The sequence below is a fragment of the Eumetopias jubatus genome, unplaced genomic scaffold, assembly GCF_037043125.1.
Source record: "Eumetopias jubatus isolate StellerSeaLion01/CBP00866 unplaced genomic scaffold, mEumJub1_p1.0 scaffold_14, whole genome shotgun sequence".
In the NCBI taxonomy this organism is placed as follows: domain Eukaryota; kingdom Metazoa; phylum Chordata; class Mammalia; order Carnivora; family Otariidae; genus Eumetopias; species Eumetopias jubatus.
In genome coordinates, this window is record NW_028274820.1 from 101607637 (window position 1) to 101748545 (window position 140909).

General features: G+C 48.5%; 4 protein-coding genes, 4 non-coding genes and 1 pseudogene across 8 annotated transcripts; 6 read left to right on the forward strand and 3 right to left on the reverse strand.

Annotated features, from left to right (window-relative positions):
* Positions 1–4779: 4779 nt before the first annotated feature.
* ZNF398 (zinc finger protein 398) lies at positions 4780–29253 on the forward strand. The gene is made up of 6 exons (XM_028106326.2): positions 4780–5064; positions 8069–8464; positions 16144–16270; positions 16821–16934; positions 23712–23825; positions 25130–29253. Exons 1-6 carry the CDS (start codon positions 5041–5043, stop codon positions 26281–26283), a joined length of 1929 nt encoding a protein of 642 aa, XP_027962127.1. The 5' UTR covers positions 4780–5040; the 3' UTR covers positions 26284–29253.
* Positions 29254–36853: 7600 nt separating this feature from the next.
* ZNF282 (zinc finger protein 282) lies at positions 36854–59625 on the forward strand. The gene is made up of 8 exons (XM_088018263.1): positions 36854–37115; positions 39391–39810; positions 46367–46493; positions 47019–47138; positions 48682–48801; positions 51005–51118; positions 52709–52822; positions 58847–59625. The coding sequence occupies exons 1-8, from the start codon at positions 36951–36953 to the stop codon at positions 59617–59619; spliced, it is 1953 nt and encodes a 650-aa protein (XP_087874389.1). The 5' UTR covers positions 36854–36950; the 3' UTR covers positions 59620–59625.
* Positions 59626–67920: 8295 nt separating this feature from the next.
* Positions 67921–83119, forward strand: ZNF212 (zinc finger protein 212). The gene is made up of 5 exons (XM_028106337.2): positions 67921–68023; positions 77000–77389; positions 77944–78070; positions 80031–80120; positions 81084–83119. The coding sequence occupies exons 1-5, from the start codon at positions 68000–68002 to the stop codon at positions 81941–81943; spliced, it is 1491 nt and encodes a 496-aa protein (XP_027962138.1). The 5' UTR covers positions 67921–67999; the 3' UTR covers positions 81944–83119.
* Positions 83120–87676: 4557 nt separating this feature from the next.
* On the forward strand, positions 87677–100185 carry ZNF783 (zinc finger protein 783). The gene is made up of 7 exons (XM_028106336.2): positions 87677–87797; positions 90205–90606; positions 90690–90816; positions 90981–91109; positions 96043–96171; positions 97268–97360; positions 99254–100185. Exons 1-7 carry the CDS (start codon positions 87774–87776, stop codon positions 100090–100092), a joined length of 1743 nt encoding a protein of 580 aa, XP_027962137.1. The 5' UTR covers positions 87677–87773; the 3' UTR covers positions 100093–100185.
* A 15571-nt stretch (positions 100186–115756) lies between these two features.
* Positions 115757–115828, forward strand: TRNAC-GCA (transfer RNA cysteine (anticodon GCA)). Its single transcript has one exon. It is a non-coding gene; the product is annotated as a tRNA-Cys (tRNA).
* Positions 115829–120944: 5116 nt separating this feature from the next.
* LOC114211796 (U1 spliceosomal RNA) lies at positions 120945–121118 on the forward strand (annotated as a pseudogene).
* Positions 121119–124004: 2886 nt separating this feature from the next.
* TRNAC-GCA (transfer RNA cysteine (anticodon GCA)) lies at positions 124005–124076 on the reverse strand. Its single transcript has one exon. It is a non-coding gene; the product is annotated as a tRNA-Cys (tRNA).
* Positions 124077–125639: 1563 nt separating this feature from the next.
* On the reverse strand, positions 125640–125711 carry TRNAC-GCA (transfer RNA cysteine (anticodon GCA)). Its single transcript has one exon. It is a non-coding gene; the product is annotated as a tRNA-Cys (tRNA).
* An 11493-nt stretch (positions 125712–137204) lies between these two features.
* Positions 137205–137276, reverse strand: TRNAC-GCA (transfer RNA cysteine (anticodon GCA)). Its single transcript has one exon. It is a non-coding gene; the product is annotated as a tRNA-Cys (tRNA).
* Between the last annotated feature and the right edge of the window lie 3633 nt (positions 137277–140909).

Consider the following 140909-nt stretch of genomic DNA (forward strand, 5'->3'; position numbering starts at 1 on the left):
TGATATAGGGATTCAATTAGATGATTGTGTAAAGTGCTCAGTAAATGCTAATCACCAGTTCAATGTTAGTTTACTACCTGACTGGTATTTGTTGTTTTTAATTCTTTCAAAACCACTTTTGTCAACCTTCTACGAATTCATTTAGCTTGCCAACCTCTCTAATCCCGTGCACTGGTGCTCTCCTCCCCACGTTTCCACATTTTAAGATCTAGCAGCACGGCTCCGCTTAGAGTTCTCTGAATATCCCGTGCTGACCACACCTCTAGGAGTTTGCATTGCTGTTGACTATGATTGGAATGACCGTGCTCCATTCTCAGGATGTCTGATAACTTCTATTTTTCCTTCAAGGTTCAGCTACCATGTCACGTGCTCCAGGAAGCCTTCCCTGAAACTCCCAAGACACAGAAATGTTTTCTTTCCTATGTCTTCTTACGACAGCTACTTTCATTTCATGTTTGTATCTGTTGTGGGTGGAATTATGGAAATTTTCATCTACAACCACAGTAATCTGATCACTGCACAGTTGCCAGATCTTTCACGTGTGCCTAGATGAAAGCTACATGCACGTGTACTGGGGGTGCTCTGACCTTTGGCTTCAGACTCAGTTTGTCCAAATTCTACCATCCAGCCCTGACCATTGCAAAGTAGAATAGCTGAATGCTTACTCAGTGTCGTTGCTGGTGTTCTTAAACCTATTCAAGAGTAATAGCTGTGCGATTGGGTAGATTTCTGTCCTGTCCCATCGGTGCATCAATCTTCAATAACATAAACATGGCATCTCATTCATATTTATTGTTAATATCTGAATATCTACTTTCAAATGTAGGTATTCTAAATTCTAGATAACTTGGTAACTTGAAATGCTAAATTTGATGATGTGCTTTATATGTTGAACTGCTAACAATCAGTTGAAGTATATATGATTGTATTTTTAATATTGCAAAAGTAAAATGCTGCAATAATTATTGAGGATTATGGAAGATGTTGGTTCTATGTAATAAAAAAACTTTCAAGTAGTTAAATAAATATGTTAACAGTTAATGTGAATATTGAAAGAATGCTATCCAGATAACTTTAGGAAGAATATTATATCCTTTTTGAGCCTACAGGTATTTATAAACATATAAATACTACCATAGGGCAAAAGAGTAAAGTTTAGATTATATCCTAATTCTAATTACTGTAGAAATCTTTGATGCAATTGCATTCATAACACTAGATAAAATCTGTAGAGGGGCACCTGGCTGGCTTGGTAGGCAGAGCATGTGACTCTTGATCTCAGAGTCATGAGTTCAAGCCTTACGTTGGGCATACAGCTTACTTAAAAAAAAATAAAATAAAATACTTTATAAAAAATATAGAGAGAAACTAGTGTTTAATTACTTAATTCCATTTAGTCTGTGAATCTTAAAAAGCCCTATTTTGTAATTTTTCACATAGGAGGATAAATTAAAAGCAGAATGTCAACACAGCTACCTCAAAATTTCACAAAGACAAAAAAAACTCATGTATAACACATATGATAAATCATCTTTGAGTCATGTACTCTATACTTAAAAGTATAGAGACAGCATTAAAAAAAAGAACATTTAGATAAAATGAGATGCCCAAAATACATTTGTCTCTCTAAACAATGAACTTTTCAAGAATGCTTTTAATAAGGCAATACCTCATGGTTTAGTATCTGTGAAGACAAATGCTTTTTAAAGCTTGTAGAAATAATTGCAATAGATTAATTATACCATTTCAGCAGTGGAAGAGAAAGAATTTTTGAGATTTGCCAAAGCTATGGATTCTAAATATTGCTTTATTTTAGAAAACATTCCTTTTTTTTCTTTTTTTAAGATTTTACTTATTTATTTGACAGGGAGATAGAGCCAGAGAGCACAAGAAGGAACAGGTGAAGCAGGTTCCCTGTTGAGCAAGGAGCCCGACGCAGGGCTCCATCCCAGGCCCCTAGGATCATGACCTGAGCTGAAGGCAACAGCTTAACTGACTGAGCCATCCAGGCGCCCCTAGAAAACATTCCTAAAAACTTTCTTCTGGTTTATATTTCCTTATACACAAAAAGTTTAATGAGAATGTTAAATGTGCTCCCAAAGTATATGGTGTGACGTTTGGACACAAGGTTGGAAGAATCAACCTTAAGTTTTTAGGTTTGACAACATAAAGGGTTACTTTCCTTACTTGATGAAAGTTTCTTGGGGCACCTGGTTGGCTCAGTCAGTTAAGTATCTGCTTCCAGCTCAGGTCATGATCCCAGGATCCTGGGATGGAGCCCCACATCAGGCTCTCTGCTCAGCAGGGAGTCTGCTTCTCCCTCTCCCTCTGCCTGCCTCTCCCCCTGCTTGTGCTCTCTCTCTCCCTCTCTGTCAAATAAATAAATAAAATTAAAAAAAAGAAAGATTCTTGTGTCTCACACAGTGAATCTGACTTTGAGAAATATTTATGGAATATAAAATCAGTAAAGACAAATGCACAAAATTATCATTGACTATACAACAAATATGGTAAAGGCCGTGAGCACAAACATACTGTAATTTGTTTGCACTGTTCAGTTTTATATTCAGAAAATGGTTATAGCTTTAAAAGATGTAATAAGGGTGCATGGGTGGCTCAGTTGGTTAAGCGACAGCCTTCGGCTCAGGTCATGATCCTGGAGTCCCGGGATCGAGTCCCACGTCGGGCTCCCTGCTCAGCAGGGAGTCTGCTTCTCCCTCTGACCTTCCTCCCTCTCATGCTCTCTCTCTACCATTCTCTCTCTCTCTCAATGAATAAATAAAAATCTTTAAAAAAAATAAAATAAAAGATGTAATAAAAGGGCAACCCCTTCGGGTCCCCTCCCTCCTTGGGAGCTTTGTACTATCACTTTGCTATCGCTCAATAAACCTTGCTTTGCTGCCCACCAAAAAAAAAAAGAAAGAAAGAAAAGGAAAAAAAGATGTAATAAGAAATGACTGGCTGCAAGCAGAACGATTGTAGACCCCTTCCATAATTTTTCTTCAGCCAATAACAAATTATACAATACACAAGAGATTGTGAAATTGTCTTGTCACATATATATACAAGATATTTAAACAAGCTATTATGTCTTTCAAAGGCTGATCAATAAGGCCTTAATTTTGTATTTCCCAGAGAACATTACCAAAGTAGCAAAACTTACTAATAACCAATGGTTGGATTTTATAGAAAGCAGTTTGTTTATTGGAACATGCTGAATAAATTGATGTGCCTTAAGAGTGTATTTCCTGCTGAAAAGATCTTCCTTTGATTCTTCTCTGGGGAAGAAGCTGAAATTGGTGTGCATACAAGGAAAGCTACTACAGATGGAAACTTTATTTTCTTAACTTGAAAAGTAATTAAATTGCTTCATTGTCATAGTTCTAAATCCAAACTTTAAGGACAAATTTTTCTCTAGTGATTGTGTATAGTGGCAAGAACAGACAAGAATATTAGAAATTAAAAATATGAATACAACCATCTTAAATCTGCTTCTGAAAATATGCATCTTTTTGAAAGTACAGAAAACTTCAGTCGGTGAAATTGTTTCACTGGAATCCTGTCATCGCCCAAGAAATTATCAGGGTCAAGAATCAAAAAGGAACAAAGTCTTTACCATAATAATTGCCTATTAGAGGAAGAAACACAATAAATTGGTGGCAGTATTACCATATTATGCTGACAGAAGTAGCCTTGCTACTCCATGAAGCTCAGTTGAAAGTATTAAGTAATGTAAATGTACCTATTTATTGGCCATAAGAGCATCCAGCAGTCGCCAGAGCTGAGAAATTACTGTTCTTGCCTTATAAGGTCAAACATTAACATTTTAACTACTACGTTTTTAATGATAAAATCATAAAAATGAATTTCCTTTCCAAGAAAGTTCGTGTTTTTTCTTCTCTTTCTACAAGTTCACTCTGTTATGGTGACATTCTCATTTAGAGAATAGCAATTTTTCACTATCAAACATTCACCATTTGACCAAAATATATTTCCCGGCGACTTCAAACTACAGGTATAGCTGGTCTAAAAACAGCTTGTGCGCTCCAGAGCGGGTGCCCCAACAGTATGGTTCTCACACTTTTGTGATTTGTTACTTTGACGGTTATGGACATTGATTTGATTCATTTGTAGAAATACAGGTTTGGGAGGATTTTCATTCATGCTGAGCATGTTTGAAAGGAGGACTGAGCTAGAAACTCGGGGTCATGAGGTTATCGTAACTGTAACACACACTCTTGTCAACCCGAAACACACAAGCTCCATAGATATCGCTTGGCTCTCCCCTGTCCATTAGTATAGACCCAGTAAACTACAACCTCGATAATCCGAGAGGTAAAGACGACTATAGATTTCAGTTTTGGTGCTAACACGGGCCACGTGAGACGCGAGCCGCTTCATCTTGTTCGCCACATTTGCTATTTCTGCAAATGACGAAGGTCTCTCCATCACAGATTTGTGCCCCTCGTTGTAACGCACCAGCCCGCTCGCACCCCGCCCATTGCCGCCTTTCCAAGTTGGGCTGCCCTCCCGCCGGAGCGCCTCCCTTCGGGCGGTGCCTGCTCACCGGGCCTTCAGGAAGAAAGCGCTCCCCAGGAAGAGCCCTGGTTCGGGGCTGGGCCCTGAGCTCTTCTCTGTTAAAGCCTCTGGGGGTAAGGAGAAAACAACCCTCGGGCGCCGCACCACCACCGCCGGGGCGGAAGTGGCCGCCGGGGCCGGCAGGGGGCGCGCTGCGCGTGCGGCGCGGGCGTGCGGCGCGTCTAGGCCGGAGCCGTTCCCAGGGTGCGCTCGGTGCCCACAAAGCGCCAGCTGAGGGGTCGCTGCGGGCCGAGCGCCGCTGAGCCTGCCCGCCACCCAGCTTCACCCGCCGGCCGCCGTGCCTCCGCTGAGTCCCCGCGCCCCAAGCGCGCCCGGGCAGGGAAGGCAGGGCCGGGCGGGCGCCGCCTGCGGAGAGGCCAGGGGCCGGCCTGCGTGGGACCGCGCGGCGGCGGCGGCAGCGACTCCGGCGACTCCGGGCCGGGCCGGACACAGCGCAGGGCCATGGCCGAGGCGGCCCCGGCTCCGGTAAGGGCGGCCCGCGCGCCGAGCGCTGCGAGCCCGGGACGGTGTGGGCACCTAGGGCTCTGCGCCGCGGACCCGAGGGAGGGGAGCAGGACGGGACGCCCGGCCTGTCAGGCGTCGGGCGCTCCCGGGGTCCCGCTGGCGGGGAGGGGCCTGAGGCGCCGGGCAGGACGCCGACGCCGAGCTCGGGGCTGGGAGGGCGCGTCCCCTCCCCCATCGCGAAGTCCCCGCGCCTCGGGTGCGAGGCCCAGGGCTCCCCCTTCCCATTTGGACGTTTGTGGCGGAGAGCGCCTCTTCCGCTAATGAGAGAGGAGTGAGTGAAGAGGGGGGCTCCTCCCGCTTGGTGTCAGCCCCCTACAGCCCGCCAGACTTAGGGCAGCCCGCTCGGTTTGGGTTTTGCATCAGCGGTTCTCAGCTCCGGGAGCCGTCCGCGCAAAATCCCCTTCGGTGCAGTCCACCTGAGCCTCGCCCAGCCGCAGAGGCGGCGGTGACGGTAACGGCGAGGCGGGAGGAGGGACTGCGTGAGCCCAGGGTTCCCCGGTGCCCGGTATCTGACAGCGCCCGCCACGCCGGAGGCCCTCGGTCAGGACTGCCGCACGACGGACTGGGGCGGGTTCCGAGGACGGGATAAGCTTCCATGTGTTTCTTCCTTCCGCGGGTGCTCACCGCAGGCCCGCCGCGCGCCAAGCCCTCTCCCAGTTGCTATAGCTGCAGGGATGACCAAGAGAGCCCCTGCGCACGAGAGCCACGTAGGCCAGTGACATAGGACTGAAACATGCTTTGGGTTTGTCAGCGAAGAAGCCTTTGGTCACGCCAAGGAGAGCCGTTTTATGGGTCGGGGGCCAGAATGGGCAATTGAGGAGGGCCTGGAAAGTGAGAAGGGAAGGAAGAGGGGGAACGGTAGCAGTGGGGTGGGGAGTAGGGCAGAGGGGAATGCAGTCTCTGTCCTGGGACCTATTTTCCTTTTTCCGAGTCTTTTTTTTTTTTTTTTTTTTTAATGCGGTAGAGATGATCCTGTCTTTAATGCCAATGCTGTCTAAGAAATATGATGGAAACTACACATTTAACTTTAAATTTTCTAGTAGTCACATTCAAAAAGTAACAAATCGATGGAATTAATTTTAATATATTTTATTTAACTCAATGCGTACGAAATATTTTAGTGCATAACCAATATTAAGAACTTAATGAAATTGTACATTTTTTTCCCCATACTGAGTGTGCACAATCTGGTGTGTATTTTATACTTATGGCACATCCCAATCAAAATAACCACATTTCAAGTGCTCAGTAGCCATATGTGGCTACCATATTGAATAGTGCAGGTCTTTCTTACAGAGAAGAATCAGGAGAGATTGAAATACTGACCATCAAAAAGAGAAAAGAACAATGTGCCTAAAAATGTGGAAGGAGTTGACATTCAGAGCCTAAGTGGAGAGATTAGTTTTAAATAGGATCAAACTTTTTCCTGTGGGAAGGGAGAAAGCATGGGTTAAGCTACTGACGAGTTTGAAGTGGGAAGGGGTGTGGAAAAAAAGAAAGTTGAGAGAGTTTCAGTCTCATTACTCTAATTTTTTCCCTCAAAGTAGGAGGCCACGTTGTCCCCTGAGATTGAGGGGGCCTGCAGTGGACAAGAATCTTAGTGCCCCACGCAGCTCCCTGCGCCAGCACCAGCAACATCAGCATCAAAATGGAGAATCACAGTTTTCCTCCCAGACCTACTGAATCAAAGTCTGCATTTTAACAAGATCTCCAGATGATTCTTATGCACATTAGTTTGAGAAGCGCTGTACTAAAAGTTTAAGGAGTGTGCTGAGGATTTGTAGTGGCCACTTTATGGAATGGGAAGAGAAGCACTGTTGGGGGGGGGGGGCACCAGGCAGCACTGAGTTCCTGCTTTGCTTAGAAACCATTGGTGTGTGGTGACACCAGTTTTCCCTGTTGTGTGACTTCCTTTAGTAGGGTTTACCAGCTTGCTTATAGGAAGAGAGAAAGAACAATTAGACAGATTCAAAGCTGGAGCCGGTGAGGCAGAGAGACAGAAAGGGGTTGAAGGTGGTTGAAATGATCAACTGAGGAAGAAAACAAAGCCTGGAACAGGCTAATGAGCCAAGAGCAAAAGGCATGGTCGGCATGGTCAGGGGTTTAGTAGGATTGAAGAGCAAGTATAGCGGGTGAGCTGGAGAGTTGAGAGGTTGTGGCCAGGGAGGGCATTATCAGATTCATGGAGTTGGAAGGCTTTGTAGAGGTCATTCTGGTCCAACCTCCTATTTGTTGTCAGAATTTTTTTTAATACACTTTTTGTTTCGCAGCATTTTCAGTGACGAGGCAACCTGCTATTTTCTTGGAGAGATCTAGTTTCAAAAATTATTTATATAGGCCAGGGTTTGCCTGCCTGAAAATTCCATGTTGGTTCTAGTTCTGCCCTCTGGAGTAAACGCAGTATAATATGGAACAAGTCTGTTCTGCCTTCTGTTTTATAGCCATCAAATATTTGACAATAGCCATCATGTTTTCTCCATACTCAATATTCTCAGCTTTAATTAACTATTACTGAGTGGTGTGGTTGCGGTTTGTAAGCAGGGTGGTGGACAGGGCCAGAGCATATGTCATTAAAGGGTTTATCAGAGGGCAGCGAGTTCAGTGAAACCTGGAAAGATGTGATGCACTTTAGGCCTTTTCCAGAAATAGAGGGTACAGCAGCAACCTGAGCCCCTGGACAGTTGGCTCTAGGACCTAGCATCCCAGGGAATATGCCAGGTTGGTTCTCTATCCAGTTTCACTCATTCACTGTCTTACTTAATTCATCTCTGAACCACCAAAGCAATTCTCTTGGCTTTTGAGGCGGATGAGCTCCACAAAGATGAAGCTTATGCAGGCAGTATGAAAACTATATTTAGAGTCATCTCAGCTGGTTAACCAGTTAACCAGTCCTGCTTTGATTTTAGTTTGGATTAGGGCTCCTTCCAACACTCAATGTCTTGTCTCATCTCTCCACTGCATATAGACTTCTGAATGGGACTCTGAATGCCTTACATCCCTGCAGCCCCTTCCTCTTCCCACGCCGCCAGCAGCAAATGAGGCGCACCTGCAGACTGCAGCCATCTCCTTGTGGACCGTGGTGGCAGCCGTGCAGGCGATAGAGAGGAAGGTGGAGGTCCACAGCCGGCGACTCCTACACCTAGAAGGACGGACGGGGACAGCAGAGAAGAAGCTAGCCAGCTGTGAAAAGACAGTGGCTGATCTTGGGAACCAGCTGGAGGGCAAGTGGGCCGTGCTGGGGACCCTGCTGCAGGAGTACGGGCTGCTGCAGAGGCGACTGGAGAACTTGGAGAACCTGCTGAGGAACAGGAACTTCTGGATCCTGCGGCTGCCCCCGGGCATTAAAGGAGATCTCCCAAAGGTAATGCCCTCCCTTCTGGCTGGAAAGTGGTGCCACTAGTCCTTAGACGAGGAGGAAGGGATGGTGTTGGCCAATCAGGCTAAAGGAAAGATGAAAGTATTTTTTTGTTTCTCCATTTGGGAAGCATTTCATGTTCAATTTAGTGATGATTTGAAGTGTCAAACTTAAGTGCTCGCTTCGGCAGCACATATACTGAAGTGTCAAACTTAAGATTGGAAAACTCCAGTTCAAAGTTGACTACCTGGCAGATAGATTTTTTTCTCTTACGCTTTTTCCTACCCTTTGCCTCCAAGTCACTTTTTTCTTTGTTAACCTGCTTGCTTCAATCTTCGTGTGGAAACTAAATTAAATATCATTTAAATCAGCCTATTTGAATCTTTTGGTAGTTCTGGTGAAAAAGAGGAGGACAAGGGAAGAGCCATAGAGTAAAGGGTTAATAGAAGGGTTTGGGGCTCTGTAGATCCAGGATTGACATGTTCCTGTCCCTCAGCATCCTTTATAGAAGTGTGCTGTGGTGCCAGGGACCGGCTCTGCTGGAGGGAGTAGCCCATGAACTAAAAGAAGATAAACATCCTTCTTAAGCGCCGGAGTACAGCCTTGAGGCAGCTAGTTTCCTTGGGCACATACTGTTTGCTCCATATCTATATCCTGAAGGCACAGCATTGAACAATTCATACAGGCTTCCCTGGAGCTTAAATTTTAGTGGAGAAAGAAAGATAATAAATATAAACATACAAAGTAAATTCATGTAAGTGCGTAGATAAAAATAAAAGTGCTATTTGGTGATTTATTTTAGATGGGATTTCAGAGAAGCTATCAGAAAGGCGCTAATATTTAGGCTGAGATTGAATGACAGGAAGGACCCAGCTGTGAGAAGATCTGAGGAAGAGTTTTCTAGGCGGAGAGAATGCCCAGTGCAAAGTCCTGAAGACACAAACAAACATGCAGCGCTCAGGGCAAGGGGAAAGGCCCATTAGTGGTGTGCGGTGAATAGATAGGCATATGCCTGGAGAAGTGGGTAGGAGACGGGTCATTCAGGGCAGTGTTTTTCAGCCCTGACTTTTTACATTTTGGTGGACATCAGAGCTAGAGATTCTGACTTAGTGGGTCCTGGACGGGGCCAAAACATTAATAATTCTTTTTTTTTTAAGATTTTATTTATTTCAGAGAAAGCATGCAAGCATGAGGCGGGGGTGGCAGGGGTGAGGGAGAAGCAGACTCCCCGCTGAGCAGGGAGCCCAATTCAGGGCTCGATCCCGGAACTCTGGGATCATGAACTGAGCTGAAGGCAGACACTTAACTGACAGCCACCCAGGCGCCCCAACATTAATAATTCTTACAGCTCCATAGTGGAGTCTGATATGCAATTGGGGCTGTGAGTCATTGATATAGGGGTCTGGAGACCAAGGTGAGGCATTGGTTTTATCTTGGGTGTGATGGAAAGAAATGGAAGGTTTTAAGCAGAGTTCTATCTGGTTTATATTTTGAACGAGTCACTTTGGCTGCTTTGTGGAGGACGGGTCCAGGTGGTAAGAACAGAAGCAGAGAGAACCAGTAGGCAGCTGTAACAGCGGGAGGGGTGAGAGTGGCTTGGGTGAGGGTAGCAGTGGAGGAGACGGACAGTGGACAGATTCAGGACGTTGGGTGGAATTGATGGGTAGGAGTCACTGATGGGAATTAGGGAATGAGGAACGAAGACAATGATCATTGTAAATTTACTGTGTGATAACTCACTTAGAACTTGTTGTTCTAAGTGCTTTGGTTATTTTCATAAGAACCCTGAGGGCGCCAGGGTGGCTTAGTCAGTTAAGCGGCTGCCTTCCGCTCAGGTCATGATCCCAGGGGACTGGGATCGAGCCCCACATTGGGCTGCTTCTCCCTGTCCTCTGCCTGCCACTCCCCCTGCTTGTGTTCTCTCTCTCTCTCTCTGCCAAATAAATAAATAAATAAATAAATAAATAAATAAATAAATAAAATAAACTTAAAAAAAAAAAGAACCCTAACTCGCTCAAGATCATATAGTTTGGAAATACAAATAATAGAGTGGTATCATAACCCAGTTGGCTCCAGAGCATATGCTCTTACCCACCTTAGGTTTACTGACTGTTAGGCTTTTGGCTTGAAGAACCAGATGGATGGTGGTGGCATTTACTGAGATAGGGAATGTCTTGAGGAGTGGGAAGGAATGAGGACTTCTCTTTTGGCAGTATTAGGTTTGAGATGCCCGTGACACATTTAGGAGAGATGTTAAGTGGTCTCCGCAGCTCAAAGATGAGAAGTATCTGGCAGTCACTGGTGCACAGATCATATTGTTAAGTCATGAGACTGGAAGTCATTGCCTCAGGAGAGAAAGTGGAGAAACAGGAGGAAGAGCCCAAGGATCATGCTCCAGGAGCAGGCAGGGCCAGCAAAGGAGGCTGAAAAGGAGTGGCCATTGAGGTGGGAACAAGATGGGAAGGCATGTGGGGTCAGAGGTCAAGGAGAAAAGGCAATGAAGGAGAGAGTTGTCGTTTGGGTTGCGTGTTACTGAGAGATCTAGAAAGATGAGGACAGAGTATGATTTGGCAACACAGACCTAGCCGGTGACCTTGCCAAGAGTACTCTTGGCCCCATGCATGTGTGTCGGGGGGTGGGGGTGGGGGATAGAAATCTGAAAGGGGGCAGGTTGAAGAGTGAGTGGGAAGAGAGAACAATGACCGACATCTCTGTCCAGGATCACAGGGAGGGACATTAGTCCACATCTGACAGAGAACCTTCCCCAGTATGTCTCACTTGTGTGTCTGCAGCCTCTCCTGGAGTTCTGTGGGATAATTTAGACTTAGTATTTGCCATAAGATTAGCAGAAAAGGTAAATTAAAGTGTGTATCCATTGTCTTACCTGGATAAATGGATAACATTTAAACTCTTGGGGTGCATTTAAACTCCTGGGGCGCCTGGGTGGCACACGACTTGGTTTTGGCCCAGGTCATGCGCCACCCAGGCGCCCCAGGAGTTTAAATGTCCCTCTGCCCCTCCCTCCCCAAATAAATAAATTCTTAAAAAAAAAAAAAGTAAATTCTCCTTCTTAAACTCCAAAATCATATATAAAATAATGTGATTTTTCTTAAAGATTTCTTCTTGAAGTTAGAATATACTGAAGATATACTAGCTTTAAATATGGGAAGTAGATTTGTGATTTTGTTGAAAATGCTCTTATTCTGTCCTTACTTTTGAGGGCCAAGTTGAGAATAATTTCCCCACAGTTTTCTTACTAGTTTCAGTTTTTAAAATTGTGGTAAAATTGGGGCACCGGGGTGGCTCAGTTGGTTAAGCGTCTGCCTTCGGCTCAGGTCATGATCCTGGGGTCTAGGATCGAGTCCCACATCAGGCTCCCTGCTTAGTGGGGTGTCTCCTTCTCCCTCTTCCTCTGTCCGTAACCCCACTCATGCATGCTCTGTCTCTCTCTCTCAAATAAATAAAATCTTTTTAAAAAACCCTTTTAAATAGATGCACAGGGTGGCAGAGAAAACAGGCCAGCTTCCTGAAATTAACTTATTAATCAGTCAAATCCTTCACTTATGAATATATAACCTAGCATTACTCAGTATTAAAAAAAATTACAACACCAGGATGAACAAACACTATAAACTAGAAGAAACTACTACAAACTACAATCCTAGAAGAAAAAAAAACACAGTGAACTAACAGACAAACCTCTAATACATATTCCCAGAGAAATTCAGATATTGCATCCATTTGAAAAAATTCAGGCTGCTTCAAAAGAGCTAGAAATAAATATTCTTGAAAATTAAATTATTAAAATAAAAATGAGAAAGGCTGGAAAGAAAGGTCAGGGAACTCTAAAAAGGTGAATAACAAGAAGGGAAAGTTAGAGACAAAGATGATGATCCATCTTTCCAGCAAGAAAAGGAGAAATGGGGATGAAATATTGTAAAAGTAGAATTATGGAAGAAAAGGTCCCAGAGCTGGAAAGACACCCATTTTCTGACTGAAAGCTCATACCAAGCATCTGACACAAATATCAAAAGACCTACCTCAGAAACAACCTCAACACCTTTTAGAAAAACAAGTACAAATGGAAGATGAAAACTTCTAGAGAGAAGAAAATAGACTTCTTACAAATGGATTTGGTATTTCTTTGGAATACCAAAATATTAATTTGGAATTGAGTTGGCCCTAAGGTTTTCATCAATGGCATTTGATGTTACGAGACAAAGGACGAATGCCCTTAAAGTTCTGAGAGAAACAGAATATTATTCAGCCTTAAAAAGGAAATGCTGACACACTCTAACATGGGTGAACCTGGAAGGGTGTTATGCTAAGTGAAATAAGCCAGTCACGAAAGGACAAAGATTTCACTTATATGAGGTCCCCAGAATAGTCAAATTTACAGAGACAGAAAGCAGAATGGTGGGTGCCAGGGGCTGGGACAAGAGGGCTGGGGTGAATGTTTCATGGGGACAGAGTTTCAGTTTGGGATGTTCTGGAGATGGACAGTGGTGATGGTCACACAGTAATGTGAATGGACTTCATGCTGCTAAACTATTATTAAACATGGCTAAAATGGTAAATTTTATGTTGTATTTATTTTACCACGATTTTTTAAAGAGATTTTATTTATTTGAGAGAGAGAGCAGGAGCGGGGGTTGGGGGGCAGAGGGAGAGGGAGAAGCAGGCTCCCTGCTAAGCAAGGAGCCCAACATGGGGCTTGATCCCAGGACCCTGAGATCATGACCTGAGTCGAAGACAGATGCTTAACTGACTGAGCCATCCAGGCGCCCCCCATGTGAGTCTGTTTAGCCAAAAGATCTTTCCTTTATAGGAGAGAGCTGTCTCCACTGATGCTAGATCTAGGTGGGCTTCACTTTGAGGTGCTGTGGCAAGGCGCAAATAGGGAGTGCAGGGGCCACCCAGAGGCCAGGAGTAAGGCAGTGCTGTGTTGTCAACACCCACCCTGGGACTGCATGCCGTCTCCAGGGAGGCTGTTCCATTTCCTTAGAGGTGACGTCTGCAGTGTTGGCCTTGGGGTCAATGCTGCTGCTTAGTCGCTTGGCCAGGCCTGCTGAGAAGAGTGTGGAGGGATCCCTGCTGTTCCGAAGACAGACCTTCAAACTGCAGTCTATAATCACTTTTATTCCTACTCCATGTCTCTGCCAGCTTTGAGCTTGGAATTCTCTGGATTCCTCAACTGTAGTCCCTCCTGTGCGTGGTCGCAGAGCTGCAGCTTCCTCATGTACCCTGGGCCCTCTGTGTCTCACTGAGAAGCTCATCAAAAACTCTGGTCCAGTGATGGCTGCTCCCCATTCTTGGCGCTGCTTTAGGTTTAGTCCCTGCTGATTTTATTTACTGGCATTTCAGTAGCACTCTGGGAGGGAAAGGAAATACATATATACTTAGTTCATAGTCTTGACCCAGAAGCCCATCCTCCTTTATTTTTATCATTATTTTATCACATGTGTTTCTCTTGTAACATATCACAAATCTCTTGTGTAATGATGTTAGATGAAAATATGCTATTGAGGGGCGCCTGGGTGGCTCAGTTGGTTAAGTGACTGCCTTTGGCTCAGGTCATGATTCCAGGGTCCTGGGATCAAACCCCGCATCGGGCTCCCTGCTCGGCAGGGGGCCTGCTTCTCCCTCTCCCTCTGCCGCTTCCACTGCTTGTGCTCTCCTGCTCTCTCATTCTGTCAAATAAATAAAATCTTTGAAAAAGAAAAGAAAAGAAAATATGCTATTGGGTATCTACACTTGTTCCCACCCTGGCTTTAGATGCTGAGCAAAGTGTAAAGTGAATAATTATAGTTCTAGTCCCTAAGAAAATTTCTAGTTGGGGGCAAAAGAAATTCCACAAATGAAACAATTAGAAAATAAAGCCAGTTACCTCATAGTCTTGTATAGACCTTTGTTTCCTAATGGGTATGTTAAGTTTATGAAGATGAGTATGTATTTTTTTTTTTAAGATTTTATTTATTTAAGAGAGTGAGAGAGAACAAGCAGGGGGAGCAGCATAGGGAGAGGGAGAAGCAGGCTCCCTATGAGCAGGGAGCCCGATGTGGGACTCGATGGGATCATGACCTGAGCCAAGGGCAGACACTTAACCGACTGAGCCACCCAGGTGCCCCGAGTATGTATTCTTTTTATTGAATTTTTTAATTTTGGGAGAAAGAGTGTGTGTGTGTGTATAGTAGTTACCAAGAGTCTTTCTTGTTCTCTGATTTTTCTTTTTTCATAGCATCCAGTTTTATTTTATGGGTGGTGTTATATCTCTTAAATCTTTGTGGGGATACTAATTAGGAGGTGGTGGTGGTATGGTTTTGTTTTTTATGTTGCCTGGGTATTTTTGTTCTTTTTTTTTTTTAAAGATTTTATTTATTTATCTGAGAGAGAGAATGAGATAGAGAAAGAGAGCATAAGAGGGGGGAGGGTCCGAGGGAGAAGCAGACTCCCTGCTGAGCAGGGAGCCTGATGCGGGACTCGATCCCGGGACTCCAGGATCATGACCTGAGCCGAAGGCAGTCGCTTAACCAACTGAGCCACCCAGGTGTCCCAGTATTTTTGTTCTTTACACATTTTCCTCCCTCATTTTATTTTATTTATTTTTAAAAATATTTTATTTATTTGTCAGAGAGAGAGAGCACAAGCAGGGGGAGCAGTAGGCAGAGGGAGAAGCAGACTTCCTGCTGAGCAAGGAGCCCGATGCAGGACTTGATCCCAGGACCCTGGGATCATGACCTGAGCCGAAGGCAGACGTTTAACCAACTGAGCCACCCACGCATCCCTCCTCCCTCATTTCAGTCTTTATTGTTCATATGGCAGTCTTTTTTAACTGGTCATTGAGACTTAGTGCTTAGCTCTTATTTAAGAGTTTAACTATAGAAAGCTGTCCAGTGATAGGAGGGTGAGCTAGCCTTATGATGATGAGCAGCTAAACACCAGAATGAGGAGAGCGTTATACTAGGTGATAGTGTCCATACTAGGTACCTGGGGAGGCAACTCTTGTATTTCTTTACAGAAGAACCTTCTAGTTTTTGCCCAGGGAAAAGTACCTAGCTTTAGACAAAGCTATGCTGGAGGGTCGGGGTCTTCTGTTCTGCATATGACCATTCTCTACACGAAGCCTGAATTCCCACTAGGCAGGCTTCAGAATTCTCCTCTGAAAGTACTCTCCAGTCTTCTGTGCTTACATGTTTTCCTGTTCCCATCAAGCCTGTCTGTCTTTTAGGACTAGCCAGAGACCCACCTCTTCTAGACTCATCCCAGCCCCATTATAGCTTGGTATCCAAAATTTCTGGTCCACGTCTTTAATTTGAATATAATTATGTGCTTATTTTGGGCACAAACCATTTTTTTATAATCTTGATAATTGCATAAGCCTTGTACTTAGTGGATAGTCAGAATATGTTGTATTATGTGAATTAAATACCGCTTTGCATTTGTGCCTATCTATGAGGGACTGTTTACAAGTAATATCCTCCAATCTCCCAAAACTCGGAGCCCTAAAGTTTATTACCATTCTCCCTGAAAACATCTTCTACTCCTGGAGGTTGGATCTGTGCCTTAAGTTTTTCCTATGTCCTTCTAGCAACTCACACAGTTTTTTGTGACAAGTAGGTACTCAGATAAACTGAATGGCTGAATTGCAGCAGGAGGGACTAACCCCAGTGTGATTATAATTTCAGGTGCCTGTGACATTTGATGATATCTCCATCTACTTTTCCACTCCGGAGTGGGAAAAATTAGAAGAATGGCAAAAGGAACTTTACAAGAATATCATGAAGGGCAACTACGAGTCTCTCATCTCCATGGGTGAGGCCACGCTGTCACCTTTTGAATGAGGTGACCACAGCACTAAGGGGACTTTGCACAGGCCCTTGTCCTCCAGCTGTCCTCATTTTCACTCTGTCCTCACACACTTCACATTCTGATCCCAAACCAAAGATTTCCAGTTTACCCTTGCTAAATGGAAGAATCATAATCTCTCCTTCTACCAATATGCAGGACAGAGAATGCAGCTCAGAGTTCTGGCTGGGCCAGCAGGGTGGTTTCCATGGGTGTCCTTCACCTTGAAAGGGCCTTGTTCTCCACCTTGAGGCACACTGTCCCTGTCCCTCGGTGAAAATAGCAGGCGAGCAGTGCTAACGAGGCATGTGTGCCTTCCCACACGTTACCTCTCAGGTGCTTTCCGAAGAGGTAGCATCCATCCAGGAGGTGAATGGATGGACCCAAGTGATAGAGATTCTGAAAAGAACCCCTTGGGACTGTGGACCTCAAAGCCTATAGCTAAGCCTTAATGGCAATTCATTGTCATCCTCATTGATCTCTTGGTCATCCCCTCTTTCCCTTCTTCCTCTCCTAGATTATGCCATGAATCAACCTGATGTCTTATCTCAGATTCAGCCGGAAGGAGAACATAATACAGAGGAGCAGGCAGGACCAGAGGAAAGTGAGATTCCCACAGACCCCAGTGAAGGTAAGTAGCAGAAGAGATTATCCACTCCTTGTCTCCCTTTCCTGGTCAGAGACAGTGGCTCAGACCTGAGTAAGCAGGGCTTGGGGCTTCCAGAGCCTCTCCATGCTAAAGCAGCTAGGAGAGAGTACTTAGAGATTGCTGGTCCTTTGCCTTCTTCCGTCAGTACCACGAATTTGAGGGCTGTTAATGGTATTTCGTGACAAAGTTATGAGACTTAATTATTTAATAAAATGAACATGTCCTTAGATGGCAGGGGAAGCAATTATGCTCATATGAGGGGAAGTGGCTTCAGTGAGTGTACACCTGGTTGTTCAGAAATGCTGGGGGTGGGCTGGGAGTCCGCACGGTCCCTCAGAGATGCACTGAACCAGCAGAGCCCGAGGATGTCCACCTGGGCCAAGTGGATTTTGCCTGGTTTGGGAGCCAGCCAGCATTAATGAACTCTCCCTCATTTATTTGGTTGGTAGCTGCTTCATATAGTGTGGGAAGGACTGCTCACCCAAGTCCAGTTGTATTTTCTCTGCTGTCCCACCTCTACTCTCAGAAAAAGCTCATCATTTTGTTCTTTGCTGGACAGAAAGCTCACAGAAAGTTCATCCTTCAGACATCTCTATTAGATGAACCTTTCTTACAACCTACCTCCTCTCCTGTACACTGTTATTTTTTTTCTAACATTTTATTATGAAAATTTCCAAACAGAAAAGTTGAAATAATTTTACAGTGAACACCTAGATACCTGCTACCTGGATTCTACCACTAATATTACTCCGTTAGCACATACTTATCCATCTCTGCATCCCTGTCAATCCATCCTCTTTTCATTGTATTTCCAAAGCAATAAAGATATTAATACATTTCCCCATTAATAGTTCAGCATGAATATCATTAACCTAGAGTTCACTGTTTTTTTTTTTTTTTTGAGGTAAATTTTACATACAGTGAACCTTTCAGATCTTAACATTCTCTGACTTTGGAGGAATGCATGTATCTGCCACACATTTTTTTTTTAAGATTTTTAAAATTTATTTATTTTTAAAGATTTTATTTATTTGAGAGAGAGAATGAGAGATAGAGAGCACGAGAGGGAAGAGGGTCAGAGGGAGAAGCAGACTCCCTGCTGAGCAGGGAGCCCGATGTGGAACTGGATCCCGGGACTCCAGGATCATGATCTGAGCCGAAGGCAGTCACTTAACCAACTGAGCCACCCAGGCACCCTAAAATTTATTTATTTGACAGCACAAGCAGGGGGAGCGGGAGAGGGAGAAGCACCCCGACACGTATTATTTTTTAAGAATGTGTCGGGGAGGGGCACCTGGGTGGCTCAGTCGGTTAAGTGTCTACCTTTGGCTCAGGTCATGATCCCAGGGTCCTGGAATTGAGCCCCACGTTGGGCTCCCTGCTCAGCGCGGTGTCTGCTTTTCCCTCTCCCTCTGCCTGCCGCTCCCCCAGCTTGTGCTCTCCTGCTTGTGTTCCCTCTCTCACTGTCTCTCTCTCTCTGTCAAATAGATAAATAGAATCTTAAAAATAATAATGGGAAAGAAAAAAGGTAAGACAAAATTTTTTTAAAAAGTAGTTTCTATACGCAAAGAATCAATTTTTTTTTTTTTTGCTTTTCAGCAAGCATCTTCTCTAAAACATCATAGTTTTAAAAAATCAATTTTCACATACTGTGTAATTTGTTGTTAGACTGGTGTGTTTATGTTGGAATATTGATATAATTTTAGAAACCTTAATTTTCTTAAAATACATTTGGATTTTATCCATATTTCTTATAAAGTCCATAATCTATTCTCATATTTCATTCTGGAGCTTTAGAAGAGCTGTGCATTATAATTAAATATATAGGTAGAATGGGTAGAATGGATTTGAGCATAGTAATGGTACCATGTGACACCCCTTTCCTTTTATGTCCAAATATCTTGGAATTAATTTTACATTCTGTCTCTATCCCCATCATCTGAATCAGATGAAGGGAAAGAAAAATTATTATATCTCCCTAGGGAATAGTCATTGATGCCTACTGTCTTAGATAAAATTGCATACAATTAGTGGAGAATAGTAGTGAATGGGAGAACACAAAAAAATATAATCTTGAGATTTTCTGGAATTCTTTTTTTTAAAGATTTTATTTATTTATTTGACAGAGAGAGACACAGCAAGAGAGGGAACACAAGCAGGGGAGTGGGAGAGGGAGAAGCAGGCCTCCTGCGGAGCAGGGAGCCCCATGTAGGGCTCGATCCCAGGACCCTGGGATCATGACCTGAGCCAAAGGCAGACACCCAACGACTGAGCCACCCAGGCACCCCTGGAATTCTTCTTTAACTGTATCACCAGGGCCTCATGCAGACCAGCTGTGTGTGGGGCCACTGTTTGATCGCTTATAGTTTGAATATTGAACTACCAAGTTTTTAGAATTCTTTGGAGAAAAACTTGACCCAGGAAGTTCTAATGGAATAATTACTGAAATCCCATTATCTTTGTCTTTCTTCTGGTTCAGAAGCCATAAACTCACGCCAAGATTGTAGAATGACCCGGCAGGAAAGCAAATTCATTTCTAAATCTTGCAGTCGTGGGGAGACTTTGGGATCATTGTTTCATGTGCATTTCCATGATCCCTTATTTGCGTCTGTTCACTCTGGTCCAGCAAGGCCATCTTTTCCTAAACAAAGCCAGTAATTAAGGCATATCCCAATATGATAATCCTTTTATTTTAGCTTATCCTATTTGAAAACAAGAATCATCCTGGGAATGACAAAACTTTGAGGTTTTAACTCACTACACAAATACTTAACAGATTCACCTGGCAATGTTTTAGTCCCACACCTGTTTCACAGAAAATTTCAAAAGAAAGTTTTTATATTTTTACCAATGGTTGTTCCATGTGTCAAGTATTGTTTGTTGTCTGCTTAAAAAGTCCAATCTCAGCACCATTTTAACTCAGTTTATACCTTTGTACATATCCCAGAACCTCAAGGTTCCAGCTTCTTTTCAGACAGCATGGGTCCTTACCTGTTTAAAATATACACAGACACACACACACAAAATCAGATTTCCTCATAGTTAAAATGACATTCAACCAGTGTAGACATTAAATTTTTATATTTTCTTGTGATCAGCTTTTCTATTTTTTTTTTAAGATTTTTATTTATTTTAGAGAGAAAGCTCGAGCAGGGGAAGGGGCAGAGGGAGAAAATCTCAAGCAGACTTCCTGCTGAGTGCAGAGCCCTACGCAAGGCTTGATCTCATGACCCTGAGGTCATGACCTGAGCCAAAACCGAGTCAGAAGCTCAACCAACTGAGCCACCCAGGCACCCCTCAGCTTTTCTATTTTTAACTTCCTCTCAAATCTAGAACCTCAGCATTTTTCCATTTCCTCCTCTCTGATTAGTATTCAGTTTTTTTCTATTCTCTGGCTTTTTCCAAAGCCTGCTGCTGGTAGGAACCCATGATTTTACTTTCATTCTATGTTTCTGTAAGTATCCACTGTTGGGGTTCTTTAGGCCTGTGAGGGATGTGCTTTGAAAGCTGTTGTGTCCTGACCAGCAGTTGCCATTTTCTGTCACCATGCAGGTGTCTGTATCAGGCCATCACAGTATTCAAGTTCTCCTGCTCCTTTCATTTCACTTCCAAAAGGTCCTCAGGCTATCTTCCCACCACTCCCACCAAATTATAGCAGACACTGCAGTATGCTGTGCATTCTATGACGTAGTGCCAAGCCCCAATTATTTAATCAAATCAATATTTCCTTAGCTGTACTGATGTAGTGAAATGACCAGAGGAACTTTTAGCATCATTATTCAACAGGAAGGGTTAGCTTCCTGGGATTTCCCAAGTTCAGTGAAGTCATACTTAGCCAGTGGGTTCTAATAACAACAGCCGTTTACATTTCTGGAGAACTGGGTTGTTTTTTTACTGTTCCATAGCTTTTATGGTTGGCTGCTGACTAATGTAACAAAGATTGGAAAGAATCCAAATACCCATCAATAGGGCACTCTTGAATAAATAATGGTACCACTACATAGTGCGGCTATAAAAAGGAATGAGAAAGATCGCTATGCTGCTAGACGCATGCCTGGAATATATTGTCAAGTAAGAAACTGGGATACAGAATCGTTTGAGTAGTATGCCGTATAAAGAGGAAAAACATGAAGATGTATATACATATTTGCTTCTATTTTTACAAAGATCAATGGAAAATTAAAACAAAAACCAGTAAGAGTGGCTACCTATACAAGGAGAGAGAGATTTGAGATGGAAACTAGTCCTCTCTGAATGTATCTTATTTTATAGTTTTGATTTCGGAACCTTATAAATATTTTACAAAATTTAAAAAACAAAAATTTTTAGGGGCGCCTGGGTGGCTTAGTTGGTTAAGCGACTGCCTTCGGCTCAGGTCATGATCCTGGAGTCCTGGGATCGAGTCCCACATCGGGCTCCCTGCTCAGTGGGGGGTCTGCTTCTCCCTCTGACCCTCTTCCCTCTCATGCTCTCTGTCTCTCATTCTCTCTCTCTCAAATAAAATCTTTAAAAAAAATAACCAAAATTTTTAAAAATCAGGCACAGGCTGAAATAATTACTGTATGATATATGTGTAACATAAATACGTAGAATAGATTTCTTCCAACTGACTAAAACAATATTTTAACTATATATCCCTAGAGGGATAGATCCTGAAGACTGAAACACAAAATAATCTTAAATTGAGTTCATATTTTTGTTTATAATATTGGTATTATTTTGACACAAGTATTCAGATAAAGCAAAGATTATGTTAATGTCATCAGGAACCAAAATTTTCAGGGTTAGGGAGAAAAGATACAAGTATAAAATCAAAGGACTTAATTAAAACCCTGTAATCTTAAATATGAATCATAAATATTAATATAAACTCATGACACTTTTTCTAAAAGATATGTATTTTAATAGCTCTGTTCATGGAAAGGAGCTAGAAGCAACAACAACCTATGAGCAGTTAGCATCCTTATCATCCGGATTGCGTTCCCTAAATTCCATTTCTCAGATCAGTGATTGTGTGCATGGAGCAGGAAATGTACAGGATGCGCCTGGGATAGTCTGTCACACCAGAAATGAAGGAAACTACATATTTGATGATGTGAAAAGACAGAGCTGCTCTGAAGAGGCTCCTGCTGGCCAAAGAAGGGACAGTTTGAGCAGTGGACTGAAACTCATCAGATAGATAACATTCTATGAGTTCATAATGCTAAACCAAAAGAAAAAAAAGTCATTTGAATGACATTTGGAGGTTTCTAGAGCACTAACTCATTCAGAAAATTAATGAGAATCAATTATGCATTTTAAAAGTCTCATAGTTTTAATGACTAGAAAGTTCCTCCTCTGGATATCTGCGAGAAGATCCTTTTCCTCAAACCCAGTCTGTCCCCTCCTCATATTTTCTCTTTATATATGTGTGAGTATAAAATCTGGGAGAAAAGAAAGAAAAGGTTGGACTGTGTTTAATACATTTCATCCTGGAGTTTAAAGTCAGGAGTCGGTAAGGCAACCTGCCGCGCGTGCCAAAACCTGTGTCTCCCCAGTCTCCCTGTACAACCTGCCAGTCTTTCGGGCCTCAGTCTTGTCAAACCTCATATTTCTGCTTTGGGCACACCTTTAGATTTCAGTGGTCTCTCCCTGATTTAAAAGGCATTGGGCAAAAACAGTGAGTTCTGCCTATCTGCTACCCATAAAACCAGAACCTGCCTACAATTTGAATTTACTCTCCGCACCTTGTCAGCTTACCAGCTTGTCCTTTTAGGTCAAAAAAAGGCTACCTAGGCCTTGGCTGGGATAGCTCGCACAGCTGTTTCTGCACTGACCAAATGAGCCATGTTATGTGCAAAGCCTTGAAAGGCTGTTCTTTTTTCTTTCCAAAAGAACTCCGCCTTACCCCCGCCGCCGCTAGGCCTGAGGGACTCACAAAGACTGTTCTCCCCTCTCCTGGGGGTTCAGGAAACAATGAGCTGTATCATTTAATAAGCAGAACTAATATGATCTTTTAGAGCCCAGAATTGGGAACCTGAAAAGTATGTTTCTAAGGAGTCAGATCTGTGTTTAAACGGACATGACTTTGTAATTCTGGGGATGTCTTTGTTTTTTAATTAACATCTAAGAAAAATTTTTTTGGTCAATCTTAGTTTTTTCTTTTTTCCTGCTATATTTTAAAGCAGACCTTTGATAATAATGGAGTTTCATCATAAATACTTCCTTACTGACAATGTATTTAACCTCTGAAATGGAGAAAATAGTCCCTCTCTACTGAAATGGAGAAAAGAGTCCCAGCTTCATTATTTCAGGAACGACTTTTTTTTTTTAAGATTTTATTTATTTATTTGAGAGAGAGAGAATGAGAGAGAGCACGAGAGGGAAGAGGGTCAGAGGGAGAAGCAGACTCCCTGCTGAGCAGGGAGCCCGATGTGGGACTCCATCCCGGGACTCCAGGATCATGGCCTGAGCCAAAGGAAAATGAAAGGCACCGCTAATTCTAGATGCATGTCAGGGCATCCTCTCCAAAATAAAAACTGTGATTTGTTTTAAAATGAAAACAGTCACTGAAGTTGAGTATATCAAGTAAAAATACATTAAATCTGGCTTCATTTTGAACTGCTTCTCAGATGTATGCCTTTTTTTTAAAGGCTGGTTCAGTTTTGGTTTTGTAATCAGAGGTAAATATTTGGGCAAGACAGTGTTCAACAAGCCAATATGATCATTTTCTCTTTCTGAGTCAAGCCCTGAAAGCCATTCTCTTTTTCCTCCAAATAGAGCCTGGAATTTCAACATCAGATATTCTGTCTTGGATCAAACAAGAGGAAGAGCCCCAGGTTGGGGCCCCACAGGAGACCAAGGAGAGCGACATGCACAAGGGTGCCTATGCTGGTGAGTGAGGAATCAGAGATGCCCACACCCAGCCTCCGCTTAGGCCAGGACCGACCGAGGAAGCCGCGGACAGGAGGGGGTTATGGAGGCAAGGAAGTGGAAGAAGGATGGGGAAAGGGGGGGAAAAGACAGGCTCACATAAGTTAGAGATGAAAATGAAATCAAACTAAGATATATTTTAAGTGAGAAAACACTTTTAAGTATAAAGACAAAGTAGATTTGTTAGAGGAAGAAAAACAAGTGCACACAGAGGGACCAAAGGTATGAGGATGGGGAAAGACAGAAGAATATTTGAGGATCATTTAGAAAAGGATAGAACAAAAATGGAAGGAGTCTAGCTGTAGCAACAAGAGTGTCCTTGGAGAGGCACAAATGTCGACCAAGAACTCTCCCTCAGGACAAACAGTGGTGGCGGAAGAAGCAAATAGCTTCTTTCCAAGATCCTTAGCACCATCTATATTTTGCCATCTGAATTGTAGAAGAGAACCTCAAGGCCAGAAGGAACCCAGTCATTTATATGACTTTTAATGCAACCTATTTTTAAATATCTTCTATTCTCTATGTTCTTTTAGACTCTAGGAAACAGAAATAAAAAATAGCCATTTCTGCTCCTCAGGATATTTATATCGGGCACACACACATCAGTACTGGGCGTGCCTACTGTTAAGTCTCCAGGGTGAGTGGGACGGATGACTTCTATAAAAGAAATGAGGCGTTTGGAGAACATATGTCAGTTTTAGTTTGGGTGTCTAGATAAGGCCCACAGCAGGCTGTGAAGCCAGAATTGGGCCCTGCAAGATTGGTGTGACAAGGTTGGGCCTACTTTGGGAAGATGGGAAGAAAGGGATGCAGGCTACAAAAGGGAGGGCAGACTGAGCAGAGAGCAGAGGCAGAAACACGGACTCGATTTTCAGGGAGAGTAGGGAGAGCTGACAGTCAGGAAGGATTTATCTGGCAGACTGAAGGGGAGTAGGAGTGGGTGAATGGGTAATTTTAGGCCTTGTCACAAAAGGCAACAGAATCAAAGTCCTGGAGCAGAGGAGAAACCGAATGAAAGGCGTGCTGGCAAAGGTGGATGCCGGGGTTTCTCCTTTTCCAAGCAGGGAGCATTGAAGAGGCGCGGCGAGCCCTCTGATGATTTGCCGCGGGGACTATACATGCCTTGATGATTATCTCAGACCTCCACTGAGCTTCCTATCTGAGCCAATTAAGAGCTCCGGGCAGTCTGCTGGAGGTGGGTAGGATTACCGGCAGTTGCCACGAGACAGCTGTTGACAGGTGTGACTCTGAGTCCTTTCTTTCAGATGAAGAGCTTGTCATCAAAGCCGAAAGCCTTGCCAGAGCCTCTTTGTGCCCAGAGGTTCCAGTCACCTTCTCTTCTCCACCACCTGTGGCAAAGGATACTTTTTCAGATGTGGCTTTCAAAAGCCAGCCGTCGGCATCCATGGCGCCTTTTGGACGTTCAGCCACTGACCTGGCCGAAGCCTCTGAGGGCCAAGTGACTTTTACTCAGTTGGGTAGCTACCCCCTGCCACCTCCAGCCGGGGAGCAGATGTTCTCATGCCACCACTGTGGCAAGAGCCTCAGCCAGGACATGTTGCTGACCCACCAGTGTAGCCACACAGGTGAGCCCCCCTTATCCTGTGCCCAGTGCCCGAAGCACTTTCCCCAGCAGGCCGACCTCAGCAGCAGCTCCCAGCCCCATGCTAGCGAGACACCCCCCACCTGCCCACACTGCGCCAGAACTTTCACGCACCCGTCAAGACTCACCTACCACCTCCGGGTCCACAACAGCACCGAGCGCCCCTTCCCCTGCCCCGACTGCCCCAAGCGCTTCGCCGACCAGGCCCGACTCACCAGCCACCGGCGGGCTCACGCGAGCGAGAGGCCCTTCCGCTGCGCGCAGTGCGGCCGCAGCTTCAGCCTGAAAATCAGCCTTCTGCTCCACCAGCGGGGGCACGCGCAGGAGCGGCCTTTCTCCTGCCCCCAGTGCGGCATTGACTTCAATGGCCACTCGGCCCTGATTCGCCACCAGATGATCCACACGGGCGAGCGCCCGTACCCGTGCACTGACTGCAGTAAGAGCTTCATGCGCAAGGAGCACCTGCTCAACCACCGGCGGCTGCACACGGGCGAGCGGCCGTTCAGCTGCGCTCACTGCGGCAAGAGCTTCATCCGCAAGCACCACCTCATGAAGCACCAGCGCATCCACACGGGCGAGCGGCCCTACCCCTGCGCCTACTGCGGCCGAAGCTTCCGCTACAAGCAGACGCTCAAGGACCACCTGCGGTCGGGCCACAGTGGAGGCTGCGGGGGCGACGGTGACCCATCCGGACAGCCGCCTGACCCCCCGGGGCCCCTCCTCCCTGGGCTCGAGACCTCTGGCCTAGCCGTTAACACCGAAGGGCTAGAGGCCAGTCAGTGGTATGGGGAAGGGAGCGGAGGGGGGGTTTTGTAAACCTCGCTCCTTTCATGGTTATCTACATTCTCTGGTTACCTATGCCCGCGAGCCCCTCCACCCCCCTGCGGTAATCGCTATGTGGCCCGGCGATGAATTTGGGATCTTAGACACTTGACTAGAGACATTGCTGGAATTTTGGAACTTCATAACATCACAAGAACACGACATTTTGAAACCCAGAGAGACCTGGAAGGAAGCCCAGCATCCCGATCTTTACAAAAGTTTTACCTGAGCAGAAGTTATATAAGAAGGTTGCAGAGAGGTTGGAAAGCAAGATTTGGCCCCTATTAATCCATCCCAGGGTGATAAGTTGATAATGATTGTGGCTCTAGGTAGAGACAGGTGCATGGGGAGAGCCTCCAGAACTCGAAGCCCATCACGAGGCATGAGGATATTTAATTGAACCTCATTAATTCCCTGATGGTAAGATGGTTGTTAAAAGAGAGTCCTGGAGCCTCCGGTCATGGTACTGCTTCTCCCTGGCATGAGCTAAGGTCTGCCCCTGTGCTCATGTACTGCCTCTCCCGAAATGGTAACTCAAGACTACCTTCCTAGGTTTCCTAGATTAATTCTTCTAATCCATTTTGTTTAATATTGGGGGAGCAAGAAGTTTGACTTTAAAAGCTTCTTAAGGAGAACAGTTCCTTGAGTAGTTTGATTTGCAGAATTCAGGCTCTTACTGGCATTTAAACTGCTAGGAATGTTTGCCGAGGTCCTGGTTAAAAAAGTGGGAGCAGTGTTCTCAGCACTAGCTTTAAAATCTAGAAAGCCCAGAGAAATTTCAGAACAGCCTAAAATTTGTGCCTGAACCATGTTTCTTAGAAGGAGTCATTTACGTCAAATTTTTCTGTATTTCCAAGCTAATAAGCTGATTTTTCCGTTCCTGGTGTCTCGTATTCTTGACAGTCCTCAGCAGAAAAGATCACAGCGCTTTCCGGAAGCGTTATGGAGCTTCAGAAAGTGCCAGTGGATCTCAAGTTTCATTTCCTCAGTTGTGAGATGATGGTGCTGTAATGCAGCTTTTTTGAGCCATCAGAGTGTATGTTCACCCCTTCTGACTCTCCCCATTGACAATGGGCAGATTGAGGAACTCTGTAGATCCCTGAGCACCACATACAGACAAGGACAGCCTCTTGCTGCTTGTTCTGCTTTTAGGGACCTTGGCTACCATGTGTTCTTTTGTGGGGGACATTCGGTCAGAGGAGAGTGTCTGAGCGTGGTCCTACTCCTCAGTGGCTTCACAGGTGGGCGTAACTCCCTTTCCCTTTAGAAATTGCAAATTTTCATCTGCAAAATGAGGCTGGTGAAAGGAAAAAAGTGAGCCTCTAGAAATTAAAAAATCATAAAACTTGTGACACATTGACACATTTCTTCTGCCAGAATTCTCTATCTCTGGCTTCTATCCAGGCAAAGCCACATAAGACCCCTAAATCAGAGCAGAGACATTTCCTGTTGAAACTTGACGGAACTCGATTTGTGTTACTCTTGCTGGGAGCCGGAGGTGGGAAACAAAGACAGCCCTAAGTCTTGGGCAGTAAAGCTGTTTATTCCTATACTCTGTTTCCCCTGAATCTTTCCAAGATGCCTAGAAACAAGGTCTGCAAGTACTTAAGAACACTTTCTTGATGAAATGATAAGGGAGAGACCCATTTTTTTCTTATCACCTAGCCCAACCTTCACCCAGCCTAGCTCTGGCTAAACACACTAGGAAAGTGTTACCCCAGCTAGCTTTGCTCCTGGGAAGGCTCTGTCTGAACATGCTCTTCAGAATGATTGCATTTATGAAACATCTGCTCTGTGACATTCACAATACCAGGGGTCATGGGAGACCTAAGAAATGGGTGTGAGACCTAGTCTGCTGCCGTAATTTATAGTCTGAAGGCGATGAAAAAAAACGCAGTATAGAACAAACCAAGACAACTGACGAACAGAACCCTGGCATGTTGGGATTAAGAGCTTTCTAGCTAGAATCTGAACCCGTACCACGCGTAAATGTGGGGGTTCTGGGGCTCTCAAAGCCAGGGTTCCAGCTTCACTGCTGACCCACTAGGAACTTGGTATGAGACCCAGCTCTGGTTTGCACCTTGTCTCCTAATTAAAAGGGAGAAGTATCAAAGTACTATCTTTAGGTGGTGAGCTCCCTTTCCTGGAGGCATTTAAACATTTGCCAGGGTGTGCTTGAAAGGGATTCCTACATGAGGTGTGATGTTGGTCTAGATAACATCAGACATTCTTTTTTTTTTTAAGTCAAAGATTTAATGAGGACACAGAGCTTATTAATGAAAGAGACCTGTGGGTTAAAATGCTGCAGATAGATCCCACAGTCCTTTCTGCAAGGAACTGTAGCCAGCAGGGACCCAAACTTTGGCAGGCTGTGAACACAGTTCAAATACCAATGAGGCCAGAGCCACGAAGCTCAGTGAAAGGGAATGGGCAGGGCCATGCCAGAAAGATGGAAGTAGGTGTTCTCCTAATCCTCAGCCCCATACACACTAGGGGGTTTCAGCTGTGCATTCTGGTCTCCTTTCCCGGCACCCATCCTCTACCAGGTAGAACTCCAGGCCAGCTCTAGAGTTTGTTTGCTTAAGATTCAAGGGTGGTTACATAAAACGCGCTCAGTGGAAAAGTTAAGTCGAACCGGAAGGTTTCAGTGTGTGGAGAAACTTGGTCCATCGAGGGCTCCTGAGAGAAACCATGCATTTAACTGCAGTTGAGGTACCTGAGGATTGGTTGTCAGGACAAGGCAGGAAAGAGGAGAACCCAGGAATGTGCCCTTCATCAGTCTGCCCCCTGGGCTAAGAAGTCTGTCACACACAAATAGGCCTGTCTCATCGGAGTAGACCCAGATGTGGACTGTAACCAGATCACTCTTTGCTTACTAAGTTTTTCATTGTCACCGTTAGATGAGCCTCTGTTTCAGCCACAGATGTGAAAATAAATGAAGTTGATTGCTTGTTTAGAAAGTGAGAGGTCTCTGATCCTTTTTGCTGGATATTCGATATTGGAAACACCAATAGCTGGGCTCTGGCTAGAGCGGTGCTTTATGTAACTTTCTCATCATTAGGACTGCAAAGTTCCGGTGGGGGGAGATTCTGCGGGGCTTCTTTTTGGAGCATTTTGGAGAGACTTGGGTGACCATGCCTATCTCAACCAGGATCAGACCCTACGGCTTATTGGGGAATAACAGATGTTCACTGTCTCAGTTCCTTTATCCATTCCAAGTGGGATGGAACACCCAGTTTCTGCTCACGGTTTTCTCTGAGGAGAGTCAGGATACCCCAGTCCTTCTCCCCACCTGTCACCCCATATCGCAGTTTCCTAGACAACAAAGAGCTGTCTGAGGGCTGCTCAGCAATGAGTAAAAGCCACTCTTTCCCCAGATGGCTTACAGATGAGGAACTCTTTGTCATCAGATTTGTTTTCTCTGTGTGTTCAGTGGACGCCTCGACCCTGTTCTGTTCACCCTACAAAGGAAGCACTCACTTCTCACAGGGCCTATATACAAGACAGTCTTAGACTGGGTGTCAGGCTCTTAGCAGCAAAAGGACCTCAAGTGAGGTCAAACTGCTAGGCAGTGGAGGCGGAGGATTGGGGAGTGCAAAGAGCCTGAACTTAAGGACACACGTGGGTGAATACAGCGTCATGGGCCTAGACTCTGAGTCAGACCTGTATTCAGGTCCTGGCATCATCAGATGTAACATATGTTCCTTAACCATCAGGAGCCTAGTTTCCTTATCTGTAAAGCAGTGAGAACGAGATCTGTGTCTCAGCGGGAAAGGAAGCTGGTGTGACGTCCTTAGCGCAGAGCCGGACACAGAAGGCATCACTACGACAGCTCTCACCACAGGTGTCCGGGCCTGACCAGAGAGACGGTCACATCTGGGCTACTCTGTGGAAGTGCATGATTGCTGGATGTCTCAGCTTTTTGCCTGCCATCTTTTGCTTCCATTTAACCTGTTCTTGTGCCCTGTCTTTTCTGTACTTGCTGGTTCCCACCAGTTTCTGTGTACCATGACACCATATGGCTCTTGTGGCTCTGACTCTTTTGTTCTTCAGATTCTGAAGCAGGGGGTCTGGCCCAGCTCCTCTTCCTGTACCAGGTCACACAAGTTTCCAGCCAACCCTTGGATTGGCTACCCTCGGGTTACAGGCTCATCTTGGGTCAGCTGTAGTCGGGAGGAAAGGGCCTGTGTTCCTGACACAGGGTCTGTGGGCCCAGGAGATTCACTTGGGAATGGCAAATGGTAGCCCAGGTTGCACTTCTGGTACAGTAGGTTAGGCGAAAATCTCAGTTTCCCCACCTGTGACAGGGTTCCTTCAAAGACTTCTACTTCATTAGGACTATCATAGACCAGAGATTATTGTTCTTAGCATAAAGGACCTGGAAGGTACTATTTATGTATCTTGCAAAAGGAGCAATCTCTCACTTTCTAGCAAGATCTAGCTCCTCCCTTTATGACCCTTCTCTAGTTTCTTTTTAAACGTGTAACTCTGGCCATAATCACATCCACATCCACAATGACTTTTGTCAACTTGGTCAAGTTGCCTCTTCAAAACAAGAAAGTATTTCACCCCTAGGACCAATCAACCACTGAAGAAGGCAGATCGATACAGCCCAGTCAGAGAAGCCTCAAAAGCAGTGTGCTGCCACGCTCTCAAACATTGCCAGGTACATTTAAAATATTTGATAAAAATCTCATTGAGCTGTGTGGCTTTGTGTTTAACAGCAAAGCCAGTATTTACTGTAAAATCTTGAAACCAGTCCAAAAAAGTAAGCTACCCAAGAACAGAGGCCATGTCTTGTTTTGTATCCCTCATGGGCCCGGTGCTGGAGGGACGTGGGTGCTCAGTGCATGATCGCACAGTGGGAAGACCACTGGAGTAGGGGCGAAGAGCTGGATTCCGGTCCTAGCCGCGCACTGTCTACCTACTTGATATGGAGCAAGCCACTGAATTTGTGTAGATCTCATTTTCCTAATTCCGATAGAACACGATGGTAATATCAAATCCCTTCCTGCTCTAAAATTCTGGAATTTAAGAATTTATGTCTGGGTCCTGTTTTCCTTGCCTGGTTTCTCCCCACATTCTGCCCTATTGAGAGATTGCTTTGACACAGCAGAATAAACACCTTGGAGAGGTATGCATTTTTAGAATCTCATCCTAACCATATTATCATTACTCCAAAGCCACACAAACTGACAGAGTTTTAGCAAAACTATAAAATGTTTTAAATATGCACTATGCATTTCATTGCATTTTTTTAAAGCATAGGAAAATAAAAAGACCTACCAAAATAATAATGATGGTTCTAGGGTACTGGGGTCATTCAGTGGTTATTTTTCCCTTGTGTTTATAATATAAAATATTTTATATACAGCATTTATAATACTTTATAAGAATAAGGATTATTGGAATGGAAAAGTTCTTGGAAAGGACTCAGGAGGCCAGAGTTTTTTAATCTTGCTTCAATTTTCTCGTTCCTAGCATGAGGATAATACCCACTTGACCAACTTTACATAGGCATTAGGACGCTCAAATGAGGAGAGGTCTTCAGAAGTGCTTTGAAACGTATCGCAGGCCTGTGAAAGTGTTGACATAGTCAACGCAGAATTGTTGACCGGTTCAACAATTTCCTGGATGTTGTTGGTGCTTCTCTTCATTCAAGACTGGGCAGTGGTCCTTCCTTTGCTTCTAGTTTGCTTGCCTGGGCTGGGGAGAAGCTAGCCCTAGATTACCATTTGGGGAGGGATAGGACAACAGCAGTATGTGTGAGCGGAGATCGAAAACAAAGTGCTGCCGGAAGTGTCAGGTCGACCTATTTAACGCGTTGTCTTCTACCAACAACTTATTATGCAAGATAACCAGTTTTATGTACCTGCGGAATTATAACAAGTTAAGAAGGCAGGCATGTTACTGGAGAGATTGGGTTAAGCAAGTAGAAAGTACAGAAAGCAGTGTGTGTGTGTATATATATATATATATATATGTCAGTTCTTGGCTTTGAATTATAGTTTTAAAAAATTGTGTAAGAGAAACAATATCTACAAGCCAACCTCACTGAGTAAACAGCAAGATAAAAACAATGCACAATTATTAAATCAATCCTATATTTAACAGCCACTAAGTAATTATTCAGGATGTTCATTTCTGCATGGCGATCCCGTGAGGCTGGGACAAGCACATGGGGAGGGTTCTTGGCTGAACATTAGAATCACTTGGGGAACTTAAAGAAAAGTATTTATGCCAGGGCCCACCCTGGCATGATCTAGTTTGCCTGGGGCGGAGCCTGGGCATTTTGTTTTTTTTAAGTTCCCCCATGTGATTCTAATGGGCCTGCAAGTTTAGAAGATCAGAGAATGAGAAAGTGAGTTATTGGCCTGGAAGTGACCAGTTAGCCTGCTTTACTGGAGCAAGGGGCTGTGGACTGGAGATTAATAAAAGGCAGATGAATCCACAATGGGACGTCATAATTTAGTAGGAAATAAAGCTATGAGAATTGCTGTTGAAAAAGTTCTGACTGATCTCCGTAGTTAAGTTAGGACCTCTAGAGGCTGTGGGAAAAGCAGCATTCAGTTCAGCTGTGCCCACTGCAGGCACTGTCCAGAGACCTGGTCTATGAAACACGGGCAGGATCCTGGATGCGCACAGACGGGAGCCGTACAGATGCCTGCGCTGTACCCTGACTTCTATTGTAGTGACGCTAGCAGTTTGCTGAAGAATGAAGAGGGACCGTGGTGATGTCATTACCAGCTTGGATTTAACAATAACATGGGGTTTCACACCCTATTTGTTGCATTTAGAAAAACCAGTATTATTCTGTATGCGCTCTGGACTTCATTTTGAATGAATTTTGGCCATTTTTAGTAATCAAATCCACACTTAAAAATCGAAGGGATACCCATTGAGAAGATTTGAGGGATCATAGTGCAATTGTTAATTCCCAACACAAAACCTGTCTGCACATACAGGGTTTCTAAGCCCCAGGTACCCATTGCGGTAGAACTCTTGAGTAGCTAACTCGCTTAGTCACTCAAGCAATTACATGTTTATTAAGATTGAGCAAAGTACCACACAGTCATTAAGAACTGAAGAAAAGCCAACTAACTTCACTTGTCTGCTGTGTCAAGACTTGTAAAAAAGGTGATGAAATGCCTATTAAAGTAGGCTGAGAATAAACTCAGGAGGGAAAAAGTAGTATTTTCTCTAAACTTTCTGAAAAGCAGGAATTTTCAGAAGTTAGTGGGAAAGAAGGAAAATGTACGTGTGCGGGTGCGTATGTACATGCACACGCACACTTAAGTTTGAATAAAAATGTTGGCAAAAAGTGGATCTGAAAAGGCAAGCATGTTGAAAACTCATTAGCAAGAGCAAACTGACCTAAAAACTGTGTGATACAAAATACTGTACTGTGATCCCCACATCAACACTTTCTCCCTCCTCCATAAGCCCTGCCTCTGATTTGTAGTCACACTTAGGTTTCCAGTGACTTGGCCACCTACAGGTTACCCTTCCTTTAGAGGTTGACATAACTTAGATCCTCAAGTGAAGACAGGAAGTTGGAACCACAGACATGCCAGTGGGTGAGGGGAGCTGAAGCTGCTCTCCTTTGTCCTTCCTATGGATTACATTGTTGTCCTTATTAAGCCTGCTTGTTAAATTAGGCATAGGAGACACCAAGATAGCAGTGCTAACCTGGTTACCCTGTTCACTCAGCTGAGTGAATCTGGAGGTTTCCTTTCTCAAATAAAGCTTACAGTTGGTGGGGCATGGAGTGCATGGGAGCACCAGGAAGACTTAAGAAACGATGGACACATGTATTGGGGTTCTCCAGAGAAACAACTAAAAGGATATACAGAGATATATGAAAGGAGATTTATTCTAGGAATTAGCTCATGTAATTATGGAGGTCAAGAAGTTCCATGGTCTGCCATTTGCAAGCTGGGGAAGCAGGAAAGCCAGTGGTGTAATTGATTCGGAGTCCAAAGGCCCAAGAACCAGGACCGTCGGCATCCGAAGGCAGGAGGAGATAGATGTCTCAGCTCCAGGGAGGAGCCAGTCCGCCCCTCCTTGGCCTTTTTGTTCTATTCAGGCCCTCAAGGGACTGGATGATGCTCACTCACATTTGTGAGGGCACCTTCTCCAGCCTACCGATTCAAATGCTAATTTCTTCAGGAAACACCCTCACAGACACACCCAGAAAAGTGTTCTACCAGCCAACTGGTCATCCCTTGGCCCAGTCAAATTGATGCATAAAATTAACCACGACACATTAAATGTTCTGGCATTTCTGCATCCCCCTCTCCTTTGGCCTCTCTCACATCCTCTGGTTCAGCATCTATCACTTCAAATACCCTGTCCAGAGCCGTAGCTATAGAATCCCTGGTGAGGAGATGAAAAGCAGCTCCCGCCTGAGGCATGGAGGGGAAGTCCTGGGTCCTTCCCTTTCAGGAGATGTTTATTAACAATGATCCTTGACATCTTATAATCCACATTCCCCAGCTGCTGACTCTGCTCCTCAGTAATTCAGATAACTGCCTCACAATTACCCAGTGATTCAGAGAAACGAGCCTGGTGACCCAGCAGCTCTCCCAGGATGGGCTCTCTCCCTCCCTGGCACAGCTCCCAGCCCCACCAGTCCATCGGTCACTGGAGTACCCATCAGAGGGTCCACGGCCAGTGCACCTACAACAACCCCCTCCCCACACCCTTCTTGTTTTCCTTCTGGGAGCTGTCCCCTAATCCCCCCATTCACATCCCCCCTGCTGCGGCCCCTAACCCGCTTTTGTGGCCTATGGTTGCTAGGCATGGCAGTTATAAAACCATGCTAGTACAATGCAACTGTGCATTTAAATGCTGTTTGAGTTGAGTTGCTTTGCCCATGTCATGGCAGTGAACAGAGCCTCTGGCCCTGGGCAGCCACTCTGGCTGCAGGGGTTTCAAGTGTGACTGGCTTTGTGAAAATCCGCCCTCTGTGAAGGGAGAAACATGCAGCGGATATACTATGATGGTGACTTATTGTGTAAGCCAGTTATTATAACTAGTATTATAACTAGTTTAATGCTTAAGGGGAGTAGTTTTAACTGCTTTTTACTGAAGAGATGGCTTAAACCTTTGGGGCTAACCCAGCCTCTCCCACCGTTAGGAAAGCGGGATGATTGATGATTGGTAGGTCAGAATATGTGCTCTGATGTGTCTCGCTCATGGAAATGAATTTACCTGGAACTTTACAGACTTCCTATCTGGTTCCCCTAACAACAGTGGACATGATATTTACAAATAAGGGACAGCCTGTGGCCAGGGAATGGAGGGAAGGAGATCACTAGCTTCTGGGAACATAACCTTCACCAGCCTGTAAGCTCCTTGAGGATAAGACGGTTCACAAGATACTCATTCTGTATCCAGGAAGGATGCCTAACAGAGAAAGCACTTGATAATTGTTCTGAATATGTTGCTCTAAGCACATGTCTCACTTGGGGGGATAATGCCTTTTATTTTACTAAGTGCAGTGGGAAAAAGGGTACCCATCTGGGGTGATTGTGTGGCAGGTCTTCCTCTACACAGGGCAGTAAGTAGCTCTGGAGACCTCTGTCTTAAGATAGGAACCAGTCATTTAGGAAAACAAAGTAGATACAATTTTAAGGATAATTGTAAAACTTATCTTTGGGAAGTAACTACCTTTGTTGGATGCCTGCTATGTGCTAAGCACTGATCTCATCTCATTTGATTGTACAACTGTGGAGTAGACATTACTTGCTTCATTTCTATTTGGAGAGACTGAGGAAAGCTCAGAAGTTAAATTGCTCACAGTCACAGCTAGAGTGCTGTGATTTTGGAACTTAAATTCAGGTATATGCAAATGCAAAGCCCACCATCTAAGTGGTACCTAGCACATAGTAGCTGCTCAGTAAATATTTGTGGAATGAATGAGTGAATTTCCCCGCCCTCACCCCATCTTCTGCATCAGCCTACCCGGGCCTTCCCCTGGTTCCTCCTCTGATTTGGCTTGATGTTTCAAAGTGATGTTGACCTACATTTATAGGTTTTGGAAGAGGCTGCTCTTGAAATGTGGTATGCCTTACCTGGGAGGAAGAGTTCGGCCCTCTTCTGACACATTAGCCCAGATCCCTTCTGTAGCGTCCAGACCAATGTGAAGGCCTGGAATTGGTCCCGGTAAATTTGGACTGGGTAGGGAGAGTGGGAGGTCAAGCCTGCAAAGGCGTGAGGGAAGGGCAAAGGCCAGAAATAGAGTCCGCAGACACAGTCTAGAAAATTTTTCAAAAGGGACAGGCACCATTTTCCTTTGGGATAGCCCAATACATATTTGCAGAATTAACAGAAATCGGGACCTGGCATTGTTTGGGACTTTGGGGCAGGTCATCTCACACGGAGGGCTCTGACGAGCATATCCTCACAGGGCCACTTTGGGGGCGGCGGTGGGAGTGGCCTGGGCCCCGAAGTGGCCCCCGCCAGTCCCCGCAAGCGGGCAGGAGCTCGGAGACCATTGGCTGGCAAGCTGGCTGCGCAGGGGCGGGGAGCGCCGCCGAAGGGGACTGTTTGCTCCTACGGGCTGTAGATGGAGCTGTCCGGCCCCGGCGAGGGGGAAGGCGCCTGGAAAACGTTCTTCTTCTCCCTGGCCGGCCCGAGCGGGGAACAGCACTCCCAGGATGCAGTTTGTGTCAACACGGCCGCAGCCTCAGCAGCTGGGCATCCAGGGCCTGGGGCTGGACAGCGGGAGCTGGAGCTGGGCCCAGGCTCTGCCCCCGGAGGAGGTCTGCCACCAGGAGCCGGCGCTGCGCGGGGAAATGGCCGAGGGAATGCCGCCCATGCAGGTGGGTGCACCCCCGCCCAGCGCCATGGCCGCGCCGCCTGGCCGTGGGGGCGGGGCGCGGGGCTGCGGGGCTGGGGGTGCGGGCGCGGGGCTGCGGGCGCGGGCGCGGGGCTGCGGGCGCCTGGGGGCGGGGGGGGGGGGCGTCGGCTCCGGAGGGCTCTCGGTGTGCGGGCGCCGAATCGGAGGCCCGGGGTGGGCCGGGGCGCGGGCGGACTCGCGCGGCAGGCGGGGCGCAGCGGCCCCCAGCAGGCCCGGCCCCGAGTCCCGCGCCCGGCCCCGGTGCCGGAGCAGGCCCGGCCCGCGCGCGCCGCCGAGCAGCAGGCCCCGAGGCCGCGTGCTGCCCGGGCCCGGTGCCCGCGCCCGGAGGAGGCCCCGCGGGGAAGGCGGCGGGGACGTAGCGGAGCCGTGACCGCGGCCCGCACCCCGGCCCGGGCTCCTCTTCGCGCACTTGTGCCCGGGCCCCGGCTGTGTGCGCACCGGAGTGCCCCATCGGGTTCACACCCTAGCCACCTGGACAAAAAGATTTGTATTAATGTTGTATTGCCATCTCTCACCAAGTATAACGTGTCATTCACTTTTCTTTTGCATCGGGTGTGACGGAGGAAGGGGGCCATTGAGAGGTGACTTTGCCGTTGGCAAACTTGGCTACACACTGGAGTCACCTGAGCAGCTTTTAAGACTCCTGACGCCCAGACTTCGTCCCCAGCCAGTGAAATCAGCGTCTCTGGGTGGAGAGTAGACACCCGTCAGTTCTTGAAGCTTCATAAGGATCGCAGTGTGCGCCCGAGTTTTGAGAGTCAGTGCTTTGGAGTTGTGTACTGTGTACAACGTGAGGCGGTGGTGTTGATCGAGAGTTGAGTCGTGTTCCCCGGGCGAGTGTGGGAACTGACCCTGGGCTGACCCTGCAGAAGCCCCTCTGCTTCTAGCCCGCGTCTCCACCGGCTCTGACCAGTTAGCCAGGAGTTGCTGTGTGGGATCTTTTTTCGGCCTTACCTCTCCAAACCCTCCAAAAGTCGTTTGGGCCTGGTGACGCTCTGAACTTCCACCGTCAGCCCTTGTCTCCTCTGGGCTGTCAGGAGCGAGGCCTGCCTGAGCTCAGATGGATGGCTTTGATGGAAGCCCGGCCTCCTTACTTGGCGGGGCCTGACACCCAGGGCCCTGCTCCTCATTAGCCCACATCTCGGAGCAAGTCCCTGGAAGCAGTGGGGTGTTCCTCTGCGGCTGTCACAGCTGTTCTGAGTTAGGGCAGTTGGCATGCGTGTCCCTGGCCTGCCCACGTCGCCTCTCAGCAGCAGGCCTCCGCTTTGCCCAGCCTGAGGGCCTCATCAGCAGCGACAGGGAGGAAAGAAAATGACACCTGCCATCCCACATGGCAAGGAGAGTGGGCTATCAGCCCTGCTGTTGGCCAGGAAGCCCTGGGTACTGGTATACGGTGTGGGGCCAGTTCCCCGGTCACCAGGGAACTGGGACCACCCTCTCTTGGTCATAGGGCTCAGCTCCCAACGCAGACCCATGGGGCCTCACCTTCCAGGGGCAGGAAGCAGACTGGAAAGTCTTTCAGGCATGTCCCCTCTTTAGCGAATGACGTTTTTTGGCAAACCTATTTTCATTTTAGAAAATATGAATCAGGAGTTGGATATGGAAAAAAGGCTGCTCGTCTGCTCACTCACTTGGGCTCTCTGGGGTCTCCCTTGGTCACAGCTGCCAGGTATGGGGGCAGCACTTACCTGAACCGTGCTTTTGTTATCCGCAGCACCTAGCTCTGCTCCCGTGGGCAGTGACACCAGGAGCCGTGGAATGACCGGCCACATCTCTGTGCCTCAATTCCATCATTTTTAAAGCAGAGATCCTCATTCTTGCCCTAACCTGCTTGGAGATTGCAGGGGAGATTAGGGTCAGGTGACTTAGGCAAGAATTCTTACTTTGAATCAGAAGGCACTAGGTGACTCGAGAGAGAGTTCATCATCAGGTCTAGCCCCCGAGGAGACACCTGCGCTGTGAAAGCAGCAGGTGACATTGCAGGCGGGGGTCTGCAGCCTTGACTTACGAAGGGTCAGGTGGGTAAACGAGTGACCAATCTTGATGGGAAGGTTGGCCGGGTGGCTCCTCGAGCTAGTGCTGGGGCCAGGAATGAACACCATAGCCTGGGGGGTGGGGGCACGGTGGAGGGGCGAGAGTCTGCGGCGTCTGATTAGTTGTTCTCTGTTCCCCGGCCCCCCTCCCCGCCTCACATAGGCTCTCAGCCTCCCACTGTCACTTTCTCCCCCTGCACACAGGCTCAAGAGTGGGACATGGATGCCCGGCGACCGATGCCTTTCCAGTTCCCGCCCTTCCCAGACAGGGCACCTGTCTTCCCTGACCGCATGATGAGAGAGCCCCAGCTGCCCACGGCAGAGATCTCACTCTGGACCGTGGTGGCCGCCATCCAGGCTGTGGAAAGGAAGGTGGAGGCCCAGGCCAGCCAGCTGCTAAATCTGGAGGGGCGGACAGGGACGGCCGAGAAGAAGCTGGCCGACTGCGAGAAGACGGCCGTGGAGTTCGGCAACCACATGGAGAGCAAGTGGGCCGTGCTGGGGACCCTGCTGCAGGAGTACGGGCTGCTGCAGAGGCGGCTGGAGAACATGGAGAACCTGCTGAGGAACAGGAACTTCTGGGTCCTGAGGCTGCCCCCGGGCAGCAAGGGGGAGGTCCCCAAGGTACGTGGTGGTCCCCAGGGACAGGGATGGAAGTGAGGACCAGCACACGTCAACGAAACTCTCAATTTCATTCGGCCGGTCCTTCCCACAAAATTTTCTGGCTCCCTCTTGTATGACTTCAGTGTCTTTCTCTCTCTCTCTTTTTGTTTTTTGAGAGAGAGAGAGAGTCCCCGGGTGGGGGGGCAGGGAGGGAGGGGCAGAGGAAGAGGGAGAGAATCTAAAGCAGACTCTCCTGAGCGTGGAGCTGGACGTGGGGCTCGATCTTATGACCCCAAGATCATGACCTGAGCCAAAATCAAGAGTTGGACGCTCAACTGACTGAGCCCCCCAGGTGCCCCTGATTTCAGTGTCTCTTAAAGCCTGCCTCCACTTAAATAACTGAGTCATGAATGTTCTACCCCCATGAGGCTGCCCTCCACCCATTCCCCACAGAATCTGCCTGCTTCTGTCTGTCAGGCTTTCCTGTCACCTTTCCCAGTACCCCCGAGGTATCTGGGTGTCTGCAGACTCCTGCCACTCGTCATGCTTGGGTTTTCCACTTGGCACCCACAGAGGACCATTTGTCATTGGTTATCTTTGTACATGCTCATTTGAATGCGGCTGAGACAAACCACGCAAACTGGAATTGCTAGGAAGTTGTGACCATCCCCTCTGTGGCCTTTCTTGCAGCTCAGAATTCATGTTCCATTCCCCCCCTCCCATTCCCTCGCCTCCTGCACCCACCCCAACCCTCCTACGCACTGGATCATCAACATTGTACTGTCAATCGATGACCCAGCCTTCTGGTCTACCGAGAACATGGAGTCACTACAAGAGGCACACATTCAGCCATGACCCTCATCCACCCGATGCTGCCTCGAGCCTGTTGCCTTCCCTGTTCCCGCAGCCTCGCCGGCCCACCCTTCCCCCCTGTGCTGACTCCCCCACCCACCTGCCTTCCCCCCATTCTCCTCTGTGTCATCAGCTCTTCCTCCTACTGGTCGTTCTAGACGTCCTAGAACATCACCCATCTCTGTGATGAAAATCTCCCTAGGCTCTACCTCTCCCTGCAGTTAGTGCCTCATTTCTCCGCTCCTCTTTAAGCAGACTTCCTTAAACATGTATTTGCTGTGTCCAGTTCCTTCTCTCCCTGTCCTTTTTAACCTTTTTATTATAGAAAACTCAGACGTCCACACAAGTACATAGAATAGTGTGAGGAACCATCATGGACCCATCATCCAGCTTCCACAGCTGGTGGCTCTTGGCCAGTCTTGTTTCCTCTAAAGCCCCCACCCATATCCCCTCCTGTTTTATTTTGAAGCCAATCTCAGGTGTCAGTCTTTTTTCTTTTTTTTTTTTTTTTTCTGGTAATATTTCAGTGTGTAGCTCTGGAAGGTAGAGACTCTTTTTCTGAAATACGACCTCAGTGTTGCTACCACTGCCATAAAAGCCTCCGCCTACTCAAGTATCCAATCAGTGTTCAAATGTTCTTGTCTTCCAAACATGGTTTAATTTGTTTTCTATTAGTTTGTCTGAATCAGAACTTAAGAAGGGGCTATGTCTTTGAAGTCTTGTTAAATCTGTCAGTTCCTCCTTCATCTCTCTCATTTTTCCTTGAAATCCATCTGTAGAAGAAACTAGGCCTCACATCCTCTTGAGTTTCTGACTGTCCGGATTCTGCTGCTGCATCCTCCACGGTCTCATTGAACGTGTTCCTCTATTCTCAGTATTCCGGTAAGGTGGTGATTGGATCATTCTGGAGTCTCTGCCAATCAGGCTTCTGCTCCCACCTCTCCATCCTGTTGGTCTTGCCAACGACCTCATGATGTCCACACTCAGTTCTCCCTTCATCTTCTCTGCCCTGAAGGTGGCATTGCATGCAGGTGGCCACCCCCTCCTTGAGACACCTTTTCACGGGGCTTCCAGGTGACCTCCCCTGATTCTGTTCCTATCTCCTAGTGACTCCTGCTCAGTCTCCTTCACGGGCTTCACCTTCTTTTCCCGACCTTTTATGTTTGGAGTGGTCCAGGGCTGGGTAATGACCTTTGGCTTATTATCTACACTCCCTCCCTCATGATTGCACTCAAGTCTCGGGGTTTTAAATGCAGCCTGTGTCCTGTCAGCTTCCAAATGCAGTCTCCCCCGCCCACTCTCTCCCTGTCTCTTGCCCAGACTTCTTCAATGCTAGATTCACATGCTTACCTGCTAATGCAGCGGGACTCGGTAAATATCTTAGATTTAACATGACCAAACCGAACTCCCATCTTCCGCCTGAAACCTGTTCTACCCCATCCTCGTCTCCGTGAAGACAGCGCTACCCTTCCAGTGGCTCAAGCCAAAAACTTTGGGGTCATGTTTGCTTCTTCTCTTTCTCAGCCCTCCTTCTGATATATTAGTAAATGCCGTCTGACTTTTCTTCAAAATACTGTCCCCAGGCTGACCACTCCTTTCCACCTCCACTGCTCCCACCATCGTCTGGTGAGAGACTCCGTCACCTCGCCTCTGATAGTTGCCGTGGCCTCCTGCGTGGTGTTCTTGTCTCCGTCCTTGTCCCTCACCCTATACGATCTGTTCTCAGCACAGTAGCCAGAGTGATCCTTTAAAAATATAAATCGGTTACCTCTGCTTAAAACCCCCAACTGGCTTACTACCTCATGCAGCATAAAAACCCCCGTTCTGTCAGGGGCCCCCTCTCGGGCCCCACCTTTCTGACCTCATCTGCCCTCCGCCCATCTTGTCCACTCCTTCCCAGCCACACAGTCTCACCTCAGGGACCTCCCTCCGCAGGAAAGCTCCCTCCTTGGGACCCTGCCTAGCTCCCTCCCCATCGCTTCCATGGAAGGTCTGCCCTTCCATGGCCCCCCAACACCAAAGAACCACACCCCCCCAGTCCCAGCACTCTCTTTTCCCCGTCCCTGCTCCCATGTTCTCCAAAGCACTGTACCATCGGGCACCTTAAATATTTACTTCTTTTTTTGTCTTCTTGGATGGTCTTCCCTGGCCAGAATGCAATTTCTGCTTGGTTCACCGCTGTGTCTCCTTGCCTATAACTGCACCGGCTTCAGTCAGTATCCAGAAAGTGTTTGCTGAGTGACTGTCCAGCTGGAGAGCTCCCACTTTCATGTGAGGGACTGGGTCTTCTAGGTCTCACTATCTTTTGGAAAGAAGTAAAGTATAAGTAAATAATTTTGTAAGTAAATGCCCAGCTGGTCACCCTGAATTTCAGTGTTCTCATCTATAAGATGAAGATGATAACACATTTATGACACGGGTTGTGAGGATTCACTGATTTTGTGGATGGACAACACTATGTACCCTGTCGTCTTAGTTTTCTTTCTTTCTTTTTTTTTTTTTTTAAGATTTTATTTATTTGACAGAGACACAGCGAGAGAGGGAACACAAGCAGGGTGGAGGGGCAGAGGGAGAGGGAGAAGCAGGCTTCCCAAGGAGCAAGGGAGCCCGATGTGGGGCTCGATCCCAGGACCCTGGGATCATGACCTGAGCCGAAGGCAGACGCTTAACGACTGAGCCACCCAGGTGCACCTGTCATCTTAGTTTTCTATTGCCGTGTAGCAAATTACTCCCAAAACTTAGCAGCCTAAAAAAAGTAATTATTTGCCATCTTGCAGTTTCTGTGTGTTAGGAATTCAGGAGCAGCTTGGCTGAGTGATTCTGGCTCAGAGTCTCATGAAGTTATAATCAAGCTATTGACTGAGTTGGTGGTGATCTGAAGACCTGGCTGAGGCCTGAGGATCTGCCTCCAGGACGGCCCACTCACTTGGCTGTTGGCAGAGCCTCAGTTCTTCACTGTGCGGACCTCCCAACATGGCTGCTTGAATGTCCTCACAACATGGCAGCTGGCTCCCCCCAGAGTGGGTGAGCCAAGAGAGAGACCCGGATGGAGCTGTCCTGTCTTTTATGACCTAGTCTCAGAAATTGTACACATCACTCCTTAATGTGTTTGTTAGAAGCAAGTCACTAAATCCTGCCCACGCTCAATGGGAGGAATATTAGGCTCTACTTTTTGAAGGGACTGCCAAAGAATTTGTGGGCATATTTTAAAACCCACCCCCATAAAGCACCATGAGAGAGTTAATTAATGTTGCTATTAATAGTTATAATTCATTGTGTACTGTTGGCCATGCTAAGTGCATTCTCTTTGTCAGATTCAAGGAAGGCTCTTGTCTATCAGATCCTTTGTGCCTCCTGGATTCTAGTGTGTCTGTTAATTGGCTGACAGATAATTCACAGGCAGTCTTTTCTGTCCAGCTAGACTGTAGGCTCCCTGCCGTCTCTGGCCAGTCTCGGACTTCTGCTGTATCCTGGCACAGGGAAGTTTTTATGTAGTGATGTCTCTTTCCAACTGTGAGAATATGATTCCAGAATTGTGACTCTTCATAAAAATGGTGAGGTGAGGCAGAGGAGTTGGCATGTTGGAAAAGATGATGAACTTGGTGTTGGATACATTTAGTTTGAGGTACTTAAGAAGTGATTAAACGGAGCCCCTCAGAGGGCTGTTGAAATCTGAACTCTAAAGGGAACACGGAAAACTGAAGAGTATCGTCCGCAAAGAGGTAACCACTGAAGTTGTGCAAAGAATGACCTTGCTGAGGGAAAAATGAAGGGACAGGGAAAGCTAAGGGCAGAACCTTGGGGTTGGGGGAGGAAGAGAAGGCAGTAAGCTGAGTGGGCAGGAGGAAGCAGAGTCGTGGAAAACAAGCAGGAGAAGATTCCAGAAAGGCGAACTGCCCTTGCGAAGAGGTCTGAAAGGGTAAGGGTTAACAGGAGGCTGCTGACGGCCTTCCAGGGTGTGGTTTCAGAGCATGGGGGGTTCATCGACAGATTTTAAGGCGTTAAAGGATGCATGGATCGTGAAGAAGGAAACACAAAGCATGCCTCTTGGGGTGTTTCAAGTGAAGAAGGAGGGTAGAGTCGCTTGAGATGACAGAGTTGAGTGGCGGTTCATCTTAGGTTGGATGACCCACAAGGGAAAGCCACTGGAGAGGGAGAGCCTGAGATGTCAAAGAGAAAAGTTTGTTTGAGTTGAGTTTCACAGGCAGGGGCTGGAGGAGAAATGAGGGGCACATTAGCGGGGGGTTGGCTTGGTGAGAAGGGCAAGGGAGTCAGGATCCAGGACAAATGGGGAAGACTGGGGAGGGGCTGGGGAGAGGGGAGAGTTTGGAAGAAGCCTCCCAGAGAGCACAGGAGAGGGCCACAAGATCCACCAGAGGCTTCCAAAGCAGCCTTGGGTGGGACAAGTGGTATGAATGTAGGGAGGGTGTCGCCTGCAGAACTGTGTGACTTTTGTCCAGGGGCAGGACATGAAAATGAAGAAGGTGGTCTGTATTGGTTTTCGTGGCTTGGGGATATGCCCCAGTCTGGTGGAAGGTCCAGGAAATTAAAAGTTCTGTTCTGTCTCTAAAGATGAGTGGTGGGTGAGCTCTCAGTCAGTGGGTGACATACAGCTGCGCACACCACACCTGCACAGGATACCCGCAGGGTTATGAGCGGCTGATGTGAGAGCAGGTATTTCTAATTTGTGTAAAGGCACTGCGCACTCACCGAGCTGGACACCAGTGAGCCTGGAGTGCAGAGGGCTGGTCCTTTCCTAATGGGTATGGAGGTGCCACATAGGCTGGCTTTGGCCCTGTGTGCAGTGGACTCAGATTAGGGCCGGGGAGAAGGAAAGGGTTGGATTTCTGAGTGCGAGTGGAAGGCTGGTCCCGTGGGTGTGAGAGTGGGGGGGTGGGTGGGGGCAGGGCTGGGTGTCCGAGAAGGGAAGTTCAGATGTTAAAGTCATGAAGTGAAACAGTTCTGAACGATGTGGGCCAAGGCCAGGCCATGCTGCTGAGCATCCGAGATGAGTCCAGACGAGGACCGTTGTCAAACCGAAGTAATAGTTTTATAGAACAGACGAGACCACCTAGAATAACAGGGGCCCGGCATCTGGGATGGATGACTCAGGCTGCGGTGGAACTTTCTAGTATTGGCAACAGCCAGCCACTCATCGTATTCAACAAATATTTACTGGCTCCAGACTCTGTGCTTCTAGATGCTTGGGATATAGCACTGAACGAAACAGATCAAGACCCTGGAGCTCTAGCGCATGCCCTTAGATTTACATGTTTTAATGACAGAAATGTAACTGTGTACCTTACGGAGGTAACCTGACTGGAAAGACAGGTTTTGTAACAGGGTTTTACTGTGCTCGGCTCACTGATCCCCTCTTGGAGAACCTTCCACACCTCTGTCACCCTGAGTGCCGAAAGCAGCACATTGACATTGGCTTTACCTTCAGGGACCCAGGTTCCCTAAACATGGAATTACAGAGGATATGCTTAAATGCGTTTAAAAAAAAAAAAAAAAAGTTAGTGTTGACCATCCTTGTTTGGGGAGCCCGAGAAGATCAGGAATAGAGTGGGCTGACTCCACTCCTGTGGACTGGGCTGGGATTTGGGGGATGGGGAGCCATGGCAAGCAGAAGCAGGCTCTAGGGTAGAAGGGGCCCTGTGGCCGACGGAGGGGAGGCTGTGGGGAGAAGCAAGCAGGTGTCAGACTAAAACTCTTCTTGGCCAAGGTTCCCGTGACGTTTGTCGACATCGCTGTTTACTTCTCTGAGGATGAGTGGAAGAACTTGGACGAATGGCAGAAGGAGCTTTACAACAACCTTGTTAAGGAGAACTATAAAACCCTGATGTCCCTGGGTAAGAGCCCCTTCCCTCCTCCAGGGCAAGCAGTCTGCGCAGAGGGCAGTAAAACGCTTATCAGCCCCGGCAAAGTGTTTGTGTTCATCCCTAATGGAAACGCAAGTAACTATCTGCTCATAACACTATAAAGATAGAATGAGTATAACAAGATGACAGTTAGAAAGCCAGGAACGGACAGGGCCTGTCACTATAGCATTGAGCTCCGCACTGCTTTTGTTCCGGAATACGGCCAGACTGCATCATTGGCATGTGGCTATATGCTACCTCCCCATGGATGAGCCACAGTCTGTCTGCTGTTGGCTTTCGGAGTCCTGCTATTTCTACACTGGAAATTGGGGATCTGTTGGCTTGTTTTCAGGGTTCCTTCTAAGAGATGAGCTGACATAGGTATCAGCGACCACCGAGAGGGGCTCTCTGCTGGGGAGGGGGTCTTGGGTTGGGGAGACTTCTGCGGCTGCCCTTGATCCGGATCCGTTGGTCAACTTCATTGTGTGTCCTTCCTTCCCCTTCAACTCATTCCAGACACGGAGGGTGCAGTGCCCAAGCCAGATGCTCCATCCCAGGTGGAGCCCAGGGAAGAGCCTTGCATGTGGGAGCAGCGTGACCCAGAAGAGAGAGAAATCCTAATGGATCCAGACACAGGTGATGGTAGCTGAAAAGAGCCCCAGGTCCAGGGCAGGGCAGGAGAGGAGCCGAGGAGATGTAGTTCCTGACAGCGCTGCCCCTGGTCAGCTCTCACTGGGATGGAAGGTTCCAGGGCTATAGTCCTGGCTGTGCCCCGGAGGCCTTTCGTCAGGCCCTCAGCTCTCCTGAGTGGTGCTGCCCTTGGTGCAGCCGAGCCTGAACTGTGTTCTCTCCCTTATCATACAAACTCTGCCCTTCTTCAGGAAGTTCCTTTTTTTTTTTTTTTTTAAGATTTTTTATTTTTTATTTATTTGACAGAGACACAGCGAGAGAGGGAACACAAGCAGGGGGAGGGTGAGAGGGAGATGCGGGGCTCGATCCCAGGACCCTGGGACCATGACCTGAGCCGAAGGCAGACGCTTAACGACTGAGCCACCCAGGCACCCTACTTCTGGAAGTTCCTTTAAAAGGTCACTCAGAGGCAGCCCCTTCCTTTCCAGTTTGTTCTCTTTATTGGAATATAATTCATATGCCATAAATAAAGTCACCCTTTTAAAGTGTATAATTCGGGGGTTCACAAAGTTGTGCAGCCATCACCATGATCTAATTCCAGAACATCTTCATCGCGGGAAATCCCGGACCCGTGAGCAGTCACTCCCACACCCCCCAGCCCCCGGCCCCCAGCCAGCACTGATCAACTCTGTCTCTGTGCATTTGCCCTTTGTGGACAGTTCATCTGGCGGCCTGCTCCCCCTCTTCAAGCCCTGCAGGGTCTGAGGTCAGCAGCTGGGGCAGCCCTTCACGCTTACGGCCCTGGACCTCAGCAGTGTCACCTAGTTGTCATCCATCCCTGTGCGTGCACTGGCACAGTGACCACTGTGCCCGTGTTGTGGGTGGAGCGAGCAGGCCGAGAGCCAGAGAGGTCGGCTGCCTCACCTGCTGGGCTGGGGGCACAGTGGAAACCAGGAGCCAAGTCTTCCGGTTCCTCCTCTGATCCCCCCCGGCCACCTGAGCCGCCTGCTCTCAGGGCTAGTACGTCACACCACAGAACATCAGAAGGATACACCCTGTTTGTCACATCTTGGGGTCTACAGAGAGGATATATCATTGTCCTGTATGTGTGAGGACGCTGCATTATCCATCCAGGATAGGGCCAGGCGGAAGGCTGGTAATGGTGTGTGTGTGTGTGTGTGTGTGTGTGTGTGTGTGTGTGTGTGTGTGTGTGGCCACCTCTCTGACTGGGGTGAGAAATGAAAATGAACATCTTGTACACAGAGGTCAAACTTCTGGCCTTGTCCTGATTAGCACCAAACCCAGGCTGGGCCGTTTTTTTGGAACTCTCTCCGGGCCTCATTACACCTCATCTCGCGGTTTGGCCTACCCCTTTGTCCTGAATACTGATTATTTTTCTGCTCCCAGAACCTTCTGCTTCCCACAGTTGCCCACAGGAGCCCGAGGCTCCCGTGCTGATAGGTGCAGTCAGCTGCATTTCTGACCCCAAGAACATCTGGGTGATGATTGTTCAGAAAAAACACCAAATGACATCCTTCTCTCTCCCCAGGAGCAGAGCCCCTGGTGTCTGCACAGGATTCATCCTCGCAGGTCAAAAGGGAGGAAGCCCTATGTGTCCGGGGTCAGCGGGGCCTGGAGGAAAGAGCCATCCCCACGGAGTCCATCACTGGTGAGTGAGCCCAGTAGCTGCCCTAAGCCAAGGAGGGAGCGGAAAGGGCCAGCATGGTCTGCAGGCCCCCAGCATCATCCGTCGTGTGTGGCAGACCAGAGGCCAGAGCTGGAAATGTAAGAGTTGGGTCTGGAATGGGCAGAGAGACAGGATTTCCCGTAGGGCACAAACATAGCACATCTGGGCTTAGCTTGTCTGTTACCTCTCTTTTTATATCAGTTTTTAACTATTCCTTCCTCCCCTTGAAGAGGAGCATCAGGCAGAAGTGCTAAGTGTAAGAAACTTCATGATGAGGTGCTGCGGTTGGGGAATATATCAGTCCATAGGACCTGCTCCTGACTGGGAAGAGTTTTCGTTGTTTTCAACAAGTATTTATGGGTTATTACCTCTGTGCCATGGGGTAGTCGGGGGCGGGGCAGGGGTCCTCTTAGGTTACGTTACAGCTGGACTCTGTGTGAGAAGCCTCTGAGAGCATATGTGTATTAGGGTGTTCCAGAGGATCCACAGGGTGTGTGTGGGTATGTATCTGTGTGTGGAGAGAGAGACAGACAGACAGACTGATTTTTAAGGAACTGCCTTCAGTGATTGTGGAGGCTGGCATGTCCAGAATCTGCAGGCTGGAGACCCAGCACAGTCTTCTGGCCGGATTCCCTCTTCCTTGGGGATGGTCTGTTTTTTTCTATGGAAGCCTTCACCTGTTGGAATGAGGCCCACCCACATTATGGAAGGCAGGGGTTGCTGATTGAAATGCAAATCTTCTCAAAAAATAAAATCCGTTTACAGAAACATCTAGAATAATGTGTGGGGGCGCCTGGGTGGCTCAGTCGGTTAAGCATCTGCCTTCAGCTCAGGTCATGATCCCAGGGTCCTGGGATCGAACCGCACGTCCCTGCTCAGCAGGAAGCCTGCTTCTCCTTCTCCCTCTGCCTGCTGCTTTCCCCACTTGTGATCTCTCGCTTTCTGACAAATAAATAAATAAAATCTTAAAAAAAAAATAGAATAATGTCTGGCCAACTATGTGTGTACTGTGGCCTGGCTGTCACAGAATTACCCATCACAAGATCTAGTAACATACTTAGCCACAGGTTAGAGCTCCACAAACCTTAGCCACCCCTTAGTCAGAGCCTCACACTCCCAGGTAAGTGATAGCAGCATCTGAGTGGGGGAAAGGCTGGTCCCTTTCCATCAAGCATGCTCCTGGACGGCGGCACAGTATTAATATCTTCAATTAGCAATAATCACGCCTCGGATAAACTGCCACTGTGCAAAGCTAGTATTAATATCTTCAAAGAAATCTGTAAGAGATAAGAAGGCAATAAAGTTGGGGCACCTGGGTGGCTCAGTCATAAAGCGTCTGCCTCCGGCTCAGGTCATGATCCCGGGGTCCTGGGATCGAGCTCTGCATCGGGCTCCTTGCTCGGCGGGAAGCCTGCTTCTCCCTCTCCCACCCCCCCTGCTTGTGTTCCTGCTCTCGCTGTGTCTCTCTGTCAAATACATGAATAAAATATTAAAAAAAAAAAAAGAAGGCAATAAAGTTAAATGAGTTTTAACAGACCGCAGAGGAAAAACGTAGCATACACCTTAGAAAAAGCCCAATAAGGGGCGCCTGGGTGGTGCAGTCAGTTAAGCGTCCAACTCTTGGTTTTGGCTCAGGTCATGATCTGAGGGTCGTGAGATTGAGCCCCGCATGGGGCTCTCTGCTCAGCACAGAGTCTGCTTGAGATTCCCTCCCTCTCCCTCTCCCCCTCCTCCTGCTCATGTGCTCATTGTCTGTCTGTCTCTGTCTATCTCCCTAAAATAAATACATAAATCTAAAAAGAAAAAGAAAAATCCCAATAAAGTGGTAGATCTAAACGGCTTCATGGAAGGCAGCCTGTTCTGGAAAATCCCCTTAAGAATACCTCTGTCCATGGTGGTGCTCTGTACTCAAGCTGAGTCTCAGTCTAAGGACTGAAGTTCCCAAAGCACAGAAAGACTCTCTCGAAGTCACAGTGAGTGACGCTTCTGTATAGTATACCCTTATTTGCAGAAAAGCTCCATTAATTGAGGCCACGCCTGCTTAAACCTTTAATTAATTAGCATACTTTAATTATGCCTGAATTTTAGGGAAAAGAAATAATTGCAGGAAATGAGAGATTTACTCAGCACACAAACTTGCAGGCATTTCATGTCCCCTGACGCCTCCGTTGCTCTTTTCCCACAGACTCCCCGGCCTCTGCCCAGGACCTCTTATCCCGGATTAAACAGGAGGAGCACCCATGCGTATGGGATCAGCAGGATCTGGCAGAGAGAGATATTCCAACGGACCCCAATTCAGGTGAGCAAGATACCAGGATGAATATCAAAGACAAGGAGACTCTTACTCAACTTTGTATGCAGGGAAATCAATCTGATCACTTTTGGTTAAAGGCCAATGAAAGGCTCAGAGAATAAAATACAGCATGTTCGGGGCGCCTGGGTGGCGCAGTCGTTAAGCGTCTGCCTTCGGCTCAGGTCATGGTCCCAGGGTCCTGGGATCGAGCCCCGCATCGGGCTCCCTGCTCGGCGGGAAGCCTGCTTCTCCCTCTCCCGCTCCCCCTGCTTGTGTTGCCTCTCTCGCTGTGTCTCTGTCAAATAAATAAATAAAATCTTAAAAAAAAAACAAAACAGCATGTTCTTCAGTTAGATTTTTTTATATCAGTTTTTAACTATTCCTTCCTCCCCTTCGTACGGATTTTAGAATATAACCATTCGTAAAGTACAGAGGACTTTTCTTTTTTTTTTTTTTTAATTTTATTTATTTGACAGAGAGAGAAATAGTGAGAGCAGGAACACAAGCAGGGGGAGTGGGAGAGGGAGAAGCAGGCTTCCTGCCTGAGCAGGGAGAGCCCAATGCGGGGCTCGATCCCAGGACCCTGGGACCGTGACCTGAGCCGAAGGCAGACGCTTAACGACTGAGCCACCCAGGCGCCCCAACAGAGGACTTTTTTAAATGAATCATTAAATTGTTAATTTATTGTGTCAACGTAACTGATACTAAAATTATTTCTGCAACGACAGTTTTTGAACAGTAAGTATAACCAGAAAGGCTTTTAAAAGTTGGGTATATTTCTGTGACAGAAAGAAAGAAATTTACATTTTCTGCAAGTTTTCGTGGGTGAACACTAGTTAAATGTCTTCCAAGAAACTTCTGGGTAGGGTCCAGGCATATAGAACATTAAAGAAGCTCCACCCGTCTGGGGCCTGCACACACATGTGTGTGCGCGTGTGTGCACATGTGTGTGGGGGGGTGTGTACGCACGCACGCGTGTGCTCGCACAGCTGGGGAAGTGCAGTGTCCTCTTGTTTGGTTATGACCCATAGTCACATCCTCCCCCACATACCAGGAAGAGAAGATCAGACATCAAATCTAGCATTCCTTGTTGTTTAAACCCTGCAACTTCACAGTGGAGAAACTGAAGGGGTCCAGGCCAGGAGGGGCAGCCAACCCTTCCTGGTAGAGTCAGCAGTCTACACCTCTCTCGATTCCTTTGTTCACTGCTTCTCTGGAGGCTGGTTCTGAAGTCCTACCACTCAGCCCTTGGTCCTGCGGGCCGTCAGACAGCAGGCTGCCCTCTGGCCTGTTCTGGCCCCAGAGTTTGCTCTGGGGCTCCGTGGACAGAGCTGGGAGACGCAGGTTCCGATCTCAGTTGTGTGTCTGCACAGACACTGGGTCAGGCCGCCTCCTCCCTGGCCGGCTCCCGATGTAGCACAAGCAAGATACCACGTCTGAGGGCAGGGAGGGTGAGAACGGCCAGTGAGAAACTTGAGACCTCTACCGCCACGTGCCCTGCCAGCAGGGACCTCTGCACGTGATGGTTCTCTAACCTCTGATGGGAGGCTCAGTGGACGTGAACAGCATCTCAGACTGCCTTCTTCCCATCAACAGAGTCTCTGATCTCAGCGCACGACATTCTGTCATGGATCAAGCAGGAGGAACAGCCGTACCCATGGGGCTCTCGCGACTCAATGGAAGGAGAGCTCGGATTAGATTCTGGCCCCAGTGAGTAACGCGCCCCCCTGGGGCCCCTGGTCTTTCGTCCATGGGGATGGTTGCTTGCTTCCGCCTCCCGCCGCCCCCCATAGGTGATGTTCTGTCATGCCAGCCTTTCGCCCGTCTGTATCAGAGTGCTGTCCCCTTTCCTTTTGGAGGATGGCCGGTGTATTTCTGTCCTAGGGCTGACTTAACAAAGTACCACAAACTGGGTGGCTTAAAACAACAGAAATGTGTTGTCTCTTCCGGTTCTGGAGACCCAGAAGTCCAAAGTCAAGGGGTCAGCTGGGGCATGCCCTCTCTGAAAGCCATAGGGGAACCCTTTCTTGCCTATCCCTAGCTTCTGGTCTTTGTAGCAAGGGTTAGCATTCCCTTGGCTTGTAGGTGCGTCGCTCCGTCTCTACCTTTGTCCCCCGTGGTATTCTGCCTGCGTGTCTTTGTCTTCACCTGGCTGTCTTCAGGGCCTACCCTCCTCCAATCTGACCCCATCTTAACTAATTACCTCTGTGAAGAGCCCATTTCCAAATAAGGTCACTTTCTGCGGTCCTGGGGGTTTAGATTTCAACATGTCTTTCCACGGGACGTCGTTCAGCCCCTTAGAGGAGGGAAAGGAGGGTGGGCTGGGAGGCGGCTGACCCACTGGTACCTGAGCAGGAGGTAATGGTGGTAGTGGCTCACGTACCAGAAAACACTGGCCGGAGTCCCAAGCCAGCCCTGAGCGGGGCACCCCACAGTAACTGGTGAAGCTACTGAAGCTCAGCTAGGGAGAGGGGTTTTGTTTTGTTTTGTTTACCCACAACAGGTATGGGACCAAATGTCTCACCTGACTTGGGTCTCCTGGGTCTTCTTTTGAAGTTCCACTTATTGGCCAGGGACCTTAAGCATATGTTTGTGGATTATTTAACACTTAGCGTCTGGCTGGCATTCCTTGCCAGACCCACTACCATCTCCTTGTTCTCAAGACGGCTGACTTAGCGTCTGCTGGTCAGAGTGTTGAAGGAACAGCTAAACAATATATTCCTTGTGCACACTCCTGACACCCGCCGGGAGCTTAAAGTCCAGGGCAGAGCTGAGGACATAGATTATTTCTGATCTGGAAAGCCATTTAAAAGTCAGGTAAGTGGATCCCAGTGTCTGAGACAAATTTAGTCCGGTCTGGAAGGGCAGGCTGGGGCTGGCGGAGTGGGCAAGGAGCAGTATGCCCTTGTTTCAAATAGAACTTAAAGTGGTTCCTCTTCTGACCTGCTGCTGGGGTGGGGATGGGACAGGGGAAGCCAGGCCACTGTCTGTGAGGACGGGAAGAAGTGCCAGCAATTTCCACTTCTTTCTTGACGGTGCTCAGGCCACTATTTCTGGCCTTGAAGGCATACGTACTAGTTCATCCAACCTCATGCCAGGAATTCTGCCCAAACCTTTGTCCCTCGATGCTACCATCTGATTTTTCCAAGTCGGCTAGGAGTACGTGGCCCTGGACAAGCCTTTTCCTGGAGACCTGTGCGGTTGTGGGGACGGATCTAGGGAAGTCCGTGCAGAGGTTGCAAGGCTTTGCAAGTGACCAGATCATTTTACCTCCTCAATTTGGATACACCGAGTCATAGAATGATTTGCTTCATGTTTTATCTCTGGGAGGCCTTCGAACCTTAGCATTGGGGAGGCAGTGCCCAGAGTTTGGGTGACAGAAGCATCTGGAAATGCTCCTCCTACAGGCCCAGTCACCAGAGCCTCTTGACTTTCTCCCGAAGTGGGCCTGCCTTCCACTTGTTAATGTTGAAATTAGGATCTCACCTGTGATTTCTTTGAAGTTTAAAGACATGGAATCATGTCTTCTGGAGAGGAGCTGGAAGGAGAGAGGGTAGTGGGTGTAGAGAGTAAAACAGAACTATAGGGTATCTGTCCCTGCCAGACTCCTTTCCCCAGCCCCAGGGGTATGCAAGAAAGACCTGGTGTCCTATTTGACTTCAGCCTAATTGGAAGTTACATTTTAGTAAAAGGGATTCCTCAATTGTATATTAAAGAATGTGTATTTTTTTTTAAGATTTTATTTATTTATTAGAGAGAGAGAGAGAGAGAGCAGGGGGGATGGGCAGAGGGAGAGGGAGAGGCAATCTCCCCACTGAGCAGGGAGCCTGACTGGGACTCAATCCCAGGACCCCGAGATCATGACTTGATCCAAAATCAAGAGTCAGACGCTGAACCACCTGAGCCACCCAGGTGCCCCCTAGTTTACATTTTAAGAAGATAAGTTCAGGAACGGACTGCAGTGCAGGGGGAACCATGAGCCAGAAGCAGGGAAGCCTTTTAGGAAGCTAAAGTGGTTGGTACAGAGCAGGTGAAGAGATGACCATTGGTCAGAGTTGGGATGGGGTCAGTGCGCAGGGAGAGAAGTGGACTGGATTCAGGACAGACTCTGGACGTGTTGCTGAGGGATTGTGTGTGGTGGGCGAGCAGTCAAGAGTGACACCCAGGGTTGGGCCCTGAAGAACCAGGAGAGCAACGGTGCCCTTTACTGAAATGGTGAGTCCTGGGAAAGAGCCAGTTTACTGTGTAAACCCAGTGCTCTACATTGGGCCTGTTCGATCTGAGATGGTATCAGGTAGGCAGATGAACGTAGCAGGGTCTGAAGTTCAAGGAAGGGCTCGGGGATACGTGAATTTGGGGGTTGTAGCTTGCAACGACTTCTCATTGCAACTACCTGGAATTAGACCAAACTTTATAGGTGAAGGGCCCTCCTCCACAAGACTGCTCTTATTTACACCCAGCTGCAAGTTCGAGGGTCCCCAGCCCACTCACTCCTAACTGGCTGGCCACAAATCCAGGGGTTCTCATTAACCCCTGAGGTTCAGCAGTTGACTAGAACGGCTCACAGGGCTCAGGAAAGCTACTATACTTAGAATTAGTTTTATTAGAGCAAAAGGATTCAAATCAGAGCTAGCCAAAGGGAGAGATCCATAGGACCAATTCTAGAAGGGTCCTAAACACAGAGCTTCTGTTGTCTGTTCCCTGTGGGATCAGGAGTGTCACTGTCCCAGCACAGTGATGTGTGACAATACACAGAGTATTGCCCATTAGAGAAGCGCACCCAAGCTTCTGTGTCCAGAGTTTGTACTGGAGTTTCTTTATATACTTATGATTGATTGAACTACTTACTGGCCATGAGGTGAACTCATTCTCTAGCCTGTCCCCTCTCCAGAGGTTGGGCTCAAAGGCCCAACCCTCTAATCCTGTCTGTGGATGGTCTTTCTGGCATACCCAGCCCCCATCCTGAGTCCTCCCCGTTAGCTTAAACTGTTTAGTTAGCTTAAACTGTTGAGGCACTTACCGTGAATTACCCCCGTCAGCATAAAACATCAGAGCCTACCACGAATAACAAAGACACTCCTATCACCCTGGAAATTCCAAGGATTTAGAGGCTACCTCCTAGGAACCAAGGACAAAGGCCTGCTAAATAATTACACAGAGGCTCTTTTAAGGCTGGGGCTTCTCTGAGATCTAGGGAGAATGTAGACAAAGAATGAAAGAGGCCCAGGTGTGAGGCTGGAGGAAATCCAGAGGAGCAAGGGCATCACCCAGGCTAAGAGAAGAGACTCTCTGGAGAGAGAGGGAGGGGTCAACTAGCTCAAACACAAGGAGGGGTTGAATATGCTGGATTGGGAAGAGGCAGGTGGATTGATTTGGCAGGTTGGAGGTTGTTGGCAAAAGTTGTTTCGGTGGTGTGCTAGGACACATGCCTGACTGTCAGAGTTTGAAAGCAAACGGTAAAAGCAAGGGTAGCGTACTCATCAGGAATATTGGTATGAAAAGGAACAGAGATGAGGTCAGAGATGAGGTGAGACTCTAGCTGGAGCCTGGGAGCACATGGAGTCCAGCGAGAGTGTTCTTTTTAAGTTGGGGGATAACTGGACCTCTGTCTAGTAGGCTGCTCTCCCATTAGCTTTAGAACCCTGATTCACACTGCCTTGAGGAACAAAGACCTGTCTTCTCCTATAGAACTAAGAGGCAGTTCAGTTTCAGCCTCAGTTGATGCAAGGATGGGGCTACATCATCCGGGACCCAGGTTCTCTCCAGCTCTCGGCTCCGCTTCCTTGGTGTGGCTGGAGCAAGATGGCGGCAGCTGTTCTAAGCAATCACCTCCAGACCAGAGGGAAAGGAAGGGCCATCCTTCCTGCACTCTAAGGAGTGAGGAAGCTCCCAGAAGCCTCCTCCTCAATGTCATCAGCCAGAACGAGGTCCTGTGCTTCTGTCTGAATCAGTTCCCGGCCAGTTAGGTCCAGAGTAAAAGTGCTCACTTTAGAGGCTGAAGGAGAAGGTGTGACGACATTCTTGCAAAGGATGGAAAAGTAGGGCACACTGAGAAGTGTAGTAGGGTACCTCACTGGCGGGGAGGGGGTGCTTTTGAGATTTGTGCAATTTTTTCTAGCTGTCTTCAGCTGCTTGAGCATGGTTGGGGGTCCCCAGGCAAGCAGGGCAGAGGAGAGGAACAGAGGCATAAAGGGCGTTTCATGGCAAGTGACCCCAGTGCTGACCACGGGAGCCACACTGGGTCAGGAGGGGAGATAAAGGGTGAGAAAAGCGGATTGACGCGCACACGGAGTCTGAAGAGTTATCAGGGTAGGATTAGGACTGTTTCAGGCTGGGTTTCCCGGGAAACAGCCCCTGAGATGGGGGCTCCTATGTTTGTGGTTTCCTTGGGGTCCTCTTGAGAATAACACCTATGAAGGAGTGAGAGTAGCAGATTGTGTGGAGGGACAGACAAGGCCCACAGTCAGTCCCCCAGGACTGAAGGCCTGGCACTCGGGATCGAGGCCAGCAGAGTTACTTCAGTCTCCGCTTCTGACCCCTGTCCTGTGGAGGGGGCTCTCTGCCTGCTCAGTTTTGATGGGGATGGAGAGGGCAGGCTGGGCCCCCTGTGCTTAGGGGTGTCGCGTAAGGAGGAGGGGCCTCAGTCAGACACTGATGCGCATGGGGGAGGAGGGGGTCGGAGCATGGTAGATGTGGCCTGAGAAATGGCCTCCAGGGAGCAGAAGGGACCTGGGCCGAGGATGCCAACAGGGGTAGGAACAAAGATTCTTCCACCAGCTGCCCCTCAGTGGAGGAGGGTCTCCTCCAGGGAGAGAGGACTGTGAATGGGCACCTGAGGTGGGGGGGTGGGTGAAGGAGTAAGAAGACCCCTAAATACAGTGGGCACACAAAGGAGTTCTTCAAGCAGAAGTCTGGAGGGCTGGGCCTGGCACGCTGCTCTGCTGCTCAGAGCCTGGACTGGGTGCCCCGCCGACCACCAAGGTAGCGGACGACCTGAGGGTCCGAGGAAAAGGCCGCAGTGTGTGCGCCACAACAGCGCTTTCTAGGGAGGCTGCCGGGGCAGCTGCCTCCACACCGGGGTGGAGAGAGCCCCAGTCCCGTGTGGTCAGGGTGCAGATGGGGTCAGACTCCAGGGTGGGCCCGGGACCATGCTGCTGTTCAGGTCTGAAGGCCACTTGCTTAGAGGAAACCTGACTGAAAATGGCAGCATGGTGTTGGTCTGTGGGCCTCCTGTCTGGCTTTCACCTTGGATACGTTCTGGTACATTCTTTCCCCCCCAGTGGAGAGATTCTCCTTGGATAAATTAGCATTGAACATCAGAATGCAATTAAGTCTTATTATTTCCTGCCAGTTCCCTTCCAACGGGACTTCCGAATAGCTCCATCCCCACACGCATCCCCGCCTCCCTGCCCCTGCTTTCTGGAGCTGTTCCCTCTCCGAACTGCGTGCTGCCTGCTCCACGCACTCCCGGTGCTTCTCCCCCCCCCCCCCACGCCGGGTGGCTTGGGGCAGCCCAGAGCGTCCAGGAGCCCCAGAGCCCCAGGGAACATGGCCGCTGGTCTTGCTCAGTCCCCTCACTTTTCAGAGAAACTGAGGTCCAGGTTGCCTGCGACTCGCACGGAGCCGCAGGGGAAATCGGTTAAGGACCTGGGCCCCTCTCAGGGACGGCGGGGGTGCGGGGCCCGGACCGAGCGCTGTCAGCGTGTCACTTCTCCGCCGTGTCCTCCTCCCCAGGTGACGGCCTGCTGCTGGTGAAGAACCCGCCCCCCGGCCCGCAGCCGCCGCCGCCGCCGCCGGCTCCGCCCAGCCTGCCGGTGCTCCCGGCGGCCGAGAACGCGAACGCGGCGGGCGCCGGGCCCCCCGACGAAGGCTTCCCCGCGCTGGCCCGCGAGCGGGGCGCGGGCGGGGCGCAGGCGGGGGGCGCGGGCGGCGGGGGCGCGGGCGGGGGCCCCGGGGGCGGCGGCGGGGGCGGCGGCTGCGGCAGCTGCTGCCCGGGCGGCCTGCGGCGGAGCCTGCTCCTGCACGGCGCGCGCAGCAAGCCCTACTCGTGCCCCGAGTGCGGCAAGAGTTTCGGCGTGCGCAAGAGCCTCATCATCCACCACCGCAGCCATACCAAGGAGCGGCCGTACGAGTGCGCCGAGTGCGAGAAGAGCTTCAACTGCCACTCGGGCCTCATCCGCCACCAGATGACGCACCGCGGCGAGCGGCCCTACAAGTGCTCCGAGTGCGAGAAGACCTACAGCCGCAAGGAGCACCTGCAGAACCACCAGCGGCTGCACACGGGCGAGCGGCCCTTCCAGTGCGCGCTCTGCGGCAAGAGCTTCATCCGCAAGCAGAACCTGCTCAAGCACCAGCGCATCCACACGGGCGAGCGGCCCTACACGTGCGGCGAGTGCGGCAAGAGCTTCCGCTACAAGGAGTCGCTCAAGGACCACCTGCGTGTGCACAGCGGCGGCCCCGGGCTCAGCGCCCCTCGGCCGCTCCAGGCGCCGCCTGAGCACGACTAGGGCTGGGCTGGGGGAGGGGAGGGCCCGGAGGCGGGAGCAGGGGTGCGGGGGGTGGGTGGGCGGGCCTGGGGGGCGGCCGGAGCACCCCTGATCCTGCCCCTGGTTCTCGGCGCACCTTCCCTCCCTCTATCTGCCAGCTGCTGGAAATTGGGAAGAGGAATTGCACTCCAGACAGGATCCCCCAGGGGTCGGACAGGGGTCCCGTAGACCTGTCTGGCCTAAATGGATGGCCAGCTCATCTCGTAGGGTGGACCAAAGGGCCGGCTGAGCGTCTTTCCTCAGGGAAGGTGCCAGAACGGACAGTGAGGGGGCGAGAGGCTTCGGGCATCCCCCTCAGACACCTAGTGTGCCCGTTTGGCCACTGGAGTCCCGGTTTGTGATCGGGGGAAGCAACTAGGGAGTCTCAGAAGCCCTCTGAGATAAATGAGGTCCTAAGGTTAAGGGATGCGGAGTAAGGAAGCAGAACTGTGACGAGGAGATGAGGAATGAGCTAAGGGGTAACATCTCTGATGACAGCACTGCCTCGCGTTCTAATAGCGCTTTAGACTTTTTTAAACGTGTTTTCTATCCGTTATCCGTTTTCACCCCTAGCCTTTCCCTCAGAGGTACGTGGGGTAGGATTGTCCCTACTGAGAAGAGACCCAGGTGGATGGTTTGCCAAGACGACACAAGAAGAGAGCCGCAGGGCTGGGGCCAGGGCTCCTGACCCCAGTGCAGTGTCCCCCACCACACACACTGCCTACCTCCCATGTCTGAGAGACTTCTGTGGCCTGGCCTCTCTTGGTCTCTCTCTCTCCTGTCTCCTCCCCCTGAGCCACCAAAACTCAGAAGCAGCAGGGGGCCAACTCCTGGGGTTTCTGGGGGTTGGGGAACCCATCAGCAGCTACACAATGCCCTGGGTTGTGCATCTGAAAGGCTCTTCTTGTGTAGGCATTCCTGGGCAGGAGGTCCCCTCCCCCAGCCTGTCCTTCCCACCTCCAGTCCTTCAATCTGGTGCAGCATCTTTTCACTGCCCAGTAGTGACCCGGCCCCCTGGGGCAGCTGGTGCCCTGGGTCAGACCTCACTTTGTTGATTTATTCCAGTTTCCCCAGGGCCAAGGGGTGAAGGAGAGGCTCCTGCTGCCGGAGCAGCCGTCAAGGAAGCGAGTCTCTTCCCAGGAGGGCCGGGCAAGTGGGTGCTAGAGTCTGAGAGCCTCAGTCTCCTGCCCTGAGCCTCCCAACTGGTGCTATCTGTTTAACTGACCATGCTCAAGGACATGGACACAGACCCTACTCTGCCCCAGACCCTGCAGGCGCCTCAGGAGGCGCCCAAAGGACTCCCTTGAGTTGGTGCATCTGCTCCGTGGTCCTGAGGGGCCATGATCTCCATTTCTGCATCTTGCATGACCAGGCACTGGGATGGGGTGGCGCGCCCCAAGACCCTTGTTTGTGTCAAGAATGACTTTTCCTGCTCCTCCCATTGATCCTGCTTCTCTCCCAGTTCAGGGAGCACAGTGGGCAGCCGGCACCCGGCACCACGTTTGTGAGCATTCTGCTTCCACCCTTCCCCTCATCTGCGCCGCTCTGCTTTCCTCAGACCCCTTTTTGCCATGCAAAGGGAATTCTCGAAATTAAATAAACGGTGTCCAGATTGCAGACTGCATTTTCACAAGGCCAGGGGGTTCTGCAGCGTGGCTCCGTAATGAGCTGGAATCCAACTAACTGGGATTTTTTTTTCCCCCTTCCTTCTGCTTTCTAAGAAGAGGAGCTGAGAAGCTAAACAGACAAATTCAGTGGAGTTTTTTTGTTTGTTTGGTTGGGTTTTTTTTTTTTTTTAGAGCAGAAGGGAACACTCTAGTCCAGTGTTTTGGTTGGGAGGAGGCAGTATTCTGCTTTAAAAAGTATATGCAGGAAATCAATATTTTCATAATCTAAGTCACGGAGAATAAGACCGACAGTTTTTTCTTAATTTTTTAAATTAATTTATTTTTGTGGCTGTTGAGAGTGTGAAGGGGGAGAAATTCCATTTGAGACGTGGGTTTGGAACACCTGAACACATAGCTGGAGTCCCTCCCTTTATTTTAACCTCAAGGAGCTGATTCCCAAAGAGGGTTAGTGACTGAGCCAGAGAGAGGGCCAGGGCCGTCTGGTTCCCACATCCCGGTCTGGCGGATGCTGCCACACCAAGTGTCCCTCAGCTATACTGGGAGACACCCCAGTCTCCGGCACTGGCCTTGGGTATGTCCTAGAGTGAGCTCCACCCCTGGAGCTGATCAGAGGTGGTGACACTCGGTGTGGACCTCTACCAGGCAGCAGGGGTCCTTACTGAAGCAGGACAAAGGTCAAGGGTCCTGCTTTGAAGGTGGATTTTTATTTTCCTTCTGATAATGTGTTAATTAAAGTTAACTATTTTAATTTAAAAAATGCATGCAGTAAAAATTTAAATGGTAAAAAAACAAAAAAAGACACAAGAGTAAAACTCTTTCCTACCAGACTCCCTGTTGAGATATACCCACTGCTAAGAGCTTCTTATATGTCCTTCCAGAACTGGAGAAGTCAAGGCTCGGAGGATGAGTTGGATGGGGCAGAGGGAGAGGAGACAGGAGACAATGTGGGGTGAAGATGAGACATGGCAGGGAGGCAGTAATTGGGATTGTAAGACAGGAGACTGGCCTGGTCATACTCAGGATGTGAAGAAGTTGTAGGTGATGCAGTTTCAGGGTAAGTCAAGGCCAGGCCATGGAAAGCCTTGAATGCCAAGACTCTCCCATAGACAAGCTATCAATTAGCCTGGGATCTCCTGTGCCACAGATCCCTCATGGACCCCTTGGAACTCTTTAGAAGCCCAGGGGTGCCCGGCTGGCTCTGTCAGTAGAGCATGTGACCCTTGATTGCAGGGTCAAGCCCCACGTTGGGTGTAGAAATGACTTAAAAAAAAACCTTTTTTTTTTTTTAAAGATTTTATTTATTTGAGAGAGAGAGAGAGAGAGAGAGCATGAGCAGCGGGGAGAGGGAGAAGCAGGCTCCCCACTGAGCTGGGAGCCCAACGTGGGGCTCCATCCCAGGACCCTGGGACCGTGATCTGAGCCGAAGGCAGAAGCCCCTAAAAAATCTTTAGATGCCGAGTGTATAGCTCTGAGAGGCCACAGGAGTGAAAATATTAGTCTCTAACGCTCTCCAGGAGGTTATTATGTGACAGCAAGTTTAAGCTAGACACCGCTGACAAGGAACAATGATAAGGGAACAGTTCTCTTACAGTCAAGGTTTTGGCCACCGTAACTGGCTCTCTCAGATCTGGTCCCAGAATATTGGGTGTTGGAGAGTGAAGGGAAGGAGGGAACTTCACACTGGGCTCAAGATGAACTAGCCTATGAATATATTTAACGGTATTAGTTTATCTGATTGTTAGAAAAACATGCCACAGAGCATCTATCGGCCTGGGGCCCTGAACAGGACCATTTGGGGGATGCCATGGCTGGCATGCCATCTGCCACTGACTTGGAACCATTGTGGAGGGATGTTTCTAAAAGAGTAACTTTTTTTAAGGTTTTATTTATTTATTTGAGAGAGAGCATAAGCAGGGAGGAGAGGAAGAAGCAGGCCCCCTGCTGAGCAGGGAGCCCGACACAGGCCTGGATCCAAGGACCCTGGGATCATGACCTGCAATGAAGGCAGACACTTAACCAACAGCCACCCAGGCTCCCCTAAAAGAGTAATTCTTGAGAAGAGGGATCTTGGGTGTGAGAATCTCGCTCCCCTCTCCCGGCCCACACCATCCTGTGAGGTTCCCATAGGTCCCCTTCCATAAGAGTCTTAATTCTAGTGTGATGTTGGCACTGTGTCCTAAAGGTTGAGCACCTCTATTCAAATCAAGTCTTGAGATGTATTTTAAACCAACATCATCCCCCAGCATAGGAATTTCTGTAGGTTTCCTTTCTCCTGTTATAAGAGAAAACTGCCTTTGATTTGTATCCCATTTAAGATTCAAGGGAGATCCCATATCCAGTCTTAGAAGTGAAAGGCAGTGTAGGTTACCTGGGTGTCCCCACAACTTCCATCCCTATAGGGCCAATATCCTTCAAGCATAAAATGACTTGAGTCCCCAATCAGCAGCCCCTGCCCCATATCTCAAGGATGTGGGGGTGAGGAGGGGAGTGGGAAAGGGAGAAGCAGGCTTCCCGCTGAGCAGGGAGCCTGATGTGGAGCTCGATCCCAGGACCCTGGGATCATGACCTGAGCCAAAGGCAGATGCTTAACGACTCAGTGCCCCTAGATTTTACATTAATACATTCAAAATTCAAAATGGATAAAGGATGTGCAGAAGAAAACAAACGCCTTGTCACCCAGTCACCCAGTTCCTCTACCTGAAGCTGACTAGTCAACTATGGAGAAAGTGGAAGTTTCTGGAAGGAAGCTGGAATCCTTCACAGATTCAAAGGAACAGTTGAACAACCAATTCTAGACAGAAAAATGTGTCTCTCATCTCTGCTCCTTTTCTGTATGTTGGGACCATTCTTTAAAACCAACTTACACTCCAAGAAATGGGGACAAGACTGTTCCTGACTCACACATTTATAGCTTCACTACAGAGGAAATTAACCTGTCCCATCAGCTCTGGTTAGATCCCAGGGAAGAGCTCTGATTGGTTCAGCTTAAGTCATATGCGCACCCCTGGCTCAATTACCGTGGCCAGGAGGCTAGGATGCTATGATTGGACTGGCTTGAGTCAGATGCCCACCCTTCATGGAACAAGACAGCAGCACCCATTCTAAGTACCTGGCTAGAGCCCAGGGAGGAACTGTCCCCAAAGAGAAAGAGGTGCATCTATGCCCAGGAGAAGGGAAAATTGCTATGTTGACAAAGCTAACAGATGCCCACTGCCTGTGGACACACTGTGTGTGTCAACTGTCTGCTGTGTCCATGCACACATATATGGGGGGCGGGGGTGGTGTGCAGCTGGAACCAAGATGTATTCATTCTAGGAGTCTCACGGACCTGGAGGCCTGCAGGGGGGCACGCTCCCCAGGAGGTTATTTATGTGACAGAAGGATCACAAAAGACCTGGTCCCTGCCATCTAGAGACTTGCGGGATAATAAGGGGAACAGAATAGAAAGGGTTTCAACTAAGTGGAAAAAAGCCATGGTCCATAAACTTTCTCGAGTAAAAAAAAGTTTGGGCATACATATATGTACGTATATATGTTAATATGTATGCTATACAGGCGCCTGGGTGGCTCAGATGGTTAAGCATCTGCCTTCGGCTCAGGTCATGATCCCAGGGTCCTGGGATCGAGCCCTGCATCGGGCTCCTGGCTCAGCAAGGAGCCTGCTTCTCCCTCTCCCTCTGCCTCTCTCCCTGCTCATGCTTTCTCTTCTCTCTCTCTCTGTATCTCTGTGTCTCAAATGAATAAATAAAATCCTTTAAAAAAATAAAAAATAGAAAAAATATGTATGCTATAAATCATATGCACAATAGAACATTTAAAGGACAAGAGAAATATTTTTAAAGCATTATTTTAAGCTTAATTTGTATTATATGTGATTCAAAGGATACTTTCTCCTGTCACTAGAAACGAGGATGTGGGTGAGATAATGTCTAAGGTCAGTTTCAGCTCTGAATGTTACGTTCATATTTTATAGACACAGATGACAGGTTACAAGTACTAAGTACATTTTCTTGAGCCCTTTAATACCACTGCCACCAATGGGAATAATTATGAGCCTTATTTAAAAGTTTATCTAAAGGCCCATGTCAAGATCTGAGTGTCATTGGGAAAGGACAAATGGGAAGCTTCTAAGAGACACAACAAGGTAACATTTATGTTGGTGAATTCACTACAGCTCAAGCCTTGGACCTTGCCACAACAAAAACACCAAAATGAGAAATTGCTGGTCACTGAGTGCTTGCTATACGCCAGGCCTTCAGTGATGCGAGCACTTGACTTACACTTGTGATTTCTTTTAATCCCATCAACAACCCAAGGATGTGATGTTTGTATTCTCAGTGGGAACACACTGAAGCCAAGGGAGCATACACCACACCACTTCGTGAGGGAAGGAGCCAGAACACAAAGATTAATAGTGATCAGGAGCACTTTTTGAACCCTTCACCTGACAGGCACTGTTCTAAGCACTTGAACTAACTCATTTAATCTGCACAACAACTCTGTGAGGTATGTGCTATTATTATTGCTCACTAATAATGAGGAAATGGAGATGCCATGAAGTTAATGACTTGTCCACATCTAGTAAGTGGGACAGACCAATGGTCTCGCTTTTCCCTTCCTTCTTTCTTTCTCTCTCACACTCTCTCTCTCTCTCGATATCAATATAGACACTATTATTTTGCCCCAAGTTTTAAAACATCTGCAATTTGAAAAAATGCTTTCTTTTCTTTTTCGTGATTCAGCAATTCCCTATATTACTCAGGGCTTACCAAGATAAGTGTGTTCTTAATCCTCTTCACCTGTTTCACCAATCCTTGGCTCCACTTTCTAAAGCATCATGCACACCATCTCTGCAAGCCCATGAAATTCAGACCAGTGCCTGGTGCTGCCTCCTTTGCACACTGGAAATTTGATCTAAATATGTTCCCACTGTTCCAGGCTCAGAGTCAGGGGTGCTGATTCATGGTGACTCTCAATAGACTGATGGATAAGCCAGAGCATCAGTTTAATCATTTCCAGGGGTGGACTGGACATTTGTATCAGCCTGATCTGCGTCTTGTCTCCCAGTAGCTACACGGGAACCTGCATCATCAGACTACCTGGTGAACACAGAAACAGAATAGAGGGTTCTAGAACTGAACTGCTAATGACCCCAGTACCCAGTATCCTATGTCCTGATATGTCTGTCTCCACAGATATGATACATTTTCTTCTGTGTCTGACAGTAAGTTTTTGTTGGTCTGAGAAAGTAGGTCAGACCCTAGACATATCTCAGTGGCTGACTGGTTTCCTCAGCTTGACCCATCTTTTCTTTAGATGTATTAATAATCTGGTCAGTCTCCTGTTGTTCTGGTTGCTGTGGACATTATGCCTTCTCCTGGAGGTGACTTTACCTACCCTTATTCTCTGGTTCACCATTCAATCATCCAAAGATATTTTTGAGCACTTCTGTGTGCAAGAAATGGTGTATACTGTGGAGGGACATTTTAGTGAAAGGGACACATCACTATCACCCCTGTAAACTGATGAAAAAAATAAGTTATTTTGGTTAGTGATAATGCTGTGAAAACTTTTGATCGGAGAATCAGGATTGAATTTTGGGATGGAGAACGGTGTTGGGCTGTAGGCAGAGTGGACAAGGAATGTCTCTCTGAGGAGATAAAGTCTGAACTGAGCCCTGCATGCTAAGAAGGAGCCAGTCTGTTGATCTTAAGAGTTTAGTTCTCAGGGGAAGTGCTTTGGGACTATAATTCAAAGTGGAAGTTCATTGCCTGTCTCTATAGAAACCATGTGGTACAAATTAGGCAGGTATGGTTGCAGTAGTGTTTTGTATTGGGTGATCAAATGGAGATGCAGCCATGCTTTCCAAATCAAAATTCCGAACTCATCATTTAACGGTAACATGTGGACTGGATTAAACATTTGAAATCAGGGCTATCTTGGATTTTCCAAGGCATGTGATTACCATAATTAATAGGATACAATGGGTTGGCCTGGGCACCTTGACCCCACACTGTTGATGTAGAGAGTGTATTTCCAGTTTCTTTCTTTATTTTAAGAGAGAGTGAGAGAGTATGAGCAGGGGGAAGGGCAGAGGCGGGGAGTGGGGGGAGGGAGAAGCCGGCCCCCCACAGAGCAGGAAGCCCAATGTGGGGTTCCACCCCAGGACCCTGAGATCATGACCTGAGCCAAAGGCAGAAGCTTAACCAACTGAGCCACCCAGGAACCCCATGTATTTCTAGTTTCTAGAAAGCCAAATAACAGATGAACAAATGGAATAAAACCACGTGTCATTTGGCACCGTATCTTTTTTCCCCAACTAAATTACATATTCTTCCCTCAGAGCAAAGTCTGACTTTTATACATTTTGAATCCCTCAAAGCACCTCGCCGAGTGCTGGGCACGTAGAAGACACACAAGGCCCGCGTTTGCCTTACATTTTCAATCTGTGCTTGACTTGGAGGGAGCAAGCCCTTCTGCGGTCGCACACTCTGGCCCGAGCGCCGAGGTGCTGTTCATCCTCCTGCCGCACGGCGGCGCCCTGGAAATCCCGCGCGGTGAGGTCGAGCCGCTGGAGCCGCTCTTGGCGCGGGAGGGCCGAACTCCCACAATGCATCTTGTATCAACACGGCCCTGGTGGCGGCTTTGAGGAGGGGCAGGGGGCGCCCACCGGACCGGCACGCAGCACGAGGGGTATCAGGCGGGGCCCGGGTGTTGAGGGGCGACTGGCGGCCATGGCGGAGTCGGCGCCTGCTCGGGTAAGGGTGCTCCCGGCACGGATCGCGGGCGCATTCGGGATGGCGGAGCTCCTGGCCGGGGCGGGGCTTCGAGGTTCGGACTCCGGTGGGGCTGGGGGTCCCGGGGCTCCCCGGGCTGCTCCTAGCGAACACCGGCCTCCTCCCACGACCCCAGGGCTCTGCCTTCTCCCTCTCCGGCTCCTTCCCGGTCGGGCCGGAGCCCCAGCGCCACACACCGTTGCCGAGAAACTTCTCCGAGGCTTGTTTCGTGTTTTTTTGTTTTTTTTTTTTAGTATTTTTGTTTTTTTGAGAGAGCGCGCGCGAGAGCGCGCGCACGAGCTGGGGGAGGGGCAGAGGGAGAGATTTTTCTTCAGAGAGAGGAGAGAGCGAGCGCGGGGCGGGGGAGGGGCAGAGAGGATTTTTTTTTTTTTTTAAGAGAGCGGGGGGCGGAGGGGCAGAGGGAGAGAATTTTTTTTTTTGAGAGAGAGCTGGAGCGGTGGGGGAGAGAATATTTTTTAAGAGCTCGCGGGGGGGGGCGGGCAGAGGGAGAGAGGATCTTTTCTTTTTTAGAGAGAGCGGGGGGTGGGTGGGGTGGGGGGAGGGGCAGAGGGAGAGAGAAAATCTTAAGCAGGCTCCATGCCCATTTGGGAGCCGGAAGCCGGGCTCCAGCTCATGACCCTGAGATCATGACCAGAGCCGAAATCAAGAGTCAGTGGCTTAACTGAGCCACCTAGCAGCTGGAAAATGTAAAGGATATACCAGGTAAAAGGAAAATTATCCCAAATGTAAAGTCTGAAAATGTAAGAAGGTATGATGATCCATGGAAATGGGTAAATCTGAACAAATACTGACTGAATGAAACAGTAATGATCTTTTGTGAGGTTAAAAACAAAGGCAAATTAAAATACATGGCAGCATTGATGTAAAGGTTAGGAAGAGATCAGAATTCATTTGTTTAAAGGTCTTTATAAATATACTTTCCGTAATATCTAGGATACTTGCTAAAAGACTAGAAATGGGCTGTAAAACTTACAAGTTAGAAGAGGAAATAGTAGAATAAGAAAAAAATCACCTAAAGGAAGGCAGGAAAGACGAGCACCGAAAAAGGCAAAAAATCAATAAAAATAGATCAACAGTTATAATAAATGTAAAAGGACTAAATGTTCTAGTTAAAAAGCAGAAATTTGTCAGATGGTTTGTGAGAGATACAAAAGACAAAACTACAGAAATGGTTGAACATAAAAGAATATGAGAACATATCAGACTAATCAGAAGAAAATGGGTTCAACTGTATTAATACTGCTAGAGATCGAGGCTACTACTACTTTTGTAATGGTAAGACTCAGTTTATCAGCTTGATATTCTAATATTTTGCATGTAATTATGTAGTCTCAAAATATATAAAACAAACTGACAACTACAAGGAAAACTGGCATGGTAGAAGACTGTAACAAAACCTTAGTTTTTATCAAGCAGGAAAAAAAAATTAGGGTGTAGTGCGTCCGGTAGAACTTTCTGAGATTATGGAAATATTCTGCTTTGCACTGTTCAATGTAGTCACTAGAAATACATGGCAGTTAAGTATTTGAAATGTAGGTAGTATGGCTGAGGAACTGAATTTTTAATTCAGTTTTAATTAATTTAGATTTAAATAGCCATGTGTTTCTAGTGGCTTTTGGACAGCACAGATACAGATTTCATTAATCCATATATCTTGTCCAAACATAATATCAATGTATAGGCATGCCTCAGTTTATTGAGCTTTGCTTTATTGCACTTTGCAGATGCTGTGGTTTCTTTTTTTCCCCCCCACAAATTGAAGGTTTGTGGCAACCCTGTGTCAAGTCTCTCAGCTGCCATTTTTCTAACAGCATTTGCTCACTTTGTGTCTCTGTCACAATTTGGTAATTCTCACACTATTTTAAACTTTTTCATTATTATTATATTTGTTATGGTGTTCTGTGATCAGTAATTATGCTTGCTTAAAAACTCAGATGATGGTTAGCCTTTTTTTGCAATAAAGTATTTTTAAATTATAGTATGTACTTTTTTTTAGTTATGCTGTTGCTCACTTAATAAACTAGTAAATTTATATGCCCTGGGAAACCAAAAAATTCATTTTACATGCTTTATTATGATACTTGCTTTATGATACTTGCTTTATGTGGTCTGGAACCAAATTTGCAGTGTTTCTGAGGTATGCCTGTATAGAGAGATTACTGAAGAAAAAATGAGAACAAAAGAGCCTTTTATTTTTTTCATTTTTTTCATTGATTTTTTAAAAGATTTTATTTATTTATTTGACAGAGAAAGACAGCGAGAGAGAGAGAGAGAGAGGGAACACAAGCAGTGGGAGAGGGAGAAGCAGGCTTCCCGCTGAGCAGGGAGCCCGATGTGGGGCTTGGTCCTAGGACCCCGGCATCATGACCCAAGCCTAATAAGGCAGTCGCTTAACGACTGAGCCACCCAGGCGCCCCCAAAAGAGCCCTTTTAGAAATGAAAGTGTGTTCTGGCAGTTGACTGTAGGCTGGGACCGTAGGTAGGGCTGTTAAACTCAGTATCTCTGCGTGCTTTCTCCATGTGGCTTGGGATTTTTCAGGTGTGTTCCAGAGCCTGCCTGCCTGTGATTTGTTCCACTCGACATAGAATGGAGCAGAGACAAACTGTTCCTGACAAACCCTTCTTGAATTGCAGATTAATGAGCAAAGTAGATGTTGTTGTCTTAAGCCACTAAATATTGGAATTATTTGTTGGGTAGCGATCAGTGGTTGGAACAAGTACCTAGGGAATATGTTAAAATGTTGAAAGAGGGGCACCTGGGTGGCTCAGCCGTTAAGCGACTGCCTTCGGCTCGGGTCATGATCCCAAGGTCCTGGGATCGAGCCCCACATCGGGCTCCCTGCTCAGCGGGAGGCCTGCTTCTCCCTCTCCCTCCCCCTCCTTGTGTTCCTGCTCTCGCTATCTCTCTCTGTCAAATAAATAAATAAATCTTTAAAAAAAATAAATAAAATATTGAAAGATATTAAAAATACCTTGAAAAGGGAGTGGCAAACTGTGTATGGATACATTTATCTATGGATTTGATACAGACAAAATCTCTAAAGACATTTTTGTGAGACTTCTAAAGATGTTTTATTTATTTGAGAGAGACTGCACACATGCATACTTGGGGGGTGGGGGAGGAGCAGAGGGGGAGGGAGAAGCAGGCTTCCCTGCTGAGCAGGGAGCTTGAGTGGGCCTTGATCCCAGGACCCTGGGATCATGACTTGAGCCAAAGACAGAGCCACCCAGGTGCTCCTGGGAGACCTTTCAAGTGTGTAAAGAATATCAACATCCAGTATAGTCAAGATGATCCTATAAAACAAGGAAGTGGGACTTGTCTTACCAAATATCAGTAATTATTTTTTAAAAAGCTATAGTTGTAGTATTGGTAAGTCAATATGAAAAATACCCTACAGAACAAGACTGGAGATGCCAGAGACAGATTGCTATGTATGAAAATTTGATTCATGACAGAGATAGTATTACAAATCTTTGGGTATATTGATGGATTTTTCATCATATAATATTAGATCTGTTGATTTCCTGTATGAAAATTGAGCCCTGCACCACACACAAATATCAATTCTAGTTGAGTTACTCAGATGTGAAAACAAAACTATGAGTGTTTAGAGGACAGTATTGTGGGATATCAATATTTTTTTTTCACCTGACACAGAAGTTCAAACCATAAAAGAATTCTGATGAAACTCAACTACATTAATTTTTTTATTAAAAAATAATAAAGTGAATTTCAAAAATGCACAAATAAGGAGAAAATGTTTGCAACACGTATAGCATGGATAAAGATTAGTATCCAGAATTTTCAGAGAAATTCTGAGATAGAAAGAAAGTCCGAGAACCCAAAAGATAAACGGGTAAAAGACTTGAGCAGGTAGTTCACTGAAGGTATTTGAATGGCCAGTAAATATTTAAAAGATGCTTACCCTTACCAGTAATCAAGGAAAGTGTAGATGGAAACCATGATGACATATTTCAGACCTCCTGGAGGGACCAAATTTTAGTCTTAACAGTAGCAAGTGTTGACATAGTTGGGAAACATCCAGAATACTTACATACTTCTGATAGGAGTGAAATTCGTACAACCACTGAGAAAACATTTGGCATTATTTACTGAAGTTCAAGTTGTGTATATACGGTTAGCCAACAATTCCTTCCTAGGACTGTACCCTCAGGAAGCTTGCCCATGTGTACTAGGAGCTGTGCCCAGTCCTGTTCGTTGTAGCAGTACTTGTAATGACAAAGATGGGGACACCAATAATGGAATGGAAAAGGAAATTGTGGTATTGTCACAGCAGAATATTATGCAGAAGCGAAAATTAATTGTAGCCATCTGCAACAGCAGGATATTCTCAGGAGTTGTGTAATAAGGATTGTATTTGTATAAAGTCCTAAGATAGGCAAAACTGAAGAACACGTATTGTTTTGGGAAAAAAGCATTTGGTGAAAATGTGAAAAAGACAGTTACTAGTGAAAAATCAAATTCAGGATAGTAGTTACTTTAGGGAGTTGTACAGAGGACTTCAGAGGCAATATTTGTATAACTGAGTGGTAGTTAAGGGAGATTTGTTGCCATTACCTTACACATCTTATGTATTGTTTAAGTTTGTTTTTTTTTAACTATTCAATATTAGAAAGTCATGGTATCTCAGAGTTGGAAGTGACCTTAAATATTATCTAGTCCACCTTAGATACCACTTTATAATGTTATTTATTTTGTATTTTACTTCAGCAGATTGAAGGTTTCTTAGCAACAGGGACCGTGCCTTATACTTAACGGTGACAGGTTTCAGACTATAGTGACAGGCCCATTGTATGATACTTGATCTGACAGTATGATAGAATATCCAAGCGGGACTGCCCCAGAAAATCCAGACGTATGGGGAATGTAAGTGTACTTTTTGTATTTCTCACTGCCATCAGGGATACTCTTAAATATGGGATTTATGTAAAAAAATTACAAAAAAATACATGTTTATTGAAGAAGTCAAACAAGCAATAGTTTACAAGGAAAGATTAAAATCTCTCCCTCTCATCTTCCTGAGGCAAGTCATGTTAACAATTTAGTTTGGTGAATATCTTTCCAGACCTTTCTGTGGGCTGAAACAAACATATACTGATATGTTTTCTCTTCTTCAGGAAAGTGGGATCATAATAAATATATTTCCCTAAAAGTTGGATTTTTAACCAACATGGTATGATGAAACTCTTCCAAACCATACATACAGGTCATTATTTTTAAAGGTAGTATAGTGTCATTCTTGGTTGTGCCATAATTTATTCCTTTATGAGTAGACCTCGAGATTATTTCCAAGCTTTGACTTTTCCAAAAAATATTACCAGTAATCATGTTTGTATGAATGTCAGTAAATAATGTCATTTTTAAAAAATATTTTATTTATTTATTTGACATAGACAGAGTGAGCACAAGCAGGGGGAGTGGCAGGCAGAGGCAGAGGGAGAAGCAGGCTCCCCACAGAGAAGGGGGAGCCTGATGCGGGACTCGATCCCGGAACTCCGGGATCATGACCTGAGCCGAAGGCAGTGGCTTAACCAACTGAGCCACCCAGGCGCCCCTAATGTCATTTTTTTTAAAGATTTTATTTATTTATTCATGAGAGACAGAGAGGCAGAGGGAGAAGCAGGGTCCCAAGGAGCAGGGAGCCCGATGCGGTACTTGATCCCAGGACCCAGGGATCATGACCTGAGCCAAAGGCAGACGCTTAACCATCTGAGCCACCCAGGCGCCCAATGCCATTTTTTTTTTTAAAGATTTTATTTATTTATTTGACAGAGAGAGATCGCGAGAGAGGGAACACAAGCAGGGGGAGTAGGAGAGGGAGAAGCAGGCTCCCCACTGAGCAGGGGGGAGCCCAGTGCGGGGCTCGATCCTAGGACCTCAGTACCATGACCCAAGCCGAAGGCAGATAGATGCCCAAAGACTGAGCCACCCAGGCACCCCCAATGCCATTTGTTTTTATAAGATAGATTCCCGGAAGTGGGATTGCTAGGTGAAAGGATTTTTAGTGACTTTTATGAGATTTCCTTCCATAAAGTTTGTAATATTTTTCATTCCTTCCGGGAATGTTAATGAAAGTGCCAGTTCTATATCCTCCTCACCTCTGAATGTAGTTCCTAATCCCTCTTGTTCAAGTGTGTCAGCCTCGTGGGTGAGAAGTGGTTTTCCTGGGTTGTATTTGCACTCCTAACTGCTTCTTGACCGCTTGCATTTCTGCTCTCATAATTACTTACAGTTTGCAGTTCTTTTTAGGGTTATTTTTTTCTTTCCATTTCATACTTTGTTTATAAATATCCACTCCCCGTTTGTTTTTATACATTTAGTTTATGGCATTTTTCATGGCAGCTAACATTTTCTTCTATCTTGATACTCCCAAGTCGTGCTTACTGAGATAATTTACATACAGTAAAATTCACTCTTCAGGCATACAGTTGAGTGAGTTTTGATAAATGTGCAGCCATCATCAGAATGCCAAAATAAAGAATATTTCCATCATCCCAGTAAGTGTTCCTTTGCATTCACTCTCCTTCCCCCAGCCCCAGCCCCTGGTAACCACTGATCTGTTTGTTTTTTTTTTTTTTTTAAAGATTTTATTTATTCATTTGAGGGAGAGAGAGCACAAACGGGGAGAGGCAGAAACAGACTCCCAGCCGAGCTGGGAGCCCGACATGGGGCTTGATCCCAGGACCCTGGGATCATGACCTGAGCCCAAGGCAGACGCTTAACCATCTGAGCCGCCCGGGCGCCCCCCTGACCTGTTTGCTGTCCCTATAGTTTTGCCTTTCCTGAATGTCATGTAAATGGAATAGAGTAGGTGACATTTTGTGTCTGGCTTCTTTCATGTAGCATAGTCATTTTGAGATCTATATTGTTAGGTGTATCAGTAATTTGTTCCCTTTTTATTGCTAATGTGTGCTTAACACGTTAATTATTAATACGTCAATAATATAACAGTATATTATCGTATCGTGTGTTAGTACTCTAAGGCTGCTGTAACGAAATACTGCAAATTGAGGGGCTTACACACCAGAAGTGTACTGTCTTACAGTTCTAGAGGCTGGAAGTCTGAAATCAAGGTGTCCACAGACTTGATGCCTTCTTAGGGCCACGACGGAGAATCTGTTCCAGGCTTCTCTTAAAGCTTCTGATGGCCCCACACATTTTCTTGGCTTGTGGCAACAAAACCCCGACCTCTGCCCCTGTTGTCATGTAGTTGTCTTCTCCCTGTGTGTGTCTTCACATCATCTTCCCTAAGTGCACGTCTGTCTGTGTCCAGATCTCTCCCCTATTTTATAAGGACATCAAATCATATTTGATTAGAGCCCATCTGATGACCTCATTTAACTTGATCACCTCTGTAAAGATTCTTCTCTCAAGATAAGATCACATTCCGAGGTACTGGGACTTGGGACTTCAACATATCTTTTTGGGGAAATAAAATTCAACCCATAACAGATGGTTGGACCATGGTTTGTTTATTGATTTACCAGTCGATGGACATTTGAATTGTTTCCATCTCACTAGGTAGTTCAAAACAGAAGAAGCAGCTTTATTTAACACCTCTTTTCTGCTTTTTGCTTAGTGCTCAGATCCTGACCCACCTTCCTTTGCTAAGCAGGCAACAAAATGCTGGGCCACAGAAAGGCAGGAGGAGGCTCCAGAAAGCTAGAGATGAGCAACTGAAAGTGAAAAGCAGAACATGGGATGAAAGGAGCCTGTCCAACAGTCTGACGTTCTGTTTTGTTTCATTTGTATTTATTTTTAATGTAAAAGCTAAGTTTACATTAAACTTTTATTTAAATCTTTCTTAGGGGGGACAGGTAAGCTTTAAACTTACCACATGTTCGATAATGAACTGAGTTGAGTCACTGGAGTAGGTCATGGCCAAGCTTACGTGTTCATTTCTGTGCCAGTTGGGTTCGTTTTGTCCCCTGTTTCTCCAGACACTAAGTCCTGGCCCTAGCGGTTCTTTCAAAGCTGTTTCCTCTCAGTGTCTGTTCATGTGGGTAGAGAAGCAGCCTTGAAGAAAGTGTATGCCATAGAAAAGAACATGAAGCTTTGGGGCTTGAGGACTGAAATGAACATACAGTGGTACATTGGGGCCAGAGGGAGTGGTGGGGAGACTCCCCACATGTTGGCTTTAGTAATGTGCTTCAGCTGTAGTGATTTTCCTCCTTAGGCACAGATCATAAAAATGAACTGTGTAAGGACAATGTCAGCAGGCTTCGTCAAATCACGTCAATAAACATTTATGAAGGATTTAGTTGGGGACGCCTGAGTGGCTCAGTCGCTTAGGTGTCTGCCTTCAGCTCAGGTCATGATCCCAGGGCTCTGGGATCGAGTCCTGTGTAGGCTCCCTGCTTGGTGGGGAGCCTGCTTCTCTCTCTGCCTGCCCCTCCCCCTGCTTGTGCTCTCTCTTTCTCTGACAAATACAAAATCTTTAAAAAAAAAAAAAAAAGGATTTAGTTGGTGTTAATCACTGTACTAGCTGCTTGGGTGCAAAGATAAATGAGTTGAACCCTATAGGTCCTGCTGAGGAATTGTGTCTTTGTTCGTCTTAGAGAATATGTCAAGTGTGAAGTGCAGGTAATAAGACATTATGTACAATATGATTTCAACTTTGTGGAAACCAGATAAAAGACAAAAAAAAAAAGCTTAAGATAAATACATCAAAATTCTGACAGCTTATTTCTGAATGGTGGTATTTTACATAACTTTTTCTTCCTACTTTTCAGTACATTCTTACTACAACGTATGTATAATTTGCAGTATCAGAATATAAAAGAGCATGCTTTAAAAAAAAAAAAAGGTAGAAACTAGGTAGTTCTAAGCACACTTGGACCCCCTGGACCCATTGTTTTCTTTACTTGATGTTTGGAAATGACACCGACTGACCCTGTGTCTGATTCTTCATTCAGCACAGGAGGAAACGCCGCTCCACACCTTTGACTTCCTCCACACCACCCCCACAAGCAACAGAGAAAAGCTCTTACTTGCAGACCACAGAGCTCTCACTCTGGACCGTGGTGGCTGCCATTCAGGCAGTGGAGAAAAAGATGGAGTCCCAGGCCGCCCGGCTACAGAGCTTGGAGGGGCGGACGGGGACGGCCGAGAAGAAGCTGGCCGACTATGAGAAGACAGCCGTGGAGTTCGGGAACCAGCTGGAGGGCAAGTGGGCTGTGCTGGGGACCCTGCTGCAGGAGTACGGGCTGCTGCAGAGGCGACTGGAGAACATGGAGAACCTGCTGAGAAACAGCAACTTCTGGGTCCTGAGGCTGCCCCCAGGCAGCAATGGAGAGGTTCCCAAGGTAGTCCCCTTGGGGATTAAGAGTTAGCCTACTGCGCCTGGGTGGCTCAGTTGATTTAAGCATTTGCCTTCAGCTCAGGTTATGATCCCGGAATCCCGGGATTGAGTCCCACGTTGGGCTCCCTGCTCAGCAGGGAGTCTGCTTCTCTCTCTGCCCTTCACCCTGCTTGTGCTGTCTCTCGCTTGCTCACTCTCTCTCAAAAAAATAAGTCTTTAAGGGCGCCTGGGTGGCTCATTCGGTTAAGCGGCTGCCTTCGGCTCAGGTCATGATCCCAGGGTCCTGGGATCGAGCCCCACGTCCGGCTCCCTGCTCGGCGGAGAGCCTGCTTCTCCCTCTCCCTCTGCCTGCCACCCTGCCTGCTTGTGCTGTCTCTCTATCTGTCCAATAAATAAATAAAATCTTAAAAAAAAAAAAAAAGTCACCTGTGAGCAACCTCTTTAGGAAAAAAAAAAGCCTAAATGGGGAGCCCTTCCCTTTATTATTTAAAATTGTAAGTTGCTTTTCTTTTGTGGCTATAACGGGAGGCACTCATTGTATGATATTTGTGATTTCAGGTATCCAGGTCACTTGAAAATGATGGAGTCTGTTTCTCTGAGCAGGAGTGGGAAAATCTGGAGGACTGGCAGAAGGAGCTCTACAGAAATGTGATGAAGAGCAACTATGAGACTCTGGTCTCTCTGAGTAAGTAGCACTTTTCCCCCGAGAATTCTCTTTCAGACATTTTTACATCCCTGGCCAAGTAGCATGTGACTCAGACTACACTTGGCTTTGGCTCCTCTGTTGGTCTGGGCTGGGTTGAGAAATGGGAGTCTCCAAAAAAAAGAGAGAGAGAGGGAAACAAAACGTAAGAGACTCTTAATGATAGAGAACACACTGAGGGTTGATGGGGGGAGGTGGGTGGGGAGTATGGGCTGGATGTATGATGGGCATTAAGGAGGGCCCTTGTTGGGATGAGCAGTGGGTGTTACATGTAAGTGATGAATCACTAAATTCTACTCCTGAAAACAATATTACCGTATATGTGAACTAACTAGAATTTAAATAAAAATTTGAAAAATAAGAGAAATGGGAGTCTTTAGGTCCTCAATTCATGAAGACTTTTGGAAAGGTCTTGGTGTTGTATGTTTTGTATTTTTTCTCTGTGGTCACATAGTTCTTGATAATATTTACTAATAGAAAAGATGTTATCATTATAGTGTAATGTATATTGTAGTGTAATGTATATTGTAGTGTAATGTGACCAGGGTTCCTTATGCTGTTTTTAATACTTAAAACTGTTTGACAAGAGGGGCGCCTGGGTGGCTCAGTTGTTAAGCAACTGCCTTCAGCTCAGGTCATGATCTCAGGGCCCTGGGATCGAGCCCCACAGCGGGTTCCCTGCTCGGCGGGAAGCCTGCTTCTCCCTCCCCCACTGCCCCTGCTTGTGTTCCCTCTCTCGCTGTCTCTCACTCTGTCAAATAAATAAATAAAATCTTTAAAAAACAAAAAAAAAAAACTGACAAGAAATTCTTGGTTACCTGAGATGGGGCAGGTAGCACAGGTTAACCAAAAAATTTTTCTTGGCCTTGGCTGGAGTTACATTCAGTCCCTTTGAGCTCAGTGTCTATTTTGTGTTAATTAGAAGTGCTGCTTAATAGATACACATTTTTATATATAAAGTATTAGCTATTAGTAAGTAGATTTTGGTAGACAAAATTTTTTTTAAGATTTTATTCATTTATTTATTGGAGAGAGTGATCGTGGGGAGGAACAGGAGGAGAGGGACAAGCAGACTGCGCAGAGCCTGACGTGGGGCCTGACCCCACGACCCTGAGACCATGACCTGAGCCAAAATCAAGAGTCAGACATTCAACCGACTGAGCCACCCAGGTGCCTCCGGCAAAGTCTTTTATTTATTTTATTTTATTTTTTTAAAGATTTCATTTATTTGACAGAGAGAGACACAGCGAGAGAAGGAACACAAGCAGGGGGAGCGGGAGAGGGAGAAGCAGACTCCCCACTGAGCAGGGAGCCCGATGCGGGGCTCGATCCCAGGACCCTGGGACCATGACCTGAGCCGAAGGCAGACACTTAACGACTGAGCCACCCAGGTGCCCCCTGACAAAGTCTTTTAAAACTGAGGTCCATGGAGAAGTATCCAAAAGGCCAGTGTGACTAGGGCAGAGAGGGAAATAGCAGAAGGGTCGGGGGGTTGTGTGACCTGAGCCGAGTTCTGTGCTCTGCCTAGTGGCTGTTTCCTTCTCTGTCCCAGCTGGGGATAATGGTGCCCTCCTCACCTTGCAGCATGTCAGTGTGGATTAAATTCGATACGCTGAAAGGAAGCAGCACTTGAGACCATGTACAAGTGAGGGCAGGGTGGTGGGGGAAGGGGAGTGGGCTGAGGAGCCTGACTGCTGGAGCCACAGTGACTAATGAAGGAGCGTTGAAGGCAGCAGCTGACTGAGTAGATTTTTCAAATTGGCTCTAATTGTCTAGTCCCAAGCTGCCACTGGCGGGAAAGTGGGAAGAACAGTAGCCTTTTAATCTTTGGAACTTTTAATATCAACCCTCTGACATTGGTCACGTTGTTCATTGGCAACTGACCAGTGCGCAGTGAGCTTTTACTATCTCCTGGGCTCACACTGTGCGTATTCCAACCCAGAGGTCCTTGGCCAGACAGAAGGAGAAGCGGAATTGGGTGCAGGGATGCTGGGTGACTTGGAGGAGGAAGGCCCTGGTGATGTCCACCCAGGTGAGTGGATCCAGAATATTCCATCCCTCTCTCCACTCCTTGCAGCCTATAATGAGTTTTCCCACTGCTAAACTGCCAAACATTGATTATCAGCAACCTCATCTGGTATTATTTATTTTAGATTTCTTTGTGATTTTCATTAGTTCACCTAACATATATGTGTCTTCATTTATTACCACTGTGGAGTCCTTAAGTATTGTGACATATCCTACTTCATGTCTACGCTACTGTACAGAGGAGAATAGCTCAAGTGAAAACCTGCTGGAGATTGAGGATAGGCTTGGTCACATCTTAGGAATGAAGTTGTCTGGGTGAGAGGCAGGCAGAGCATTTATAAGCCAGGTATTTGGGGGGAATGTGCAGGAAGACTGGGGCTGGATACGTGAATATTTAAGCTTTAGCCTTAAGGGTGGTTGGGTTTTTCTTATTTTAATTGTTCACATTTATTATTTTAAACTCTTTAGTTATAGTATAATTTGCCATTTTTTTAAAGATTTTTTTATTTATTCATCCGAGACAAAGAGATACAGAGAGAGAGCATGAGCAGGGGGAGAAGCAGAGGGAGGGGGAGAAGCAGGCTCCCCGCTGAGCAGGGAGGCCGATGCGGGGCTCGATCCCAGGACCCTGGGATCATGACCTGAGCCGAAGGCAGACACCCAACCATCTGAGCCACCCGGGTGCTCCAATTTGCCACTTTATACAGGAATTGAATACAAATTTATGGACAAGCTTAGAGAACTATCATTTATAACATTGTTCTAGAAAAATAATAGATTTCTCTGCCTGAATATGCGTTTAGTTTTTCAGGTCTTAGAACCCAGACTCCTTCTCCAAAGTGTCCTAATGCCCTTATCCTGGGGTGCTTTGATTTGAGTTCTTCTGAAATTCACAGATGTTTGTTTAGCTCTGAAGAAACCAAAAGTGCTAGAATGTGATCTTTTTTGGTCTTCTCTTTCTTGGCAGCAGAAGGGGTTATGATCAAGCAGGAGATCCAGTACGCTCAGGAAGGCTCTGCAGATCTTCCTGGAGAGTTCTCAGGCATTGCCGAAGAGCAGGCTTTCCTGAGCCCAGAGCATACTGAACTCTGGGATGGTCAGGGTGGTGCTGTCCTCTTGGATTCAGGCCCTGGGGACACTAATCTGGAGGATCCCATTGAGGGCAGTAGAGACCCTAGCAGCGGCAGAACTCTGAGCTGCCCCCCAAAGCAGAAACCTAGTAGGCAGGTGCAGCTGGGTCAGGAATGCGGGCAGGGCCTAAAGCTGAAAAGGGACTCTTCTGGCCCCTATGGATGTTCCGAGTGCGAGATCAGCTTCCACTATAAGCAGCAGCTAGCTACACATCTGCAGACCCACTCAGGGTGGGGGACTTACACAGCCTCGGAGCCAGAGGAGAGCCTTAGACCCAGGCCACAACTTAAGCCCCAGTCCAAGAGGGCAAAGATGCATCAGTGTGATGTGTGCATGAGGAGCTTCAGCTGCAGGGTGAGCCTGGTAACCCACCAGCGCTGCCACTTGCAGGAGGGGCCCAGTGCTGGCCACTGTGTCCAGGAGAGGTTCTCGCCCAACAGCCTGGTTGCCCTGCCTGGCCACATCCCTTGGAGGAAAAGCCGGAGTTCCCTCATCTGTGGTTACTGTGGCAAGAGCTTCAGCCATCCATCTGATCTGGTGCGGCACCAGCGCATCCACACGGGCGAACGGCCCTACAGCTGCTCAGAGTGTGAGAAGAGCTTTGTCCAGAAGCAGCACCTTCTGCAGCACCAGAAGATCCATCAGCGGGAGCGGGGCCTGGCCCTGGAGCCTGGAAGGCCCAATGGCCTGCTTTAAGGGTGCCAGCCCCTTGTCCGTCTGGGGGGGGCAGTAGGGGCTGGCATTGGTCCCCCCGAACAGACACTGTGCAGAGTCAGGGACTGACTTCTTCCTGAGGAGAGTCGCTTTGATTTGCCTTCCCTTGGCCAAGCACCGGGCCAAGCCCAGAGGCCGTGAAAACCATGGAAGAGGAGGAGTCCGGGGCCACTCCTCTCCCTGCTGTGGAGCTTGTTGTTTCTGGCACCTTCAAGTCTCTGGTTTTCCCCTCAGGGCTGATATTCATGGGCTGGGGTTGGCTCTCTGAGCCTGCAGGGACTGGTGGCTGGTTCCAGGTCCTGTCCCAGCATTTTAGGTCTTCCCATGAGGTTGGGCCGGCCAGGGGAGTGAGCAGGTCTGTGGAGGAGTTCTGGGACTCATAACCCGCTCTTTCCTCTTTTGTAGTCTCTGTTAAAAACAAGTCGAAGAAATAATTTAAATGATTGCTTACCCTGTTCTGAGGAAACTTTTTTGGAATTAGATTTTAGTTGACTTAAAAAAATACAGTCTGACACTTGTGTTTTTTTTAATTTCCAGCATTGTAGAACTTGTTCCTAACATGGGGACTGGGCCTACCCTCTACGAGGGATTTGTTTATGGGGCTCTTTTAGCCCATCCACAGTTAGGTCAGAGATGGGGGGGCAGAGTGCTGATGAGCTGCTCGTGGGGGTTCTTGCTCACACGGGGCTAACTGAGTCCAGAGGAGCAAGAGGAGGAGAGTGGGAAGACCTCAGAACCCCTGCTGAGAACGAAGACTGCTGTGTGGGAGTCGAGAGCGTGTTGCTGCTGCTCGGGAACCCAGGTTTCTCACCACCATCCTCTCCCTCTTACAACGTGGTCCTCGCTGGGTGTCGCCGCTGCCCAGGGTAGAAGACTGCTTCGTTACTTCTGGTTGTCTGACTTGTTCAGTGGGTGTTGGAGTTTGTTCTTACTACACCGGTTTCTTGAGATTGTGTAGATAACACATTTTTCAAATGAGTTCTGGGATTGACTGTTCCAGAGGGGATGGAGAAAAAGCACAAAAATGCTTTGGTTCTCAGGAGTGTTGAATGCCTGCCCCACTGTTGTTTGGGGAGATGGGAGTGGGCTTCCGGGTCCTATGTCAATGGTCCCCTTTGATGATTTACAGTTGCTTAGAATAAAACTTGCTACTAGCAAAAAAAACTCATGTTGGATATTTTTCTCCCTTTGTCAAGAATAACAGCATGTTATTCAGCAGTAATGCCTGCCAAGCATACATGGTAGAAAGTACTTTAGTATGTCATGTAGCTTGCCCTTTGCCTTTTTTTTTTAAGATTTTATTTGTCAGAGAGAGAGAGAGAGAGCACAAGCAGGGAGAGCAGCAGGCAGAACGAGAAGCAGACTCGCTGATGAGCAAGGAGCTTGATGTGGGACTCAATCCTAGGACCCTAGGATCATAACCTGAGCTGAAGGCAGACCCTTAACCGACTGACCCACCTAGGCGCCCCTTATTTCATTATTCTTATAAAATATTGTAAGTTAACTGTAGAAAAAGTTGTCACATACTAATCTGCATTTCAAATGTAGAACTGGGTATTAACTTTTGGGTGTCTTGTTTGTGTGGGAGGAATCCTTATGACAAAACCCACCAAAACAGGAGTAGTTATAGCTACTGGCAAAATCTAGAGGGGAAATCTGGAACCTCCAGATGGGGTTCATGTGAGGGGATTATTTATTATAGTTTCTTGTTTCCAGGTTGTAATGCTAGAATTTGATTTCTTTTTGTATGTTTACCTTCGTTTGGAGCTAAGGAATAGATAGATGGTTTGTGCAAGAAGTTAATGTGGGAATTGTAGGTTTATCTTTTTTTTTTTAAGATTTTATTTATTTGAGAGAGAATGAGAGAGAGAGCATGAGAGCGGGGAGGATCAGAGGGAGAAGCAGACTCCCCGCTGAGCAGGGAGCCCGATACGGGACTCGATCCTGGGACTCCAGGATCATGACCTGAGCCGAAGGCAGTCGCTTAACCAACTGAGCCACCCAGGCGCCCCTGTTTTAAATACTTGGGATACATAAGTGTACAAACAGATCTTTGCCCTAGTTGAATTTATATTCTACCAAAATCTGTCTCTTCCCTGTGCTGCAGGTTTGCATAACCCTTTCCCAGACTAGCGCAAGATTCCATTCTTTTTGAGTGTGTGTGCACTCACAAGTATCTTGAGTAGCCCCCACGTGCAAGGTCAGCGGACAAGTACATGGTTAAATCCGAGATCTTGCTCTTGGGTTTATAGGCTGTTAAGGGAATCTAATACAATTAGAAAATTACATGTCCCAAGTGAGACTAAACAGGTCGAAATTCAGAGAACAATTAAATTTAATTGTGAGGTGTTGGGGAAGACTATGAGAGGTGACTGAACTGGACCTTTAAGGATGGGAAGGATGGGAAGAAGGACATTGTAGTTGGAGCAACAAGAGCAAGAGAGGAGACATTATGGGGCAAAAATAAATAAGTGATCTGGCTGGAGGATAGGATGCGAGAAGGGGAGTAGTGGGGGATGTGGTTGGAAAGATAGATTGGGATCAGGCCAAGGAGTTTGGGTTTTATTGAGTTAGTAATGGGGAGCTGAGAGTTTGAGCAAAAGGGTGACCTGATTCTAGCTGTGATTTGGGAATAGTAACCGAATGAGTGTTCGATCATGTGGGTTTTTTGGTTTGTTTTTGGTTGGGATGGGGGATGTTAGGAGGTTTCTGAGTGAGACCAACAAGAGCCAATGAGTACTGGATTGTGTGCAGCTGCAGTGGGAAGAGAGCCACGGACAAGGATGGATGGACGAGACCGCCAAGGCGCAATCAACAGGGACCGGACTCCACAGCTCTGCGCACTGGGGCTTTGCACATAGATGCTCACCTTATTTGTTGAATGAACACGTATAATGGGTATTCACAGAATAGGGAGCTCAGGATTGTCTGAACTAGGAAAAGCTCCATGGAGGAAGAGGGACTTGGTTATACTTCTGGTCTTCCTCTGCTAAGACTTTCCTTCCTAATGCTTTATAATTCTCGGTGGGTCCACTTTCTAATCTAAATTACATGCCTGGAAATTGGTTGGAGGTTTGTCCTAGGCATTCTTTCTCTGAGCTGCCCCTATCTCTTGGCTGAGAATGTGCTGGTGGGGACACTAGTGCTTTAGTATTTGGATCCCACTTGAGTGACCCTAGGTGGTGTTTTGGCCCTGAACTTCTCATGATACCACCTTCTGCAGGAGAGGCTTGATGATGGGCTGTTTCAGTGACCTGCACCTTGGTGGGGTCACTCCTGTTCCTCCAGGGTCTGCGCCTCCACTTTGGAAATCCAGTGTCAGCTCACCGGGAGGTATTCAGGCTCAGGAGGTCTTATCTGAAAAAGAGCAAACACAGGAAACATTAATACATAAGGATGCGGGTAATGGTAGTTTATATTCGAGCAGTATATTTATATACCAGGCTGGTCTGCTCAGCAAACCACATTGTGGTGTAAAGGTTTTGTGCTTTTTGTTTAAAATAGAAAATCAGAGCATGGGAATGGGAGGCAGCTGTAGGAAGCTGATGAACACAGTGTTTCTCAGTGTGATAACCATGCCGGTAGAATCAGCATCACCTGGGAACTAGTTAGAAATGCAAATTCTGGCCACTGCCACCCCCTCCAGTCTCAGACCTGGACACTCTGATACAGGTGCTCTGCAGTCTTGTAACCAGCACACCAGGGGAGCATGAAGTCTGAGTACCACACTGAAGTCTGAGTACCAATGACTTAAAAACTGTCTAAAAAATCTAAGACAGCTGTCAAAAATTAGAGCACTCTCCCCTGAATAGAGCTTGTTAAATACTAATGTTTTCTTCCTCTCCAATCCATTTTCCAGACTCTTTGCATTGGGCATTAAATCTTATAAGCTCACAACTTAACCAGTATTTTATCATCCTTAATATTTTGGCCTGATCGACCCCCCCCCCCCCGAGATCCTAAGGATGCTCTTAATGCTTTCAGCACACATTTGCAAGTTATTAGGTTGGGTTATTTTCAACAAAGATCTCCACAATGAATGATGCTATATATTGATTGTATTTCTTAAAGTAAACTTCCTAAGCTTGCCCTAAAGACTAGGGTGCACCTTACTTGGAGAAGGTATCAGTTTCTTTATTATATGTCAGTTGACCACGCTTTTGCTTGCATCAAATATATGGGCTAATAATTTTCTTCCCTTCCTCCAAAAAGAGAAAATACTAAAAAAGAGAAACCGCAGAATAATTTCTCCTGGGAAGAGTTTGTAGGCTCTAGGCTCTTTAAGACTAGGATGAACGGAAATGCAGAAAAGATAGAAGATAAAACTCAGCACGTTTTACTTTATATTCAGTGGTTAACTCTGGTTTTCCTAAGTAAGGCTCTTGGGTTACAGATGAGGAAGATGGGTCCCAGCTTGAGTGGTTTATTCGAGATGTGTGAGGGTCTGAATTTTTAAGTGTTGGATTTACTCTTGAGGCACTCCCAGCCTGGAGCCAAAGCTACAGAAGGTCCCTGCCTGGTGGCTGGTGGGCGAGTGGAGACTGGGTGTGGCATAGAAGGCTCCAGAGGACTCTGCGAAGCATCCCTGAGCAGAGTGTCTGCTGGGGAAGTAGATCCCCCGGGGAAGGAGGAGGGAGACCCAGGATTCCCAAAGAGGATTTGGGGAAGGGAGAGAGAGGGTTTTTTTTGTTTTGTTTTGTTTTGTTTTTAGTGAAATAAATTTTTCCTGAGGTGTATTTGTTCTGGAAAACTAAACAAGTAGTTTTATTTACTTTTTGAAGATTTTTTATTTAGGGCGCCTGGGTGGCTCAGTTGGTTAAGCGACTGCCTTCGGCTCAGATCATGATCCTGGAGTCCTGGGATCGAGTCCCGCATCGGGCTCCCTGCTCGGCAGGGAGTCTGCTTCTCCCTCTGACCCTATCCCCTCTCATGTGCGCTCTCTCTCTCAAGTAAATAAATAAAATCTTTAAAAAAAAAAGGTTTTATTTATTTGAGAGAGAGCGAGCGAGAGAGCACAAGCAGGGAGGAGAGGGAGAAGCAGACAGGGAGTCCCATGTGGGGCTCGGTACCAGGACCCTAAGATCATGACCTGAGCCGAAGGCAGCCGCTTAACCGACTGAGCCACCCAGGCGCCCCAACAAGTAGTTTTAAAACTTTTATCTGTCCCATCCTACCCCACCGCCAGGCATAACGTGTATGCCCAAACTGTCACTTTGGGTCCTTTAGAGGCGTTAAACCGGTAAATCTACATATACTTTAGATTCCCCGGCAAGGACTGCCCTTGCTTCTCTCATACGGAGGGGGACTCCCACATTTTCTTAGTGTCCTGCGCGACTGCTTCATTAGCTCCCGGACTCGATTCTCCCAAGTGGGACGCTGGGGCTCCAACGTCCCGGGGTCGGGGGGCGGGGGTAGGGGCCAGGGCTGGGCCCAGCAACCTGCTACTGCACGGGGCCCGCGGGGAGCCCGCCGCTGGCGTCCACTCCCGCGGCCCAGGCCAGAGGGGGCGGCCGGCCTCCCCACGGGTGACCCCGAGGCCGCCAGGGAGGGCGGGCGCGCGCGTAAGGCCGCGGGCCGCGGGCGTGCGGTCCTTCGGGCTGCAGGGGGCGCTGTGCGCACCCTCGGGCCCGGCCGCGAGCGCAGCTCTTGTTTAAAGGGCCGACGGGGCACGTGGCTCGGACGCAGCTCGCGGCCGCCCGGCAGGAGCTCCGAGGCTGGGCGGCTCCGCTCCGCCTCCGCCGCCGCCTGCGCGCCGCGCCAGGCCCGACAGGCCAGGCCGAGGAGAGCCGCCGAGAGAGGGACGCGAGCAGCCATGGCCGAAGCGGCGCCCGCCCGGGTAAGCGCCCCGGCCCGCGGACGCCCAGACGGGCCGGGGCCGCCGCCGCCGCCGCCGCCGCCGCCAGGGCCCGCGAGGGTCTCCTCCCCGCCGGCGTGGAGCGGCCTCCCGGCCCGCCGCCTCCGCCCAGGCTGGCGCCTGCCGCGTCGTGCCAGCTCGGTCCGCCCCGCCACCCCGGCTCGTGTCTGGGCCGGGCTTTCGGGCCGGCAGACCGGGCGGCCCAAACGGCAGGCTGGGCGGCGGGGGCGGCGGGGCGGCCCCGACGGCGGGGGACAGGCCGGGCTTCCTAGCAACACTTCAGATGACAGGCCTTGCCTTGAAACGGAGTGGCTGTTTCCACCCCGTCCATTGTCTGGTTGGAGGCACGCAGGGAGGACAGGGTCGCCAGGCCCGTGCGGTTCTGACAACCCGAGTCTGAGGCTCAGGGAAGGGACCGGCCCAAGGTCACTCACCTAGTCGAGGCCTTAGTCCGACGTCTAGGCCAAAATTTTGTAATTACACCCCCATGAAGGTATCCAGGGTTCTACTTTGACCTAAGAGAAAGGTATGGAATGCTGTTTACCAGAGGAATTGTAGGTAGATTTTTTTTTTTTTTAAAGATTAGTTTAGCATGTTGGATTCGATTATTTGGATTATTTTGGAATGTTGGCCGGTAATGTGCAGTATGCCCAGTTGGCAGAAAAGAATCCTTTGGCTATTTTTGACACACCAGAAAATCTCTTGCAAACAGAACGCAGTAAGTGGCTTCTCCTATTATTCATACCTCTTAATGAAGTTTTCTGAAACCTTGATTTTTGTGGATCCTTTTAAAGTAGGAGCTTCCCCTCCCTCTCCTTTCATTAATGAGTTTGGTGCTTCCCTCAGGAGTCCCTGAGTGCAAGAGAGAGAAAAGAGGTGGGAATACTGTGGTTTGTGGCCCTGTCCCCTGGGGAATACCCTCCAAGGCATCTCTGTAACTGCAGTGGTGAAATCACCAGCTCCCACGGAACCCGGGGCCACTCCCTTAGAACATTTCCTGACCATTTCCATCCCCTCACTCCTTTCCCTCTGCCATCTTACAGTACCGGAGAGTCAAACAGGACAGATTTGCCCCCAACTCTTTCTATACAGAATTTTTCTCCTGGAGAAGGAAGAACCACATAATTTTTTTTGCATTCCCCCATTGCACCTTTACAATGGCAGGTGGTCAGTAGTTGTTACTGAATGAATGTTGTTTAATTGTGTGGTCATTCATTCATTCAGTAGGTATTCATTGAGCATCTGCAGTGAGAGAGGCACTGGTTTAGAAGCTGGGAATACAACAGCGAATCACACACACCCTCGGGGAACTTACGTTCTGGGGGAAACAAACCAAAACCCAGGCAGATGCATGGAATCATCCTGGATTCTTTTCTTCTTTTTTTTTTTTTTTTATTTTAAGATTTTATTTATTTATTTGAGAGAGAGAGAGAGAAATAGCAAGAAAGAGCACAAGCAGGGAGGAGAGGGAGAAGCAGACTCCCCAGCTGAGTAGGGAGCCTGACACGGGGCTTATCCCGGGACTCTGGGATCATGACCTGAGCCAAAGGAGACGCTTAACCAACTGAGGCACCCAGGCGCCCTCCAGCAAGGCTTTTAGCATGAGGTACTGGGTGCACATGCTCCGGCTCATGCATCAGGCACCAGGGTGAGTTGAGGCACTCTAGAAGCTCTTTCCAAGGTGCCAAAGGACAATGGAATGAAAAAGGTGGAGAAAAACCCATGGGAAAAGATGGAGAAAAACCCATGGGAACCCAAGGGAAGAAAAACTTCTTGCTGCGTCCCTGAGCCTGAACCATCAGCAGCAGCATCGTCAACTTCCTTATTATCATCTTAGCTGAATCAACGTGGGGCTTGTGTGCATTGAGTATTTACCACATGCTAGACATTGTGCTCAGTGCTTTCAACAAAGATTGTGTCATTCATTCTCACAATCTTCTCATGTGAGTACCATTTTCTAGATGTGGAAGTGAAGTTGAAAGCTGTGTGAAAAACCTTGCCCAAAGTCAGCCAGCTTGGGAGTGGCGGGGTTGCTGCTTGGACCCGGGCTCTCTGGCAGCAGATCTCATGTTCTCTGTGCTTTCAAGCCTGTCCCTTCATTTTCAGAGGAGGAGGAGACTAAGATCCAAGATGGAAGCCACCTGAGAAGCACAGATGCTTTCTGTCTTTGGCCATGTGTTTCCTCCCGTTTTCCACTTGCTAATTCCTTGGTCCAGCCAGTGTTTCCTGTCCCTCACTGATGTCCCTGCCTCCCTCCCACACCTGCCTGACTGGCCCGTAGGATCCTGGCTGGGGCTTGCCCTGGGCAGGTGTCACCGTGAGGCTTTGTGAAGTACGCATTTTGATGGTGTCATTCTGGTACCATCTCCCCTTTTCTTCTTGTGGACAGGCTCCAGAGAGGGACAAGCAGACAGAGGACGAAAGCCCTTCGACACCTTCTTTGTCACCCCCACCAGCTGCTGAGAAGAACTCCTACCTGTACTCCACGGAGATTACACTGTGGACGGTGGTGGCCGCCATCCAGGCCTTGGAGAAGAAGGTGGACTCCTGCCTGGCCCGCCTGCTTTCGCTAGAAGGGCGGACGGGGATGGCCGAGAAGAAGCTGGCGGACTGCGAGAAGACGGCCGTGGAGTTCGGGAACCAGCTGGAGGGCAAGTGGGCCGTGCTGGGGACCCTGCTGCAGGAGTACGGGCTGCTGCAGAGGCGGCTGGAGAACATGGAGAACCTGCTGAGGAACCGAAATTTCTGGATCCTGCGCCTGCCCCCGGGCAGCAAGGGGGAGGTCCCCAAGGTATCCCTCGGGCACCTGGGGTGGGACAGCCCGAGGGACTGTGCCTGTGAGTGTGTGGGTGAGCGCGCGCGACACTGTTCCAGGTGCCTGTGACCTTTGATGACGTGGCCGTGTATTTCTCTGAGCCGGAGTGGGGCAAGCTGGACGAGTGGCAGAAGGAGCTCTACAAGCACGTGATGCGGGGCAACTACGAGACGCTGGTGTCCCTGGGTAAGGCTGCCTAGGTGGGGATCTGGGTCTGTGTCGCAGATTGGCCTTCAGCAGTCTTTGTCTTTGCTTTGACTTCTGTTCTTCTCGGTGTCTCTCCAGCTCTGTGGGCAGCTGGGTGGCGGGTGTCCAGTATTGACCCAGCTCTCCTTCCATTCTGTGTGCAGATTATGCCATCTCCAAACCAGACATCCTGACCCGGATGGAGAGGGGAGAGGAGCCTTGTCCTGAAGGCCCGTGGGGCCAGGAGGAGGGAAGTAAGAGGGAGGCAGCACGCCCAAGGAGGCCAAGTCCTGGTGAGTGGGAGCGAGACGGGGAATGAGTGGGGCACACTCCTCTCCTGGGCTTTCCAGACGTGCTGTGAGGCCAGGAAGGGGCACATGCCCTGAACCCGAAGTGGGGCCCACTGTGTCCTAGGCCAGCCTAGTCAGGGATGGGTGCAGAGCTTTTGTCTTAGAGCTGCTCAGTTTCTGCTTCTGAATGAGGGGGCCAGCGGTACTGGCGTCGTGTGGTTGGGTGTTGTGTGGACTCCCGGACACAGCAGACGTCAAGCGTGGACTTGCTGAGTGTTGTGTAAGCGGGTGACCCTGCTCACAGCAGCATATTGCTGCCTCTCTCGCTTGCCCCTCCCACCTCTGCTCCCTGACATGAACCCGCGGCTATAGGGCCTGTCGTGAACTGGCTTCCCTTTGTGGAAACGGCCGTCTGGGAGGAGCGGCCCCGATTTCATCCCCGGAGATGGTGTGGTAAGGGACAGTGGTTCCAGAGTTGACAGCACATCAGAGTCGTCTGGGAGGCTTTTTTAAAAAATAAAATTTAAGAAAATAAGCGGAAGTAGGGAGAAGAGTCCAGCAAACCTCCAAGTGACCGTCACACACATGGAACAGTGATCAGGAGTTGCCACGTTGGCTTCCTCTGTCTGTTCCTTTTCTCTGAACGTAACCGAAATACCAGTGTCACACCCAGCAGATTAACATCTCATCCCGAGTCCATGTTCTCTCCCCCCCTCCCCGATTATCTCAAAACTGTTTTCTATAGGTGTTGGGTCCCCTAATGCTGGGACACTGACGTCCACCTGTTGCATTCGATTTATAAAAAGTCTGTTAAAAATCCTGTGAAAGCCTCCCCCCGCCTCACATTTAACAGCCTTACTGTGATAGAGTTAACTACCAGCCAGTTCCTGGATTAGAGTATACAGCTCGGTGTTTTCACTTTCTTCACGGTTTTGTGACCATCACCACAATCTGAACTTCCCTTGCCCACCAAAGAGAAACCTGTACTTGTGGACGTTAATTTCCTGTTTCCCTCCCCCTGCTCCCCAGCCCTAGGCAACTTCTCGTCTCCTCTCTGTGTCTTAGATTTGCTGCTTCTGGACATTTCACGTAAATAGAGTGCCGTGTGGGACCTTTAGTGACTGCCTTCTTTCGCTGAGTGTGCGCTCCAGCCTTACCCACCTCGTGGCCTCTGTCGGTACCTCTGTGGATACCCATGTTACCACATTCTGTTGCTCCGCTCCTCAGTTGATGGACCATCCTCACCTGCCCCTCTTTAGTATCATTTCTTTGTTGACATTCTAACATCATTTATCTTTTTTTTTTTTAAGATTTTATTTATATCAGAGAGAGAGCGCGAGCGAGCACAAACAGGGAGAGGGGCAGGCGGAGGGAGAAGCAGACTCCCCACTGAGCAAGGAGCCCGACATCGGGCTCAATCCCAGGACCCCAGGATCATGACTGAGCCGAAGGCAGACGCTTAATGACTTAGCCACCCAGGCGCCCCTATTTTTAGATGTTTAGAAATGGTTCTTTTTACCTTTTCATTTAACGTTTTGAATACGTAAGGCATGTTACGTTTGCAAAGTCAAAATGGTTTAACAGGATACATTCAGGGAAATCTTATTTCCTTTCTTGTCCCCTCCTTGTCCCTACAGATAACCATTTTTATTAGTGTCTTGTTTATACTTCCAGTGTTTCCTTTCAGAAAGATCAGTAACAGATGTATTTGCTTTCCCCCATCCCTGTCTTACGCAATTTGTCCTGGATATCACTTCATATGTATATATACAGACCTTCCTCCTTTACTTTTGTGGATGCAGAATGGTCCAAGGTATGAGATTGCCTAGTTTGTTTAACCAATCCCTGCTGGTGGACACTTAAGGTATTTCCAGTATGTTGCTGATATAAATAATGCTGTAGAGGCTACTTTGTGCATAAGGCAGCTTATATTTTTGCCAGTGTGTCTTTGGCACAGATTCCTAGAAGCTGCACTGCTGGGTCAGAGGTAAATGAATACATAAGTTTTCAAGAATTTATTCACCAAATACCCCTCCATGGAGTTTTTATCATTTGCGTCTCCCTCAGTGTTGTGAAAGAGGCCCCTTCCCAGCTCCCCCAGCCTTAAGCAATGACAAGTTTCCCTGGCTATCCATATACATTTGTCTAGCCTGGACATCTCGTATGAATGGAATCCTACAATACATGGTCTTTCGACTCTGGCTTCTTAGCATAGTGTTTTCAGGGTTCATCCATGTTGAACTGTGTATCAGTATTTCATTTCTGTTTTTTTTTTTTTTTATCCTGGTCAAATACACATAACATAAAATTTACCATCTTAGCCATTTTTAGGTGCACTGTTTGGTGGTATTAAATACATTATAATGTGACACAATCCCATCAGGACTCTTTCCACCCTGTAAAGCTGAAACTCCATACTCATTGAACAGTAATCCCTCATTGTGCCCCCTGCCCCAGCCCCTGGCAACCACAGTACTACTTTCAGTCTCTATGACTTTGTCTGCTCCAAGGACCTCATAGAAGTGGAATCACACAGCATTTGTCGTTTCATGACTGGTTTTATTTCACGTAGCATGACGTCCTTAAGGTTCATCTGTATTGTAGCAGGTATCAGAATTTCTTTCCTATTTTTGGTCTAAATAACGTGTTGTCTGTGCCTACCACATTTTGCTTATCCATTCATCTGTTGACAGACACTTGGGTTTCCACGTTTTAGCTATTGTGAATAATGCTGTTATGGTCATGGATATACAAATACCTCTTGGAGACTCTGTCTTCAGTTCTTTTCAGTATATACTTAGAAGTGGAATTTCTGGGTCATATGGTAATTCTATTTTTAATTTTTTTAAAAGATTTTATTTATTTATTTGAGATAGAGAGCAAGAGCAGGGGGCAGAGGGGGGAAGCAGGAGAGCCAATGCAGGACTCCAGCCCAGGACCCTGGGATCATGACCTGAGCTGAAGACAGACGCTTCACTGACTGAGCCACCCAGGCACCCTCTATTTTTAATTTTTTGAGGACTGTTAACTGTTTTCTACAGTGACTGTACCATTTTATATTTTTACCAACAGTGTGCAGGGGTTCCAGTTTCTCCACATTCTTGTCAACACTATTTTCTGGTGTTTCTTTTTAATATTAGCCATCATAATGAGTGTGAAGTGGTATCTTAGAGTTTCTATGTCTAGTCTGTTGGATGGTTTTATTGTGAAAGGGTGTTGAATTTTCTCAGATGCTTTTTCTGTATCAATTGAGATGATCATGGGGGTGTTCTCCCTTCATTCTGTTAGTATGGTGTATTCCATTGATCTAGTTTCGTATGTTGAACCAACCTTGCATTCCAGGAATACACTCCACTTGGTCATGGTGTTTAATCCTTTTTTTTTTTTCTTCAGGATTTTATTTATTAGAGAGAGAGAGCGTGAGGGGGTGGGGTGGCAGAGGGATAGGGAGGAGCAGACTCCCCACTGAGCAAGGAGCCCCAAGTGGGGCTCAATCCCTGGAATCATGACCTGAGCTGAAGGCAGAGGCTTAAATGACTGAGCCACTCAGTTACCCTGGGAACAGGGGTTTTTTTCTTTTCTTTTTTTTCCTTCTTTTTTTTTTTATTTGAGAGAGAGTGGGGAGGAGAGGGAGGAGGGTCAGAGGGAGAAGCACACTCCCTGCTGAGCAGGGAGCCTGATGTGGGACTTGATCCTGGGACTCCGGGATCATGACCTGAGCCAAAGGCAGACTCCCAACCGACTGAGCCACCCACGTGCCCCAAGAGTATATTTTTAATGGTACCTCTCTTATATGAGTGTGGTTGAGTATCTTTTTATTTGTTTATGGGCCATTTAAATTTCTTACTCTGTGAACTCTTTGTTCATCTCTTTTGCCCTAGGGAGCTTTTTTAAAATGCATACTAATGGATGCCCAGGTGCCTCAGTCGGTTAAGTGTCTGACTTTGGCTCAGGTCGTGATCTCAGGGTCCTGGGATTGAGTCCTGTGTCAGGCTCCGTGCTCAGCAGGGAGTCTGCTTCTCTCTCCCTCTCTTCCTCTGCCCCTCTAACCCCTGACTTGTGCCTGCACTTGCACACTCTCTCTCTCAAATAAATTAAATCTTAAAAAAAAAAAAAAAACCCTGCAGGGCGCCTGGGTGGCTCAGTTGGTTGGGCGGCTGCCTTCGGCTTGGGTCATGATCCCGGAGTCCCGGGATCGAGTCCCGCATCAGGCTCCCTGCTCAGCGGGGAGTCTGCTTCTCCCTCTGGCCCTCTCCCCTCTCGTGCTCTCTCTCTCTCTCTCATTCTCTCAAATAAATAAATAAATAAATAAATAAAATCTTTAAAAAAAAAACCAAAAACTGCAGGGGCGCCTGGGTGGCTCAGTCGGTTAAGCATCTGCCTTCAGCTCAGGTCATGGTCCCGGGGCCCTGGGATCGAGCCCTGTGTCAGGCTCCCTGCTCTGCGGGGAGTGTGTTTCTCCTTCTTTGCCTTTCCTCTTGCTTCTGTGTGCACGTGTGCGTGCATGCTCTCTCTCTCAAATAAAATCTCTAAAGATAAATAAATACAATAAAATCTTTTTCAAAAAATGCATACTTCCTAGGCCTACCCAGAACTACTAATGAGAATCTTGGGGTGCTTCCAAGGGGATCCTTATACATCAGCCTGGTACAGGACTTGGGACTGGATGGCACTGTTGTTGTTCTGAGCTGGGAGGCCCTAACAAGCCACACCCTTGGCTCTGCTGTGTCATGACTTATCTGGTACGATCAGATGTTCCTGTGCTGTACCTTTTCCTTCTCTTTTAGCCTCTAAGGATCAGTGAAGTCCACTAGCCTGTGTTTGGCCTGATGCCCTCCATCAGTCCCAGTGACTACAGTCAGCCCTTCCTCAGAGGCTCCTGCCCCCGGGGGGGATCTCTGTGTTATCCTTGGTGTCACTGAGTTGCATTTTCCAGGCCTCCCTCCACACCCAGAGCACATCCTCAGCCCCGTCAGCCCTGCTCGGGAGGAGCCAAAAGAAGGGCAGGTCCCCAAGCACCAGCAAGACTCAGAGGCAAGAGCAACTGTACCTGGAGTGAGCACGGGTGAGTGAGGGCCGCCGGGCAGCCATGTGAACAGCATCTCAGCAACAGGACCAGACAGGTGCTACTGAGAACGAGTGCTAAAGCGTGAGGGTGGGACAGATGGTGGGCACCAGGCTTGGCTGAGCTGGACAGGCTTCCTGGGAAGGGGACCCCTGAGACAGGTCTTAGAGGAAGGGTAGATTTGGGCTGGGAACGAAGGGCATTCTCCGCAGGAGAAAATGGTCTGAGCCAAAGTGTGGGTCCCTGAGGTCTGCTGGGGGCCAGGCCCTCTGGCCTGGCTGGAGTGAGGGGAGGGACACACAAAGGTGGGTCCTGGGCCTCCTCAGCCTTCCTGCCATGGTCACGTTAACTGGACAGTCTATGTTATATGCCTAGCATGGTGCTGGCATGTGCCTTCTTCAGTAAATGTCCTCTGTCTGTGAGGGGCTCTGTGGCTTCAGTCCCCCCTTCCAGGGATCTCTGCCTGTGTGTAAAGGAAGTTCCTGTCCATCGTTTTACAAAAATGAAGTATAACTCAGAGGGCATTTGGCATAACGCGTGGCATATAATCCAGAGCCTTGTTGTCTGTCTCCAGACTGCACCTTGCTAGCTTGGCTTCTCCTGTTCCCATGCCCCCTCCTACCTCCTCCTTCCGGCAGGCTTGACTTTTCAGTCTGGGTTGCTTTCTCTCCAGTTATTTCTGTGACTCTCCCCCAATGACTATGAGCTCCCTGGGGGTGGAGGTGATCCTCCCTCCTCCCTGGTATCCCTGTTGCCCAGCCAGTGTGTAAGGAGAGAGGACCTTCTCATTGTCCCTGTTCCACTGCAGCCTGGCACTGTGCCCCAAGGGGCCTCCCCAAACCCGCTGTCCTTCGGAGGCCCATCAGGGTGATGGAGCTGTCAGCACTGGCCCAGATGGGAACGGGAGGCGTGGCCTTCACCGCTCTCCTCTCGCCTCTGAAGTGGACGCCGTGGAGTGGGCAGTCCTCCGGACAGAGCCCTGGGGCCCCCTCTTCCTGGCTGGCGTTTGAGCATGTCCGGGGTCTGCTTAGAGATGCCCGTGCCGTCCTGCACGAGCCCGGTGTCGGGAAAGGCCCTCACAGTGTCTCTCTCACAGGGCCTCCAGCCTCTGTTAAACGGGAGGAAGAATCTTCAGGTGGGGAGTCTCCAACCTCCCCTCCTGGGGACAGCCTGCCCGGCATAGGGCCAGGTGAGTGATGGGAGGGGGCCCTTGGGAGTGGGGTAGGAGGTGGCACAGTGGGCCCTGGTGAGGGGCTTCTTCCAGAGGGGTCCCTTCCTCATCCCCAGGTACTGTTGCCCTGGGGCTCTTGGCGACCCAGACCATCTAGGTCCTGGTTTTCCCCCATCACGTTTGGCCTGGTGGGAAGGTGCATGCTGCGTGAACACAAGCTGCATGCACCGGGTTTGTGGTCTGGTGACAGGCCTCATGGCAACCCTGTGAAGTGGTTCAGGCGCACAACCTCCAGTGTCTTGCAGTTTGTACATGGTGGCCTACAATTTAAATTTAGGTCCCCCGCCTAGAGGCCACAAAACTGGGCTTACACCCTGATGAGCAGGAAAAAAGAAAGCAATTATTGCCCATTCTCACTTTGGGGTGGTTTTCTCTCCTAATAGAAAGGGATCCAGTTCTCACCTGGTTCCATCCTGGTACCAGCTTTGGTGGGAGGTAGAGGTGAGATGTGGGCCCACCTTGGGGTTGTGGCATGGTGGGAATCCAAGCTGGAGATGGGCTTCAAATGAAGAGGTCTGGGAACCTTGGCCTTCACATGGAATAGGGCCTGAGACCCACACTAATCCCTAAGTTTAGGAATACCACCGTAGCCCATTGAATGCAACAGTTTAGATGCAAAGTTTAGATGATTCTTACAGACTCTTTACCGATTCTGTAGCTGGAGGACTAAATTACAAACCACTGGGTCATTTCCAACGTAGGAATAAAAGTTCTGTCAGGAGTTATTTGTGAGGGTTGCTGGGAAGCTGCACTGAGTAAGAACCCCAAGGTCTTGACACCAGGTGCTGGTCCAGAAGGTTCAGCAGTTAGCAAGAGTCTCCTGGGGTGGGATTTCAGTTCATGCTTCGGCAAGAATAGAAATTGCTCTTGCCCTAGACCTTGGAAATTGCTGGTAAGGCACTAAAGATTTTGTTTTAATAGAGGGTAAGTTTCGCGGTCAGCGTTTGAGCAGACCTTGGGCTGCAGCAGCTGAGCCGCTGGGTACTGGGGGAGGTCAGAGAAGCCAGTAGTCGGGGCTGATTCCAGAAAGCCCAGAGGGGAATAGCAGTTGAAGGATCTTGAAGAGTGCACAGTGTTCCAGGTAGGGTCTGTGGCCGGGACCTTCCTTCCCAGCATCAGGGACCCCTGTGTTGCCTCAGAGCCCCCCTCCAATGTCCTGGCAGCTCCTACGCCTCAGTCCCACCTCAGAGTCAAGTGTGACTCACACTGAGGTTCAGCCAGGAAGCCTAGGTCCTCATGCCTCCGGCCTGTCCCTTGAGAGCAGGTGCCAGACAGGTAGTGGATGCTCAGTGTTGATTTGTTATGTGGATGAGTAGCTCGGAGTATGGCTAAGACACCCGCCACCTCCAGGCCTGAGGCTGCTTACCTAGTCCAGTGGCCCCAGGGCTCACTGTCCTTCGTCGGTGGGAACTAATGTTATCAGAATTCTTGGGGATCCCGTGTGGCCAGTGTATCTCGGGGTCCAGGGGCTCCACTGCATCCTCCACCTGTTGTCTTTCACTCCATCTGGCCTCTGACCTCCCCCTCCTCGGGTCCCTGGCTCCTGGTTTTGCGGCTTTGTCTCCTCTCTCCAAGCTTGGCCCCCAGGAATGGGCCACTGGAACATCTGGGCCACGCGACCATAAACAGACTGGATGATGTTGGGAGGCCGTGCCTGCTCGGTAGGGCCAAGTGCACAGGCTCCCTGATGTGTGCTCTGAGCACGTGCAGGAGAAAGGACTCCAGGAAAGCAGGAGGAGCAGGATGGGTGCAGAGGTGGCTAGGGATGTGCCTGGGGGCCAGGGCTGGGGGAGTGGCCTGGGTGAGGGCTAGTGTGGCCCACTTGAAATCAATGGAGAGTCCTTTCTCCAGGTGGTGGTGGTGTGGTCATTAAGACAGAAGCACAATCTGAGGACGAGATGATGCCCGAGCAGCTCTTCCTGGGGGAGTCCCGTAGCCAGCCCGTGTGTAGAATGCCCAAGGGGCCCAGGAGCAGGACCCCGGGCCCTGGCCGGCTTCATGCCGCAGGAGTGCCACGGGTGCGGGCGGGGGACCCGCGGCCGCCAGGGGCCGTGGGGGAGCCGCCCCGCATCCTTCCTCGCCGGCGAGAGCGGACCTTCCCTTGCCCCGACTGCGGGCAGAGTTTCCGCTTGAAGATTAACCTGACCATTCACCAGCGGACCCACGTGGAGGAGGAGCACAGGGAGACGCCGGGGAGCCCGCCCCCGGGCTGGGGGGAGGCCCACCCGGCTCTGGAGCCGGGGGAGGTGGTGGTGCCGGGCCCTGTCATCCGCTGGCTCCCCGAGGAGCCCGGAGGCCACCGCTCCCTGGCAGGCAGGCCGTGCCTGGGGCGGCGGCCGGCGACCAACAAGATGTACCACTGCAGCGAGTGCCTGCGCTTCTTCCAGCAGCGGAAGAGTCTGCTGCTGCACCAGCGCCTGCACACCGGCACCAGCCAGGGCTGGCCGGCCTGTCCCTACTGCGGCAAGGCCTTCCGCCGGCCCTCCGACCTCTTCCGGCACCAGCGCATCCACACTGGCGAGCGGCCCTACCAGTGCCCGCAGTGCGGCCGGGCCTTCAATCGGAACCACCACCTGGCTGTGCACATGCAGACTCACGCCCGAGGCCAGGCCGGCCCGCACTTCCCTGCTTCCTCTGCCCTCCCTGGGAGCCCCCCGCTGCCCCGGCCCAGCCACAGCCAGGAGGGCTGAGTCGGCAGGAGCCTGCAGGGGTACCCTCCGGCTCTCCTGGGGCACCCCCCGCAGGACTTCTGTCCACCTTCAGGCCTTTCCCCTTGTGCCTGACGCTGGTTCCTCGTTCCGGAATAACTTTGGAGAAAACTTTTTTTCATTCAGATGGGAAGCAGCGGCCTTTTTGGTGACTGTGTGTGTGTGACCAGATGCCTCAATTTCCTGTTTCCTAAGTTTGTCACTTTTTGCCGCCTTTTCTACATTCCTGACTTAGAAAGGATCCCTTAAGCCTTAGAGGATGCCAACCTTCGGCGAAAGCAAGAGGAGTGGAGATAGAGGCCTTTCCAGTAGGGGGCGATAGAGACATGGAGGGCCTGCAGTTTTGATACTGCCCACAGAGGTCACAGCAGATGGACAGACAGTTTGAAGGGTAGGCACTGGAAGTTTGAGTTTCCTACTGTGTTATTTTGAAACCTTTTTTTTTTTCTTTTCCTCCATACGGAGTTTTTCTAGTGCTTTTGTAAGTGTTAAGTGTGGTTGCAAAGGGGACCAGGAGCCCTGAGGGTCAGGAATTATTCTGCCACCTCCTTGTGTGTGGGGATGGTAGAGGGGCTGTCCAGATCAGCCCGGGTGTGGGAGGATGCTTGGCTGCTGCCCTGGACATCTGGTGCCTTCCCGGGTATGCGTTCTTTGGCCCAGAATGATTCCCAATATCCCAACATCCGTGACTGATTTTGGTTATTAGTTGAGAGGGGGAAACTGAGGCCTGGAGTGGCTGACCCTTCCCCCAAGGTCTCAGTATTATGGGTATGCACACTCCATGGACTGGATCCCGCACAACACTTTAGGGATGGGGGAGATGCAGATCCAGCCCCGGAAGCTCCTCCCAGAGAGGAAGATCCTGATGTGGGTGAGGCTGGTCAGCCAAGCTGGATTCCTGGGCTACCAGGCCTGAATTGTCACATTAAAGGAGCAGTTGGTTTCCAAGAATTTGGGGCTGGTAGCAGAGCTAGGCCAGGATTTTTTTAACCACCTCCAGCCTCATGTTCCTCATCTGTCAAAGGGGGTAATGACCCCAGTGCATCCTACCTCACCTTAGGGTTTTCAGGGTCATAAAAGATTTAGAGGCAGTGGGCCAAACAGGAAGCCTGGTTTTGTCCTTCTTTTCTAGTTCAGGCCCCCCCCCCCCTTTCTCTTCCATGTTCATCTCCAGCACTTTGCCCCAGTCAGAATCCCTCAGGAAGGACCTTTCTTTTCTAGAGTGAGTGGAAGGTCCCTTGGGTACAGAGTTAGGAGAGACTTTCCCATTGGGCTACATCCCCAAGGAGCCCTTTGTATTTCAGTGGAACAAATTCTTACCAAAGCAGTGAGGTTCAAACCGTAGAAGTTCGGGCAATAGCATCAGGCCTCCTGGAGAAGTCTTGATGGCAGCTAGCATCTTGTGCCTCTTAAATCACACCACTTTGGGTACTGCCTATAGACCAACCCTTGGTTTGGGAGATTTAAAACTGGGTCCTCGGCTATTTTGATTGTTGTCTTATTTGCCTTGGCACTATGTGAAGTGGCAAGCATTCAGACCTGCTTCCAGGTGCCTGGGTCCCTGGCTCTGCCACTTCTTGTTGCCCCTCTGACCCTCACCCCACATCCCAAAGGGGCAGATGGGAACGTTGCCATCATCTCTGGGGCAAGAGTGAGTATGCAAGTCGGTTGAGAGCCCAGCCAAGTTCCCCTGGGCTTGGGAAGAAGAGCTACCACCTTCCCCTGCTGTGCATTCTGCTTGTCTGCTCCGGCATCCCCAACCCTCACCAGGGGCCCCAGCAGTCAGAGCTGGGCTGTCAGCAAGTGTTCAGACAGGATATGGTGCAAATGGAGCTGCTCTGAGCTTACCCCTTCACTTTAAGAGCTAGTTTCAGGTGTTTCCTGGGGATACCTCAAGGCTCAAAGTTCCTAGACCTTTCTAATGCTTAATGTCCTGTGTAAACACAGGTACTCCAGCAATAGCACAAGCCAGGAGTGATCGCTGGACACAGGCCCTCCCATTTCTTCCAAAGCACTCAGTGTACCGGGTTCCTGGTTAGGCCTTGTCAGTTTACCTGGCACACATGCATCGTGGTGCCGGAGCAGAGCGGTGCTCCAGAACCCTGGAGGCTAGAACCTGGTTTGGCCTTCGACTCGCTCCTAGCTCTGCGTCTCGGCTTCCTCATTTGTAAACAAGGAAGGGTGGGGTCCTGGTGCTAAAGGCTCTTAAGAACTGTGACGGTGGCGGCCCTTTGCCTTCATCGGTGCTCAATAAATATGTTGAACTGAAGGAGTGTGCGCATGACCTTCCTGCTCTCCGGGAGTCAGTCCGCTAGGGGAGCCCGTCCAGCAGGCGGGCCCGCGGCCCCGCACAAGCCGGGGATCCCCGGCTGCGGCGGCGCGCGAGAGCAGCCCCCACGCCAGGCGCCCTCAGTCGCCGGCCCCGCCCCCCCTGGGCGTCCGCTGCGGGGCGGGGCCCCTCGCCAGACCAGTGGGAAATCGGCTCCGGGCGGCCGGGACCCGCCGCGCGCGGGCCGGGGGCGGAGCTTCCAGGGCTGGCCAATGAGGAGCCTACTCCAGGGCGCGGGGCGGGTCCCATCGGGGCAGGGCTGCCGCCTGCCGGGGTTGCCGCGACGCCGACGCCACGTTCGCCTGCGGCGTCTCCGCCGCCCAGCGCTGCTAAAGCCGGCCGAGGCCGACGGCTGCTTTAGAGCCGGGGGGATGATGACCACCGGGACGCTCGAGGCCACAGCGGCCTCCGGGAGCTGTCCGAAGTCAACGATAAAGTACCTTCTCCTTTCTTGGCTGCAGTTTGCTAGTCTGCGGACTTAGCCAAAGATTTCCGAGGTTCCCGCCAGCCCTGACGATTGGCCGAGCCAGCTCTGGGGGGCGGGGGAGGGGGCGGGGGAGGGGGCGGGGGAGGGGGCGGGAGGTCGGGGGGAGGGGGAGGATGGACTGCCAGCGTGTTCACTCCAGAGACCCTTCAGGGCTTTCCTTTTTTGGACCTGTCCTTCAGCCCACCCACTCCGCCCCCTGCCCTGACAAGTTAAAGAGACCATCATCCCGTTGTCACCCCCTTTTCCATACTGAGACCAGTTGCTGTTGTCTTGGGAGGTTATTTTCCCGCCAACCTAGGCCCTCGCCTTCCTCCTGTGGAGCAGTCTTGCACCTGGCTGTGAGGATCCCCTAAAACTCTTCTAGGCACGAACTCTGATTTCAGTCAGGATGCATTTGAGGGCCTGCTTGCTCTTTTCCCAAGTTCCCCAAGAAGTCCTCCCTACTGCTGCTGGGAGGGGGTCTGTGTTACAGAGGGCCTTTGGTTATGTGTGCTTCAGGCTCAGATTTGACTTAGTCTGTCCCTGGCCTGCGTGACAAGAACTGTCAAGACGAGATTTTTCCACATCTCCGAAGGGAAGAGGTGTCATCTCCTGGTAGAAATAGCTTTTTTTTTTTAGTTTATTTTTATTATTTTTTAAGATTTTATTTATTTGACAGAGAGAGATCACAAGTAGGCAGACAGGCGGGCAGAGGGAGAGGGAGAAGCAGGCTCCCCTTTGAGCAGGGAGCCTGATGCGGGGCTCGATCCCAGGACCCTGGGATCATGACCTGAACCGAAGGCAGTCGCTTAACGAATTGAGCCACCCAGGTGCCCCTAGAAATAGCTTTGAAATGCTTTTAGATACATCCCTGAGTGCCAGATTTGTGACAGGGCATTACAGGACTAGAAGATGTTCATCCTTAATCTGTGCAGACCAGATCTTCCTCCTCCAGGCTACACCTCGTACTGATAAGAGGCCAGACTCAGAGATGGAACAATTGCCCTGTAAGAGAAGAAAGGAAGGGACAGGTGTTTGATGACCAGTACCCAGTATGTGTTGGACATTTTGCGAAGCGCTTTTTGGAGGAGGTATTGAGGGAACCTCGGTTGCACAGAATTGGGCTATTGGTCTTTGGTTCATAACACATTCTGATTATTGGCCCTCAGCTTTTATGTTTGTTTTAGTAATAATAACATGTGCCAAGGGCAGCAATACACACTGAGTGCTTTTCCACACCTTCAGTTCACTTCATCCTCACAACTACCCCCAAAACATGCAAGATTCAAATGGCAGGGGAGGTATTGAGTCAAGTTCTAGTTAAGTTCCATTTCCAGCAATGTTTCCATTATATCTCGGCTGCCCCCGGGGAGGCATTCCTGAATTTCTTATTTTATTACTTCTAGTAATATATGATAAATTTTCCATGTCCTGGGGCAGGATATTTTTTGAAATATTTCTTTGTTCTGACTACTCTTAAGTGCTGGCTTTCAACTTTCTCTGGCTCCATTTCCTGGCAGCTAGGACCTAGCCTCCTAGTGTGAAGGGCACCCTGGGGCTGGTAAACAAGGCACCTGGGTCACAAGGCCCTAATAGGTCAGAAGGTCACATGCCAGTGAATGTTGGGGTGGAAGGGCCTTAGAGATACCAAAGCCAGAACAACAGAACCTTACCTCTGAGTCCTGAGTAATGGGGTGGGTTTGCTCTAGAATACTCGACAACTGAAATGGCATTCTGAGTGTGCATTTGTCTCCTGGGAAGTTTTCTGGACCACTCACTTCCTCACTTCTGCTGGGCTATGTTCCCAGATGCAGAAAAAAAGTTTGGTTAAGTTATTGCCTAAGCTAATATCGCTATTATGTGGTAGAACTATGATTTGAATCCATTACACTCTGTCCATTCATGATGGTAATGCTTTGTTATTCATTTTCCATTGCCCCTGGGTCTTGGTTCAAGATTCTTCCCTTGGGGGCTCTGTGGTGTCCAGTGTCCACTGTCTATGAAAGGCTGCCAGCAAGGGTCTGTTTGGGGGTCTGACCAGTAAGGTCTTCTGGCATGCAGAACAAGTTTCCCCCATTCTAAAAGACCCTGTAGCTGGGAATGGCTCTGGTACCTCTTTCATGGTGGTTGACTCACCTCCTTGTGTCTAGTTGCAGGAATGGCATATGGGGACTGGCCTCCCATGAGAGGCTCAGATCCAGTCTGCAGAGGTCTCTCTTCTGGCCATCTTGGACGCCATTCAGATTGTGGAAATGATGGAGTCCCAGGACAGCCAACCTCAGAGCTAGGAGAGGCGGACAAAAACAGCTGAGAAGTCGCCCAACTGCGAGAAGACAGCTGTGGCGTTCAAGAACCAGCTGGAGGGCAAGTGGGCCGTGCTGGGGACCCTGCTGCAGGAGTACAGGCTGCTGTAGAGGTGGCTGGAGAACATGGAGAACCTGCTGAGAAATGGGAACTTCTGGGTCCTGAGGCTGCCCCTGGGCAGCAAGGGAGAGGCCCCTAAAGTACAGGAACTTGGTGGGGTGGAGAGGGCTTGCTTGGCTTCAGCAGGGTCCTCAGACTCATAGTGGAGGGAGTGCCACGTCTGCCAAAACTTGACCTCTTGGCTTTTTTTTTAATTTAATTTATTTTTGAAGATTTTATTTATTTATTTGGCAGAGAGAGACACAGCGAGAGAGGGAACACAAGCAGGGAGAGTGGGAGAGGGAGAAACAGGCTTCCTGCTGAGCAGAGAGCCTGATGCGGGGCTCGATCCCAGGACCCCGGGATCATGACCCGAGCCAAAGGCAGATGCTTAACAACTGAGCCACCCAGGTGCCTCTTGGCTCTTTTTTTTTTTTTTTTTTTTTTTTTTAAGATTTATTTATTTGGGATGCTTGGGTGGCTCAGTCGTTTAAGCGTCTGCCTTCGGCTCAGGTCATGATCTTGAGGTCCTGGGATCAAGTGCCCCATCAGGCTCCTGGCTCAGTGAGGAGCCTGCTTCTCTCTGTGCCTGCCACTCCCCCTGCTTATGCGCGCGCGCTCTCTCTCTCTCTCTCTCTGACAAATACATAAATAAAATCTTTAAGAAAAAGATTTATTTATTTATTTTAGAAAGAACATGGGGTTAGGTGGGGCAGAGGGAGAGGGAGAGAGAATCTCCAAGCAGACTCTGTGCTGAACGTGGAGCCCTATGCAGTACTCGATCTCATGACCTGAGATCACAACCTGAGCTGAAACCAAGAGTCAGACGCCTAACTGACTGCACCACCCAGGTGCCCCCGGACCTCTTGGTTCTTAATGCCAGTCACTGGTTGACTTTAAAGGGCTTGAAAAACTCCAGAAGAGAAGCATGACACAGCAGAGATGGCCGCACAGCGGGTGATGTGGGGCTGGTCGGGAGGGTTATGGTTGTGCTTGCTGCTCCAGAATGACCTCTGAGGGCGAGGCCTGGCTCAGGTGGGGGAAATCACAGAAGATACATGTGAACCTGGGAGAGGGGACGAGAACCCAGGAGTGCTGATCCTGAATCCTTCTAGCCACTGGTCCCTGCTCTTATCTGAAGCAGATGTACTGGAGATGAGGTTGCAATTGTCTGGTCGTTTGGCCAGTGATGCCCTCTGGTTTGGGGGCAGGGAGAGGAGACTGGAGCTGGTTTTCACTGTTCTCTGAAATGGCTGTGGCTCACGTTGGTATGGGGGGACCTATACTTCCAGGTGTCTCTGACGACAGAAGATGTGGCCATGTGACTCCGAGCAGGAGTGGAGCAGCCTGGAAAACTGGCAGAAGGAGCTCTGCAAGCACATGAGAGGGAACCGTGAGACTTTGGTCTCCCTGGTAAGAGGCTGGCTCCTGGGGGCTTCCAGGCCCAGAGTCCTTGGCTTTATTCCTTTATTGAATCAAAAGAGCCTCTTGGATTTGAGAACAAAAAGCACTTTGAGATCCTTTGATTAGCTGTCTTCAAGCAGGTAGAAGGTATCCTTAATTCCCATGTTTAGGTTTAATGAAATGAAATGAAATACAGGGAGGTTAAATGACTTGTCCAAGGTCTCATGGAGACTGACTGTGAATTGGCAGCCGCTCCTCACTATATTGCCCTTCCCATGGTACCAGGGGCAACTCTTAGGCACACATCTTCTCTCACCTGCCAGCCTGTTTATCTCTGGTGAGCTGAGGCCTCCCCTAATTTATATTTGCACTCCTAGGACTCACTGAGCTGTACTCTGCACACTGTGAGTTCTCCAGAAACTGCTGAATGAAGGAGTAGGCATCTTCTTAAGGGTGCCCCAGGGCCATAAAAGGAGGTTGAGTCCTGGAACAGGAAGTTCTTCAGGCTGTGGATTAAGAGCCAGGGCGTGTGCACTTGTGTGTTTGTGTAAGACATGATTAAACAGATTTTGTAGCTGCCACACTCCTATTCCATTTCAGCTTGCACACCTGAGTTCTCCCACTGCTTTGAGGAGCTCAGCAGTTAGCTTTTTGTCCACCTTCCCCAGTTGGGAGGCTGAGGCCCAGAGCAAGGTGCCTTCCTTCCCTTTGCCTGGCCACCAATTTTCCTCTTGCAGAAGATGGTCCCGGTGTGCTGCAAGGCCATGGGGTGAGGGAGCATGCCAGGCTCCGGGGAAGCAGGGGGGCCCGTGGAAGGGAGGGCTGCGGGAGGCCCGCGCTGCAGGATGCACAAACTGACAATCGCCCTCCATGCGTGAAAAACTCCCTGTCCCAGTTCTCAGCTCCTCATCTGTCCAATTAGGTGGGGTGGCTGGACTAGGTGACTTTGGGTTCTTTTTTTTTTTAAAGATTTTTATTTATTTGCAAGAGAGAGAATGAGAGAGAGAGAGAGCACAAGAGGGAAGAGGGTCGGAGGGCGAAGCAGACGCCCCGCCGAGCAGGGAGCCCGATGCGGGACTCGATCCCGGGACTCCAGGATCGTGACCCGAGCCGAAGGCCGTCGCCCAACCGACTGAGCCACCCAGGCGCCCTAGGTGACTTTGGGTTCTTCCTGCCTTTCTTGAATTCCACTTTGTCCCCTGTGGGGGCAGCAGGATGGACGCCTTCCAAGTCCTGGCCTGGTCACCCGCACTGCCTGCCTGGGGAGCACGGGGGGCTCTGCTTCACCCCAAACTCAGTGCTGTCCTCCACGCATCTTGAAGGGGGGTGGGTCCTACCCTAAACGCCTGGCAGGCGCCCTTTCCCTTCAAGGCCTGCAGAGCCGAGTCCCATCACTGCCTTTAGGGCAGACCAGGCCCATTTCCTCCCTCGTAGACTGCGCCACCACCGAGCCCGAGCTCCAGACCCCAGTGGAGAGGGGAGGCAAGGCAGGCGGCCGGGCAGGGTGAGAGCCCCCAGAGCCTGTCCCCTCGAGATGAGTGCAGGCCCAGCCTTCCACCTTCACCTAGCAAGGGCATTCTGGTGTCAGGAGTCCCCCCATTTGGAGAAACAGAGACAGAGAAGGGGGCAGTGAGCTGCTGTTTGGGCCAGACCCAGTGCCCCGGCACACACCCCCCCCCCCAACTGCCTGGCCCTGTGGAGAATTAGACGAATGATGAACAATAGTAGCTCAGTTGTCTTTCTCTCTCAGATGGTAGCAGCGTCTTCAACATGCAGTTTTCAAAACCTTTTTTTTTTTTTTTAGGCAAGGAACCCTTTATTTGAATGACAGCTGGAAACCTGTAACACAGGGCAAAGCAGGACCACTCTGGTTGAAGCAAGGGACATGTTCTCTCAGAACACAGGTCCTGCCAAGACACCTGTTCCTTGCTTTCTAGACTCAGACATTTTATTTGGGGAGGAAGGCTTACTTTTGAAGCAAGTTCTTTGAGTGTGTGAATGCAGTCATGTTGACCTCAGAGCTGAAAAAAGGTGGGTGTTGACCTGGTGCTGAGTGACGCACATAAGACAACCATGGGCAGGCCTAGTATAGGGGCCCCGGGCAGCAGGCTGAGGCAGCGAGCGGGAGGGTCTGTGGCCCTGAGTGCTCGAAGGGCAGGAGCCCAGGCAGCCGTTGCAGGGTCCCTGTGGCCACCAGGCTGCGCCCCTGCGGCAGGGGTGGCAGGACTGGGCTGTTCCTTGCCCAGGGCAGGCACCACAGTTCTGGGCCGACATGCCCCTGGGCCAGAGGCCCCCAACCCCAGCTCAGCTCTGCCGGGAAGCTGGGGTTTGCTCCTGAATTGGGCTCAGGCAGGCACTAGGAGGTGGGCGAATGAGGTCCTTAGAGGACTTGGGGTCAGTCTGTCCTGTGGCCTGAGACGTCCCTGCTGTTTTTGTGGTTACTTTCTTGCCTTCCACCTTCTCTGTAAGCTTTTCCAGACTCAGCAGGAGAGAGCTCTGTCCCCAGGACAGGTTTTACTTCCAGGAGCTGTTTCTGCAAACACAGAGGCCCCCAGAGACTGCTTTATTTACTGGATGCTTCCACAGGCAGGCTCCTCCTCCTGGGGTCCTAGGGAAAGTGTAGATGTGGGTTCTCCTTCAGTAGGTCTGGGTGGGGTCTGGGTTTCAATCTGGATGTTCCCCTGGTGTTCCTCAGGGGACCCTGGGCAGGTCCACATTTGAGAACCAAGGGTGGCAATGTCTCTGAACAGAGACTAACCAGCCTCTACCCTCTGAAAGGGTTTGCATTTTGACTCTGCAAGTGTATTCTTAAAAGAGTACATTCGCACCACGAAATGTAGAAGGTGTAGATGAAGCTGAAGGGTTCTCTCTGTTGGCTTCCCTCCCGAGGGCCCCCACGTTGTCACTGTGGCATGCGACATTTCAGGCTCCTCTCGTGCATTTTCATTCACGTGGGAACTGGAAAAATACAGGGTTGCAAAGACATGAATGCCATAGTGCACGCTATCATCCTGCAGCTTGTTGTTTTCAGCTAACAATAAGTCTGAAGAACCTTTAGGTAAAGGTTCAGCACATTTTGATCCTCTTCCCTCTCCGGGAGCCTGGACTGACTACAGGGTAGGAACTTGGTGTCCAGGACCCAGATTCATCATGGAGCCAGCCTGGTGTGTGGGAACTGGGCACAGGCGGCTGGGCTGGCTGTCTCCCCAGCATGACCGTGATACAGGTGCCTCCAGGCACTGCAGAAAGGGACACGCTGAGTCCTCATCATCCTAGGGACAGAATCTGGCTCAGTGCTGCACGATGTGGGTAGCTGTTAGGTATTGGTGGCCTGGAATGTTCTCCATGCATTCATTGATTTAACAAGAATCATGCCTACCCTGATGGCTGAGGCAGGAAGGAGGAGCAGTGATCATTCCCTTTTCTTAAGAGGGCTCTTAGAGATTGGTGCCTTTGGGGAGGTTACTTAGCCCTTGAAGGACATTGACTCATGCTCCCTATGTTACGTAGGATATGTGATTGGCTGCCAGAACAGGGACTGAGAAAACACAAAACAAAATGAAGTAATGAGGGCACCTGGGTGGCTCAGTCAGTTAAGCGTCTACCTTCAGCTCAGGTCATGATCCCGGGGTCCTGGGATCGAGTCCCATATCGAGTCCCGCATTGGGCTCCTTGCTCAGCGGGAAGCCTGCTTCTCCCTCTCCCTCTGCCCCTCCCCCTGCTCATGTTCTCTTTCTCTCTCTCTCTCTGTCAAATAAACAAAATCTTAAAAAAAAACCCAAACAAAACAAAGTAATGAACTAGTAGCTTCAACATGATAGTGGTGAGTGCTTGCTCTCCCGTAACAGGCTCTTGATGGCACAGACCCAGGCTCCTTCCAGCTTGTTGCTCTACCCTTCCCAGGATGGGGCCTTGTCACCATGGTTCTAGACAGCTCGTTACCGTCCGTAGTCTGTCAGAGGGAGGCAAGGAGGGGTGCGGTGCTCTTTCCCTTTAAGGACAGCGCGTGTGTTTACTTCTTATTTAATTAACGCATATGTAGTACTTATGTACTTTATCAGTATTGACCCACTGAAGCCTCATTACAACCTTTTGTTTACTCCTGTTATAAATCAAGAGACCAAGGTGCAGAGCAGCTGAATAAATTGTCCCATTTAACTTAGCCCTAGGAGGCAGAGCCTCTCACACCCAGTTGAAGAAAACCAGCCACACAACCACATCTGCTTGCAGGGGAGGCCTGGAAACCTGGTCCTGTTTGGGTGGCTGCATGTTCAGCAAAAAGCCCCCAAATGTTCTGTGACTTGAAGGCGATCCGTGGTGTCGGAGAGCAGCCTGACAGCCTCTGTCCTAGCTCACGGCCTGTCACCTGTGGGCCGAGCTCTCCCGGCTCCCCGACAACCTGCCAGGGCTCTTTCCACCGCGACACCTGTCTCTGACCTCAGAAATCCCTAGCACAGGTGCACCTGGGAGATGTTGCGGGTTCGGTGCCAGAACCCTGCAGGGAAGCTAACAGTCAATAAAGCGGGTCCAAGGAATGTTTTGGTTTCCCAGTGCGTGCGGGTTACGAGCGCGCTGCGGCGGTCTGCGGGCTGTGCAGTAGCATTACGTCCGCAACGACCACGTGCAGGCCTCGGTTGGACGAGCCCTCCCTGCGAACATGCTGCCCGCCCCCCGGAGCGGTCAGCGGGTCGGTCTTCCCGCGGGTGGAGGGTGTGGGCGCCGCCGCCGGCCGCTGAGCCCTCCGGGTGCTGGGCGCTGGAGGCTGCTTCAGACCACCGTGCGGTTCGCCGCCCCGACGGCTCGCCCGTCACGCGCGCTTTCTCCGCGGCGGCCGCGGCCGCCCGGGGGCCCGTCACCCCCCAGGACAGCTGCCTTCGGAATGGGAGTCGGTCCTCTCCGGCCCCGCCGCCGCCTCATCAGCCGAGCTGCTGTCCTGTGCTGGCTCCTTCTTCGTCTCCCCCCGCCCCGGGGAGGGGACTCGGGCAACCCCGTGCTTTGCTCGTCCCGGAGCAGCACCTGCTCGGCCGGTCCGGTCCCGTTTGCTCCTGAGCTTGCGGCACGTCGGTCCCCGCCTCAGGCCGCGCTCCTCGTTCTGTTCTCTTGCTATTTCCACTTCCTCCACGGACATCCTGAACCTTCGATTTGTAAAAAACAAAACAAAAGAAAAAAACAGAATCTAGAAATCACAATAAAGCGAAGTGCAATAAAATGAGATATGCCTGTAGACAAAATTTAAAAATATGAAAACAGGCTCTCCCAGAGTCCGGAGCTTCTGGCAGCCTTGGTCCCCACTGCCCGAGCCCTCTGGGACCCCGTGAGAACAGCCAAGGAAGCCAAGCACAGTGGCGAAGCATGGCATCTGTGTTGGGTAGGAGGGTGAAAGGCGGGGAAGAGCTGAACAGTTGGGGGGAAAGGGAAGGAGAAGGGCAGAGGGCGGCATGCGGATGTGGTGGAGGGGAAGTTAGAGATTACCCTGAGGATAGGGCATTTCTGGAGGTGGGGCAGTTTCTAGTGATAACCAGGTCCCAGGGGTGTCCTCTGGGCAAAGAGGAGTCGAGGTCAAGGCACTGAGGGACCAGGGATGGGGGAGGCTTATCAGCATGGATGCAGAGATCTCCAGGCACAAGCCGAGCATGGAGGAGCAGAGGCCTAAGCTGGCAGGGCTGGTGAGGAAGCATCCTGGAGGCCGCCACAGCTGCGGCCATGAGGCCGGGAGGCAGGTTGCACAAGTGGGGTGCTCCCCCGTGTTTAAAGACAGGATGGCCAGAAGGAGAACCCCAGGTGGGGGTCGTGTCCCGGGAGTGAGAGGTATGTGCAGACTGACACGTAGCTTGACACGCAGTCAGAGGAGAGGGCTGTTGACGGTAGCTGCTCAGAGCTACCAAGAGGCTCGGGGAGATGGGAAGGAGGGAGAGGTCCCCAGCCCCCAGGGCGGGGGACTGGATCACGGAACCACCACTGACTCCAGGGGCTTGGATGAATCAGTTGTGTATTCTTCAGTTTCGCCGGACAAGAAGCCGAGTGGTGCAGGAGCAGCGAACACCCCTGCCAAGTGTGAAAGCGAATGATCTCTGCTGGTGGAGAGCAAGGGGGTGCCGGCCCCGGAGGGCTGATGGAGGCCACAGAGCTTTGGGAAGGGAGCGTAAGGTGGGACAGGGGTGAAACAGACGGTGTGTCTGAGCTGGCGCCCAGAATCTCCCACCCCTCAGCTACTAGTCCGTTAAAATACTGTCACCACTCCAGGCAACCTGTGACCTGCTGTCTGTGTTTACAGACTAGGTTTCATTTTCTAGAATTATATATAAATGGAATCAGAGCATATGTACTCCCGCCCCCCCCCCCCCCCCCGCCGCCTTTTTTTGTTTGTTTTTGGTCTGGCTTCATTTACTCAAGATAATTATTTGAGATCTGTCCCTACGGTTCTGAGTATTAATAGTTCCTTCGTTTTCAGCCATAAGAAGTATTCCATCCTAGGCCCACACTGCTCTTTATCCTTGCACCTGTTGATAAATGCTTGAGTTGTTCTCAGTTTTTGGCTTTAGAAATAAAGTTGCTGCGAACCTTCGTGCACCAGCGCATGGCTGAGTGCCTTCATTTCTCCCAGGGAAATCCTTGGGAGTATGATATCTGGGTCGTATGGAAGGTGTATGCCTCGCCTTTTAAGGAGCTGCCAAACGATTCCCCAAGGTGGCCGCACCGTTTTAGGCTGCCTGGCGGCCGTCCCACACCCTCACCAACACTGCTCACCGTCTGTCTTGCGGACTTACCTTCTAGCGCAATGTCGTCTCTCATCGTGGTTTTAATGTTTATTTCCCTCATCACTGCCGATGTTGAGGGTATTTTTATGTGCCTGTTGCCATCGTATGTTTCCTTTGGTGAACTATCTTCTTGAATCTTTTGTCCATTTTTTTCATTTGGCTTGTTCGTTTTCTTAGGGTTGAGTTTTGAAGGTTCTGTCTGTTGGTGCAAGTCCTGTATCAGATAAGTGGCTTGCAAATACTTCCTCTCCGTCTGTGACTTGCCTTTTCATTGTCTTAACAGTGTCTTTCAAAGAGCACAGGTTCTTAATTTTGATGAAGTCCAGTTGATCGGGTGAGCTCTTGGTGTCATATTTAAGAAATTTTCGCCCAACTCGAAGTCACGCCACCAGCTCTCAATCTCAGAAGGAAACCGATTTTCTTTAATGGTTGGCAATATGACACATCAGGAAAAACTTTATGAAATTTTCTACGTAAAAGCCCAAATATTTCTGGGTTTTGGTGCGACAGTGAGGAAGTTGTCAGCCCTTCCCCAGCACGATGCAGCAGGAGCGGCGCCCCTTGAACACTGAGTGTAACACACGGGTCAGGGAGCCCCCCGTCCCGTCCTCTCTCCCTGCTGCTGCTGTGACCCCGTTCTGCCAGAATTCACTTCATCACGTTGACCTCACGGCCCTGTGCTTAGAACGCTCATTTCTTGCTTTCCTGAGAAATGTAACCTTCTGGCTCTTTTTGCTTATGGTTTCTTTCTTAGTGACCACGGTTAACGAGAACAGCGTCGGGGAACCGTCCCTTCCCAGCGCCGGGCCTCAGCAGTCTCCCACACACTGTCCTCCTAGAGTGTCCTCTCCTGTCTCCCTTTCTGGCCACCTCCCACGGGGCCAAGCCCAGCAAGACGCCTCTCTCCCCGGCACCCCTGTCCTGCCAGCCTCGAGGCACACACCCTTGGCGGCCTCAGCGTCTCAGGCCTGTCTCCAAGCCTAGCTGCTCAAACACGTCTCCTTGCCAGAGGGGACTGGAGTGGCACCTGGCGGCATGGGTGTGGGAGAGGAGTCTGAGGGCTGGGAGTCCCAGGTGGAGCAGGGCCAGCCAGCAGCCTCACCACCAGCTTTCTGTCAGGGGAAGGAGCCCACAAGGCGAGGCTCACCTGGGTTCGCCTAAGCTCCTCCCCAGGGCTGGGGGCAGGGACCAGTCGGGGGCCAGTTCCCGCTTGCTGGTTGCCACCGCGTTGCCCTACCGTCAGTCAGAACTAAAAATATCACCTCCTTGGGTCAGTGGACCAGTGGACCCAATGGGAGGAGTCTGTGGTCGATTTTGGTGTGTCCCAGCGGCCTGGAGAAGGGGGGAGGGCACAAGAAGTATGAAATCTCTTCAGGCGCACGGTGACTGGGCGCAGCAGCCCGGGCTCTAGGGCCTTCCTCAGTATTTCTGGACAAAAGAGCTACTTCCCTAGAGTCCTGTGAGCGCATAGACTGTAGGGAAGGCTGCTTCTATGGGACAAAGGAGGGGGCGGGGAGGGCACTGGGAAGGGTTGGTGGGGCCTCAGACCCTCTTTTGGCTCCTCCATCAGTGGGTGGGGCTGAGGTGGGCGGAGCTTTCTTTGGCTGTGTCCGCCACCAGTGCAGCCCCGCCCCTGGCCGCCGCCTCCTTCCCCGCTGCTCACAGCGCCCAGAGCTGCCTACGTCCGCTGTGGAGTCTTGGAAGCCACCGTTTTCCATGCCCGAGGCTCACGAGCAAGCTATCACCGTGTTCCCACCCCTCCTCAGATGGGTTTTCTCCTTGAGCAGGAATCTGGAACTGGTCCACCTGAGTCCGCCACAGTACTCAGCAGGTTAAGTGGATGAGCGTATGGTGGAAAGGGAGAAAGGGGGTCCTCTGGGTCTCCGGGTGTGGTGCCAGGACCAGGTTCTTGTCCCAGACCTGCTCCTCCATCCCGTGCAGAGACCCCTGTCCTCAGCCCCGCAGTGCAGGGAGAGGGGAGAGGACCAAGGCTCTGCTCGGATGGGAAGGCCCCTGACTGCCCGACACAGCAAAGACGGGACGGGGGTGGCAGAGGTAGGTGAGCCAGAGGGGAAGGAAGAGGAAATGGAGGGAGAGGGAAGGATGAGCCGGGCCTGTAGAAGCTGGTTAGTAGGTGTTTCTGTGTGGACGAATGAGTGAGTGATGATAAGGAGAGCAGGGCTGTCGTGCGGCAGGCTGCCTGCTTCGAGGAACGTGTCTGTAGCAGTCCAGAAACAAGGCAACTGCAGAGTTCAAGAGGTGCAATTAAGGGGCAAGGACAGGCTTGGGGGTATAGCTCAGGGGTAGAGCATTTGACTGCAGATCAAGAGGTCCCCGGTTCAAATCCGGGTGCCCCCTTGCTAAAGTCACTTTTGGCTGTGAAGTAACAAATAAGAAGGAGGCAAATAATTCCGATGCTGTCTGTGCCTGGGTTCTGTTCTGTCCTCATCTCTAGGATTGGACAACAGGGAGGGTGGTTGTGAGGGTTCCTTGAGGTCAAGCTGGTCATGCTGTGTCACAGGCCTTAGCAGGAATTCAGGCTTCCACAACATTTCCTGGCTTGATGAACACACCTTCCTTGTGATCTCAGTCTCAAGCCTCACTGATCTCCAGACACACCTGACCCGCTTTTTAAAAACATTTTGGTTCTTTTTCCTCCCCTGGCCTTATTCTTCCTTGGCCTCCCTAACTTCTCCGTTTTAGCAGGGTCCTCCTTGTCCATCTCCTCCAGGAAGCCCCTCCTGACTTCCTAGCAGCATAGCTTCTTACTCCCTGTTCTCACAGCTCTCTGCTTGGACTTCCGCCACTCTTTGGAAATACTTTGGTTCATGGGTTTGTCTCCTGCTTGGACTAAGACTCTCTGAGAAACAGGGATAATGTTTTATTAGTCTGTGTCCTCAACATGGATGACAGAGCCTGGCACCTATCGTGCTCCAAGAGTGTTTGTTGAGTGAATAAATGAATCAGTCAAACAGTGAGCACCCTCCTGAGGCCTGGAGTATGGAGGAGGCTCTCCCTGGGCTGAGCGTGAGGTTCACTTAAGACCCAGAAGCAACCACCGTTGTTCTGATGCCTGTGTGCCAACCTAGGCAGAAAGACTAGTACAGACTTGAATGATCTTTCCAGGTGTAAAGGTCAATGCCATTGCTACGGCCTGGGGAAGAGAGCAGGAGAGAGGAGGACTAGTTAAGGTTGAGAGAGGAGGACTAGTTAAGGTTGAGAGAGGACTAGTTAAGGTTGAGAGGGGAAGACAGGAAAGTGGACTACAGTGGAGGAGACTTGCCACCTCCTGGGACATGCAGAAAAAGCCCAGCAAATTATAGACACAGAGATCCTGAGTGCAGTGCATGGGTGAAAAGGTGTTAATGAGAAGCAATAAACAGGAGGGATAGAGCATTTGACTGCAGATCAAGAGGTCCCTGGTTCCAATCCAGGTGGCCCCTTTCTTACTTTTTAAATTACTGAAGCGGGTGCTGGCATCTCTGCCTCTTCTCCCCACATAGAACCATTAAACGAATGCTCTTTGTCTTGGGATAAAAATTCAGGATCTGCACCAGGACCAGCTCCCAGAATCTTTCCCCAGGCATCATCCAGACAATAGCTACTGGGGTCACATTTCACCGAAGAGGCTGATGAAGTTGGCTCCGTCCCCTCCTACCTACCTGGAGACTCTTGCCCTTCGAGGCCTGTGGGGAGACTTCACTTCCTTTCTCTTAAGGTCTCGTTTTCTCAACCTTGTTATAATCTCCAGAGAGAAGGTTATCTCTTTGCTCTTACTGCTACCGCCTGTGAAGTGTGGGTATGCATCTTCCTACTTCCCAGAAGTGACTGTAAGAGTTAGAGACCACATCAAAAGCAGAGCGTCTGTCCTCTCCCTGGGAATCTCTCAGAGGGGCTGCCTCCACCACACACGTAGACCACTTGATTCTCCCTTCTCCCTCTTTTCTCTCTTACCACTCTTTCTTTTTTAACCTGCATCAGTATTTCCTTGGTGAGAATGCCTAGAAGTAGACCCTAATTTATATAATAATTTTTAAAAATTTAGTGAAAAGATTTAAAACGTATAATGGTATAAAGAATCCTGCAGAGGAATTTCCATGTTCCTTAATGAAGAAGGTAATTTGAACCAATCTTTCCTATGAGGACAAATAAAAAAGCTGGGAAAATATTACAAACATCTCATCAAAAGCCTCAGAGAGCCAACTAGTTAGATAGGAAATACAAAGTGGAGATTCAGAACAAATGAGAAACAGAAAGATAGAGCTCCACATGAGAGACTGCTTTGGCCCTGACCATGGTTTTCAGTCCAAGAGAGGCAGCGGAGTGGCTAAGTGAATTTCTGGAAGTCTCTCAGGACCAGGGAGATAGAAGTCAGAATTCTGGGCCCACCTAGAGTAGGGACATGGGTAAAACCAACTCTGGCTTTGGGCTAGGACCCTGAGGAGGAAGGGTGAACTGAACAAAAACAGTCCCTGGAAGAATTTGTGGCTGGCCTTTGTGACATCTGGATGGCCCAGAAAACTCAAGCTTTGAAATTATATTAAGATATCCTGACTGCTAGAGCCACTCAGGTACCTGGAAAAAGCAAATGAAGGATACTATCATCTCCACCTGGCTCCAGATTAGTTCTACAAATACATTTTTTAATACAGTGTTCAATATATAGTCAAGAATAACTATGTACACAATGAGGCAAAAACCACCAATGAAAATCAATAGAAACAACAGACCACAGAACTAAACACAGGGACTTTTTGTATTAGAACTGCCAGAAACAAACAGTAAAAAAAACAATGCTTGCTGTTTTCAAGAAGATAAGAGACAAGCTTGAAAATTTCAGTAGGAAGCTGGAAAGCATAAGAAGTAACTAAGAAGATGTGAAAAGAGAACAAAGAAATTTTGTATCTAAAAATCAATAACTAAAGGGCACCTGGGTGGCTCAGTTGGTTAAGCGACTGCCTCCAGCTCAGGTCATGATCCTGGAGTCCCGGGATCGAGTCCCGCATCGGGCTCCCTGCTCGGCAGGGAGTCTGCTTCTCCCTCTGACCCTCCCCCTCTCATGTGCTCTCTCTCATTCTCTCTGTCTTTCAAATAAATAAATAAAAAATCTTTGAAAAAAAATAAAAATAAAAATCAATAACTAAAATTAAAAATTCAATGAGTATGTCCGTGTTATAGTCAGTGAATGGTTTCAGCCAAAGAGAAAATCGGTGAATTAGAACATTGGGATGAAAAAACATCCGTTATAAAGCATGCAGACAAAAGCATGGCAAACAGAATAGAGCATAACAAATCTAGAGGATGCAGTGAGAAGGTCTAGTGTACATTTAAATGGACTCCTGGAAGAGAAAATGAGAGAATGAAGTAGAGGCAATATTTGAGGAGACAAAGGCTGAGACTATTTTGCAACTTAGGAAAGACATTAATGCTGACATTCAAGAACCCCAGTGAATCTCAAACATAAGAAACAAAATTAAATCCATACCCAGAGTTACTGTAGTAAAATTGCAGAAAATCACAGACCAGAAACTCAAAAACATCGTAAAAAGAAGACACATTATTTTCAATGAGTTCCAATGAGATTGACAACTGAGTTTTCTAGAGTAACAGTGAAAACCAGAAGGCAGTGGAATTGCATCTACTGAAATACTGTTAACACAAAATTCTGTACTCAGGTAAAATATTCTTCAGGAGTGAAGGTAAAGACAATTTCAGACAAATAAAAACTGAAATTACTCATCCATAGCATGCATGCATCAAGGGAATTCTAAAAGGTATATTCTACACAGCAGGGAAATGATTTGGATGGAAGGACAGGTGTAGTAAGGAAGACAGAGGCCAAGAAATAGTAAATATCTGAATAAATTTAAGTGAACATTGACTGTATGAAAAATAACAATAATGAGGTTAACACAACTTATGGAATAATGTAAAAGATAAAAACCGCATATAAGTTGGGAGGAAAGTAAGTGCAGTTAAGGGTATTCTAAGGGGCGCCTGGGTGGCTCAGTTGTTAAGCGTCTGCCTTCGGCTCAGGTCATGGTCCCAGGGTCCTGGGATCGGGCCGCGCATCGGCCCCCGCATCGGGCCCCGCATCGGGCTCCCTGCTCAGCAGGAAACCTGCTTCTCCCTCCCCCAGCCCCCCCCCCCCGCTTGTGCTTCCTCTCTCACTGTGTCTCTGTCAAATAAATAAAATCTTTTTTAAGATTTTATTTATTTGACAGAGAGAGAATGAGAGATAGCCCGAGAGTCGGAGGGAGAAGCAGACTCCCTGCTGAGCAGGGAGCTCGATCCTGGGACTCCAGGATCATGACCTGAGCTGGAGGCAGTCGTTTAACCAACTGAGCCACCCAGGCGCCCCTAAATAAAATCTTTAAAAAAAAAAAGTATTTTAAGATGCTGGGGCACCTGGGTGGCTCAGTCTGTTAAGCCTCGGGTCGTGATCCCAGGGTCTTGGGATCAAGCCCCACATTGGGCTCCCTGCTCAGTGGGGAGCCTGCTTCTCCCTCTGCCTGCCGCTCCCCCTGCTTGTGCTTGCTCTTCCCCACACCGTGTCAAATAAATAAATAAAATCTTTAAAAAATTGTAAACAAAAAAATTTTTTAAAAAGTATTCTAAGATGCTTGTATTACCTGTGCAGAAGATAAATCCATTGGTTAGCCACAGACTTTGAGAAATAACTATGCATATGGAGTGTCTAGCATAATCACTAAAATAGAAGAAATAGCATTTATATTTTTCAAACCAGTAGGCAAAAATAATAGCATTATAAAAATCTCAGCCAACACACAAAAAAAGGGGGGGAGAGAGAAAAACATAAATAAGCACTATAAATTGAAAGCATAAAATGAGGTAGACTTGAATACAAATACATCAGCAATTACATTAAAAGTAAATAAATTAAATGCCCCAGTTTAAAAGACAAAGATTATCATACTGGGGTTAAAACCAACCAACTATATTCTATTTACAAAAAAATTATCTAAAATTTGGGATACAGAAAGATTGAAAAGTAAAAGGATGAAAAAATAAATGACTGGCAACACATTAACAAAAAGAAAGCAGGTGTAGCTTACAATCAGACAAAATAGTCTTTAAAACATGAAATATTACTAGAGATAAAAAGATAAATTATTAATAACCAAAGGCTGAATTTAACAGGAAGATGTAAAAATTCCTGATTTTTATGCTTCTAGTAATATAGCTTCAAAATATGTAAGGCAAAAACTTGACAGAATAACAAAGAGAAATAAACAGAATTAGAGTGGAAAATTTTTATAAACCTTTCTCATTAATTAACAGAAGGGGACAAAAACATTATGAATAATTAAAAATTTTTAGTTTCTTTCTCCCCTAGCTTTATTGAGATATAATTGACAAATAGAATTGTAATATACTTAAAGTGTACGATGTATGATATGATTTACATATACATTGTGAAATGATTACCAAAATCAAGTCAATTAACACACCCATACTTACATGGCAGGGGAGATACCATGATCATGAAGGTGGTTTTTCCAGGGTGAGGCTCATTCATTGCAATCCGATGTGCTGACCCCTGTGATTTCCCCAAATGTGGGAAACTCGATTGCATAATTTGTGGTAGAGGGGACTGAAAAAAAAAATTAACACACCATCACCCCACATAGTTACTTGTGTGTGTGTGTGTGTGTGTGTATGTGTGTGTGTGTTTAAGATCTACTCTCATAGCAACTTTCAAGTTTACAATACAGTATTATTAACTACAATGTCCATGATATACATTAGATCTCTGGAACTTATTCACCTTATAACTGAGTTTCTACCCTTTGACCAACATCCCCCCATTTCTTCCACCCGTCAGCCCCTGGCAATGACCAATCCACTCTCTGTTTCTGGGTTTGACTTAAAAAAATTTTTTTTTCACAAAAAGTGATACCATACAGCATTTACCCTTTTTTTGGGCGGGGGGGTGGTCAATGGCTTATTTTGCTTAATACAATGCCCTCCAGTTTCATCTATGTTGTTACCGATGGCAGGACTTCCTTCTTTCTAATGTCTGAATAACATTCCACTGTGTGTGTGTGTGTGTGTGTTTGTGTGTGTGTGACATTTTCTTTATCCAATACAAGATGAATGGATAAAGAAAATCAGCATTTAGAGAAATACTTGTAGCTTTGAGCAATATGTTAGAAAAGAATAGAAATAAACTAAAAATCCATCTCAAGAAGTTAGAAAAACTGGATAAAAGAACATTATGAGAGAAGAAAGAAAAGAGCAGAAATTAATGAAATAGAAAACAAACACACAATAGACAGGACTAACAAAGCCAAAAGTTGGTTTTTTAAAAGATTGACTAAGCTTTCATGAAACTGATAAGAAAAATAAACAGAAACAAATAAACATATCAAAAAGTAGAAAGCAAAACTGCAGATTCTCTAGATTTTAAAATAATGATTATTTAACATTATGAAAAACAATATACAAAAAATTTAAAAATCTAACAAACATGAACAAGGAACTTAAACTGTGTGGCAGGCATGATTTTATGTACTTTAAAGATGTTAATTTAATTTTCATAACATCTCCACAAATAAGGCATTATCACTGTGCTCATTTCTATAATCATGCCCTTTTCATATATGGCAAAACTGAGGCTAAGGGAGTTAATCAATTTCACCAAGTCCACTCAGAGCCCAGAATTTGAACCCACGTATTATGTGTTAAGCGTCCAAAGACTTTGCTACTATGCTGTGCTGAAATTGAGCAAGAACTTAAAAAATACTACAACTTGATAAAGCTGACACAAGAAAAAAATAGAGAAGCTGAATAGTCCTCTAAGTTTTAAGTAGTTACTTTATTCAAACTGTTATTTGAAACTTTTTCACAAAAAAATTCAGGTAAGATGGTTTTACTGGTGAGTTTTGTCTCATCCTTAAATAAGCAGTAACTATACAAAAATAACTATTTTTACATAAAAATCTAAGAATAGAAAAGATATATACATTCTATAACTCCTTTTACGAGATTAGCACAATCTTGCTACCAAAACCCAAAAAGGACGGTATAAAGAATGCATCGACCAATCTCACTCATAAACATAGGTACAAAAAATTAAATTATTATCTAACAGAATTGACAAATATATATATATATCTGATATATATATATATATAGGATAGGACTTCATGATTAAGTTGGATTTATATCTGGAATCCAAAGTATGTTAAATTTTACAAAAAGCAGTAAGTGTAATTCACCATGTAAATGGACTAAAAGAGGAAAAATCATATGATTATCTCAATCGATGCAAAAAGAGGGTTTGATAAAATTTCACATCCATGATAAAATTTTTTTTTGCAAACTAGAAATTGAAGAAAAATTCCTTAATTTGATAAAGATCACTTAGAAAAAGTATAGTTCATGATATGTACTTAATGGTAAAAGGTTGAGAGCTTTTCATTTGAAATCAGAATGAGTCAAGATATCTACTATTAACACCCTTATTCAACATTACACTTGAGGGCCTAATCGGTACAATAAGGTAGGAAAAAGAAACATCTTAAGGACTGGAACAAGGGAAATAAAACTTGCAAATTACTTAGACGGTATGAACATATACGTAAGAAATCGAAAAGAATCAACAAAGAAATTATTAGAATTAATGAATGTTTAGCAAGACTGCCAGCATATACCCTGCATTCTTTTATCCCCTTTTGCCTGGCCAAATCACAACTTTTGAAATGATACCCTAGAAATTTCTGCTTTCAAATCTTAAAATTCTAATGTTAATCAATATTTTTATCCTCCTCACAAATTACATAAAGATACTTTAACTCTTATCACTCCGTTCCTTGTATGTTATTGTGAACCAGTATTTTAGTTTTATCTTTTTAAGAAAACTTTATAAATTATACATTAGCATTATGTTATATGGTCAATGATTTTTTTAGATTTATTTACATATCTTATATTTTCTTTGTTCAACATTCCTTTTTTTGTCTCAGATCTCCCATTTTGGGATCACTTTTCTTTTCTCTAAAGTATATATTTAAAATTTGCTTTAGTGAGAGTCTGTTGGCAGTAAACTCTCTCAGCTTTTGTCTGTTCTTGAAGAATAGTTTGGCTGGGAATAGAATTCAAAGCTGACTGTGATTTCCTCTCAACATATGGAATGTGTTATTGTACTGCTTTCTGGCTTCCTTTGCAACTGTTGGTAAGTCATACAGCAGTTGAAATATTGTCCTTTTATAGATGATCTCAGATTTCCTTCTGGCTACCTTCAAAGGACAGAGTCCTCACCCTCAGCCAGGAGACCAAGTATGCACTGGCGAGTGCAGGGACCAGGTGAGGGGAGTGGGGGGAGATCAGAGGAGGGGACAAACACATCACCTGAGCAGAGCTGCCTGCTTGGGTGTGATCTCTGCTTCTTCACCCTTTGCAAGAAAACTCAGAAACCAGATTCAGCAGAAGGAGAGGAAATTGGAACTTCTTTACCACCACCACCACCACCACCACCACCACCACCACCACCACCAGTGGCTAAAATGCCAGGGGGAACCCAGATTTGAACTGGGGACCTCTTGATCTGCAGTCAAATGCTCTACCCCTGAGCTATACCCCCTGCTATACTGGTGAGATCCAATTAATACCCTTTCACTGTGCAGCCACACCCAGAACTCCCGCCCCTTCAGCTCGGAGGCTGAGTTGCAGGACCTGCTTTACTGCTAACTCATTGCCCTGCTTTAGAAGAAGTGGCCCCAGGTTGCTTTCTCCCCCAGCTGGGCAACTTCTCCATCTTCAGGTCCTGTGCGAGAGCAGCAACTTGGGAAGCCTTCCCTGACAGCTGCAAGGATCTGTCGTAACATCTGTATTGTGGTTTTTGTGCTGAGCACCTGAAAACAGACCCAGAATGCGCACCACTTAAAGGGTAGAAGACACACGGACTGGAGGTGGTTCGGAGCCCTCCACACAATGCTACACCCTCGGATGCAGCCAGAGCCCTCTCTCATCGCCTCAGCTCTCCACGTAGTCAACCCTTAAACTGCTGGGTGAGATGAGCCACCTGAAGAAATGACTGTCCCTAGGCTCCAAGTCCCCCTTTCTGGGCTCTGCCCTGCGATGCTGGCTCTGAGACTCTGTAAACCACGCTTATCCTTTGCCAGGTGGCTTCCCGGTTGGTCCCCGTAGGGCTCTGGGAGGGAGACGGGAAGGTGGGAGCCAGACCAGGCACCTGTTCCGCCTGCGGTGGTTCCTGTCGGGGTCACCTAGCAGCCACAGCCCGTCGCAGGAGCAGCCGTGATTGCCCCCTGCAGTTTGGTGCTCGCAGGACCTGCCTTGCCACGACTCTTGGGGGACACCAGTGCCTCCTTAGGGATCTGAGGCCAGGATCCGCAGAGAACCCCCCACGCCCGTGAGATTTCCCAAGTTCCTCCTCCTCTGTTTGTTCCCCGGCCCCCCGGAGCCTGAGCGCTTCTGACAGCTACTACCTCCGTGATACTCAGTCCCTCCTTTCCGTCTATCAGTTCTCCACGGTCTGGTTGTTATGGGTCGGAGCTCCAAAAAGATCCGCTGAAATCTTTCCCTTGGTACCGCAGGATGCGGCCTTACTTGGATGGGGTCATGGGGGAGACAGCTAGCTGGGGTGAGGTCACGGTGGAGAGGGTCGGGGCACAGCATGACCGGGTCCTGGTAGGAAGAGGAGAGACACACACAGGGAGATGACAGCCAGGGAGGAGCCTCCTCTTCAGAGAGGGTGTGCCCTGCCCACCCCTTGATTTCTGACTCTGGGCCCCAGAGCGGTGCCCCAATACAATTCTGTTGTGTTAAGCACCCAGCTTGTGGTACTTTGTTACAGCTGCTTTAGGAAACTGATGCACTCGTTAACGATTATTTATATTAAATTCTCTGTTAAAATAACGGAGGCGGCTTTTGCCTCTGGACAGGACCCTGGGTGATACTGAAGTTGGGACCACTGCGGGTCTGGGGAAGCAGACCCCCAAAGAGGACGTCTGGGATGGATTCGGTCTTGTCGCTGTCCTCAGGCAGTGCCGAGTCCGTGGAATGACCAGGAGTGTGCTGGTTCGTCGGCTCAAGCCAGCCTCGTCCAGTCCGGGGAACTAGAGGGCAGTGGCTATACAATTCAAGTTTGTCATTTCAGGTGAAGGAGGAAAAAGCAGGTTTTTGAAGGGGGCACCTGGACTTGAACCAGGGACCTCTTGATCTGCAGTCAAATGCTCTACCACTGAGCTATACCCCCTCCTGTTGAGGAAAGTGTGTAACTAATAAACTTACAGTTCCACACACAGGCTGCTCTTTCGGACTCGGTACGGAACTGCTAGGTCCGGGCAACTATAAACGCGCCCTCTCATACCCCAACTATCCTCCTTTTCCAAAAAAGCACCACCCCTTCTCGGCATCAGCTTGGAAGATCCCTGAAGTTTCCATCTGAGACCACGAAGTCTGTACCTGGCGTGGTATTCCGGCAGAAAGTGAAGACCCGGGGTAAGGTGCTGCTCACTGAACTAGAATGTTCATTGCCAGCTTCTCAATGTTAGTCCTGCACGAATTTACCTTTTGATATAAGCGAATTGATCCTTTCTAGTTTGTGATTTGGCGGCTGTGTCTGGATGGTGTCGGGATGGTGCCTTGAGTGTTTGGGACAGATGTGGTGCATGTGCTGGCTTCTGGTGGAAACAGACTGGCCCCAGTGCTGGGTGGTGGCGGTGGGTGCGGGTGTTTCTTCAGCACGCCGGGTCTGCAGCTTGGCTCGGGGCATTTCCTAGAAAGCTTGCCTGAGTCTACTCTCCTCCTCCTCCTTCCTGGTGCGATAGATATTTGTAATAAACGTTTGAGGCTCCATCTGGCTTCCGTGGCTGGACCCGAGGGCTCTGACTGCCACAGCGAGCTAAATCCTGAAGTGCCTTATGTTCCACGCTGCTAACAAATGCATCTCCAAGGGGGATGAAGTCGAGCAAAGCTTTTCCAACGGTCTGCAGCAAAGGATGAGCTTTATTTTTATTTTCCAAAATTCTGTCACGGCTCAATAGCAGTGCATCAGACTTGCAGACTTTGAGGCCCACCGCCCGCCCCCAGCACCAGAGCTGGCTAACGTCAGATTGTTGTAGAATTCCTAAGCATTGACAGAGAGCTCATGGACGACACTTTGAACGGCACCAGGCTCGTGCTTGCTTTCACAACGTATATACTGAAGGGCACCAGGCTCGAGGACATGCTGACCATGAACTCCTCCGGAATAGAGGGATGACTTCACTACTCTGTTAAGATAGTCATGCAAGCCCTCTGTAGAACTACCTTTTCCAACCAACAGGCGCGTCATACTCCACCAGTCAGAAACTGCATTCAGCTGCAGAACGCAGAAATGAGAGTGCTGTTGTGCAGGGGGTGGGGTGGGGGTGGGGGCAGACTCGCTCACTACTGTACTGTGCATTTCTAGTGGGAAAGACAGGAAGTTCCTGGGGGAGCTTACAGGCAAGGAAGCAGCCAAATGCACATGGCCCCTGAGCTTTCTTTACTCCACAGAGAGGTGGGCTTGGACCAGGTGGAGCTGGGTGCCCCACAAAACGTGCACCCGTAGAAGGATCTTTCCTTGCACTGCTATACATTGTCACAGGGGGAGCTAGGAAGACCTCAGGAACACCCAGTTGACTGTAACAGTGGGAGTTTCCTGGTCAAGTAAGTAGCCTTCTTAGAAATGCTCCTTCTAGTGAGTAACTCAGACCTACTGAGCTAGGTCCTTGATACTTCATAGTTGATGGGGAAAGGGCATGAGCCTTCTGACTCATCTTGATTTGTGCTGTAAACACATTTCCTTTGTGGTGTAAACGAGCTAGATATACACGCCTTTCTTTTGCAAAGGGTGGGTGGTGATGAGCAGACCAGGACTGGCATGGCCACTCCAGGGTGTCTTTAGGGACACAAGTTCCTTTTAGCTCTCTGGTCAGCCTTTCTTGAAATGTGGATCCCATCCTCAAGGTTGACCCATGGTCCAAGGTGGCACCTGGTACTCCAACCATCACATCTGTGCTCCAAGTAGGAAGCAGGAGTAATGGCCAAAAAAGGGACATGTCGTATTTGTCCTTCTCTGAAGTTTTCCCAGAAGTCTTGTCCAATGACTGCATCTTATCCCTCTTTGCCTCCCCTAGCCAAAGAGAGGCCAGGAAATGTGGTCTTTTGGGTGGACATAACTGCTCTATAAAATCAGGGTTCTGTAACTAAGGAAGAGGGAAGAATGTATATTGGGTAGTTAACTGGTGAGCTCTGCCCCCTCCACACACACATGCACACATGCACACACACACTCACACGCACACACACACACATTCACATGTATACATATGTGTGTGTTGCACAGTTTCTACTCTTTTTTTTTTTTTGTAAAGGGGGTAAAATGTGGCCAATATCTAGGGTCACTATAATGCATAACGGCAGGGTACTATGTAACTGGTGGAGTTGTATAATACACAACCTGTGCCTCCGTACCTGGCTGCCCTGTCAATAACCATCTCTCCAGTGTTCCATCTATAAAGACCTATCATATGAATGCCTGCTGTTTTTCAGAGCTAATGAAATATTTCACTCCGTTGATAAATAGGCAGGTTTCTACTCCTGTTTGATTACCAGGAAGCTCAGAGATGAGTTTTATTTTCAGCAATAGTAGCTTCTCCTAACCTGGGCTCTCAGGGATGATTATTTACCTCCTCTCTGAATGTTCAGTCCTTGCCTTTTTTCCCCCTTTCAATTTAAAAAATTGTGGTAAACAATACAGAACATAAAATGTATCGCCTTAACCATGTTTAAGTGTACAATTCAGCAGCATTACGTATACTCAGTGGCTGTGCAACCATCCCCACCCTCTGTCTCCTGACCTGTTTCATCTTCCCAAACTGTCCCTGTCCATCCAGAACTGCCCGTCCCCCTGCCCCCAGCCCCTGACATCCCCCCTTCTGCTTTCTGTCGCCATGATTTTGACAACCTCATATAGTCAGCCCTGTTTATACTTGTTTGATCGGTTGGACTTTTATGTATCTTTTATTGCGAGCTGCCTTGGATTCAATTTGTTTTTGAAGCAAGCTTGGTATAAACAAATAAAATCAGGATGGTAATAATTAGGCACAAGGGAAACACTGAGAAAGCCTAGGGCAGGTTTCCTCTATCCCTTCAGGACATGAGTATGGCTGAGGTAAACATGACACACTCAGTCTTCACTACTTGTTGGAAAGCTAGATTCCAGGAGGCTGGGCCTAGGGGGTAGCAAGGAGCTGTCCTCCCACTGGAGGGAAAGGGCCTCCACATAGAGGCACTGGGATTTGAACTGGGGACCTGTTGGTCTACAGCCAAATGCTCTACCCCTGAGCTATACCCCCACCTCCCTCTGTCCTTTTAAATAAGATACTTCCGTAATTCCAGTCTTTGCCAAGCTGTGCTCCCACGGTGGGCCTCCTGGGGAGCTGCCCGAGCGCCTTCTCTGAGCACGCAGCTCCACACCTGTCAGAAGCTGCTCTCCATCTCCCGCCTGCGCACCTATGTCCGCGTGAACACCCCTCTTCCCAGGTGATGCCGGTGATGATGATGCCGGTAGTGATTACCGGGTACCGGAGGGATCCTACCCATTCCCTCCACATCTAGGATGCTTGCTTTCTTTTTCTGCCTCTCCTGCTCTGTTTTGCTTTCCTTTCCCAGGGACTAAGACCTGGGACTGATCAGAGGCTTTTTCAGGGCTCACCCCAGGGGAGGCCCCCGGCCTCCCAGCCTCTGGCCGCCGGCAGGAAGAGAAAGCTGCAGCCCCAAACTGTGGGGGGCGGGGAGCGGGCAAGGACCAGCCCAGGTGTCGGCAGGCGGGAGGGCCCGGGGTTTGGGCACCGGGCGCTTGCTCTCAAAGAGCCCCTGCTCGGCGGTGATGCATTTCTAATAGTGAGCCATCATCGCATTTCTGTTGAATCTTTCTTGGTTATGTTGTCCTGTACTATTGGATAGAACTTTCTGCTCTTGTATTGAGATGATTCTGAAGTGAGATTGGCCTTCCCTGGTAGAGGAGGATGGTTCCCTGCTCGAGGGTCTACTAGTAGCTGCTCCCTGTGCTAGAACCTCCAAACAAGCTCTCGGGTGCCTCTGTACAGGATGTAGGCAGTCAAGCTCCCAAGACTCCAGACGCATGCAGATGAGGTGCGGTGCGCGGCGGTCTGCCTTTCTTTAAAAAAAGAAAAGAAAAGAAAAGAAAAGACAGTCAAGAGTGTTGGAAAGTGGATGATTTTTTTCCAGGATTATGAACAACACTTCGATGAAACACAAGCACACGTGTTGCCCACTTCTCATGATTTCCCTACGATTGCTTCCTCAAAGTGAAATGTCAGGCTCAGGACATGGCTCGGTGACGTGGCCCTCCCGGCGGCTGTCACGCGTCCCCCCCCACCCCTGTGGTCCTCCCAGGTCTCAACACAGACTCTGGCCCTCAGCAGGGTGCTAACAGTCTGCTTCGGAATGGGGTCTGCTAATCCCCAACTGGCACAACCTCAGTGTGGTCGCCCCGGTATGGAGCTCGGCTCCCAGGCCCACACGCCAGACCCCCGAATCCGAAGAGGCCCCCTGATCTGACCCGGCTCTCAACACCTCCCCAGCCCACCTCTCAATACAGATCCAGGAAGCCAGAACGCCCTCCAGGTTCCCCGGGAAACCAAATTAGCTGTCAGAAGGTTGCTTAGTGAGGCTGCAATCAGAGCAAATGGAATCGAATGTTCTTGAGGGTTTTCTGCTCAGGCCACAGAAGTTGTTCATGAATTATTCCCATTCCAAAGTACTGTCCCTTGTCTGGAGGCCAGAATACTCACACCCACCAGAGTGGGCATCTCAGTGTGTCCTTGGCTGCCCCTACTAGGTGGCTGAGTCTTGTCACCCCATGTCCTGAACGCATGTACCCCTTCCCTGCCTCGTGTCTCCACTCTCCGACCTGGTAAGTGTGTTTGAGTCTTGGTTCACAAACGGAGGGCTAGAGGATACGTCACTTCATTTTTCTACAAAACAGCTTGATGTCTCTTTTGTGTCCAATCCTGCTGAATGACAGAAATTGAATGACTCAACTCTGGGTTCCCCCACAACTTCCCCTGTGCTGTGCCTAAGTTCTGAAGGAGTTTCGGAGTACCTCAGCTGTCGGGGCGGGTGGGCGTCTGGTCTGCCACCTCGTCTTGACCCCATTGTGAGCACTGGAACCTTCTGATCCCATGCTGGTCCTGTCTGCATCTTCTGCTTGGCTCCCTGGTACTTGCCACCATGCCCATGTGGCCCTTCCTTGCTGGGACGGAGTTGGCTGCAGGTGCCAGTCTGTATGGTCTGAATCCCCCAGCGTCCAGATGGCTGGAACGTGAAAGCTGAGCATTGACAGTTTGCATCTACAGGCTCATCCCTTCCCCCTGGTATTAAGGACGCAAGCTCTCCCTGGCTGGCTGGCTGGGGGGCGGGGGCTGGGGTGGGATAGGAGCCAGAGGGGCAGGAAATCTTAGTTACCATCTCCACTCTGACCGGCCACACCTGAACTGCAGGAAGACTCGGCTGCCCGTCTCCCCTCCACTGACCCCAGGACCCTCCATCCTTACAAGACAGCTCTTGCGGGGGCCTTCCTGCGACTCAGCGTTGAACGCTTTCTGTGAATTGTCACCTTGGGTCTTCAAGTCCACCCCTGAGCTGGGCATGATTATTATCCCCAAGTTGCAGATGAAGAAACTAAGGCTTAGAGAAATTCAGGAGCCCAGACAGTCTAACTCTGGGACTAAAGCTTGTGGACCATGTTGCAAGTTCTAACACAGAGTGAATCGGGTCTCTGCGTGGCAGGACTAGACGAAACACCAGCCAGGTCCTTACTGTGTGCTTTGTCTTCTGAAATATTTGGGACATAACAGCGCATCGCCCGATACTGTAGGCTGTTAGGCTATGATGCAATTAATGAAGTCACAGCTCCCTTTTACCGATATTCCCGTCTCAAGAAGTCCCTTTGAGTGCACCTGCTCAAAAACACATCTCTCGGGGGCACTTCTGCTGATGGCCAATCCCATCGGTTGCGTGCTGATTCTAGATTCATGTTCACCGGGCAATATTATCTTCACGTTTTAGGGGTATCACCAGCCCACGTATAAACCAAAGTGGGAGTGTCCTAGGAGCTGGAGGGAAGCACTACCCCCCCCACCCCCCAAACCTCTGGGCGAGTTGAGTCATTTCGCCAATCCCTGAGGTGAGAGCCGAGCTGGCTGGAGGAGCACCAAGCAGCTAGAACTCATTGCCCCCATCCATCCACTCGTGACCTCACCCTGTGTTGCTGGTGATGCTCCTGATGCCGCCAATGAGCCTGAAACCATAGTGACTGGTTCTATGAGCATGCTTTTTTGATTCTCCTTGCTCTTCAGTGAAGTTGCCTTAGAAGTCAGCCTTTCTCCATGGTGCGAAGGGGAATAAAGAGAGTTGCTGTCCTCACACACCGACGCACAGCTGATTAATGTAAGATACAAACTGTCATCAGAACCAGAAAACGAAAATAGTATTTTTTTTAAATTGGGGAGCATAATTTCCTTCTGTTATACTTAAAAATACTTATCTATGGGAAAGGGATTTTTAATTTTTTTATTATGGAAAATCTCAAATATATACAAAAGTAGTGGCATCCATCATTCAGTTATTGGTCAGGGTTCTCCACAGAGACAGAGACACAGAAGCAACAGAGGGGATGGTGGTGGAGGGAGAGAGGGGTTTATGATAAGGAATTGGTTCCTGTGACCTTGGAGGCTGAGATGTCCCATGATCGCGCATCTGCAAACTACAGACCCAGGAAGGCTGGTGATGTGGTTCTTGTCCAAGCCTCCCGTCCTGAGAACCGGAGAGCTGCTGATGTAACTTCTAGTCTGGGGCAGGAGAAGCCAATGTCCCAGCTCAGATAGGGAGAGAGCGATTTGCCCCATCTCTGCCTTTTCCTTCTATTCAGGCCCCCAGCAGATCGGATGATGCCCATCGGCATTGGGAGGGCAATTGGCTTCACTTAGGTTTTACTGATCCAAATGCTAATCTCATCTGGAAATACCTCACGAGCACACCCCAAAATAATGTTTATCTAAATATCTATAACCCTGTGATCAGTCAAGTTGACATGTAAAATTAACCATCATATTTTCAACATGGCCAAGCTCATTAGAGATAGAGGCTTGATCAGAGTTCAACCTTTGGCAAGAAGATGTCACTGGAAGGACTGTGTACTTCCTCTGGATAAGGATGCTCCTCATGTCTGCTTGTTGCTCTTTTTGTGGAATCGGGACTAAGTGGTGTGTTGACGGGTTGTTAACCTTGTCAGTTTCCCCATCAAACATTTATCTCATGGCTTTAGCAGGCATTGGTGATACTTGCTTACATCTCTTATGTCATTAGGAGCTGCAAATGGTTTTATTCAAATCCTCTACCTCATTAGCTCAAATTCTTTCATAAGGAAAGATATCCTTTACCAGCTATTTGGTTCTCTTGGAATATAGTTAATAGCAAAGGTATAGAACAAATGCTTGATTCTTTCCTTTTATTTATGAATTTTCAGAATAATGAATCGATGCCTTAGCAACCTCCAGATTTGACCAGTGAAAGCTTTAAAAATATATACATATCCTTATGGATTAATGGATTTTTAAATGCATGTTTTCTGTGTTTCAGTCAATTACACTGATTTTTCTTTTTGATCTTCAAATAGTCTCACCTTTGGCACTTGTTTAATTTGGCTCCTATGTCCACTTACCATGCTTCTACTTGTCTTTGAGAATTTCTGTGTGGGTGAGTGTGAGGGTGTGTGTTTGCACAAGCAAAATGAGATTGCCAGGCTGGGTGGGCTGCCTTTAGTAGGCATCAAGCCCCATCACACAGATGGACTTGTATTTGTCTGCAAGGTGGAGGAAGGTGGACCTCGCTGGGTAAGGGTTGGCCGGAGCCTCCGGAGCATGATGGGAAGGACAGGTAGAGAACACAGAGTCTTGGGAGAGAACTCCAGCAGAACCGGGGAGCGCCAGGGGCTCAGGCCTTAGCGGGGGGAGCCCCACAGAGCTGCTTGCCTGGAAGAGGCCGGAGCCGACCTGGCTGAGGATGGGCCTCGGTGCAGATTGTCCACACTGGGGATTCTGGCAAAACACAGCGGAAACGGGGAGGACATTCAAACAGACCCATGCTGGATTCCCCACCAGTCTGGGTGGGTGAGACCTTATATGATTTACTTATTTATTTGTTTGTTTGTTTGTTTGTTTATTTTAGATTTTATTTATTTGAGAGAGAGAGTGAATGAGAGAGAGGGAGCATGAGAGGGAAGAGGGTCAGAGGGAGAAGCCGACTTCCCGCTGAGCAGGGAGCCTGATGTGGGACTCGATCCCGGGACTCCAGGACCATGATGACCTGAGCCAAAGGCAGTCGCTTAACCAACTGAGCCACCCAAGCGCCCTATATGATTTATTTTTAAATTGTATATTTTATTTTAAAAAGATAAACACTGAACTCGCAGAATTCATGTGATACAGTGTTTAAAAGGTACAAAAAATACGCTGTTGGAAGCAACTGTCGCTCAGGAGGTGAATGGATAAACTGTGGCGCATTCAGACAACGGTATATTATTCAGCGCCGAAAAGAAATGAGCTCACGAGCCAGGAAAAGACGTGGAGAAAACTTAAATGCCTATTACTAAGTGAAGAAGCCAATCTGAAAAGGCTGCATACTGTATGGCTTCCCGAGAAAGGCAAAACTATGGAGACGGTCAAAAGTTCAGTGGTCGCCAGGGGTTTTGGGAGTGAGAAGAGAGATCGACAGGCAGAGGACAGAGGATTTTTAGCGGGGGGTGGAGGTACTCTGCATGATACTGTAATCATTAATGCATGTCATTGTACATTTGTCCCAACCCACGGGTGATTGTGATGTGCATCACGGTCGCAGACGTACCGCGCTGGTGGGGGGTGTTCATAGTGGGGGCGGCTGGGGGTGGGTGGAACGCAGGGGTATATGGGAAATTCCTGTACCCTCCTCACAATTTTGCTGCGAACCTAAAACTAAAAAAATAAAATGTTTTTTAAAAAAAGATTTTGTTTATTTATTTGAGAGCAAGAGAGAGAGCGAGCGAGCACGAGTAGGGTGAGGGGCGAGGGAGAAGCTGGCCGTCTGCCGAGCCGGGGGCCGGATGTGGGGCTGGATCCCGGGACTCCAGGATCATGGCCTGAGCCGAAGGCAGACACTTAACTGACTGAGCCACCCGTGCGCCCCTAAAATTTTTTTAATTTAAAGATTTTATTTATTTGAGAGAGAGAGAGAGACAGAGACAGAGAGCATGAGCAGGGAGGAGGGACAGAGAGAATGGGAGAAGCAGGTTGCCCGCCGAGTAAGGAGTCCCGGGGGGGGGGGGGGGCTCCATCCCAGGACCCTGGGATCATGACCTAAGCCAAAGGCAGACACTTAACCAAGTAAGCCACCCAGGTGCCCCCTAAAAAAATAAAATCTTAAGAATAAGTAAATAGATTTAAAGAATAAAATGTGAAAAAGGTACGCCGTCAAAATTCTCCCTCTTCCTCATCTGACAAGCTTCCCTCTTCTGGTGCTTGGAGGAAAGCCAGATTAACAGTTTCTTTTACGATCTTCCAGTCTGTACATGTCGCTAATGCATAGGCTCCCTTGGACTTCATTAATAAACACAAATGGAAGCATAACCTACACACTGCATTGCACTTGCTTTTTCATGTAATCTAATAAAAATAATGACATTACTTGCCCGCAGCCATTTCTCTCTATAAGAAGAGAACTCACCCCTTCCTAGTCCTATGAGAAGGGCAACCCCAGAGTCAGAGACTCAAAAGTCCCTGCATGCATGCCGTGCCGTGAGCAAGACTGCAGCCGGTTGGAGGGAACTGTCGGGTAATTACAGGGGACTTCTGGATTTGAACCAGGGACCTTGCGATCTGCAGCCAAGTGCTCTAACTTCTGAGCTACACTCCCTGCCTGGGCAAACAGATCTTCTCATTTTGGTAGCTACACCCAAGACACCTGGGAGAACTAGACTTAATGTTTATCGAAACACTTCTAATGTGCTAGAGAAACTATTCTAAGAGAGAGATATATATAGAATATAGATACATATATATGGATATGATTTAAAAACCATCTTGGCGGTATTATCACCACCACCACCATCACCATCCTCGTCAAGGATGGCACTGACACAGGGGATTAAAGCAACTTGTCCCAAAGTACAGAGTAAGTGACAGAATGAGAGCTAGCCACCACTTTGCTCATATGTCATACTCATTTGAAGAGCTTTGTCTTTAAGTATTTTGGTGGAAATATTTGTCATAAATACTACGTGGAAGAAATGTGCTTTGAGTGGAATGCAAAAGACAATGCCTATGAAAATCTTGTGACCAAAATACATATTGCAATACAAAAAAAAATCAGCACTAAGAATACTCTTTAATTAGCACATTTTGCTCTGAGCACATTTTGCTCCAGTCACCTCAGCACCTGTATCAGAGCATTTTCACTAAATATATTATGGGCTACGGAGCAAATTGAAGGTGGCTGTCCGGGGACCTGGAAATCCATGGGTTTCCTGCACCTTCCCAGAGCCACCTGCCTACCGTGGTCTCTTTCCTGTAATTGGGGGAGCAGCCCACCACACTGTGGGGAGCAAAAGGAGCCTCTCTGTACCCTGACCTGCATACCCACCTACCCCCTCGAAACTGCTAGAAACCAGTGAGAAACCGCTCAGGAGGGTCCACCATCTACAGGTGGCTGGTCCAGATGGACAGGAGCTTTAGGAGGAAAGTGCACACCAGATTTCAAAGAGTCCAGAAGTCCCACAAAACATAAAATATCTCATTTATAACTGTTTATATTGATTACATGTTGAAATGATAATGTTTTGGATCTATTGCACTAAAATACGGAAATCAGTTTCACCAATTACTTTTTACTGTCCCACCTTTGTTGAGATATAATTGACATTTCACATTGTATTAGTTTAAGGTGTACGACACAATAATGCAATATTTGTATATACTGTGAAATGAGCGCACAAGTCTAGGTAACATCCATCGCCTCATAGAGTTATATATTTTTTCCCTGGTGATGAGAACTTTTAAGACGTACTCTCTTAAAGATTGATGGATTGATTGATTGATTGATTTGTCAGAGAGAGAGAGCACAAGCCAGGGGAGTGGGAGAGGGAGAAGCAGGCTTCCCGCCGAGCAGGGAGCCCGATGCGGGGCTCGATCCCAGGACCCTGGGACCATGACCTGAGCCGAAGGCAGTCGCTTCACCGACTGAGCCACCCAGGCGCCCCAAGATGCACTCTCTTAGAGGCAGCCGGGGTGCTGAGTTGGTCGGGCCCTTGGCTCAGGTCATATCTCCTGTGGTGAGATCAGCTCCAGTGCAGAGTCCGCTTGGGATTCTCTCTATCCCTCGGCCCCTTCCCCTACTTTCTCTCTCTCTCTCTCTAAATAAATAAATAAATAAAATCTTTTTAAAAGTCTACTTTCTTAACAACTTTCCAAATACATATCACAGTAATGTTAGCTATTGCCACCACACTGTACCTTACATCCCAGGACTTAATTATAACTGGATATCGTACCTTGACACTCTTCACCACCCCCCCCTTTTTTTTTTAACTTTATTTAATGTGGTTAGCTTGCATGTAATTTCTGGGCTGGCAAGGCTGACCTCTTGGGATAAAACACACAGTGCATGCAGGGGGCACCCGGATTTGAACCGGGGACCTCTTGATCTGCAGTCAAATGCTCTACCCCTGAGCTATACCCCCAGGCATATGAGCTTTCTCTCATGCACACTCTTCTACCCACACAGCCGCAACCGGTCTTGCTGGCCTCTGCAGCCTCCACGGCCTTTCCACCTCCAGCTTCCTTCCTTTCTGGCCTTTCTGCTCTGAAGGCCAGCTCGCTGTCTTCCCTGGACTTAGGTGGATCGATGGGTCAGGCGCCCACAGCCGGAGGCAGCAGAGGTTCAGGGACCCTCTCCTTATCTAGGCACCGAAACCCAGGTCTCCTGGAGCCCCTCTCCACGCCCCGCGCGGGGTCTGAGAGCACGGGCCACCTGTTTTTTTTCCATCTAGCATCTTCCCTCATCTGCCCCCCTGGGGTCCTTTCTCCCTTTGGCCCTCTTCCTCCTCCCGCCCATTCCCTGGTGTCACTCAGGGCCTTCTGCTCCGCTCTCCTCCCCTAGCCGCCAAGACCTCGTGGGCCCTTACTAAATCAAGTATTGTCTTCCCCCAAGTTAACTCCTGGCCTGCACTGTGAATGGGAGACCAGGCCCAGTAAATAAAGTGGAATAGGTGACCCACGCTCCGAGAACCGTGAAAATAACAGGAGCAACACTGGAGGGCTCTTGGAGGGCTCGTCCTGGTAAATAAGAAGACATCTACTAAAGCACATGACTGAAAACAGCCTAAGGACAGACAGAACACCTGAATCCCAGACCTGGGGAACCACTATGGTAGAGCCACAGTGTAATAAAATAATCACAAATGTTTATCCAGCCGTCATTATGTTCGGGACAATTCCACAGGGGCTGTGATTGTTACCCCCATTTTGCAGATGAGGAAACTGAGGTGCCCACATCTTACATAAGTAATCCAACGTGCAATGATTAGTAAGTGGGCTTGGAAACCCAAGAGGTCTAGCTCGCCCACATACCTCACCACCGGGTTGTACTGCCTGATAGCAACCGCGGGCCTAAATGCACAGGGAAAGGAAAGGCCATTTATGTAAATTATGCTGGGAGAATTCAGTTGACCATTTGGGAAAAATTATTAAAGTAGCAACTAAGCTTCTCTTTGTGTATCAAAGTCAAGTCCAGGTGGATTAAAGCATGACGTATAGGGCGCCTGGGTGGCTCAGTCCTTAAGCATCTGCCTTCGGCTCGGGTCATGATCCCATGGTCCTGGGATTGAGCCCCACATCCAGCCCCGCATCGGGCTCTCCCTGCTCAGCGGGAAGGCTGCTTCTCCCTCTCCCGCTCCCCCTGCTTGTATTCCCTCTCTCGCTGTCTCTCTCTGTCAAATAAATAAATAAAATCTTTAAAAAAAGCATGATGTATAAATAAATAAAAGTAAACGAGTATAAATGAATATCTAACTGATTTAGGAACAGCAAGGAAAGCATTCCCGTGGAAGAAATCACAACAGAAAATAGCAATAGATTTGGCTAATAAGCATTAAAAGTTTAGGTAGGTGGACAAAATCAAAAGGTTAATAGCAACTTGGGAAAATATTCTCATCATTTATGATAGACAAAATATTACAAATTAATATCCTTCACATGTAAAGAGCCCACATACAATGACACAGGTCATCAAGGATGTGTTTGGTCTCAATAAATCAGGATAAACCTTAGTAAAACCAAAGAATTACTAATTAAAACATTATAATATTTTACATCTATCAAATTAGAAAAAAAATTTTCTACAATAAAATGTATTACTTTCAAAATCAGAAAAAACAATAATATTACAAATTTAAGAATATTTCCTCCTAGGGGCTCCTGGTCGCTCAGTTGGTTAAGTGTCCAATTCCTGATTTTGGCTCAGGTCGTGATCTCAGGGTCCTGGGATCAAGCCCCATGTCGGGCTCTGTGCTGGGTGAGGAGCCTGCTTAGGATTCTCTCTTTCTCTCTGCAACCCCCCCCCCGCCCCCCAAGCACGTGTGCTCTCTCTCTCTCTCAAAACAAAAACAAAACTATTCCCTTCTAGTAATCATAAGCAATACAATTTCCTATTGACATAATTAATAAGTAATCGCTTTAAGATCAAAAGAATCAATGGAATACTAATTTGGGAAATATGCATTATAATTAAGGTTTGTAGGAATAGTTTCTTCCATTTTGAAGATGAGGACACAGCCTCAGAAAGTTTCCAAAAGACTCAATTTCAAGACCTCCTGGGTCCAAGTCCGTGGCTATTTCCATGATACCACACTTCTTCCATCCGTTTTTGGTAACGGTCGGGTAACTGGAAGAACTTGAGGGTGGAGTCACTGGGGGTCTCTAAGACTTACCACCTCAGCCGCCATCTTGCCCCCCTGCGTGTTAGGAGGTGTGTCAACCTAAGATATTAATAATGGCTTGGATATGTTGGGTGTTTAGTATGCGAGGCACTGCTCATACCTCTTCCCATTGAATCCTCCCAAGGACACTTTGAGGTGGGTACAATTATTATCTCCTGTGAAGTAGCTAAGATGACCCCGATTCTGTAGATGAAGAAATAGAATACTAGAGGGTTTTAAATAACTTTCAGTCACGCAATGAACGCTTAGTAAGCACCCACTCCGTTCCAGGTTCCAGTTCTAGCACTGAGCGAGGCCTCAGCAGTGAACAAGGCAAACAAGGTCTCTGCCCTCGAGGAACCTATGTTCTGAGAGGTGTGGGGTGACAGACAAGAACGCAAAGGAAGCAGATCATTGCAGAGACGGAAAGCACGAGAGGAACATGGAGCGGGGTGATGGAAGATGACGGGGGCGAAGTGGGGTGCTCAGGGAAGTGACAATTCGAGCCCAAGTCTGCATGATAAGCCGGTGGGTCAGATGTGGACGCAGAACATTCCCGGCTGTGGGTACAGACCTGCCGGGGCTCTGAGGCAGGGACGAGCTCGGCAGGACAGAGGAGTGTGACCAGCGCCCGTGTGGCTGCAGCAAAGGGATGGTGTGGCACAGGGGTTCAAATAGAGGGCAGCGAGGCAGGGCAGGGTCAGACGGTGGGTTTTATTTCTCGTGCCACCGAGGAAAGGGCGGAGCCTCGGCTGAATGCAGACTGTCGCTGCCCATGTACCGCGGCCACCGCCTCTGACACCCTCCTCCTGGGCTCTCTGCAGTGGACTCAACCCAGGGCCTGCCGTGTCAGGCCGGTCCCATTGCAACAGGCGTCCCGTGTCAGTCTGTAAGTCCCCTTGGCCACGAAATTTAGGTCTGTTATTGTTCATTCAGTCCATCTGGCTCCCGTCCTCGTGGGGCAATTGTCTAGTGGAGGAGGCACACCCGTCCCTCAGGAGACACACTTCACTCAGGTACTCCTCGAGTGGTGATTGTGATGATGGCCCTGAGCCAGTACATGGGGCGGGGTGACCCTAGTCTGTGGGGCTCCGGAGGGCTTCTCCGAGGCAGTGGCATCTCCATCACACCTTGCAGGAGAAAGGGAAGCTAGGCGGAGACGAGCCGTCCAGGAGGACCCCGTGCAGTTCGGGTGGAGGCCTGAGCCAGAAGAGCAGAGAAGGCCAGGATGCCCGAGTCAGGGGAGACAGCCTCCTGTGGGTTGAAGGGTGTCCCCCCAAATTCATGTGCTCCCAGGAACCTCAGAATGTGACATTATTTAGAAATACGGCCATTGCAGGGGCGCCTGGGTGACTCAGTCCGTTGGGCGTCTGCCTTCCGCTCAGGTCATGATCTCAG

Coding starts and splice junctions, on each gene's coding strand:
- ZNF398 (XM_028106326.2), top strand. CDS start 5,041: ATGGCCGAGGCGGCCCCGGCTCCG. Junction 8,465..16,143: donor TTAAAGGAGATCTCCCAAAG/GTAATGCCCTCC, acceptor TTATAATTTCAG/GTGCCTGTGACATTTGATGA. Junction 23,826..25,129: donor GCACAAGGGTGCCTATGCTG/GTGAGTGAGGAA, acceptor CCTTTCTTTCAG/ATGAAGAGCTTGTCATCAAA.
- ZNF783 (XM_028106336.2), top strand. CDS start 87,774: ATGGCCGAAGCGGCGCCCGCCCGG. Junction 87,798..90,204: donor CCGAAGCGGCGCCCGCCCGG/GTAAGCGCCCCG, acceptor TCTTGTGGACAG/GCTCCAGAGAGGGACAAGCA. Junction 91,110..96,042: donor CCCAAGGAGGCCAAGTCCTG/GTGAGTGGGAGC, acceptor TGCATTTTCCAG/GCCTCCCTCCACACCCAGAG.
- ZNF212 (XM_028106337.2), top strand. CDS start 68,000: ATGGCGGAGTCGGCGCCTGCTCGG. Junction 68,024..76,999: donor CGGAGTCGGCGCCTGCTCGG/GTAAGGGTGCTC, acceptor TTCTTCATTCAG/CACAGGAGGAAACGCCGCTC. Junction 80,121..81,083: donor CCCTGGTGATGTCCACCCAG/GTGAGTGGATCC, acceptor CTTTCTTGGCAG/CAGAAGGGGTTATGATCAAG.
- ZNF282 (XM_088018263.1), top strand. CDS start 36,951: ATGCAGTTTGTGTCAACACGGCCGCAGCCTCAGCAGCTGGGCATCCAG. Junction 39,811..46,366: donor GCAAGGGGGAGGTCCCCAAG/GTACGTGGTGGT, acceptor TTCTTGGCCAAG/GTTCCCGTGACGTTTGTCGA. Junction 48,802..51,004: donor CCCCACGGAGTCCATCACTG/GTGAGTGAGCCC, acceptor CTTTTCCCACAG/ACTCCCCGGCCTCTGCCCAG.